Genomic DNA, 142,384 nt, shown 5'->3' on the forward strand with positions numbered 1-142,384 from the left:
ATTATGTTGTTTGATCATGGGATGGCAGTGGAATAAACCATAGTGAAAGTGTAATACACAAACCTGACACAACGCTAAAGTATCATAAATCTTTATGTATTCAGCTTAATGGAATCACAGTTTTATATTATTACACATTGAAGGGATTCAACTGAGTTTATACATGGTGGACATGTAGAGTTCTACTCAGTCTGTGAAAACAGCTGTATAATGTCTTCTGTGGCTCTGGGAAGAGCGTAGTGTTAACTGAAAGCCTGGTTACAAACTGGGAATGTGGAGTGGGTCTTTACCAGACTGTAAAGGTCCAAGGAAAGATGTGACCAAGGTGCATTATAGTAAATGTAGGATGCAGTCTTTTTGGATCTTGCCCCATATTAGAGACGCAAAAACCTGCAGAACCATGGACCGCTTCACAAAGGAAGGAAAGAGAGAGAGTGACTTCATTAAGCTGTTTCTGCCTCTAATACCAAAAACAACAAGGAAAAATAAAAAGCTTATTACTCAGTGAGAAATTTAGGCCAGTTTCTAGTTTCATAAGTAATTTATTTCATAATTAATTTATCATTGTGTGGAAAGATTGTTGTGGGAGGGTGATTTCTACATTTATTCTAGTCCAAAATCTTGTTTTTGTGGCTGAAATAAAGAAGACACCTGCTTCAGAGAGGTGTGTGATTTGCAGTGCAGTAGAGTCTTCAGCACATGCTGACTGACAGAACACTAGGAGGCCTCTGAATCTGAATCTGAATGCACTGGCACTGGTGCATTGATCTGACATCAAATCCACACACAGTCATTACGTATAGTTGCACAAAACAACACATGAAAGTAGCTTGTGAGCCATGATAAATAAAAAATATCCTGCACATGTCGCATCAATCATGTTACTGACAGACGACGGCAGAGCTACACATATATGACAAGACACTAGATTTTGATGTGATGTTGTGTATTTCTTTATCATTCATTGCAGCACTAGAAATACTACTGGTTATTTACCAGTTTTTGAGACGCAACTATTTTTCTAACCATTTTTTTTGTTGTTGCATTTCCTGGAGACAAGATTCTGTGATATAACAGACAATATTTACACACGATCTATGGACAGATTTATTTCTCACCAGAGTTGGAAACATTTGATCAGTTTAAACTAAAGATTTTGAACTGAAATCAGAAGAATATCTCACATATAAACAGGATCTGGTCGCCGTTCTGTGTGGTTAATCCTGGGATCAGTGTAGACTGAGCTAAGTAAACAGTGGCCGCTCAACATGTTCCAGGAATAGTGTCTATGCTGCAGTTATTTATGCACTGACCTGAACTCAAATTTGATGAAAGTCTGTGTAACTGTGAAGCACTGTGAAATCAGACTGAACTTAATGATTAATGAATAATCTCTCATTGATCCTTGCTGCAGTCCAAACACATTTAATCCTAAGAAGGACCCAGACTTCAGTCAGTGGTAAAATCAGAGAAGGTTCTTATCCCATTCCAAAGAAAAAAAACAATACTCTTCAATTTCTTCCTTATTAGCTTGTTACAAATTCTTCACAGGCTGAAATGGATAAGAACTAATTCACCCTGCACCAATTGTCTGGTCTTGCTACCTGCAGTAGAAGTTGACCGCCAAAAGATGGAGACACTTTATTCACATTCAACATTATTCATCAACTGTTGTTTACTCCCTGGAACCAATAAAGGCCATAACATCTAATGTTTATTTCCCATGAGATGCTGGTTTATTCATTCACCCACATTCACAGACTGAATCTGTCAAGTAACTTTATTTTATCTTCTCAGAACAAAAAGGAAAAAAAACATGACTGCAAAAGATATGTCTACGATAATACTACTCCAGCTGTGAGATATTCAGGGGTGAAAGAAGTTACTCAGATCCTTTCCTTAAATAAAAGTTGAAATATCAGACGTAAAAGTATTAGGTATTGTCAGAAATGTGTTTTTATCACTAACAAATACATGTAAGAGCATTTTAATGATGCAGTTCTGTCAAAATGGAGCCAATTTTGTATATGCTGCTGGTAGATTAGTAGTAGTGCAGCATCACAACATATTAACATATCTTTTTAATTAATAAATTAACTAGTAACTAAATTTGTTAGGTAAAAGTACATATTTCCCCCTGAAACATTATAAAGTTGCACAAAAAGGAATTATTTGAGTATCTAAGTTCAGTACATGAGTAAATGGAGACATGCAGTTTGATAATAATGAGACCACACTTCTCTGTGCACATTGGCAGATAAAATGAAGAAAAGATAATGCATTAAACCAGCATGGTTACACTACTGCTGCTTTTAACTAAAATCTGAAGAACATAACTGATCATGAAAATCTGCTCATTAACACTGCAGTCACTCACCAATTCAACTGTATAAATCACATTAGCATCGGCTCACAGCTACAGCTGAAAACCAAGACAAGAGATGATAACTTGAAAAACACAGCACTAAGGTTCGGGTGTTGTAGAAGAGCCTGCAGGTTCAAATGGACGTCATGAAAATCCACTTTTTTTTCCTCCTGTCAGCGGTGCAGTAATCGGCAGCAGCTGGTATGTTCATGACATTTGTAGAAATCCCTGTGAAGAAGGGTTAGAGTTACTGCAGTGCATGTTTGACTTTCAGCAGGGGAGGGTTACGTACAAGTGCTGAAGGTAACCTCCAAGAGAGGAGACAGTACGAAGAGGAGGAGGAGGAAGAGGACTTGAGGAGCTGACAGGTTGTTGTTTGCACTAACAGAAACAGGACACTAAGTGGACAGGCAGGGACCAACACTGTCCACCAGCTCGTCAGCATTTTCAGGCAGGCTATAGGGTTATTCACTCACCACCTCATTGGGAGAGGAAGGCCTGTTATTCATGCTGAGCACATTACAGTTTTACACTGAGAACATAAAGTAAACACAGACTGTTAGAAGGAATTCAGATAAACTGGGAAAAATGAAGGAAAACAAACAGTATCTAAGGTTAAAGAGTTAAGACAAGTTTCAAGAAGACAAGAAAACTGTTTAATTTTACTTGAACAAGAAAACAAAGGCAAAGGCCAAACTGCAGCGATTGCACTCGAACTATCAGACAGTAAAGTTCTCAACAACTCTAACAATAATATGAAATCAAGCAAAACAGCATACCACCAAAACTGACTTGATTTTCACCAGTTGCCAAAAAGATGCACATATGAAGTCCCCTCATATAAATGGGATAAGCTTTGATTTTTTGATATCTCCTTGTCGCAGAGCCTATAAACACACAGTCTGCCTTACTACTGGATATTAAGAGATGATGTGATGTATCTTCAAGATGACAAGCTGCTGTTCACACTTGCTCCTGCGCACTGCTCCCCCTAATATGATGAGAGGTCAGGTTACAGACAGTCAGTCGTATGCTTATTCTAAATGTAGTACAAACTGGTTGCCATGTGTTTCCACTTCCTTGAGATGTTCACACTGTCTTAAGTATAGCGCACATAGGACACCGTCATGTGTTAACTTGTAAACAAACCAGACAAACCAGAAAATTTCCCTCAAGGTGGTTGGCTATCACAAACCTTGGCATAGAAAATAGTGAGAAAATAGGCATGGAGCGTGTCTCAGACAAATCAATTGCGGTTTGAATTGAGAGGCAGCAGATATAGTTGTAGTAAATTAACATCTATTCTATAAGTCTGTCCAAAAATTATTAAAATCTTTTCTCTATATTATCAACATAAGTGTCTCTATATATGATTATTTCTTCATCGACCAGTTTAACGTGTGGTGCGCTACAGGGCTCGATTCTTGGTCCATTTCTTTTCTCTGCATACAACTTTTAATTCACTTCTAACTCACTCTCACTCAATCTAAGTCACATGATTAATCTTTTTGATATGTCTTGTTATACTGACAATACATCACTATGCCTCTCATTTAATTGTAATGATACAATGAAGCAAGACACATTTTGTGTTAGTGAATTATTATACTGCAGAACCTGTTTGAGCTGTTCCTATGAGTATTGTGATATCTCTTTCATTTAAGTTGACCACAGCCACTGTGCTATATATATATATATATATATATATATATATATATATAAAAAACATCACAGATTCTACTTGTCTGAAATTCTGATTATTGGATTTTGAAAAGATTTGAAGAATGTGACTTCTGGGATAATTATGAGCCCATTTTTGTTTGTTGGTTTTGCTTTTTGTTTGTTAAAAATGTCTTGGCTTTTGTCTTTCTCTAGAAAAAATATCTGCTGAATTTTGTGTTTTTACCAGATTTATTATATGTATGTTATAGTACGGTGTCTTGATGTTAAATGACATCAGAGCTTGTGATGATTTGGGGAATATAAAACACTTATATGATACTGTAAAAGCACCACTAAAATAGCAAAAACAAACAATGACATATACCAGCAGTGTTCTTTTGCAAGCTCAGAATGGTTAAAAGATTTTAAATACTAAAATTTGATTTACAGTTTATGATATATAATGTCAAGCTTGTTTTCAGATTAAGAATGACATGCTGTGTGGGAGAGAGCTTGAACAACACTGAAAAAATCAACTTGTGTTTAATTTCAGTCAAATGTCCACTTTATAACTATATCATAGCTCTATACATGCAGAGACTGTACTTACCCGTGAGGAGCTGAGAATGAAATTATTCATTATTAACCCTAATCAGACATTAATAGAACGGATTCATCTTTATGATATGTGCATGATGCAAAATAAAAACCGAAACAATTTAAACAACCTAAACAAGAAATGATCTGATTTGTGCAGCGAATCTCTCTCACGATATATTCTAAAAAAGTAATATTGACATTGTACTGACATTTGTGTTGAGTTTGAACCAGTTAATCCAAGCAAGGTGCCTCAGGGGTGAATGAGCAGGTGGTCCTCGAGTCCAGGGTGAACATGAAGGTCGTGACACATCATTAACACACACTGAGTTACACCCATAAACATACGCACTGACACTTTCTTTCTATAAATCGGCATTATTGCTCTAAATACACTGATTAAACATTTCATCATGCATTAAACATGAGCTGTCATCCTGCTGAACAGCATAAACATTAAGTAGTTAGTGACAGCTCTTGACAGTACAGAAGGCATGTAAAAATAGTGCTTGAGGATCATCGCCTGTTGCTGCTGACATGTTCCTATTACCACCAGAGGATCCTGTGCCATATTTAAGTGTTGAGCAGAAATCGATAATGCGACTTGATTGACATTTGAATACTGACATTGCCAAGTTTGGAGCATCCGGTTTGCTTCAGCAGCACATTCATCTTGATAAAAGGGGCCTCAGCCTCCCACTGGTCTTCACTTAGAGGCCTGCCATTCTCTGACAATTGGTAAGATCTATCGTCTACCCTTCTGAGACCGGCATCTGTCAGCAGTCGTGGCTGGGAACTGCCCTTCTTCATAATCTTTTTTTTTGTGTGTTTGACCTGCAGCACTGACCAACTTCTGATTCAATTCAACTGGGTTGAGCAGACCTGGTAAGTAAGAAACAAAATTGTACTCAAATTTCCTAAAAAATCTTTTGAACATCTTAATTAATTTAACTTAAATGTGCCTTACTTTCTTGCCTTGAGGTATCAACATGAGCAGTGATGCCGAGATGGCCCAGTACGGGCCGGCAGCCATCTTTCTCCGCAAACCTGAGAAGGAAAGAGTTGAGGCTCAGAACCGGCCTTTCGATGCCAGAACAGCCTGCTTTGTGCCCAATGCCAAGGAGCTGTACATCAAAGGTATCATACAGAACAAGGAAGGTGGCCAAGTCACCGTGAAGACTGAAGCTGATGAGGTGAATATTTCTCTGCACAGCATCAGTGATGAACAAACCACGTATACTTTAAATCACTGATTATCAGGTGTAGACTGACTAAACAATCTAAAACTGTACAGCATGCCTTATAAACTAGTCAGTGTTATGTAAATGATTTGCAATAAATGGATTGAAACATGCAAAAACACTCGTGTGGAACTTCAAGCGTCACTTGGTTTAGTGTTTAAAGAAACCAACATTTTATTTATTCTGAACGCAATTTTTTATTTATACTAGTCTGTTCTCATGCTATTTTTCTTTTTCTGTTTCTGTTAGTTCTGCAGCAGGAATATTCTATTTTTTCCTTCAATATTATTTTCTCTTCTCTTCTCTTCTCTTCTCTTCTCTTCTTCTTCTCTTCTTCTTCTCTTCTCTTTTTTATTTTTCAGACGGTAACAGTCAAGGAGGATGACTGCCATCCTATGAATCCCCCAAAGTATGACAAGATTGAGGACATGGCCATGATGACCCACCTCAATGAGCCCTCTGTGCTGTTCAACCTCAAAGATCGTTACGCAGCATGGATGATTTATGTACGTAATGATGGGGTGGGGGGGTTTCAACTACTTTGTGTGTCTGAGTGACTCTCTCTCTCTCTTACCTCACATAATGTATATTTTCCTCTGCAGACTTACTCTGGGCTCTTCTGTGTCACTGTAAACCCATACAAGTGGCTGCCGGTGTACGACCCAAAGGTTGTGTCGGCCTACAGAGGCAAAAAGCGCATGGAGGCCCCACCACATATTTTCTCTGTCTCTGATAATGCATATCAAAATATGCTTACAGGTAAGAAACAATGACTTCTTTGAGCATGTAACAAAATTATAGTCTTGAATAATTATATTGTTTAATCCAAAACAGATGTTGATTTTCAATGTCAGATGTTGGCCAAGTTTGTCAATTATATAGATTTTTTTTGCATACATTATACTGTATATGTATCTATATTAACTTGATTGTGCTGCAATGTTATTTTATGTGTAAAGTAAAAAAGTAGTAAATAGGGTTTCAGTGGTGTTTCAGGGATCAAAATTGTGGGGTAAATACTAAATGCAAATGTCTCTGCAAAACTCGCCCAATGTGAAGATAATTATGTTGATGGCACAAAATTGTCCATATAGACTTTTGGCTGCCTCAGTCAAAGCCGGTGAATTTTTAAACCCAGTGGTGTGTAGCTTTGAAAAAGAAATCCTAGAAAGTCAGAGGAGATAACAGATTCTTTAATTCAATACACTTAATTGGTCTGGAATGACCAGCAGCTTATGGTGGCTAAAGATCACTAACATTAGCAAACTATAGCTAAATATTGTTTTTGAGGTTAGTTTGGAGTCGGTTTGCGCCACTTGTTTGACTAAAATAATTATAAATGTGAGAAGGAGAAAAAGTCAGAGGTACACACATTATTCGTCACCAGGAGACATATTTGTCATTACCTGTTCAGCTTATTGTTATTTCAGTCAGGTCGCCTAATGATTTAAAGCAAATGACTGACTCGATATTCAATATGGCATTAGCTTGCAATTGCCACTTGAGGCCACAATGGCTGCCGTTTCATAATCAAAATTTAGAACCTCTAAAAACATGAATATATAAAGGTTTAAGTTTAAAAGAAAAAACACACCACTGCTCAAAGTGAGTTTTTCAAGGCATCACATCACCAAAACTTGTTCATATTTCTTTGTCACTGACAGATCGGGAGAACCAGTCTGTCCTGATTACGTAAGTCTGTTACATATAAACTTAAAATGTGTCTTATAATTCAATCAATAAATGATGCAAGGGTGTACTTTTTGTTGTTGTCCTCAGCTCTCTTTTATTCTGTGTTCACAGTGGAGAATCTGGTGCAGGAAAGACTGTCAACACCAAGCGTGTCATCCAGTACTTTGCGACAATCGCAGTGGCTGGTGGAAGTGACAAGAAAGACCACTCACCTGGAAAGATTCAGGTAGTGGAAATGTGACAGAAACCCATCTCATAATCCCTCAATAAGATTAAATTTTTAACAAAAAAGACATGATTCTGATGACGCTGGCTGTGTTTTTCAGGGGACACTGGAAGATCAAATCATTTCAGCGAATCCTTTGCTGGAGGCTTTTGGGAACGCCAAGACTGTGAGGAATGACAACTCCTCAAGATTTGTAAGTATGAGCTCTAATATTGATTTTTTTGAATAACCTGTCGCAAGAATGTAACATGCCTTATTCCTTAAACCACTATGCATTTTTAACATTCATGTTTTCATGTGCATTTTTCCTGATTTATGTTTCATAGGGTAAATTCATCAGAATTCACTTTGGAACATCAGGGAAACTGGCTTCTGCTGATATTGAAACCTGTGAGTTTGTCTTGCCAAATAAATAATGAGCATTGTATGTACAGTATACCTGCTATTGTTAATCATGACTTCATTCATTATTTCATGTAGACTTGCTGGAAAAGTCAAGAGTGACGTTCCAGTTGTCTGAAGAGAGGAGCTACCACATCTTCTATCAGATTCAGACTGGGCACAAACCAGAGCTTATAGGTATGGCGAGGCCATTAATATCTTGCAATTTAAGATATTTTTTAGACTTATTTTCATGTGATTTTATTTGTTTCTCTCTACAGAAATGCTTCTCATAACAACAAACCCATACGACTTCCCCATGATAAGTCAGGGGCAGATCACTGTGGCCAGCATTGACGACAGAGAGGAGCTGGTGGCCACAGATGTGAGCTTTCTCTCGTCAGTCGCCATTTACAAGCTTTTTATTGGCTTCTACTAACACTGTTAATTTAATTTAACAGACAGCCACTGATGTCTTGGGCTTCACCAATGAAGAGAAAGTCTCCATCTACAAGCTGACTGGCGCTGTGATGCATTACGGGAACATGAAGTTCAAGCAGAAGCAGCGGGAGGAGCAGGCGGAGCCCGATGGCACTGAGGGTGAGACTTTTTCCTTTTTTTTTTGTCATTTTGTTTTCAGTGAAGATGCAGACTGAGTTAACAAAAATGCTCATGTTTGCCTCACAGTTGCAGACAAAGTCGCTTTCCTCATGGGCCTGAACTCTGCTGACTTGTTGAAAGGCCTTTGCTACCCAAGAGTGAAAGTGGGGAATGAATATGTCACCAAAGGTCAAACGGTCCCCCAGGTACAGAAACAGCTCAAAGTTATAACTGTCTATAGTGCACAATGAGTTCTCACATGATCGAGGCAGATATCACCATGATGCTAAGTGCGATGGTGTTTCCTCCCCTCACCAAGCCTATAAATAAAATGACTCAGTGTGTTGGTAACAAGTAGCCAGACCTCTGCCTCACTGCCCACGTCTCCAGTTTGTTCAGGGATTCATGTAGTCATTCATGCAGCCAACCAATCAGAGCTTAACCTTGGTGGAATTAAGAATATTGACATTATCTTCCTATCTAGCTTGCTAGTTATTCAGCTACAACCATGAAAATAGCAACAGAAAAACATCCAGGTTGTTGTAAGTCGGCTTAGTGAAATAACTCTGTATGTAGAAATCTTAATTGTCCTGAAACACTTTGTTACCTGCTGCTACCACAGTTTCAGTGTCAGCATGCTACTGACAGACTTATGTGAGACTGAAACTACTGTACAGGTTGCTGTGAGTCGACTTAACAAGTCGTAAATTCGTCAGGTCTAAAATTTCTAAAATTAGCCTCCTACCAACTGCTTCCAATAGACAATATTGATTACATATAAGTTTTGTGGGATAGATACATCACTCAGTAGTGGTTGGTTTGGGCAAAACTTAAGAAACCCCCCACTCAATGATGTCCAGTATGGACAAATATCAGCCAGTGAGAAATTTCCTTTATGTCCTGTAACCACTTTGTAAGTTTTACTATCAGTTTCATGTGCAACATCTTCTGGTCAGGTCACCAATTCAGTTGGAGCTCTGGCCAAGTCTGTCTATGAGAAGATGTTCTTATGGATGGTCATACGAATCAATGAGATGCTGGACACAAAGCAGCCCAGACAGTTCTTCATCGGAGTGTTGGACATCGCTGGATTTGAAATATTTGATGTGAGTTCGGACTCAAAGTTTATTTTGGTTGATGGTTTCCATCTATTATTATTGTTGTTTCTCAGTTTTATGTGGATTCGTCATATATTAATGGTTAATTGTTGTCTTAGTTCAACAGCATGGAGCAACTCTGCATTAATTTCACTAATGAGAAGCTGCAACAGTTTTTCAACCACCACATGTTTGTACTGGAGCAAGAAGAATACAAAAAGGAAGGAATAGACTGGGAGTTCATTGACTTTGGTATGGACCTGGCAGCCTGCATTGAGCTCATTGAAAAGGTAGGATTGATGTACTGCCCAATTTAATATTTAACTTCATTTTAAACATAGTGTCTCATATGTGCCTATGATATATTCAACAGCCAATGGGCATCTTCTCCATCCTTGAAGAGGAGTGTATGTTCCCCAAGGCTTCAGACACCTCTTTTAAGAATAAACTCTACGACCAGCATCTTGGAAAGACAAATGCTTTCCAAAAGCCAAAGGTTGTGAAAGGCAAGCCAGAGGCTCACTTCACCCTGGTGCACTACGCTGGCACTGTGGACTACAACATCAGCGGCTGGCTGGAGAAGAACAAAGACCCGCTGAACGAGTCTGTGGTGCAGCTTTACCAGAAATCATCAATGAAACTACTGGGCTACTTGTATGCCTCGTTTTCTGGTGCTGAAGCAGGTAGAGGATTTACAAAGTGTTGGAGTTATTAGTATCAATTAAAGAGACTGAAATCCTTAGTAATGGAACAGTGGGTGTCTGGGTGGAGACTATTTAAGGAATGATTTGGATTTTGTAGAAATAATAAATACTGGTCTTCACACCTTAACAAAGGACAACTAATATTTCTGTTTGCTCTGTAGAATCAGGTGGTGACGCTGCAGGTGGAAAAGCAAAGAAAGGTGGAAAGAAGAAGGGTGGCTCCTTCCAGACAGTGTCTGCTGTTTTCAGGGTACAGAGCTGATAGTAATCTATGTGGATATGACTTTTTGCCTTGAAATGATCATACAAGGTGGTGTATTCATATCATTTTGTCTCCAGTAAGTCGCACTAGTCGAATATTAATGTTTGGTTGGATTGTTGGATTTTTTTTTTTTTTTTTGATTGTTTTCATCTTTGATTTGCTGTGTCAACTTTTATTTTTGTTTGATATCCTCAAATTTACAGGAAAATCTGGGAAAACTAATGACAAACTTGAGGAGCACCCATCCTCATTTTGTGCGCTGCCTGATTCCAAATGAGATTAAAACACCAGGTAGGTGTGCAAATACTGTATATTGTTTGTGCAATTAAAGACAAAAACATGATGTTTAAATTTGATTTTAGAGTCAGTTTCCAAGTAATTCATGTGGACCTGTCTGCAGGTATCATGGACAATCACTTGGTCATCCACCAGCTACGCTGTAACGGTGTGCTGGAGGGTATCAGGATTTGCAGGAAGGGATTTCCCAGCAGAATTCTTTATGCTGACTTCAAGCAGAGGTCAGGATTACACAATTAGATAATTATAAGTAATAGCCTACTTGTGTTTTTTGTCTACATCATTGCAGATCGCGATTATATATATATATATATATCTTAATCTCAATCTGAACAGGTACAGAATCCTGAATGCCAGTGCCATCCCTGAGGGACAGTTCATTGACGGAAAGAAGGCTTCCGAGAAGCTTCTTGGTTCAATTGATGTTGACCACACACAGTACCGATTTGGGGCTACAAAGGTATGTGTCCAAATGCCTCATAGGGTAAAGTCCTAAAAGCTTTTGGTACCACTGAGAATACCCTTTATGAGAAACAAATTGATTCAGTTTAATGGATGTTGTTGTAGGTCTTCTTCAAAGCTGGTTTACTTGGCACTCTGGAGGAGTTGCGAGATGAAAAACTAGCTTCTCTGGTGACGCAGACTCAAGCACTGTGTCGTGGTTATCTGATGAGAAGGGAATTCTCCAATCTAATTGCACAAAGGTAATATTAGCACCAAAAATGCTCTTTATTTATTAAGGAAATGAACCTACTACTAATACCTTTGATGCTGTGTATCTGACAGAGATTGCGTCTGGATTCTGCAATATAACTTGCGTTCATTCATGAATGTGAAACACTGGCCATGGATGAAGCTGTTCTTTAAAATAAAGCCACTTCTAAAGAGCGCAGAGACTGAAAAGGAGATGGCAACCATGAAAGAGGACTTTGTCAAATGTAAGGAGGATCTGGCAAAGTCAGAGACCAAGAGAAAGGAGCTTGAAGAGAAAATGGTTTCTCTGCTGCAGGAGAAAAATAACCTCCTCCTGCAAGTACAATCTGTGAGTACCAGCAAATTAAAGCCACTGATCCCAGTCAAAAAATATCCAAATGATCACATTAGTGTTGTTCTCTCTGTGTTTTTCTTAGGACTCAGAAAATCTTTGTGATGCAGAGGAGAGATGTGAAGGACTGATCAAGAGCAAAATCCAGCTCGAGGCCAAACTCAAAGAGGTGACCGAGAGACTGGAGGACGAAGAGGAAATGAATGCTGAGTTGACCGCCAAGAAGAGGAAGCTGGAAGACGAATGCTCTGAGCTTAAAAAAGACATTGATGACCTAGAGATTACCCTGGCTAAAGTGGAGAAGGAGAAACATGCCACAGAAAACAAGGTTTGTGATTTCACTTGTACTACTTGGTTTGTACCTCTGTGTGTTCCTTCTGCTTTCTGTTTTTGGTCCCATTTATTTGCTTTTTTTTCATGGCAGTCCATGCAAAAGTTGTCAAGACATTTTTCCTTGGAACCACAAATGCCAACTTAATGGTGGCAGTAGATCACCAAAGTCATTTGGATTCATCCTCTGAGAACCATTAATGTTTGCAGAAATTTTCCTGAAGATCCATTCAAAACAGTTGTTGAGTCATTTCAGTCCAAATTAGCCTTAAAGGATATACAGTATGTGCGCTACAAGTGCCTTCTAGGTTTAGTTGAGTTTCAGGTTTATAATTATGTGTATGCGCATTACCTATTGCAGGTCAAAAATTTAATGGAAGAGCTGGCTGGTCAGGATGAAAACATTGGCAAACTGACCAAGGAGAAGAAAGCTCTTCAAGAAGCTCACCAGCAGGGGCTGGATGATCTTCAAGCAGAGGAAGATAAAGTCAACTCTCTGACCAAAGCCAAGTCCAAGCTTGAGCAGCAAGTTGATGATGTGAGTTGCTGACAAAGACATGCTCCAACCCTGATGTTACTTAACATTTTTAATTAACTTTGTGCAACTTGTTTTCAAGCTCGAGGGTTCATTGGAGCAAGAGAAGAAGATCCGCATGGACCTTGAAAGAGCCAAGAGGAAGCTGGAGGGAGATCTGAAGCTCACACAGGAATCCCTGATGGATCTGGAAAATGACAAGCAGCAATCTGAGGAGAAAATTAAGAAGTAAGATAATGCATTGATCATGGGAAATATGTGTGAAGGAAATACATTTTAGTGCTTGAATTGACAACTTTTTGTTTTTTTTCCTCATAGAAAAGAATTTGAAAACAACCAGCTGCTCAGCAAGATTGCAGATGAGCAAGCAATTAATAACCAGCTCCAAAAGAAGATGAAGGAACTCCAAGTAATAAAGCACAGATTCAAGTCATACATTCATCAGATTCATTGCAACCAAAGTTCACCTCATTGTGGTATATTACATTTTCTATTTTAAGGCCCGTATTGAAGAAATGGAGGAAGAGGTCGAGGCCGAACGAGCGGTTCGGGCCAAGATTGAGAAGCAGAGGTCTGACCTCACCAGGGAGATCGAGGAGATCAGCGAGAGGCTGGAGGAGGCCGGAGGAGCCACTGCTGCGCAGATAGAGATGAATAAGAAGCGCGAAGCTGAGTTCCTCAAACTGCGACGTGACCTGGAGGAGTCCACGCTGCACCACGAGGCCACGACCGCCGCCCTGCGCAAGAAGCAAGCGGACAGCATGGCCGAGCTAGGAGAGCAGATCGACAACCTCCAGAGAATCAAACAGAAACTGGAGAAGGAGAAGAGTGAAATGAAAATGGAGATTGATGATTTGGCCAGTAATATGGAAGCAGTTGCAAAAGCCAAGGTGGGACTTATAAACCTGACATACCCTACTAGAGTATTAGGGAACCCAGAACCCATTGAACTGCTTGAATGTCAAATTTGTGTTAATTTTCTCTACTCATAGGTCAACCTGGAGAAGATGTGTCGCTCACTTGAAGATCAGCTAATGGAGCTAAAGACCAAGAATGATGAAAACATGCGACATATTTCTGATCTCACCAATCAGAGGGCCCGTTTTCAAACTGAGAATGGTAGTTCTGTCCCTCATCTTAGTTCAGTTCATTAAGTTGAAGACCTTTAATTAAAATGTGGTTTCTTGTTTTGCTTGTCATAGCTGAGTTTTCACGACAAATGGAAGAGAGAGAGAGTCTCATTTCCCAACTGACGCGAGGAAAACAGGGATTCACGACACAGATTGACGAGCTAAAGAGGCTGATTGAGGAAGAAACAAAGGTAATGAAAGCTCACACTTGCAAACACAATCACTTTTTTCTTGTGATCTTTCATCAATTAATGTCTTCCTGGTAGGCTAAGAATGCCCTGGCTCACAGTTTGCAGTCGGCTCGTCATGACTGCGATCTCCTTCGTGAGCAGTACGAGGAGGAGCAGGAGGCCAAAGCTGAGCTGCAGCGGAGTTTGTCAAAGGCGAACACTGAGGTGGCTCTGTGGAGGAACAAATATGAGACTGACGCCATCCAACGCACTGAGGAGCTCGAGGAGGCAAAGTAAGATTAGATTAATAAATTGGGCAGTACATCAATGACTGTATAATGTGAAAGCGCTACAGAGTGTTTTAGCATCTTTTAGCTCATTGTTTTGGTTTTAGGCCCACAACTTTTATTTGTTTTGGTTCATTTCCAGCAAAGATTTCAGTTTGCTACCTGACCCACTAGCAGAGATAGTGGGGTGCCCCCATGAACTGGTTTAATTCTGACTGGGGACCTTTGTTGTATCTCTCTCTTCATTCCACTATCACTGTCTAATAATTACATAAAAATAATGTGCAAATCTGGAACCGCTAACCTTCTACACAACTGTGTGCAGTGATAATCATAGACTGTAAATAAAGATGGTGTGGCCTCCATGACGTCACCCACAGGTTTCTGAAGACTGGTTTTGAAGCTCAGAGTGAGCTGCTCAGAGTGAGCTGCTCCGCTGTCGCCATCTTGGCAGTGACTGACTCCGCCTAACCCCTGGTTAATCCAAAAATGGGCAAAGAGGTGGAGCATGTGTGGAGCCGAGATTTTGGTGCAAGCCGGCTTGTGGCAATTATACACTCACCCACCTGTCACTCAAAGCAGCCACGCCCTCAATTATGCAGAACCTTAAGCCTTAATAAAACTCAAAAGAGTGAGTTATATAAAAATTTACCCCTGTACAGTCGTCATGAATGAGGAAATTAGCTGTAGAGACCAAAACTGTTTTTGTAGCAGCCTGTAAACCTGTTTATTTCTGCTGTAAAGTCTGACATTTTGACATTGGGATCTATGGGGATTGACTCACTGTTGTAGTCACCATCAAGCGGCCATTAGAGGAAGTGGTACATCTGTGTTGGCTTCATTTTTCAGCCTTGGGGGTTGCCACTTGGTGATAATATGTCGATGATACATTTACAGCCTTTTCTGCTGCCACATGGTGGCCAAAAAACAAACAACCACATAGAATTCTGCTGTTTAATTAAACAACCATACAGTATGTGCACATCATTTTTTATAAATATTTTATTTTAGGACTTTAACCCCTCTTTATGATACCTGTGTTTGCCTAGTTTGCTGTGTTCTGACTACTGACTCACTCTTCAAAGGAAAAAGCTTGCCCAGCGCCTCCAAGACGCTGAAGAACAAATCGAAGCAGTGAATTCAAAGTGCGCCTCACTGGAGAAAACTAAACAGCGACTTCAGAACGAAATGGAGGATCTCATGGTGGATGTGGAAAGGTCCAACAACTTAGCTGCTACCCTTGACAAGAAGCAGAGAAACTTTGACAAGGTATTTTTTTTGACAATCACGCTTAATAAGACACCAGTTGTTTATGTTACATCATTAATTATTAGTGGCTGTTTCAATGAATCCAGATTCTAGCCGAGTGGAAGCAGAAGTATGAGGAGGCTCAGGCAGAGCTTGAAGGCGCTCAGAAAGAATCTCGATCCCTGAGCACTGAACTCTTCAAACTGAAGAACTCGTATGAAGAAGCTCTTGATCATCTGGAGACAATGAAAAGGGAAAATAAAAACCTGCAACGTGAGTGAAATCTTATTGTGAGGGGAAAAAAAGTGTTTTATTTATTTTATTCATTATTTCAACACCTCTTTGAAATGCCATATTTTGAAATGCAGAGGAGATCTCAGACCTGACAGAGCAAATTGGAGAGACTGGGAAGACGATTCATGAGCTGGAGAAATTCAAGAAGCAGGTGGAGACAGAGAAATGTGACATGCAGACTGCGCTGGAAGAAGCTGAGGTACTGATCACTGAAAGCAGCAGAAAAGTAATGCACATATTCATCAAACGTGGTATGAGGAACTACTGACATTTACACATACAAATGAAACTGTTTTTAAGGCCTCACTGGAACAAGATGAGTCCAAGATCCTGCGTGTACAAATGGATCTAAACCAGATGAAGGCAGAAGTTGACAGAAAAGTAGCGGAGAAAGACGAGGAGATCGACCAGATGAAGAGGAACCACCAGAGAGTGATGGAGTCCATGCAGACAATGCTGGACGCTGAGGTCCGGAGCAGGAACGACGCCCTGAGAGTGAAGAAGAAGATGGAGGGAGACCTGAACGAGATGGAGATCCAGCTGAGCCATGCTAACAGGCAGTCGGCCGAGGCCCAGAAACAACTGAGGAACGTTCAGGGGCAACTCAAGGTACAACAAATACATGGTTGAAAAGGCTCTTGTGAAGTTTCCCTGTGCCCCAATACAGGTGGTATTACATGAAACCACATAAGAGCCTGAAAAGGGTTTTGTATTGAACAACTGTTGCACATGGATAGGGCATTGTTGTTCTAGTAAATAAAATAAAATCCCATAGGCATCACGTAATTACTCAATTATCTGTAGGTGTTTTTTTTATTATTTTCAATACAAACATTGCTGTGTGTGTGTGTTCTCTACATCGGGGGGGGGGGGGGGGGCAATCATATTTCAGGGAGGGGCAGTGCCACCCCGTGCCACCCAGACTCACTAAAAATTCATCAACACTACAGCAAAAAAATTAAAATCTCTAGATGCTGCAAAGTTAACTTGACACTAAATTGCTAATAATGTTTATCAAGGGAAGTTTTAATATTTAACACCATTGAGACAAAAGACAATAAAAGTGCTTTACAGAGACATTAAATATTTTCATGTCAAAATCTAATTTAGGAGTTGACAAACATTTCGTACGTCAAAATTTTGCATCATTTGTTTACACACGGCACTTTTGGCCTGATGGTGGTGCTAAAGAAAAGATCAGGAGGTCACTGTCAGTACTACAGTAGGTACTTATCCTGGACCAGCCTGTTGATGGGGTGTAAATTTTGACCTGATGATCACGCTGGACTACTTATAGATGTTGAGAGATCTTGCCCCTCCGTGTCGGAAGGGTCGGTTTAACCGAGACAAAATGCATTTTCAGGATGCCCAAATCCACTTGGATGACTCAGTCAGAGGGCAGGATGACATGAAGGAGCAGGTAGCCATGATGGAGCGCAGAACGGCCTTGATGCAGGCTGAGATTGAAGAGCTTCGAGTGGTCGTGGAGCAGACGGAGAGGAGCCGCAAAATGGCTGAACAGGAACTGGTTGATGCCAGTGAACGAGCTGGACTACTTCATTCTCAGGTTGGTTATTTACTTGTAGTGTCATATTGAACAACGCTCCCTGATTTGCACTACTTATACACTGTATATAACAACTGCTTCATCTTTGGCAGAACACCAGTCTTCTGAACACCAAAAAGAAACTTGAGGTGGATGTAACTCAGCTCCACAGTGAGACAGAGGAAGCCGTTCAAGAGGCCAGGAATGCTGAGGAAAAGGCCAAGAAAGCCATTACTGATGTAATCTGCTCTTGCAGGGTTCTTATTTCACTTAACACAGACTTAATGAAATAAGAACTAAGAAAAATCAGTAGTTCACTTGTGCCTATACTTCTACCTCTAGGCTGCCATGATGGCTGAAGAGCTGAGGAAGGAGCAGGACACCAGCGCTCACCTGGAGAGGATGAAGAAGAACCTGGAGGTCACAGTGAAGGACCTGCAGCACCGATTAGACGAGGCGGAAAACTTAGCCATGAAGGGAGGGAAGAAACAGCTGCAGAAACTGGAGGCGAGAGTAAGTACAGTGTTCTGTGTCCAGCTACAACTTAAAAATATTGACCATGAGAATGTTCACATACTGAGAGGTGACCTAAATATGCAACAAACTGCCAGTACTAGAAATCGAGGTGTGGCTATTTATGTTTACCATCATGTAGTAGAGTCTATATATACATATCTATATGTGAAATTGTTTCAGAATGGCTCAAGGGCTGCAATTAACGATTATTTTCATTATCGGTTAATCAGCCAATTATTTTCTCTATTAATCAGAAAATAGTAAAAAAAAAAAAGAAAAAAAGAAATGCTTGTTATAATTTAAAGCTGACCGATGTAACATCCTCAGCTGTCTGAGGCCAACAGGCCGACACCCAAAACTACTCAATTTACTACCATGTAAGACAGCCCCTCCCAACCTTTTCTAACTCATGGCCCACTTGAAAATTGTTAGCGGCCAACATCCAACCCCTTAACAAGATTTTAGATATTTTTAATCTTTTCACTGATCATTTCTTTTAAAACATTTAAAAACATTAATTTTATTTTTATTCCTTTATTCCTATTCCATTAAATTTTTTCATCAAAATTCTACAATTTGCAAATGATCGGCCAACTTACAACACCTGCCACACAGGTCATGAATCACCAAAACAAAGAAAAGATGGAACCATGTTTCACAATTTTGCTTAAAAAATTATTAAAACAGTCACTCAATTATCATGATTGTTGCCAATTCCTTTTCTGCTGATTGATTAACTGACTAATTGTCGCAGCTCTAGATGGCTCTGCAATTAAAGGAAATTGAGTTTTTGTCCAATAGGCCATGCTCACAAGAATTTAGCAACCATAAATTGGATTGAATGGCATGGCATATCAAAAACAAATGAATAACCTTTTTTTCACTCATTGATATTTATGTTATGTGGCAAACTTGGAATCAGTTGTCCGTAAAGGCTGCAACCAAAGTAATTTAAGCAGTTCAACCAGAGACCTTAATAAAAATTCAAGACTCATAGAAACCATAAATCATAGAACTAGAAATCATAGAAAGTAGACTGAACTCTGCTCTTGTACTCAGGTCCGTGAGCTGGAAAATGAGCTAGAAGCTGAGCAAAAACGTTCCACTGAGGCCATCAAAGGAGTCCGTAAATATGAGAGGAAGGTCAAGGAGCTAACCTATCAGGTAAAAATAAAAAAGATTCTTCATGTTTGTAATCAATTAACCCTACTGCACTAGATTACAATACTGCCCAAATAAAAGAGTGTTTAAAGATAGAATCCTTTGGTTCTCGTCTTTATTCAGTCTGAGGAAGACAAGAAAAACAACATTCGACTGCAGGATCTTGTGGACAAGCTCCAGATCAAAATGAAGGTCTACAAACGCCACGCTGAGGAAGTTGTGAGTGAATCACTATCAATCAGTATAAAAAATTTTAAAAAATGTGTGATTTAGCGTCTGATCACCGATACATTTAACATGACTGACTTGCAGGAGGAGCAATCCAACGCGCACATGGCCAGATTCAGGAAGGCCCAGCACGAGCTGGAGGAGGCCGAGGAGAGAGCTGATGTGGCCGAATCTCTGGCCAACAAGATGCGGGCCAAGAGCCGTGAAATTGGGACAAAGGTACTGAGCTTGTATTTTTTTCCCCAACATTATCTTTATTGAGTTTTTAAAGTGTTTCCAAGATACATAATTATACAGAAATAAGAGTGCTCTTACATCAAAGAAGACGTCAGGGGTAACTAAATTATTGTCCAGCATTCAAATTGTCCTTCCTTGCAAGTCAGGTATTTATGAGATAACATAGAGCAACACTTAGGTGAAAGTATAAGTATATAAAAAAAACAAAACAAAAAAACAACAACAACAGCCAGAACAATAAAGGTTTCTCTGTCTTATCAAGAGTTAGCCCAGGTTATTTCACCATTATGCATGGATCAAAAATACAAATTTAGATGTACAATTCACACAGAATAAAGAAATCAAATATCAAAAGAAAAAAAAAATTTTTTAGATCAATGCATAGGACAACTACGCCTCGTCAGCTTCATTCCCCACATTACTTAAATCCACACTCTCCATATATTCCATAAAAGGACCCCAAATGTTTTGAAATAGTGGTAGTTTTCCTTTTATAATGTAAGTTATCTTCTCCATAGGTAAAGTTGTGGATATTTCCTTAACCCAGTTGATGAGTTTTGGTTTACTGGTACTCCTCCATGAGAGTGCTATGACTCTTTTTGCAAGCAGTAAACATAAATCCAGGGCAGTGATTATTTTTCTTGATATGTGATGTCTATCAGGATATAAACCTAGAATAAATAGTTTAGGGTCAAGAACTAATTTTATTTCTAGTATAGTCTCTAAATTTTGTTTAATCTCCCGCCAAAACTGTTGGACTTTACTGCATTCCCAGACACAGTGGAAGAACGTCCCCTTCTCCTCTCCACACCTGATACACAGGTCTGGGATAGTGCTGAGCTTGTATTTGATACAAACTGTAAATACTAGTCTTTAGCAGTTCCCTCTGAAAGTGCCCAACATGAACACTGTCCATTGTATGATTTAAAGCTAAACAACTGTTCTTGTTGGTAGTATGGCGGGAACTCTGTGAGAGTTGAAAGATAGAAAAAATACTATAAACAATTAGAGTTTTGTCCCAGAAAAAAATTATATATTAATATACACTATTTTCATATGAATGTGTTTGTTTTCCAGGCACAAGAGGGACAGGGCGAGTAACTGAGTGTGGAACAAGACTCCTCTGCTGTTTGAAGAGCAGTGGATATAAATGTGCATGACAATCATGTCTGAGAGCAAGTCATAGATATGTAGTAGTTTATAGTTGACCATACCATATTGATATCACAGCATGTTAACTCATAGTAGTAAATCTTACCAAAATAAATTAAGCAATCATCTATCAAATAAGTGAATACTGTTATTCATATTTAATTGATATTTATTAATCCAGTAGTAATGTAAAGGACATTTGAAATTTGTGTTTTTGACATTTTCAATGACATTAAATGCCCTTAAACACCTGTGAGATGAATAGTAGAGTAATAATTTGATTTCTAATTAGAGGATTTTCCCAATCTAAGGCTTAAATTTCCAAATTTCTGTTGTAACTTTCACTGTCATAGTTTAGTTGTTGGCCTGTTTCTGTTGTCTGTTGTTTTTAGTTGCACAGTTGTGATAAGTATTTGTAAAATTAAAGTAAAATTTTGTTTGTTTGCTCATATTTCGGTCTCTACCTGGGTTAAGCAGTGCCCTGCTGTCTGCTACAAAAACAATACAAATACAAAAAAAAAAAAGGATAATAATGAGAATAATGGTCATATATCTTTAGAACAATAAAATAAATAAAATAGTTGGATTTTCTTTTATATTTTGTTGTAATTAAGGCAACATACATCCACTAAAACAAAATGAAAGAATGCAATAAATTCCAGGTGTTAATCATCATTGTGCACAACTTCATATTTAAAACTGCTGCATGTAGAATTTGAAAATTTCCTGCTTTGGCACCTCCAGTGTTACAAAATGACACTGTGGCAGAAACAATGAAAATAACAGACTGCTGCTGAGACAAATGAACTGAAACTGAAGTCAAAGTCCACACCGACTTTCACCTGGATAGTTTAATTTCTCTACAAACAAAACTTTGGCCATCAGAATAATTTGAAAGACGCAATGATCATATAAAATTATACACATAGTGATTTTAAATGAAGCAATAAATGCATATTTGATTAAGAGTATGTTGCGTACTAGCTTCAGAGACACAGCAGACTTCATCCTCTTCATGGCGCCAATCACAACTACTCGCTGCTGTCTTTTGCCTGGTGAATGAGAAAATGAGACAGACATTAAAAGTTAATATTTCTATCAATATTTATAAGATGCAGTCTGTTGCCAGAAGCTGACTGACTCACCTTGCCCATGTCGCGACTCTTGACTTTCATCTTATTGATCTGGGACTCAGCGATGTGGGCGCGCTCTTCAGCCTCCTCCAGCTCGTGCTGCACCTTCCTCAGCTTAGTCAGATGAGTGTTGGCCTGCTCTTCCTGCCAGATACCAAATAAGTAAAATTTTCCAAATGTCACAGTAATCATAGTTGATGTCGAAAAGAGGTCACTCACAGCTTCTTCAGCCTGCCTCTTATACGCTTTGACCTTCAGTTGGAGTTTGTCCACCAGCTCCTGCAGTCTCACCGTGTTTTTCTTGTCTTCATCAGACTGATATTTGGTAACAGAGAACAAATACTTCACATCTGATAGACCACTAAAACTTCACAGAGCCTTTGTATGAAAAGGAACAAGGTTTTCCCACAAGTTTACCTGGTAGGTGAGCTCCTTAATCCTGCGCTCGAATTTGCGAACACCCTTCACAGCATCTGACCCGTATTTTTGTTCTGCTTCAAGCTCATTCTCAAGTTCTCGCACCGCATTTGACCAATGTCAATCAAGCAGGATTTTTCGGCGATAAAGTACAACACATTACCCTTGCTTCCAGTTTTTGGAGTTGCTTCTTTCCTCCCTTCATGACCAGGTTCTCGGCCTCATTGAGACGCTGCTGCAGGTCCTTCACCGTCACCTCCAGGTTCTTCTTCATCCTCTCCAGGTGAGCGCTGGTGTCCTGCTCCTTCTTCAACTCCTCCACCATCATGGCAGCCTGAGAAAATGGAGTCAAACGGTTAGTAGATTGCTGCTTTTCTCAAGTTGAAATTGAGTAAAATCCAGACACAAAAACACACACAGAGCTCTTACATCAGTGATTGCCTTTTTGGCTTTCTCTTCAGCGTTCCTGGCTGCTTGGACACTATCATCCATCTCAGCCTGAACCTGAGACAGATCAGCCTCCAACTTCTTCCGACTGTTGAGCAGGCTGGTGTTCTGTCAGAGATCATTTCATTTCACATTAGATTAATAATATATGATGATTCAAGGTTTGCTGTATGATGATTTATACAATATAATGGTGCTATATAAATGCCAAATGAATCATGACACAGTGATACCTTGATTCTGTAATATAGACCGTGAAATCAGTTTGAGGAAGGAAAAGCAGCTGATTTGTAGTTCTCTTCTTCAGTCTGACAAATTGGACACTAATTGTGTGAATGCACATTTTATTGAGCTATGATCAGTCTTTTTCTTTTTATCTTATGTTAAACTGGAATAAATGTATCTATTTTTAGACTTAAACCTGCAATAATTGTGTTATAATAATTAATAACTTTGATTTCCCAAGAACTAATGTCAAGGAACTTTCCCAGGGGTCAAAGTTCCTCCAGAACATTGTGGATTTGTGTTTTCACAGCGGGGCCAAAGCCCCAGAAGATTATGCAAATAAGTCAGCTGACGTATCAAAACATTTCAAGTCATTGTACAAAAATGAACCACAAAGCCTGGACTTTGTCGCCAGTCCATCAGCTGTAAAAGCTCTTTGGGCTGCTCCATCTTTACTATTGTTGGCAACAAACTTTAAGCTAAACAACGTGTTTGTAGCTGCAGGTTTAAAAAAAAAAAAGCAATGCTAGTATACTTGAACAATGGCCAACATTCAGCGCTGCGAGGCCCACGCCAAAAGTTCCTGAACCCTCAGAAAGTACTACCCCCTGAGGAGCGGCGCTTTTTTGAGGGTGAAACTGTCTTCCCAGAACTTTAGACCCTGGTTCCCTGGTGGAAAGGCAGGTAGAGGACCTGAATTCCTCAAAAGGTTCCTGTTCCCTCAAAGAGGCTTTCTATGAGGCTACCTTGAAAGTGAAATCTAATGAAAACATGATAAAAGAAGAACCTGCGAGTGCAGCAGCTGGACTCTCTCGCTGGCATCCAGCAGCTCCTGCTCTGCTAACTTGCGGCTCCTCTCGGTTTGCTCCAGAGTCGCTCTGATTTCCTCCATCTCAGCCTGCACCAGGTTACTCCTGCGCTCAGACATGGCGACCTGCTCTTTTATGTCATCGTTGTTTCTAAGGACATCGTCGAGTTGAATCTGAACTTCCTACACAATCAAATAAAACAGTGTCCTTCTACTTATGTCTTCATAAAGGAAACATTGCTCAGTCTGTACAGGGTCATATGTGTGGTAGTACCTTGAGCTGAACTTGTATGTTCCTCAGTTGTTTCTGGGCCTCGGCCGCCTGCCTGTTAGCATGGCTCAGCTGGATCTCCATCTTGTTCAGGTCTCCCTCCATCTTCTTCTTCACTCTCAGGGCGTCGTTCCTGCTCCGGACCTCAGCGTCCAGGTTACTTTGCATGTTGTCAATGATTCGTTGGCTGTTTCTCTTCAGCTGCTCGATCTCCTCATCCTTCTCTGTTACCTTCTTGTCCACCTCAGACTTCACCTGGTTCAGCTCCAGCTGGACTCGCAGGATCTTGGATTCCTCATGCTCCACAGAGGCCTGATTAAAAAAGGGACATATAGCCATGTTGACCAGATATTGTAGAGTATGTTTAAATATATATAATTTAGATATTTTCTTCCACCTACCTCTGCCTCCTCCAGAGCGGTCTGAGCCTCCAACTTCTCCTGCTCAGCCTGTTTCTTTAATTTCTCGAGTTCATGGATGGTTTTTCCTGTTTCTCCCAGCTGTTCTGTGAGATCCATGATTTCCTCTGCAACAAAAGGAAATATGATGTTCTACCATTTGCCACTAAAAACATTGGCTACAGCATTATTGTAAATTAAAAAAAAAAAAAAAGAGTGTGTATATATACGTTGCAGATTTTTATTTTCGCGTTTAAGTGTCTCCGCTTGTTCCAGGCATTCTTCAAAGGCATTCTTCATCTTGAAGTTCTCAGAGCCCAGAGTGCGCACCTCTTTCAGAGCTGACTCCAGCTCTGACTGACCTTCCTCGTATTTCTGTTTCCACTCAGCCACAACCTACAGGAAGTTCATTTGAAAGTTGAATATTTAACACAAATTTTTCTTTCTAAGTTTGATATCTAAAAGTCTGGTTAAATGTGAACTTGTGCAAGAGAGAAGGCTATTAAGGTGATCCATGGTGTTCAAGTTAATGTTTCCTTGAACATTATTATGGATAACTTCAAGGTTGTCCTAAAGAACGTACTAATTCAAACCAGGTAAGTCCCATTGAGGGTGGAGACCTAGTTTCCTAGAGACACCTGAACAGGACGGTAACATAAACAGCGGACAAATCAGGCAATGGAGGAACAATATCCTGTTCTGTAAACGTTTTGCTAGAGATGTGACACCAGATTCATCAGGCAAGAGCAGCAGTGATACTTCTCGTCCCTGTGATGATATAGATGTTCCTTGTTTTGACAGCTTTGTGTTAACTTGCTATTTCAGTAAAATGGTTTTAGCTTCAACTTGCGTGTACTTTTCATTTGCAGTAAAATATCCACCTTGCATGTTGCTGCATTTGCCAAACGGGCCAATTAAGTTGTCCAAGTTCTAATAGGGCAGAAATCTCCTTTGTCATATTCGCCTCATTATGACTAGAATATATATGATGCCTGATTTGGATGAGTTGCATTTTGTCAAGTTGAAATTTATGCTTAATCAGAAGTGTTTTCAGAGTTTGTTTAGGTTTTACAACAGAGAGGACAACAAAGATGCACATCTGGTTAACTTCCCCACCTCTGACTAAATGCTTCCCTAGACTTTTTAATGAAACATTCCGGCCCAAAGTAGGTCACTTTTTTACCACATTAAAATATAGTAGTAGTATATTATATAGTATATTTAACACCTTTGTACTTTGGTAAAAAGCCAGCTACCAAACGAGACCTTAAACTAAAAATACTATATATCTATATATCTGCCCAGGTTCAAGGTTTACTGCAGCACGCAGTTTTAGCACCTATCACATTAAAATGATTCCTTCCCCGACATGAAACTGTCTGTGTTTCTCAGTCAGTGTATCACTTACATTAGTATTTACATGATATCTTATAAAATTTGAAGGTTAAAACCTTGTCAAAATTTCTCTGCTTCTTGTCCAAGGCAGCAGCAGCAGCGTTGGACCTCTCGACATCCATCATCAAGTCCTCCACCTCTCCCTGCAGCCGCTGCTTTGTCTTTTCAAGAGAGGAACACTTGGAGTTAACGGCCTCCACAGCTTCTTCTGCGTCCTGCAGACGCAGAGCGAGCTTCTTCCTGTGGGAAAGACTCATGGTTTATCATAAGGTCCCGTGGGATAATATCCTGTTTGAAACTGATGTGGAGATCCTTCCTACTTTGCCTCCTCGAGCTCTTCCGTGCGTTGGATGGCGTCGGTCTCGTATTTGGTTCTCCACTGAGCCACCTCGCTGTTGGCCTTGGACAGGCAGCGGTGCAGCTCAGCTTTGGCCTCCTGCTCTTCCTCGTACTGCTCTCTGAGCAGCTCGCAGTCGTGACGAGCTGATTGCAAACTGTGAGCCAGGGCGTTTTTAGCCTGAAACGAAATTACAGAACCAGCATAAACACTTTGAGCTCCATCTTTGAACTATGACCATGCTCATCTCTTTGGCCGGACCTTACCTTCACCTCCTCCTCATGGAGTCTTTTCAGCTCCTCGATCTGCTGCATAAAGGCTTGCTTCCCCCGAGTTAGCTGTGACATTAACGATTCTTTTTCTTCAAGCTGGCGAGACATTTCAGCTGGATGATAATTGTAGGAAAATTAGAAACAGCTTGTCAGTGAGTGAATGTGACTATGACATTATTGCTCAGATCTGACAAAGTATTCCTCACCATTTTCTGTCTGCAGCCGAGCTTTCTGACTTGAAAGGTCATTTATGAGTCTCTGATGCTCCTCCTCTTTGGTTTTTAACTCAGTCAGTTGATCTTCAAGTGAGCGGCACATTTTCTCCAAATGAATCTTTGAATTGGAAAGAGAAAAGTTTCACTTGTCATCTCTTTAAATGGAAGTGAACAAAAAAAAAATTATGATGAGTACAATAACCAACCTTTGCTTTAGCCATGGTTTCCATATTGCTTGATAAGTCATCCATCTCCAGCTTTAACTCGCTCTTCTCCTTCTCCAGTTTCTGCCTGACCCTCTGGATGTTATCAAGCTGTTCTCCGAGCTCAGCCACGCTGTCTGAATGTTTCTTGCGCATGGCAGCCGAGGTGGCGTCGTGCTGCAAGGAACCCTCCTCCAGCTCTCTGCGCAGTTTGAGGAACTCGGCTTCACGGTTCTTGTTCATCTCAACCTGAGCGGCGGTGGCTCCTCCGGCCTCCTCCAGCCTCTCACTGATCTCCTCCAGCTCCCTGGACAGATCAGACCTCTGCTTCTCCACTTTGGCCCGAGCTGAACGCTCTGACTCGATTTCTTCCTCCAGCTCCTCAATTCGAGCCTGAAGATACGATATTACAACGATGTGATCCTGGAAGTAATTTAGCTTTGCGGTGTCACCTCAAACCCAAGTCAGTGACTGATTCCTCACCTGGAGCTCTTTGATTTTCTTCTGCAGCTGTGTACCAAGAGCTTGTTTGTCTTCTATCTTCGTCTGCAGCTGTGACAACTCAAAGTCTTTCCTGTCAAGTGAAGTAAAGCCTGCTGTTCATTTGTGCTTTCATTTAGCTATTTGGAACTGGAGCAGGTCTTAAGCTCTTTACACAAGGAGTCTAAAGTAATATTTCATTTTGTTTCAATTCAAACACATTCCTGGTGGCATTAGCTCAAAGCAGTCATAACGGACATGTGTGGGGTCGCTGATGAGTTTATTTATTGCCTTTTTGAGGACTTGTAGTTGACACCTTGGGGACAGTAATGAGTGTTAAGTCCAACATTCACTTTCTTTGAGCTACAGGGAAATATTCGTCTCCTTAGCTGCCAAATGTTGCGGTATGTTCACCAGCTAGTTGATAACTTTGTCTGTTAGCCGTTCGGCGTCACTGGAGACAGCTGCCAAATGCTGTTGGAAACACCACTAATAAGAGCTGTGAGGCTGAGCCAAACAGCTGCAGGTTGTAAGACACTAGTATGCACACTAGTATACCGGTTATGTTTTTTGCATGTAAACAGCTTATCCCAGTTTTGAGAATCCTATATAAACTACCAGGAGTACTCTGATAGGAACCAGGATACTGTTGCATGTAAACACCTTACCCAGGTTTCTGAACCATCTCATAATCGCTGAGATGGTGAGACATCGAGACAGATCTGCAGATGATCAGAAACCTAGCATCTAGAAACCACGGTAACTTTGCCCATTATGTTTTATAACACACCACCATACCGATGAATATAGCTATAATTCATTTAGTAAAACCGTATCTATAATTGTAATATTATGGGTACCAGGGAAAACCTACTTCTTCAGCCTCTCGTCCAGCTGCTGCTTCTCATTTTCCAGATCCATGATGGACTCGTGAGCAAGTTTCACATCGCCCTCCAGCTTCCTCTTGGCTCTGTCCAGATCCATCCGGACCTTCTTCTCTTGTTCCAGCGACCCCTCAAGCTGAAAACACAAATCTGGTCATCACGTGCATCTTAACTGAAGCTAATAAAATATCAGTCTTTCCAGCCTTGACTCTATAACTCACCTCATCTACCTGCTGTTCTAGTTTGGTCTTAGCTTTGGTCAGAGTGTTGATTTTGTCCTCCTCTGACTGCAGGTCGTCCAGTGTTTGCTGATGAGCCTCCTGCAGCGCTCTCTTCTCCTTGGACAGTTTGGCGACGTTCTCGTCTTGGCTCATGATTTCTTCAGTCAAGTTTTTCACCTAGAGCCATTATTAAGAACTGATGTGACAGGTCTCCTCCAACATGCTGATACAGCAACATTAGACAACACGAGGTATGTAACATTACCTTGTTTTCAACAGCGTGTTTCTCCTTCTCCACTTTGGCCAAGGTGAGCTCTAAGTCGTCGATGTCTCTCTTCAGCTCTGAGCACTCGTCCTCCAGTTTTCTCTTCTTGGCGGTCAGCTCGGCGTTCACCTCCTCCTCGTCCTCCAGTCTCTCCATCACCTCCTTCAGCTTGGCTTCCAGCTGCACCTTGCTTTTGATGAGTCCTTCACATCTCTCCTCTGCATCCAGCAGGTTGTCTGCCTCCTGATGTCAAGTTTAGGTAACAAAATTATTCATGTACAACTAGGTAAACTTGCACTAATTCTCTCTGTGGTATAACTTACTGCTTGGACTTGAAGTAGTAGATCATTCTTCTCTTGTACGACGGAGACCAATTTCTCTTCAAGCTCCCTCCTCCGGTTTTCTGACTTGGCCAGATCTTCTTTGAGCTTCGTGAAATCCACCTTCATTTGGGCCATTTCTTTCTCGGCCTCTGCGCTCTTCAGAAGAGGTTTGAGCTTAAAATACAGCTTCATCCACGGCCAGTGTTTCACGTTCATGAAAGAACGGAAGTTATACTGAATCGTGTAGATCGCATCCCTGTCAAAATAAGACTTGGATAAGTTTACTCTGCAGGTTTCAGCTCGTCTGGTGCCATTTTTCTTATTGCACTGGGTGTGATTTTTACACATATATATTCATTCTAAACCACTAAATTTGGATACATCCTGACTGAAAATATTTTAACCAAATCAACCATCCAAATTCAGTTCTGGTGTATAGGGAAAAAAATTGCAAGTTTTGGCACAACTAGGCCGATTTTTTAAAGTATGACAATGATTTTACATGACATTTTTAAAGTTTTTCATTTTTCTGAGGGTGTTTTGCTTTCCCACCAGGCAGCCATCACAACATGTGAATAATGTGTATGTCGCTGTCAAAGCTACGTTACAGTGATGCATCAAGACCATAGCTACTATTGATAAACTGAGATTGTGTCTTCTGTGATATTATTATCGCTTTTTTCTGGAAGTTTCGTTAGATTTTAGGTTGCACATTCATTACAATTAATTAATTAATTAATTAATTAATTTTTCAAGGCTGATTCTGATGTGTCTTCACTAAATTTCACAGTTTAAAGACAAAACCTTAGATTCCTTTCATTTTCATTCAGAGTTATAATATGTAATTTTTCCACATTAAAATGTCTAAAAATGACTAGACCATTGTTACCATATATTTTGTTGAGTTGTGAACTTACATTATCCCAAATGTTTCCAGCAAATTAAAAAACCTAGAGAAATCCATAATTTGAATCAAGTTAATAGTCTGTTTCATATCTCCTTTGTGTATGTGTTGGTGTTGTGGTTGTCTAACAGAGGCATCAAAATTCACTTCAAGCTGATGGCAATGATGGTGAAGCCAACAACTCCCATAATCCCACACTATTTCATGACGTCACCAAACGCCGTCTTTTGTTATTGTTTTGATTAAGAGACCAATAGCAGCAGCAAATTACATATTGTGTGTTTAATTTTATTAGTGTTCCCACTAAAAAGATATACCCAGTAGCAGAACCTCATGTAATGAGATAAAGCTGAGCATCAAAGTTAAAAACCTGTGTTTGGCAAATTCAAATTTTGACCTAATTAAGCTACAATAAGATGGTGAACATGGCAAGTTCAACATCAACACATTAGCATTGCTATTGTGAGCGTGTTAGCATGCTGACATTAGCATTTAGCTCAAAGCAGAGTTTGGTTGGTGGGAGCTTTAAAGCAGTAAATATCTTTACTTTCTGGCCATCATCTTCATATACTCCAGCCGGACGAGGTATCCACGACACAGAGCCTGAGTGGACATCACAACCTGGGCTAACCGCTCGTCTCTCATCTCCTCCAAAGCTCCCAGCAGACCAGCTTTAAAAAACACCTGAAATTAAAGGTCGTTATTTTTTATGTAGTTTATTCAGTCCTGACATTTCTGCCTTTTAACTAGGTAGCTCTGAACAAAAGAAAACCTTAGTGTGTCCGAGCTTGTACTGAGTGTGATCCACGTCGATTGAGCCAAGCAGTTTCTCTGCAGCTTTTTTGTTGTCCATAAACTGTCCTTCAGGAACAGCACTGGCATTAAGAATCCTGTATCTATAGGAGGAATAACAGGCATGACTGAGTGTGAGACCAAATCATTATGAATTATTTAAAGGTGAGGCTTTATTTACCTCTGCTTGAAGTCCCCATAGACAATTCTGCTTGGAAAGCCTTTCCTACAGATCCGGATGCCCTCCAGCACGCCGTTACAGCGAAGCTGGTGGATAACCAGGTGGTTTTCCATAACACCTATGATGAAGGAGATGGTTATTTTTATTCATATTGTTCTTTAGGATATTCTGTGTATCTAGAAATGAAGGGGTTATCAAAACTACCTGGAGTTTTTGTCTCATTTGGTATCAAGCAGCGCACAAAGTGAGGATGAGTTGTTCTCAGATTGGTCATGAGCTTCCCAAGATTCTCCTGGAAGAACATTTACAGGTGAACTGTAGAACCTGTTTATAGTATTCAGACCTTTTTTTTTTACTAAAGGAACATTCCCCTAGTTAGTTTATTAAAAACAATTTAAAAAAAATACCACAGAGCTTTTAAGATTTTAGAAGACTCTCATCTCACCCTGAACAGAGCTGACACAGTTTGGAAAGATGCTCCTTTCTTCTTGGATCCTTTCTTTGCTCCTCCTGCAGCTGCATCTGCATTATGGTGCATTCATTTATGGGTTGATTTGTGTTTCACTTTGATTGATCATTTTGATTTTGCATGTACAATAATTCTCCATAATGCATCCATAATCAGAAATCACACACAACCTTTTCCCTATATGTATTTCTGCATTTCCACAATGATGCTGAAAAACAAATTACAATAAACATTCATGATAACATGGTAATAAGTACAGATGCCTGCAGAATAAATGAGGATGGCTGTTCATGAACTCCAGCAATAATATATGGGTTCACAAGTTCTCAGTACTTGGCTCTGAAACCAGCCAGTGATATCATCTTCAATAATACAGTATGGGGGAGAATCAGACACAGCCAATAGTTTATAAATATTCAGAAAAGCCAACTATGGTTAAAAAGCTTAGTTACCATCCGAGCCAGAGAAGCTTGCATAGAACATGGACAGTGTTTTGACCGATGACTTCTGGTAAAGCTGAACAACGGACTCGTTAAGCGGGTCTTTGTTCTTCTCCAGCCAGCCAGTGATGTTGTAGTCCACGGTGCCGGCGTAGTGCACCAGGGTGAAGTGAGCCTCAGGCTTCCCTTTCACTGGTTCGGGCTTCAAGAAGCAGCTGTTCTTGCCAAGGTGCTGGTCGTACAGTTTGTTCTTGAACGAGGTGTCTGTTGATTTTGGGAACATGCACTCCTCCTCGAGGATGGAGAAGATTCCCATTGGCTTGGAAACAAAGCATTTTGATTAATAATTATTATGACAGTTGCAACATTTAATTCCATTTGGGTTCTTATTTTAAATTCCAGAGTATTCAATACCTTTTCAATGAGCTCAATGCAGGCTGCCAGGTCCATACCAAAGTCAATGAACTCCCACTCAATCCCTTCCTTTTTGTATTCTTCTTGCTCCAGTACAAACATGTGGTGGTTGAAAAACTGCTGCAGCTTCTCATTAGTGAAATTAATGCAGAGTTGCTCCATGCTGTTGTACTAAAAGAAAGCAGTAGAGATCATATTCAAATAAACAGACGTTATTCAGGAAGCCTACAGACATTAAACACCTACGTCAAAGATCTCAAAGCCGGCGATGTCGAGAACACCAATGAAATGCTGTCTGGGTTGTTTCGTATCGAGCTGCTGGTTGATTCGTATGACCATCCACAAAAACATCTTCTCATAGACGGACTTTGCGAGGGCACCGATGGAATTGTACACCTGAAAAGAGGGAAAGTCAAAAAGGAACAATTATCTGGAAGGTCACGTAATTCTGGTGTGTTGGCTCTGTAAACTAGCACAATGGATTTGAAATGAAACAGACATTCAAGAGCTGCTGACTCACATCAGATTAAGACTCTAGTTTATACATATACGCATGAGTGTTTTGATGGCCCTATACATTCTGTCTGTCATTACTGAAATAACAATAACAATATTTCATATTGATGTCTCTCCACAGGTTTCATCGCAGTTATCTGCGACTCCTGTGACGATGATTCCTGAAGCTGAGGGGAATCAGAGGCCAGGGTTTTTATTTTAAACTAAAAGGGATTTGTACACTGTAAGTTAAACTTACATACAAGTAAGTATATATATATATATATATATATTATAGTTTTGGATGAATAACAAGTTTCTTATGCAGATAAAAGTGTTTTCTTCAGTGCTTGTTAATGAATTCAAACACAGGTCAAATTTAACCCTAAACAGTAAAGTCGTAAACCCTTTTCTAACACATGAGGAGGGTTATTAGACTGCATCGTTTTTCATCTACAATATCTTCTCTTTAATTTTAAACATTTTTGTTAATGTAATCCTGTGTCGCACATTTCTTATTCACTGTTGTTATTTCTCTTATCTCTCCCTATTATAATCTGTTATTATTACTGTTGTTACTTTTAGTATGATTATTATTGTTGTCAAATTTCTTCCCTTGTTTTTATAATGTTTTTCATCCACTGTCTTTTCTTTATCTACTTTGAGCTGCATGTATTGCATGAAAATGATCAAATCATTAATCAGGAGCCAGAGAGTAGGTGGAGAAGTTTAACTATTAATCTTTAATAAAGTATTTAATATCTGGCTTGCAGTCAGTCTGATGTCTGAGACCCACAGGCCCCAGCAGACATTGATGCTTCACTTCTTGCTTTTTCCTTCAGTGTAGTATGTGAAGTATTATAAGTATATGTGAAGTTTAGTATGTGTAACACAAGTTCAGTGTTTTCACTTAGTCTGTATTCTTTCATTTAGCAAGTGTCTACACACAAGGTCAGTCACAGGTCACCATTAAAGCCCATAGTTTATCTGCAGGCTTGTGAGTGTGCAGCTGCTTTACTCACTTCAGCAGTAGCCAAGGTTGTAGCAGGCCTCTTAGTGATAGCACATGTAGGAAGATGCAAACATTTAAGGGAGAGTTTGATGTGCCTTAGTGTTCCAGGGACAGATAGCATGCGTCATATTTATTTTAGTTTATTAGGATAGACGATTAGGAAAATCCTCAATGTGAGTTAGGTCAGACATGAGATCATGCTCAGGTTTAGGTATCCAAATACCTCTGCTTAAGACTTCAAGTGTCTCCTGAAAAAAGCTTGCAAGATTTCCATCACAGTCAGTTGGATTGATGTTTTGTGGATGACTTCACCAGTCCAGAACGTTAACATAGAGAAAGTCCTTGATAAATAAACATTCAACAGCTTAAATATGAAAGTGAGCCTTTAAAACTCACAGTCGCTGTGTCATCGTACTGAAGAGCCAAAACAATCACTGTCCTTTTACTTTCAGACTGCACTGTATATAGTTACAACTCGGCTTTGTTGTATATTAGAGTGAAATTAGCTGGAAGCTGAACATTATTTTTTGAGAGTCATGTGGTGTGATGTAGCAGCACCATCTCAGTTACTGGCTAGTGAACCTCAAATTGCCCCTGGTGGCTGTTCCATCAGTGTACGGGTGTGATGTATGTATGTGTGTTTGAGTCGTCTCTAAGACTAGAAAAGTGTTATATAAGTGCAGTCCATGTACCACTGTTCAACTTTCAGATTTAAAGGTGTAAATTTAAAGAATATTAGTAAACAATTCTGTGTTCATGGAATAATAGTGATAATACACTCAACATACAGTTATAGGAAAACCACAATCAACCAAATGGTTATTGAGAGGTAACAGGATGGCTGATAACCAGTGGCTCATCTCGGATGATCTTGTGCATGAGATTATGATAGATAAGTATGAGATACATGTGAAGCATTGGGCTATTTAAAAGATGTTTGGTTTCAGTCTTACCTGCTGCACATTTTGTCCTTTGGTGACATACTCATTTCCAACCTTTACTCTGGGATAACAGAGGTTCTTCAGCAGATCAGCAGAGTTCAGGCCCATCAGATATGCTGCTTTATCAGCTTCTGCAGTGAAAGAAAAACATCTCAAACAAAAAGCCGCCTTCTGGATTTATCTTCTCATGTATGCCTGATTCCGTTATTGGCATTTAAGCTTTTATTGGCGGTCCTCACCCTCTGTGCCATCGGGCTCCGCCTGCTCCTCTCGCTGTTTCTGCTTGAACTTCATGTTCCCATAATGCATCACGGCGCCAGTCAGTTTATAGATGGACACTTTCTCTTCAGCAGTGAAACCCAGAATATCAATGGCTTCCTGCATTAAAAAAAAATAGGAAAAGTCAGATGTAAAGCAACTGAAACGACGGAGCAAGCTGCGTGTGGTTTCACTCAGTCAACTCACATCTGTAGCCATTAACTCCTCTGCATCGTTTATGCTTTTGACATTGATTTCCCCTTGACTGATGAAGGCAAAGTCGTAGGGGTTGGTGGTGATGAGGAGCAGATCTAAAGTTAAAGAAATTAGGTTAAGATCTTTGTGTATGAAGGTCGACTACATGTGAGAAAAAGAAAAATTAAACAACTGAAAATGGATTCATCAGAATACCAATAAGTTCAGGCTTCTTGTTGCAAGTAAGCTGATAAAAGATGTGATAACTCCTCTCAGCCGACAGCTGAAATGTCACTCTTGATTTCTCTAGCAGATCTTCAAGGAATAAAAAGGCAAAATTAACTTCAACTTGCAGCAACATCATCAATCACAGACAATATTCTGTAAAACATTTGTATGTAACTTACATGTTTCAATATCTGCAGACGCCAGTTTACCAGTCGTGCCAAAGTGTATTCGAATGAATTTACCCTGGCCAAAAAAAAAAAAATTTGACATCTTACTCTGTGTTGGGTATATTCCTGGAAAATCTAATTTAAATGAAGTCCCTCAGGCTCACTCACAAAGCGAGAGGAGTTGTCATTCCTTACAGTCTTGGCATTCCCAAATGCCTCCAGCAGTGGGTTGGCTTGGATGATTTGATCCTCCAGAGTCCCCTATAGGAGAGTAGACCTGTATATCTGACAACCACTCTGCTCTGAAAAACAAATGACTGACTCCACCAGCTGCACAGCCGGTCAAAAACCTGCACGAGCTCACCTTCATTTTAGTACTGGTCTCCTTCTTCTTGTCTGCAGACACTGCGATTGTCGCAAAGTACTGAATGACACGTTTGGTGTTGACAGTCTTGCCTGCACCTGATTCTCCACTAAGCAAAATCAAAAATACACATCTCAACTTCTGATTGTTTGTTCTGACGTTAGATATTCAAAATCGCTGCTGTACTTACGTGATAAGTATAGACTGATTTTCACGATCTGGGAGACAACAAAGATGACGATTAGATGGTGGCAAAAATAATAATTACTCAGTTGTAATTGATTTGGGCTGCAAACGCACCAGTCAGCATGAACTGGTAGGCGTTATCAGACAGGGCAAAGATGTGAGGGGGAACCTCCATCCTCTTCTTCCCTCTGTAGGCCTGGACCACCTCTGGGTTGTAGACCGGCAGCCATTTGTAAGGGTTCACAGTCACACAGAAGAGTCCAGAGTAGGTCTGCATGGAAAACACAGCAAACACAAATTAAATTCACGGAAACTGGAAAATCCATGGATCAAGCAAGGACTCTTGTATAATCTAACATAATGGGCTCCTGTTGTGCTCGCAGAGGTATAATGCACTTTCAATGTAAAGTAAGGTAGATTAAATGACAGGATTTAGCATTGTGCTCCATTTGCCTTGGATTTCAAGCTGAAAGTTTATGAGATAGTGACCTCTCTGAAATTCGAGTGGGTTTTTTTTTTTTTTGTACTTCGTATTCCCATCTACTATAAACAGACGTGTCAACATATCCGTCTTTATCATATAGATATAAGGTAAAAAGTTAGTACCCACGTACTCCTAATTATTTTATACACTGTAAATGATGGTTGTGTAGTCATTTCTACTGTATTCTCAACAGTTTCTTACTGTTAGGTGCGTTAGGTTTGGGTTTAATAGCTAAGGCTAGCGAAGTAACTTAGCGTTAGCCCAGTATGATGCTTCATCAAGTCGGTAGCGAATGTTAGTGAGATTTAATTTAATAGTTTAGTAACTTAATGAGACAGAAAACTGATTTTCTTTCACTGTAATAATAAATGACAGTGATTCATGTTAGGGCTTATTGTTTATTAGTGCTAGCTCTCAGTAGGGTGACTGTACACCTGTATGTGTAAGTGCATAACCCGAGCCTGTTCTGTCCTGTCGTCATGTCCGTCTGCTTACCTGGCTCCTGCTTCATCGTTAATATCTGGTGAATGGCGACTCTTTTTATGCAAACAAAAAAACACTAACATAATCTTAATGTTAGCTCAGAAGAACTGCACGTGACTTTGTTCTGTAATTATTTGTTTATATGCAGTTTTTGTCTGTAACCGCTAGTTAAATTAGCTAGCCAACGTTAGCGTAGCATAGTTGGCCTGTTAGCTAGTAAGATAGAAGCTAATAAATAACCGTTTATAGCTTTACAGCTTAAATTTGCACATTTGATTTCATAGCGTTATTATATTTGTGCTGAAGACCAAAGTTAACTAAACTTTCTATTATTTAATGGAGCTTTGACCTTGGCTTTGGATGTTTGCATGTAACATTAATGTTAACATGCAATCTTTTAAATTTTATTTTAGCTGGCTTATCGCTTTCATTCGTCCTCACAGCAGGAGCTGCGCCAGTTTGTACAAACCTGACCATCTTCAGGATTCCAACTGTTGACACAGTATGTCCATTACTGCCAGCTACCACACCTTGGCCCATTATTATAGAATAGCCCACTGTAGTTACATTTAGTTTAGAGAGTTATTGGATTCAACATACTTTTAACTCTGAACTTTATAGTTTTAGCCTTTGCTCTAACAGACATCATGTTATGTGACAGTTAGAGATGAGTTTAAAGTAGACATAAAAAGTGATTGCTTGTGACAGATTTGTGCCTTTGGGGCTGTAAAAAGGTTAAAGTTGCTATTGCTTGAGTAAAACGGACCTGTATTATGAGTTAAAGTTATGATTGTTCAAACTGCACAGTTCATTTTCAGGTTTTTGTGCAGTTAAGTCTTCAATCGTCAATCTTTGTATTTTCGTATCAGCTAAATGACAGTATTTCATTGTTATAAACACAATACTATACACCAGGCTGTACAGTAGCACTGTAAAATAAATGACAGTAACGTTTCCATCCATAACAGTTTAATACTGTACTTCGCAATTGTAAGAAATAACAGTACCTATAATATTGTACTTAATTTCACAGTATGCTAAAAACTACTTTAGTTAGTTTTATGGTAATTTTATCATGATATGAAATACAGCAACTACTGGATTATTATTGCCATTAAGTTACTGCTAAATTGACAATAAACATTTATGGCTAAAGAAAGGAGAGCTATTGTCCTTGACATTACAGTGTATGCCCTTGACATTGCCATATTTACCAAGCATACAGTATCATGCCTACATACACATATTCAGCATATACACTGTATAAACATCTGTTTTGTGTTTTGGTTGTAGATTAATGACAACTGGAAGAAGCCATGGCTCTTCTGACTGAGATGTCTAAAAATGGAAGAAGGATTCAGTCATGGCATCAGTCTTTTTACAAGCCAAGTGAGTCCCCATTTGTTTTTTTCCAATGTGGTAATTGTTCTATAATTTAAAACCTGCTTGGACGATATCAACAAAAAACAATGTTATTATAGGTTGACGAAAAATCGCACCTGTTACAAGCTTTTTGAACCTCACTGACTTAGTGGTTGAAGTTTGTTTGGTAATCATGTCACATGAGTGTTTCTAGGGACAAAAATGAACTTTCCCATTAAATGTCACAGTTAATTTACTTATTCACCTTGACAGCCATTCACTGACAATAGACAAATACATTTACTGTAGCTCCAAAAATACTTGCAAGTCACATTATCTAGCTGCTAGATACATCAACCAAACAACTACAGTCACTATGAATGTTGTCTGTAGTGGAGCAGTGAATTAAAAAGACTGTAGAGGTTGCTGTTTTCCAGAGTTCTGGACTGATCAGTTTTGGAATTTTGATGATCAGATGTCAAACATTCAGTCATTAATAGTTTGGTCACTGTCAGACTGAAACAATATGCTTAGTCCAAGATATCAACACATGCGTGTCTAGCTGTGTTGATGATGTCTGTTAAACCAGCAGCAGGATTAACTTCAGAGCAGATGGCAGTTAAAAATAATACCCAGTATGAGCAGAGTGGATTCATGCATATTACAATGATTTAAATCTTCCTTTTAATATTTTGTCATTCAAAGATTTACATTTTAAAAGATTCAATTTAAATGTCTACTGATCAGCATTTGATTGGGTTTACTTATTCTACCTTTGATGAGATGGTAAAAGCATAATGTCTGGTCTAACGTCTGAGACCAGTTTCTATCATGCTCCAAATTTTTACTTATTTAAATATCTCTTTAAAAAGACAGATTTCTTAAATTGCAAAATTAAGGGGCCTGTCTTACTTAACCCATTTTATTATTGGACTGCGTTACAAAATAAGTGGTTTAAGAATAAACAAATGTTAAGTTCTGGCTTTGATTTTTAAGCATCACAATCTGATTGGCATCATATTTCTTGACTTACATAGATCATCCATGCTGCGTAGCGCTCCTTGAGGTTAAACAGCACTGCAGGCTCATGGAGGTGCGTCATCATCACCATATCCTCAATCTTATCAAACTTTGGGGGGTTCATGGGAAACACTTGGTCCTCCCTGATGGTTAAAATCTGGAAACAGAGACAGTTGTAAAGTAAAACAGAGTGTGACGCTGCAATTGTAATGCACCTGCAGACAACAAACTAATTATTTAACAAGATAGAGTTTTCAAAGGCCACAACATATTCACCGACTTCCCAAACTTTAAAAACATTACAAAATATTACTGGAAAGTGAAGCAGCATTTAGAACTTGAAGGGAAACTAAATGTCTGTGTTGAAAGCCAGACTAATAAAATTCAGCAGGTTTTTTTTTTAGACAGACAACCTGTGTACCATCTTTTCCATCACACTGGGATGAAGTCCTTGTCAGAAAAGTCATATTCACTAGCTATGTTCAGTGTCCAATAAAAGGTCAAAATCAGTGTAACCATTCAGTCCACCCACTCTGTCGTCCACGGACTTGACTGTGACTTTGCCGTCCACACTGTCCTGGATCTCAGCTCTTTCTCATCACTGACGAAGCACGCCGTCTTGCTGTCAAACGGACGAGCTTGAGCCTCTGTCCTCTCCTTCTCAGACTTACGGAGGAATTGGGCAGCAGGCCCAAAGACTGCCATTTCCCCATCTGTGCTCATTTTGTCCTACTGAATCAAAGACAAAACACCTTCAGCATCTTCAGCAGCAGTGTGGATAAGAGATGTTTGAAATTGAATCCAGAATCACATTATACTCACCCACTTACTGCAGTGCTGTGTTTACCACAAAGTTCAGGACTAAAGTTTGAAACAGAAGTTTTGTAAAGATGTAAACACAGAAAATAATCCTGCACAGTAGCAGCAGTAGCTGGCACAGTATGTACTGAAGGATCGTGGATTTATCCTCTTGATTATGTGGCAAAAATAACCATGACCAGTTGCATTGTCCCTTTTTATATCTCACCATTGTCCTTGGTGTGAAGCCTCCTTCCTTTACATGGGCATGCACCGGTAGAGTTACACAAACCTGTTGCTCATCATGGATAAGGGTGGATCCTGGATTAAGCACAAGATGCAGCACAGTTATATATAGCGCTTGCAGTAGCACTGATTTTAACATATAATTTGGGCTCATATTCAACCGTTATGACATTTTTTACATTTTTACAGAATGGTGTGCTCCAACTGTTTTTAGTGAAGTTTCTCTTGCTCTGGATTTCCAAGTAATAAGAGTCGACAAAACATATTATAAGACAGAAACAAAAGCAATGACACATAATTCTCAAAAACTATCTTGAAACAAGCTTATATGTTTTGAAAAAAAGTGAAATGATCTCACCCCATTGGTCAATATGTTAGGAATGTTATAAGTACATAAAGTTTTGATTTGATAAGATAAAGATTTATTTGCAGAATACTGAAATTTCCAGTTATTATAAAATAATTTTTCCTTCTATATTTTCTAAAATCATCATATTCTTTAGAGTTAATCACATTGCACTCTGTATTGCAACTCTGCAATGTGCAATTTGTTCATATGTTATTATTATAAAAAATTAACAAACAATTCTTAAAGATTCTTTCCACCTAAATCCTATAGATTAAAAAAAGATGAACCTGCCTATTGACAAAGCTGACATGATGCTGCAGGTTATTAATACTATTTGTAAGATCTCATCCACATTCATACAGAAATAAGCTGAATATTCCCTATACCCAACATATTTCGAGGGTCTTACAATTGCTATTTTGGTGGAGAAAGCCGACTGAGGTGATTAGTGCCCGGACACAAACAGGCAGACAACCTTTAAAAGTGGATTTGAAGAGGATTGATTATATTCCTTTTAGAGGATTATTGCAGGCAGCTGGTACGGAAATAAAGGCCATCAAAGCCTGAGTGAGATACAGTTGTTTTAACAATGAGACACTGGCAGCAGCCCAAAGTAAACACTCCAGTGTCAGAAGCCCATTGTTGCTCATGTGCAAGGATGCTCAGTGATCTTCAGTGTTAACCAATCATAGCTCAGTGTGAACACTTCTGTCAGTTGTTTCTGGCTTGTTGGAGGTTATTAAGGCTTGTAGCTATAATGTCACAGCAAGGTGAGGTTAGGGACAGGGTTTTAGTACAAAGTCTGAGTGACTTTGCGACAGGGTTTAGGTTTCACTCCGATTGCACAGTTGATATCAGCTGGGCAGCAAACCTTCCTTCCATCAGAGCAAGTCTCTTTGAACTCACTTGTCTCACCTCGTTTTTCATTCCAAAGTACTTATACATCAAGTAACACTGAGGTAGTTACAAACCTTTTAAACCATAACAGGTTTCTTAAGCATCACATAAAAATCTGATCATGTGCGGATGAGGATTTTTATTCAGTGTTGAAGCTTGAAGGTTACAGGACATGTTAGTTCTGAGTCAGTAGTACAGTAGTACATTTTAGTTACACACCATCTTTTTCCAGAGGAAAAAAACACATTTGTGATTATAATTTTTTCAGATAAACCAAATGATTGTTTATGGGTTGAGAAAACTGGCCTACCGTAAGATAAGTGAACCATTTAAAACCCATCGGATTATCTACAAATACATAGTCACAAAGCTGAAACAGGGATGTTTCTCTTAGCTCATGAAAAGTTTTGAGTTTTTGCGGTAGATGATCTGGAAGAATAGACCAAAGATTTGTTTCAGTTGCGTGTGACTTAGTATTTCCAGATGTCAACATGTAAAGTTGCAGCTAAGCAGTAAATATCTTTACTTTCTGGCCATCAGGTTCGGGTACTCCAGTCGGACGAGGTATAAGCGACACAGAGTCTGAGTAGATGTTTTACAGCCCCAGCAAACCACTCACCTCCCATCTCCTCCAAAGCTCCCAGCAGAGCAACTATAAAAGACATCTGGAGTCACAGGTATTTATTTATCTATACAGCTCATTCACTCTTAATATTTCTTTTATAAGTAGGAGAGACTACACCCCTGCTGTGCTCAAACAAATGAAAACCTTAGCATGTTCAAACTTACATTTCTGGGAACCATGAATATTTGTAGTTTTTTATGCCAGTCCTTTAAGTAGGACTTCAGATATTTGACACAAAACTTTGACCTGCTGGTGGCTCTAGATGAAAAGGCAAGGGGATTGCCAAAATAACAATTCATCCTATGGTGAACATGAATGTCTGTACCACATTTCACAGCAATCCATTCAGTAGTTGACATTTCACTTAAACCACAAATGTCAACCTCATGGTAGCTTTAGAGGAAAAGTCAGAGGATCACTAAAGAATTGATGATGACATTATGATTCATCTTCTGGGGACCATTAAATTCTGGACAGATTTTGCAGCAATTCACCTTCTGAAAACTGACCTGCTGTTGAAAAAACGCAGGAAAACTCTTTAAATTCATTAGGATATAGCAACACATATTTAAATCAATTTAAGATATATCTTCTGGGATCCATGAATGTCTGTGTGTGAATGTTGTGGTGCTAGAGGAAAAGTTATGAAGATTCATCCTCTGAAGACAATGACTGTCTGTACATCCAATAACTGTTGACATATTTTAGTCTGGATGAACACTGCCACCGACAGAGCCATGGCACTAACATGGATTAAACAGAAAAAGATAAGCTACTTAATTCAATTGTTATTAAATCTAAATGTATAGCAAAGCTATGTACTGCAATTTTCTTTTTTATTATTGTTACATGGCAGGCAATTTGATACAACACAACACCCATACATCCCAAATTGTTCATCGTTGTATTTGTCATCTGTTCCAGCAGGCATTTGGTTTGCACATTTTCTTGACCACAGAGGAATGACCTTTGACCCTCATCAATCACAGCAAATGCTATTGATAGAAAGCAACAATTCATAGAAAGCAAAATGTCTAGAATATGCCTGGGTGTGATATATTACCAATTATAATACACTACTACTCTTTTGACACCTTCAATCTCCAAAGCAGAGCTGGTAAAACTGAGGCATGTGAGATGAACATCCAAATCCTGGCAGTCGTAGAGTTTTCTCTTAGATCTAAGAACAAAGAGAGATCAGTCAGAGTGAGATAAACTCAGCCTTGTATCTGTTGTTTTCTCATCAGTGTCTTAAAACAGTCAAGAAGATGAAAAACTCTTTCATATTAGCTCTCTTCTAGGATTTTGCTTTGCAGTGAGACATCTGAGTGATTTGATCAGCAATAAAAAAAGAAAATAGACAATGTAACAAGAAAAACCTACTTTTCCCCTTTTTGTCTCTTTTATTTTAGATAAAGCTACTTTGTGCTGTGATGACAGAATGAGGAGGACAATGTCTACATGTAAGAGAAACATACATAACATCTTTTAGCATTGGGGTCATATTGATGGTGTAGTACTGGATTGCATTATGTTTGGAGGTGTTTCTAATTTTCTTGCCCCCCTGCATGTTTGTAAATAGGGAGGACAAAAAATGACAAACTCCTCCTAATATAATATTGTCCACTACAACACCACCTTAAACTATGACCTTAGTAATAAAATTATGCTTGAATTTGCACATTTCCAACAATGTCAAAAAAAACCTGGACGTTATAAACTTCGTAATGATAGACGTCATGGCGGTACTTTTGTATTGACTGTATCAGATTGTAGAGTTATACCAAATTAAGTGGACACTGTGTATTTTGACTTTTATGATAATTCTGTAATAGTAAAATAAATCCCTGGACTGGCAGGAAATTGAAAACAGTACTTGCTTCTCATTACCACCACCGAGGTGCTCTTAAGCAAGGCACTTGACCCCCAACTACTCTAAGTGGAGCTTCTCAGGGGCCAACAGATCATACTGGGGTTATAAAAACTGATTTTGGGATTATAGCTAATCCATTTCCAGATGCAATACCATAATTCGGCACTTGTCAACCCCAGAGCAAAATTTATAACAAATACATTTTCAGAATGTTATATCAAACTTTGAGACTTGGGGGGCACTGAAATAATAGAATCAGGGAGTGTATCTCATTCAAAGAGCATTCTTAAAACTTTCTAACCTGTGTTTTTTTTTTTTTTAAGTATATTTTTTGGGGCTTTTGTGCCTTTATTGGACAGGATAGTAGAGAGAGACAGGAAATGGGGAGGCAGAAAGAGGGGGGAATGAGATGCAGTAAAGGGCCATCCGGTGCGGGATTGGAACCGGGGCCTGCTGCAGCGAGGACTGTAGCCTCTACATATGGGGCACCTGCTCAACCCACTGCGCCACTCGATGCCCCCTAACCTGCAGTTTTTCATGCTCTATTTTTGCACTTTCCATTAGATTGACAGTGTTTTTGTTCTTTTTAACCAGCCTCCTTTTGTCTTTTAATAACTTAAATTGCACATAGCAAGAATAAAGTGTAACCCTCTGAAGTCTTGCTCAGGGTCCCACAAGGCTTTTCAAAATGCTGCAGTGGCCACAAGTGTCTTCATTCTCCTGAGAGAGACAGACCCCATCTGTTTGGATTGAGTATGACCAGACTGACTCAATATATGCAGAGTCAATCTGATTTAACAGAAGTGTACAAGCTGGTAAGACAGGAACGTCCTTGTTGTGTCCCAGTCCATCACAGCTCTGTCTCACAGTGTGCTCTTTTGTGTTTTTAGACACAGAGTCACAGCCACTGGATGTTTCCTCTCAACAAAGACTCATAGAAAATGTCTTTCACTGATCAAAACCAAAGCATGTCTCTCTGCCAGGCCTTTTATTTGCTACAAGTGGAAAAAAGGGACTTAACTTGAAAGAAATTCAGTGTCTTTCCATTCCCTCTGTGCTGTTAGCTGTGACCCTGCAAGCTTTGGATCATTTTGGACACTAATGAGATCCAGTAATCCCCTCTGTCTCCTCATTCATGTTTCTAGTAGCTGGTTGACTGACACTATTCCACAGCGTAGCAGCATGGTAAGACCTTCATTTTAATTGCCTTATGTGTTATTTAAAGACGTGAACTACTTGTATCTATGTATATCACATAGCGCAATTATAGCAAAAAGACAAGAAGAAGTGATGACACTGTGAATAATGTGAGACTTTGTATTTAGTTTGCAGACATATGTAGGATGTTTAGGATCCACATCTTTTATAAAACTCTGTGCTTTATGTTGTAACTTATTTATAGTAGAGAACTTCAAATCTCACCTCACACCACTCCAGCAGTTACAGCTGAACAACCCATTTTGATTCCCACTTCCTCATTCATGATTAAGCTGAGTGAACATGAAGTTGCGGGGTGTAAATTTTGTATGTTTGCTCACAAAAAACTCTAATCTGAGGCAGAAATAAACAATAACTTTTAGAGATTTGGTGCACTGTGAGATATTAACCTTTAAAACAGTGATGTGTGTAGCAATCCAACAGCAGCCTGAAGAATATTTTAACTTGTGGGGTAGTAAACAATGTTTCAACTATTAAGATAGGAAAGACAGTCTATGTCTGTCTGTCAGTCAACACACTGGTCCAGACTGAAGTATCTCAACAACCATCCGATGGATGGATGAAATTTTGTTGATCCCCAGAGGATGAATCCCACTGACTTTTGTTGGATTGACTTCTTCTTTCCCATTTTTGCTACCACACACATAACATCAAGAGCTGATCAAAATAAAACAAAAAACTGAACTAAAACCTGTATTCCGTGCAGAAATATAGAATAACTAAAAAGTTTTTAAAAAAAACAAAAAAACTCATTCAGTCTCTTCGTCTCAGTCCATGTCCAGTTTTCTCCTCAAATGTAGCATCTTTACTCACATATATACTATGACTGTCAAAGTGTTTCAGACACTTAGTTTTAAGATGCTGAATATTTCTCTGCTGACAAACTCAGGCTTAGTGACATCTCTTCTCATTTACATCATGACCAAAGCTCTGCCTCCGTTGCAGGAACCCAACCTGCCAGCAGGCTGACTAATGCATTGCTATATGCTCATTTAGCCTCTGAGAGAATAAAGGGCTCATTGCTTTTTCCATGCCCTGTGCTTCTTTCTTTTTTTGTATTAGCATCCTGTGTGGAGTGACTGTACTTTCCTCTCTAAGGCTTCCTCTTGTATTTTATAATTGCTGCTGTTTGAAACTCTAGCTGCCTCGGGGCACAGAAACAAACCATGTGAAAAATTGTGCTTTTAGCTTTTGTCGGAGTCATCTAAAATTACACACAGAAGCTTTTTCCTTTTGATAATGTGAGTTTTCTTATGCAGTGCATTCAGATTAGCACATCCAAAATAGATTTATCATAATGAAATCCAAAAAACGTTTTTTGTGATGCCCCATTTTTATGTTATATTTCCCATTATTTTCTGCCTGGAGTTTCACAGCAGCATCTTCTGCTGCCTGTATCTGTCTTTTTCATCTATAAAATGGGCCTGTGTTAGGTGCCAGAAATGATATAACTCCCTGAATAAACTGCTAAAATAGTAGACAAAGGCACAGAAATGTAAACATTTCTGGAGCTCCTCTTCTTCACCTCCATAAGTAGGTTGAGAAATATTAATCTTGTTTTCCAGGTAGAAAGAGAATCTGAATGCTTTCTTTCTTCCTCTGTCAGTCCTCATGAACCAACAGAAGCTCAGTAAAGCAGCGAGAGGCATCCTCCCTCCTGCATGAGTCTGACACATCCTGTCTTGTTAGTTTCTTCCTATTCAGAGAAAAGTGAGCTAACACAAATGGAGTGGAGATCCTGGTTTCAGGGTTACATTAAGAGCAGAACCCCAGAGGATTGTGGGATTTGGCAGGGATATCTTACAGATCTCTATTTGTTTTTTTTTTTTTTTTTTAAGATTTATATAAAGGCTCAGATACCACTGGGCTGCACTTCTCCTTGCCAGCCAGAGGATGTGTGAAATCATTATGAGAAGGAGATCAGTGGGTGATGATAAAAATCTCATGATAAGGGTTTATCTCTGAACCTTTGGATCACAATGCAGGGATTCTTTGATTTTTCTCGCCTGTATGATCATGAAAAGATGTTCAGTGTGCATGGTTTTTAGTGAATTTAAATTTTAACCTTTTCTCCTACAAATTGTATTCAGATACTTTAAACGTTTTTCATACCATGTCCAATGGGAACTTTGTCACCAATACAGGAATGGTTTGTCATTCATATAGTCCTAAGCAAAATAAGATTGTTGGAAGGACTTAGTTGTTGGCACTAACTATGACCACATCTTTCTTTGACCTACAGGGTTAGGCAAGTTACCTAAACTGAACAATCTTTGAATTGCATCTGCAACTAATGATTACTTTCACTATCCATTAATCAGTACATGTTTTTTTTCTATACTATGATTAATTGGTAAAACAAACAAAAAAAATCCCCAAAAATGTCCATTACAAGAGCCTAGAGCTCCAAATTTTGTCCTCAATTCTTTGTTTTGTCTGACCAACAGTGCACTAATCAATAACATTTAATTTAAAATAGTATAAAATCCCAAATGACTGATTTATCATTTAAATGACTGATAAATTGATAATGAGTATTCTTCTTGATTAGATTTAACAACTAATTGCTAAAATTTACCACATTTTAATTGCAACAGGCAGATTTTCGGGCGGGGGGGGGGGGGGGGGGTTGCCACTTGGGGGCAGCACAAAAAGCTGTAAACACGACACACTCAACACATTGACATATCATCACCTTTTAAGTTTGCTATGGTAAACTACACTTAGCATGAAATTACTAGCATTGATTTGGAGTCATGTTTGTGTTCACCTGATGAATGTGAGTCCAGTATTCCCGCTCTTTTAGCACTGGTCTCCATCAGCTCCTGAGGGAAATATCTAGCTGTTAATGCTCCATTATGTCCACCAGCTGGTCTCTAACTGTGTCTGTCTGCTGTTTGCTGCTGAGCAGGTAGTGGACAGTGGCTTTTTAGAGCTTATTCTCTGAAAACTGCTGCAGCTGGAATCAGCGTTGATGAAGTTTGTGAACCAAAACAGTAAAGTTATGGGTTGTGAAATCAATCCAGTGAGCTGAGAGAAGCACCAAAGCCCCATAAAGCTGAGGGGGAACTGCAGAGTTGGATGGTTTTTCTCTGTTGATTTCTCACTATGGGAGAAGATTCACCTTTCACATAATCCTTTCATCCATTGTTGATATAAAATATGGATTAGAGAAGCTTTAAAAACCATCCAGTGAACATTTTGTAGAAACAGTCAATATGGATAGGTTGCAGAAATTGCTCTTCTATGGCTCTATGGCAATGTCGGTTGGTTGATTCACCACTTAGGTCCAGGCTGAAACGTCTCAACAGATGTTGGATGAATTGCTATAAAATTTGGTTCAGACATTCATGGTGTCAAGAGGATGAATCCTACTGACTTTGGCGATACCCTTACTTTTCATCTAATGAAAACTCTGTGTTTACTGCCACTGCTAACATGCTAACAGACTAGATTAAGATGATGAACATGGTAAAGATTTCCTCTAAACATCAACATGTTTGGATATGAATTTTTTGTTGCAACAGTTATATTTTGGAAGCAATGACAAACAACCTATTTTGTCATTTAGTTATGAGATCTGTCAGTTGTCAATATGAATCTTCTATCTTCTTGTAATCTGGGTTTTTTTTTTTACCACTATAATGTGGGGCATAAAATAAGATGGGACAACCTTACAGTAGATGGTTCACTGTTAACTGTTAAGAGAGGAGGTCACTTATCTTCTCTGTGCAGTAAACGTCCTCTCAGTGTGAACTCAGCAGCTAAAATACCACTGCAAACCACAGCCGCAGCTATCTACTGCTCTCACAGCAAACTTAAAATGAGGAGCAGAGATAGAAAAGATCCAATGAGCCCCTTCAATGTTGCACATCAGTCAGCTTCATCCACCCACTCTGCCCTGCTGCCCGGGCAAGCAGAAGAACACGATATGACTTCTTTATCATTCCGCTAATAATCTCCCCATTTATACATCTGTCCGATCACATCCGCCCACCTCCCCTCAGATGTCTGATTGGAGTGCACCGTCCTGAAGTTCAGCAATCCCTCTGTCAGATGCAGCAGACAGATCTGAGCGGGCCATGCACCGCTGCATCTAAAAATGAACAGCGAGCCGGTGATCGCTGCAGATTAAAAACGACTTCTCCCTTGTAAAGCAGACTGCAGTCAAATACTCAGAGTGCAGCCTGAACACAATGGCTTCATGGTGGTGGAGGCTTCTGGGGACTACTGATAAGGTGGAGCGAGCATTTGTCATTATTTATCCATTTAGCAGATCATATTTCACCATATGAATAACAGCATTATTTAGCAAGTGAGAAGTGCCGAAACCCAATATGGGAATTTGATGCTAATAACACCGCTTATTGCAGAGGTTTTCATGACTCCTACATTTACATTTTCTGTATATGCAAGCTCGTAGCGATGATGTAGCTCTACATAAACTTTATTGAAGCAGCCGCAGCTTCACATTATAGATTTTTTTTTTGTTCAATGTTCCTTTACTCAGGATAAATTGAACTATCCATTTTCACAGCCCACAGGATCCTCTATAGTTAATGGCCACATTATGTAGTGAACATTAAAATCCAGGGGTTACTTCTTCTTCATTTATGGATGCAGCTGCATATGTCCTGGATTCATCAACTAAATGAAGTTCTTACTGATTAAAAGAGATTGCTCTCGTACAGCACACCTTCTTGTAGCCTCCAGGAAATCAGTAGCATTTTGTAACTTGATAGAAGATTATGATACAGACCTGTTAAGTGATATAGCATCGATTTGAGGGCTTTTGCGTTGGATTGTGTGATATTGTCAGCTGTTATTTTGTACATCCCTTGTAGGTTTTAAGCCCCAGATTGAATGAGTTGTGATACTACTGTAACACCAGGAACCATGCCTAGCTTATGTGGAGTTGAAATTATTGTTTGTCTGTGACAGAGCTCTATTACAGCCAGAGAGGAGACTGACAGTCACCCGCTTCCCCCAGGATGGAGGAGCTACACATCGCCTGAGGGACTGAGGTATTACGTCAACAGCTGCAGTAAAGGTGAGAGCCACACCTGAAAATAAAGAGCATAACCAGTAAATCCGCTGGGTTCATACAAGCAAAGATGCAGTTTTATTTGGAGAAATTGTTTAGGGGCGGCTGGATCTGGTTCTTTAAATCGCTGAAATGTGCTCCCTTAACAAAGAGTTTGTGCTGCATTGGCTGTTTTTTTTTCATATTAAAAATAAGATCAGATGAATGTCTGGTCCTTCCTTGTTGGCCTTTTGTATTTCCTAAAATATAATAACTTTCAGAGCTGAGAAAGATTTATCTTTATGAAAATGTCATCTGTACAGGAGTGGTAATCAATAACCAATAACCAATGGTTCTCTTTAATGAGACACATCAAAGACAGACAACCCCAGGTCAGAGACCGGCTCAGTTTCCTACGCAATAACACAAAGCCAGTCATGTTACATAACATTGTAATAATGTTAGAGATCAGAAATCAAGAACTATCTTGCTGAGAATCAATGGATCATATCATTTCTTCTGCTCTTCTTTTGTATGTAACTAAACCTCCCATATGCTGACTTCAGTCAGATATTACTGTTTGTGCTGAATATCACCTCCTCGTGTGGCATTCAGCTCTCACCACCTTAACAGTGGGAACTACGAGAGCTCATTATCATTCCTCCCCATCATCGTGTCTCAGCAGTCCATTCATGTGGAGACAGGCCTGCAGATTCGATCCACTTTAATCTGATTATCTTAAATGTGTGGCACTTGAGGCCGAGCAGCACAGCCGGTATCTCAGCTGTGAGATCTGTGGACTCAGAGGTGCAGGGATGTTTCGTTGTTTGTCTCCTGCTCTGATGCGCTGCTGCGTAACAAGAGGCTGACCACTTATATTAATACAGAGGCTCGGAGGCAGGCGACCTTTCACAAACATCTGCTTTAGTGTGTGTGTGTGTGTGTGTGTGTGTGTGTGTGTGTTTTACACCTCATTTGGGAAGGAATCCAGAGGGATAGGACAGGCTCCCATGGGACAGACCAAGGCTGCATCAACAAAACAACCCTGGCAGTGATTGTACTTTGGCTTACAGCACACACACACACACACACACACACACACACACACACACACACACACACACACACACACACACACACCGCCCAGAAGCTATTTTTACATTCAGAAGCCATATGCTGCAGCAGTCACTTTTTATTTTGTTACAGTTTGTTGTTGTCTCATGTCTCGAGTGTGGAGCTTCAAAAAGATGCCACTGAAACTGTGCGTGTGTGTTTGTCAGAGAGATGCCAGAGTCTATTACTGTGTTTATTAGAAAGCTGCTTGTTGTTGTACAGTCTGTTTCATTTAATGGAGGAGGTGCACAAATGAGGATCAGTTAAAATCTTTCCAATTAATCCCTTTGGAGTTGCAAATACGACAGTGGGATTAGGAATGATGAGAATGAATTACTAGTTGGAACGAAGCTTGAAAAATTTGATTGGGTGCGATAACATGACAGCAATATATAGCAACTGATATGAGTGACAGTTTAGATAAAACTGACGAAGCTACCTAGGGCATACAGGGGGCTTTCTATACAAATGAGCTTTATATAAGTGCTCGTTCTTTCTCAATTTGTTCAGTATTGTTTGTATTCAGGTTGCTGCAGGACTCCGGCAGTGGTGGCCCAAGAGTTAACAGGATAAGACTACTGATATTCTATATTTCCTTTTGATAGAAAACATGGAGACAAACGGTCAGTGCTGATGTGTATATATACATATATATTATACAGCTCATGTAGATCAAGTAAAAACAACTGAGAATTGAATGTGTATTTCTCATTCACAGCATTACAGTTATACACATCATACAGTAGCTGCGTGTCGTGACTGTGTTTTATTAGTTAAAATCTGCACATTAACAGAATATTAAAATTCTTTGATTGCTGCTTTCTGTTCCAACACATATTTGGATTTGAATTCTCGCCATGAGAGTAACAGCACTGCCAAAACATTTCTGCTGACAGGCGCTCCAATATTTCTGTTAGAAAAAGCAGCTTGATTGCACTTAAAGACTCACAGTGTCACAGAGTAACACTGATTCACCCACAGCTATTACTCTGTAGAGGGCTTCCTGCTCCACAGAGTGGAATGATTTGTGATTATTTGTGTGTGATGGACGGCCAAAGTACAGGAGGCAAGTTGGAAATTATCCACAAGAGCATTTTCCCCACAAAAGCCTCACATACATGCACTAAAAGAATTCAACTGCTTTGTTCTTCGGAAAAAATAACTTTACACATCAGGCATCATGCTGCATGTAGCCCAGGTAGGTCGTTGTGTATGTTCATTACACCCACAAAATGAAAGGATTGGGTTCAACAAAACATAATTTTGTGTTCTTGAACTATTTGTTCAAGTTATTTGATGTGTGGTTGTGTGTGGTACTTATCTATAGTCAGTGTGTTGCAGTAGATTCGGATCAGCGTTCTCCCAGTTTAGAGAAGCAGCTGGGAGCACCAGCACAGAAGAAGAGAGATGAGATTCTGTGGACAGGGACAAAAATGTGTTTTAGCCACCTAAAAGATCCAAAGGAAAGGGCTGTTTAACAACAAATAAAGAGGTGCAAATTTTTATTTTTTTTTCTCCTGGCATTTTTTGAGTGGCTAAAATATGTTTTTGCGGATGGCCCCATCCACAGCAGCACATCACTCATCTTCTGTGCCGGTGCTCTCGGCTGCTTCTCTAAACCGGGAGAGTGCTGATCTGAAGCTACTGTACTGCAGTAGTACACACAAGCCTACATCGAATAAACCGAACTATCACTTTACAGCCTTTCCAGAATTGGGGGAGTTAAAAGGTTTATCCACTATGGACACAGCAGAAAATTTCATCATAAGCAGCCAGTTAGATTTTGACATAATGGAGCTATCAAATTCTGATTGAGTGTCCAAGAGGGAAAAAGGTTTTCCCCCTGAGGAGCATGAATGTGCTGGACATTTCAATCATTTTTATATTTCCTGTCTACAAAAACTAATTTAAATTATTGGGTTTACCACCTAACAGGTTGGTTTTCTTACAGCCTCATGGTGCTGTGTGTGTGGTTGCAGACTCTTGATAACTCATCTGTCCTGTCTGTGAGCTGTTCTTTTGAGACCTTGGTTTTCTGAGTGTTAACTGTTGAACAAATAGAACTAGAGACAGCTGTCCATAGGTGTTTCTGCTAGCAGGACAACATCAACAATCTAAACAGTTATTCCAGTACACTGTGAGTAGAATGATTAAATAGGAAGCCTGGAGGAAAACAGATTATGGTATTAGTACAATGAGCCGAGTCCTGCCTCAGTAAGTCCTGCTCTCACACTGAACCCTCAAATCTACACAATCCTAGGTGATTCCTGAATGTAGCTCACCTGTGGCTAATGCTGGCAAGCTAGCTATGAAGACACGACATCTAGATAAGACAAGTTTGGATTTACACCTCCACCTCCTTCATCATCATCATCCTTCATCTATGTCAAAGTAACAGAGCGTTACTGGCACTGATAACTGCCACGTAATTAGTCCTTTATTTAAATTGTTGATTAATCTGCCAATTATTTTGTAAATTGTTCAATTAATCATTTAGTCTGTGAAACAAGAACAACAGTCTGAAACCCAAAAATTTTCAATTTCGAATAGTGGAAAACCAAGAAAAGAAGAAAAGTCTCATATTTAATAACCTGGAACCATCAAAATCTTTCCATTTTTAATTGAAAAACGACAATTAATTGATTATCAAACATACAAAACTTGCCAGTTTGGGTGTTCAGATTACCCTTATCATAAGTGGAGATGAAGCTTGTACATGAAATATTATAGCAGAATTTGCTGTGAAGTAGCTGATGTTCTGTGAATCTGAGCAACATTTTCTTTTTCAGCTGTCCTCCTTCCTTTATTTTGTGTCGTTCCAGAAACAACATGGCGACGTCCCTCCTCCTCAGCTGAGGCCCCACAGAGACCGCTGGCACGACAGAACTGCTCACCATATGGTAAAACTGAACCTTTATTTCCTCAACCTTCTATTTTTTGACACTTTCAAAAGGCAGCAACATGTAGAAAACAAAAGAACCACAGATGAAGCCTCACATGGACACAGACTCTGAAAATGGGGGCTGAATAAATGGGAAAGGAGTTTTGTTTAAAGGTTTCAAATGTTAGCAATGATAAAGATAGAGTCAGGCAGAGAGCTGAGAATCAGTATCTTTTTCTGTATTCATTGGGTAAATTCCTCCTTTTATGACAATTGTTCCCATTTGGAGCTACATGACTCAATGTTTCAACATTTTTCCAGTCAGAAGCCTTTTGGCCATTCTTCATCATCAGCAATAATCTGCTTATTATACCGAAACCAGATTCCCTCATTTGAATCTGACATAATACAAGTGATCACACTGTTTCCAAGAGACTTACTAACATTTTCCCAAAAATCTTGGACAAATCCCCACTAATACATTTCTCTGCTACGTTGTCATGAACCTCAGGTAGCGCTACAGGAGGAAATCCTACATTTTCTTAATGAGTGGCGTGTTATGTTTCATCGCTGCCATCATCCTCACTAACAACATCTCAGCAGATAACAGATGGTTTTCTTCTTTCTGTTGGCGTGTGGCCTAAAGACACTTAGAGGAAGAACAAGCAGGGAGGCAGGCAGATGCAGGGGAGTTTTGTCAGCATTAAACCAGACAAGTGTGATCCTCCTTAGAGAGAAAGAAGGCCAGGTCGAGATCTAAGCTCAGCCTCTGGACAGGAAACCGGGGATTTGACCGACTGGGTCAGAGAGGAAGAAATAATGATGCAGCAACCGAAGGGAAGAGATAAGACTGAATTGGTGAACACGTGCCTTAGCATCACAGATGCACAAACATGTAAGAACACAAACAGAATACCCAGAACAAAGCAGTACAAACTTTACTCAGGACTCATTATAACAACACGTTATAGCAATATATTTTCATACTATATAGTAGTAGTATTTCTACTACTGCTACTTTCAGTTGCACTCTCTAAATATTTCATACTCTATACCATCCCCACTGCTGACAGCTGACTGCTGTATTTATATGACAGGGAGTGGGTCTATTGTGGATGACAGGAACCAGGAGAGCTGTGTGCAACACAGCAGTAAAATAATATATCTCAGCCCCCTGGTTGTAGGGTGCTCACCGCCCCTACTTCTCACAGCTCTGGCTGAGCGACTCAGAACCAGTTGAGTCTTGTGTGCATCAACAAAAAGCTGTCAGTGAAAACGTTCCTCATTACTCAAGAATGACTTTTCACACATTGCATCACATTTGGCAAAAGACACACAAATTGTTAATCTGTCTCCTTTTTTATCTTGAAAAATTACTGGATATTTTACCGGTACAAATACCACAGGCTGGGACCAAGATCAATAGATGATATAATAAAATGTATATGTCATTTACAGACTCAAAAAATTGGATTTAGTGTTACATTAGTCTACAAGGAGCAGACATAATCTTCACATCAGGACCGTCTCCAATAGTTTCACTGGGGTGCAATGCTGATAAAATACTGATGCCGCATCACGTGACCCCCCCTTGTGTACCCCTCTATCTCCCATAGGCCACAGGCCAATCAGACGTGTCTGTGAAGACTGAAAAGCTTCATTTTTATCATAAATCAAACAACAAAGCACAAATAATATTCCAGTAACCCTCATAAGTGATGAGTGAATATTAGTTCTGTTTCTGATGGATCTCTGCTCACTTTTGTGAAAAAGTGACTTACTATTACTCATGTCAATCACAGCACATGTGTCAGAGACCTGTAGATGTTACATTTTACTGGTCACTAACAGAGGTCACTGAAGGTTAATGGCCCTTTGAGCAAAATGACTGCCATCTCTATTTTTGGAGTCACCTCTGTTTTCCCGTAGTCGGGCCTGGTCCTGCTCTGACCAGCGTCCACGGCTGTGATGTGTGGCCTCAGGGGTCACACTCTGCCAGGCGCACGTGTTTACCTTCAGCTGGAGATGGGCCGAGTTGATATGCAGCGAGCGGACAGCTCATGAATCACGGGCGATGAAGAACCATTAAGGGCATGTAGGATGAAACCAGGGGCGTTACTACAGAACTGCTCACAGAGCTGTGAACCCCCCAGGGCCATTCCCTTTAATGACATTCATTCAATGTGTGTTTATATATGGGTCTGGGAAGAGGATGCACATGGTACAAACCTGAAATAAGAACAAGTCAGTACTAACAAGCGCTAAAAAAGCCCCCGTAGCCTCCAAAGACCTACAAATGAACACGAACTGAATGAAATAGTCATTGTTTTGGAGTTGATCTACTCTGAAAACAGTCCGGACATTAGAATGTCATATATCAAAATCACAAATGACCTTTCAGCTGTAATTGAGTTGACTGTCGATCTTTGGCTCCCATTTGCTTATTATTGGGTTACTGCACAAAAGTAAGAATCCAGCTGTCACTTTCATCAATAATGTGTGGTTTATGATGTGTTTGTCGTCAGCGGTTGGAAGTCAAAGCGGTACAAAGACCAGTCGACCCACGGAGACCGCTTATGTTGCTCTGAGGAAACCTACCATTAACAAACAGGTATGTGCTATAACCCAAAATAGGCTATTAAACAGTACGAATTGCCAGCCCTGACAAAGGCTCAAAGATTCAGAGGTATGAGTCCTCATGTAATGATGAAGCTGTTAGTGGCTGTTTCCCTTCATTGTTTTATGTAGTGCTGAAACAAAAAATGTATTAATTAATTTGTTGATCGTCCAACAAGTCTTCCAGATTAGACAACAAGATAAATCGTTTGCCTTTGCCCTCCAGAACGACACATAGAAGATTTTTCTGCTCTGACATCGCTATCGACAGGTTGACATCATTAGTCAGTGCCTTTAAAAGCTGTTACACATCACTTTAAAAAAATAATTAGGCTGTAAGATGTGACAGCGCCATGGTTAAAGCAGCTATGAGAGAGGAATTGCTTGCAGCGATGAACCTACAGAGAATTGTCACCTGAATTTGCGGAGGTTTATAGCGAGTGTCAGCTCATTGTTTTTCTGTCCAACCCACAATTTCACTGTTCTGCTTCACTCTCACCACTCTCATGGCCTTGTTTTCGGCTGCAGCAGAAAGCTTTTTACAGAGAAATAGCTGTAAAAAGCCACTTTCCTCTACCTGCTCAGCAGCAAACAACCAACAGACACAGTCAGAGAGCAGCTGGTGAACATAGTAAAGCATTTAGGAGCTAAAGAGCCAGAGATTTAACTCAGGAGCAGGTGGAGACCAAAAACAGAGCTAAAAAAGAGGGAATATAACATATAACCTTACATTGTCCAGGTGGCCAGAAACACAACTCCAAAGTAACGATAATGTTTCTCTGTAGCTTCTGGATGTGTAAAAAAAGCAACTGTTTGCTGAAAAATCTCCTCAACTTCAAAGATGATGCTATGTCAATGTTGTTTGTACAAGTTGTTACTACTCCCCCTAGTGGTCAAAGAAATCAGTTATTGGAAGTTTAAGGTTTGGTCACAAAAATGACTGCTTTGGGTTAAAATGGCTACTTCATTTAGGTTTGGGGATCTGCATTGTCATGTTACTACGATAAACGTGATTAAGCTTAGGGAGTGAGTCAATGTTGACTCAAGGTTGGAAATGGCAAACAAACATCGGCCCACCATGTTAAATATGATTTGCGAGGACTGTACTCTACTCAACAACAGCTTTGATAACTGATTATGTCTCAAACAAATTGCTAGACATTCCCAGTTTCCAGCTTCTCAAACGTGAGGATTTGCGGCGATTCTTTTGTTTTAAATTGTTGTAAGCAGAATATGTTTCGGTAAATAAAAACAAACACTTGCAAGATGTCACCTTGGACTGAGAAAATTTCCAATCGATCTTTCATTTCATAAACTGATAGATAAATAAAGATAATAATGACAGATTAATCGCCTGCTGCATTCTCCCATATAAGTAGTTTTCTCAGTTCACCATATGATATCAGTATTTCCATGAGATAAAGCTGCCGCTCTCCACTGAAGGCAGGGCTGCTCCCGTAGCTCTGATGAACCTGGGCCAACATCGATTACATGCCAACCCACGTGACTAACTGCAAGTCAGACGAGGGCATATCGTGTCATGATCACACTGGAGAGTGTAGATGGACAGACACTTGGGCCATATGGGCGACTGAGATTTGGACTCCACATGTCAGAGGTTGTCAGTTTTGGAAAAAGAGGCCAGCCAAGACAGTTGAAACTCAAGCTGGGAGTGCTGGGAGCCACGGATCACGAAAAACCTGGAGCGGGACTGTGGTGGTCAGAGCTGCCCTCCGCCATGTTCTGTACAGCGAAGGTGAGAATGCGAGTGGATGTAGGGTTTGTTCTGGCTGTGATGGTGTAGTTGGACAAGGTGGATGTTGTAAGAAGGTGTGAGCGCTGCAGTGATCATGTGTGCCGTCCTAGCTGCAGAGCGGACTCTGCACATGGCTGGTGTTTGAAGCCTCGGGTGAAGTGCTGTCATAGGAGAAAGATGATGACGATGTAGCTGCTGCCGTCTTGCGAACACATACTTACTGTAAACACACAGTGCCGCACTGAACACACTCAAATACACACAAGTATTTCAGTTGTTGTTGATACACGGTCCCTGAATTTGCCTTCTCAGCACACCTTTTAACCCCTTCTATCTTAAACACACACACATTTCTTCCAACACATAAACCCACAATCACAGAAGCTGCATCTCATTGGCTGCCCCCCCCCCACACCTCCTCCAGTTTCCCTCGCAATTCTAATTAGTCTCTTAAACATCATCATTCAGCCATTTCCATGAAACCAACCCCCACCGCCGTTGCCGCCGCCGCCTCTTCCTCCCCCTCCTCCTCCACTGCTGCTGCTCCCTCCTCCTTCACTATCAGGCTCTCTGGGGAGGGAGGTGTGGCAAGGATCATGTAAATAAATCCCCCTCCTCCTCCTCCTCACCCTCATCTTCCTCATTTTATTCTCTTAAGTCTTTCTGCCTTTTTTTCTGTTTCTTTCTTGATGTCCTTTTTTCCTTCACATCCTCGCCTTTGTGCTCCAGCATCTTCATCCGTGAACTTGCTCTTTCTGTCTCTCTGCATGGATGGCGTTTGGTGAGGGGTGAGGGGTGAAGGTGAGGTGGTGGTGGCTACACAGAGCTCCCTTGCAGGCAGCATCCATCTCCTTGCAGCCTTCAACCTTAAAACTCGTGTGACAGCAGCTTAACCGGAGGCTAGACTTCGTCACGCTTCCCTACAACTCCCCCCACCCCACCCCACCTCCTCCTCCTCAACCCTAGCGCTACCTTCCCACCACTACACACCCCCACTCCCCCTCCCCTCCCCCTGCAACGCGACTCTTCTCCACTCACTCCGTGGCTTGTGAGACTGAAGGCAGCCTCGGTGCGTGGAGGGAGAGAGAGAGCGAGGCTTTCCCAGAATAGAGAAGCAGGAGGAGGTGAGAGGGATGATGATGGAAGCCAGCTTTGATACTGAGGAGAGTTTTGACGATCCCTCCTGTCTCGCCCCGCAGCCCCCTGGCTCCATTTCACCGGCCAAGAGGCAGATCAAGGAGGTCAAGGAGACCAAGATCACTGTGAGTACCCAGGAACTTAATCTTCGTCTCCTCTTCCTCAGCTTCTTCCATCTACTTCTCTCGCTCTATCTTCGTCTTCTGAGTGTCTCTGAGGCTCCTCATGTCCCAGAAATAAGTTCATGCCTCATCTTTTTTTCCTGTTTTCTATCATCTGTTGACATTATTTGTAGTGCATTGTAGAGTAACACAGGGTTCCCTGCATATTGGAAACCACATTAGTCTGAATGAAGAGAAAGCTGTCCAGGAGTTCTGCTCTCATTTCTATCTCACAGACTTGACTGGTCTTGATCTATAATATTGATTTAATGCTTGTCAAAGATAAATTTATGCTGGTAACATGCTCATGTGTTTCCATCATGCTGAATTATTATTTAAGTGAGTGAAAAGTCCAGAGATGATCTAGTAGCCTGCAGACTGATGGTTGGTATTTTTAGTATCACACAGCCTTCTGTCTGTCAGATAAAGAAGCAATCTCTGAGTGGTTTTGGCATTGAGTTGTTGCTCAGTGTGGTATTTTATTCCCCTTTTTTTTTTCTTCCTCAAAGGGCTGCACATGTAATCTGCAGGGCAGTGCAGGTCACACAGCGCTGCTGTTTGTCATCCAGCAACATTTGAGAAGTGAACACTAAATAACTCCCTTTCTGTTTGTAGTAGAATTTAGGCTGTACACTCCTCTTTGTCAGTCTGTGATGAGGAGGATTTAAATGTGCTCTACACCAGGATATATCCTATGAAGTATACAGTATATTTGTCTCAAGATGCCCAGACAGTAGCTGTGGTTATGTAATCTCTTAGTCCATAATGATGACTGTTGAAGGAGGAGGGGAATAGCAAAGGGTTAGGCGAACCTGTGGTGGTGGTAATGAAGGCAGACAGAGGGTTTTTTTGTGTCTCACAGGGGCTGATTTTGCGCTCGATGGGCTCGCTGACCTGCTGCAGCCACGGGAGCCGTCAGTCTAGCTATTGTGAAAAACCCCAACCAGACCTTTGTGAGAGATGCAGCAAGTCCAGTTTCCATGGTGACAAAAGCAATAGCACTGATTAATGGGTGTTGAAATGGAAAACACTGGCATAGGAGACGGTGGTGGTGGGGGGTGGGTGAGCCATTCAGATATTCAGTAAAGACGTACTGTTTGAAAAAAAAAAAAAAAAAAAAAAGATGTCCTCTTTTATTGCATGGCCTTTTCGAAGGGTTTCACCGCTGATAGATGATGCTTACACGGTGTGCTTTGGCTCCATGTGTATCTACTGAATTCTCGTGTAGAGCTGAGGCATGAGAGATTTATTTATTTATTTATTTAATTGTAGTTTTGCATAATTTCATGTCTGCAGAGAAGTCTTCACCTATGAAAAGGCAGAAGTGTGCAGTGGTGTAAACTAATCCTGCATATTCATTATTTCTGCTGCAACGAGTGGAGCTGGAAAAAAATTACAGGTGAGGAAGATTATATCTGCAGTTGTGGCTGGATGACGTCAGTCCACAAAGGTGTCTTTTTGTTCGCCATGGTGCACCTCACATTACACAACCCTTCCACAGTTGTCATGGAGACGCACACATCCATGACTGTTGGCAAAATGGACCCTCACAGGACGCCGAGGCTTCGCACATCAGATAGGAGAATCAAGGAGCCGCTCTGTAACCTTGTTTTCACCTTCACCAACGGCGACCAGTCAGACCAAATTCATCTGTTTCAGCCTTTTATGTTTTTCATCTTATTAAACATTCATTCAGTCTGACTTGTTGCTATGCTGCATGCGCTCAGTACAGGCACGCTGGGAACGGCAGCTCGTTAAAGAGAGTCATCTGGCGTCGTTGGCGGGACTCGGATGGGAGGTTTCAATTGGTCAGCAAAGAGGAGAAGGGAGGAATAAGGGAAGAAAAAGGCAATAGAGAGAAAGTGTGAGATTGTTTTGTTATGGGAAGATGTGTGTATGTGGATGGGAGGCAGGGGGGGGTCTTTTACAGCAAAAGTAATTTGTTGCTTAGCAACAGCGCCAGAGCATCCTACAGTCTCATTTGCTGAAACATTCTGTTGGAGAGAGGAAATGTTTCAGTTGTTTGTTTGACTGCAAAACCATTATTTTTCATGTCTCATGGGCCATTAGTTCTTTGACTGTGTCATGATTTTTTTCCTCGTATTCAGCAAAGAAAAAAAAAGAACAAAAAAATAAAACCTTAAAATGTGAAATGAAATAACCATAGCCTGCAGCCTGGATATAAAACCCTCATGAGAGTGCATGTTTATGAATCATGAGTGAGGACAAAATGTCCCAAATCACTCGACAAATCAGCGCTGTTATATGTTGCTCACAGCTTTGTTTTGTGCTAAACTGCAACATACAAGAATGCAACATGGCAACACAGCCTGCTGCAACATCCCACGTCCAACGACTTCAAACATCCCTAGAACGGCCTCAGATCCCTCAAAAGGATTTGTTACATGCTGTGTCATTTAGGTAATTTATATTAATATTTCACCCCCAACCCTGGAGTACCTCACTAAGCAGCCATAAAGGAGAAGTAAGTCCGTCGGACAGGCTTCCTGCAGATAAATGGTCTCATTTTCTGCAGGATGTGAGAGGCAGATAAACAACAGTCATGATGAATGTGGAGCCAGTGTAATGGAAAATCTGGTGCCCATGACAATCAGTATGATCTCTGAGGCAGAAAATGAACAAAGTGACTGGTCGGCACGTGGAGTAAATCACACTGCTGCTCCTTTAGATTACAGAATGCTACTGAGAGTTAATGTGTCTTGTTTATGTATATCACTGCTTGCGTTGTAGTTGTTTCCTGTTGTATCGGTATGCCCGTTTGGCAGGTGGCCATGTCAGTATTTCCTCTGGATTTTAGTGATTATGTAAGAGAGGCAAGAGTATTACTCATCTGTTTTTCAAGTTGTTTATTGGAAGCTGCTCAGATGAAGTGCTGCGGTTGCAGTGCAGAGAATGAAGAGGTCAATCTCGAGATGTCGAGTATTCGTTGGATCTTTGGCTTTTTCATGCTCAGTGTTTTATTTAAACATACTCCCATATTATGATAAATTACAAAGTGCAACAGTAACAGAGGAGAATCTCATTCCACTGACAGAGATATTGTACATTAAAGTCATATTTTTAAATAAATCAGATGTGTCTATGGTGCAGAGTCCACAGAAAATGATCTTTTCAGGTCATCGTTGGTTTTCTGGCTGCTCATACTGTAGACTGTTCGTCAGAAACACTGCCTGCTCAGCACCAAACAGACAAAGTGTCAGAGTGTTACATCAAAAGACTCCATTAAAATTCAATTACTGGCCTTAGAGTCACTACTTAAGGTGTGTTTCAGTTTGTACTGAACTCAATCTTCACACAATCCTGATAGATTATACTTTGTCTAAAGGCTCTAAGTCTCCTAATTCCATCTGTTTTAGGATCCACACATCACTGCAGCAGCTGTTGAACAGAATTGGTTCAGACTTGTGACTACAGCTCCTAATGCAGGCCTTTTATTACATTTTTTAAAAGAAAAGTAGGTGGGGCAAATAACCTTTTCTACTATGGTTGTGTCTTTGTAACTTTGGCTCAGTATGTCTTCTACTCAGTCTGACATTTTGGTTTTAACATTTAAAGTTGACCAGGTTGGTGCACGAGAATGAGGGAGTGTGTTCAGGGGTTAATGGCACAAATAAAGTTTAATAAATTTACTTTTTATTGGATCCTAAAGAGTCAAATTCTTATAAAACAATAAGGAATTTTAAAGTGTTTCATATTTTTCTGTTGTAACACTATAGTGTTTAGCATTTATAAGTAGCATATAAGCTGTGTCTCGATTCAAGGGTTGCATCCTTCGAAGGCTGCATTTTAAACCAGATCGCATCACAGCAGTAGGACAAGGTTCTCCCATTTCAATGGCTCCTTCAAATGCGTCATCCATTTTCCAGGCAATGAAGGATCCAGCGGGTGGATCCTCCGTGGTCCAACCTATCCCAAGATTTGTTGAGCACCAGAGATGAATAAGGTGGACTCCGCAAATAAATCAGGATAAAGGAGTATAAATGAGTAATCCTCCACAGACCAGACCGTTTCATTTCAGTTTTACAGCGACCGGACTTGGTCTATAAAGGCGAGGATGCGGCTGAATTGGGACAAAGCTATAAACATTAGATGAATACTTTGTAACACTGCAGGGAAGTTATAAGCAGCTATTTAACCATTTTTTCGACGTTTATATACAGGTTATTAATGATAGGGGAGTAGTAAAGTATAAACCATTTTTGTAATGACAATGTGTGGGTTAAAGTCGTCTTTGACCAAAGTGATTCTAAACTTGCTGCACATCGTGATGCTGTTCCGGGGGGGGGGGGGGGGGGGGGCAGTGAAAGATCTGTCCCAAGAACCCACTTTGGTTTGTTCGCGCATATTATGTTGTTCAGATGAGTGAAATGATCCATCTCCCACTTTTACTTGAAATTTGAAAGTGAAAGAAATGAAGCAGTTCAGCTGAGTGAGCTAAATGCTGCATGTTTTTCTTTAGTGTGTGTGGCAGCAGTACAGTGGAGAGCCCAGGCTGTAAACACTGTGACTCAGTGTGTTTTTGTGTGTTTGTGGATGAGGCATCCTGTCTGGATGCCCATGCAGTTTGCAACAGCGGTTGACATGGCACAGAGGGTATCTCGCCTTGCCAGGAAGGAGGGCTCACAGATGGTGAGCATTACATAATTGCAGCCCCAAGAGTAATTGAAGATGCTGTGGACCATGGAGTCTGTGTTCAGACTTGAGTGCTGTGTGTTTATCTGTTACAACACATATTCTCAAGTGTATAAAGTTCATTTGTTTAATTTGAGGGACATTGTAGAAAAGGTCCCTCTGTTTTCAGCTGGAGAGGCTTGTCTCTTTCTCTGTTTTCTCCCTATTGCTCTCCCCCCCTGAAGGCCCATGGGTCACCTTGTGGATGGCCAACATTGGCTCATTCATATGTTTACTCATGTCTGACCTTTTTCCTCTCATCTACACGATCCAAATGAAACCCAGGCCTGTTACCTCACTCTCTCAAAGATAATATTTCGACTGTTGCAATACACTCTCACATATGCGTTTGGCTCACAGCCGTTCGCGGCTCTGTTATTTGTCACTGGAAACATCTCTGTGTTTCTTCTCTCTTCACTTCAGATCAACTGTGTGACTTTCCCTCTGCCTGGAGAAGGTCCGGAGCAGCAGCTCCTCAAACCCAACGAATGGAGCTACTGCGATTACTTCTGGGTGAGTTTTGCTGAAACACAGCAACTACAACAGAGCTGTCCCAGGTGATATTTTGATGATAAGTGCCACAGTTATGCAGAGACCTGAGACCTAACACTAACACTATGTACCGTACATCCGACATCCAAGAGGTTGTTTCAACTGGGAAACTCGACGCCTCACATCAACCAAAGTCCATTGAAGGGATATGGTGTTATACTGTCAATGCAAAGTATTTTTAACCCGCACACAGTCACCTCTGTCATCTCAACAGTCGTCAGCTGTCAAACGATGTGAGCGCTTGCAAGTTGTTGCCATGAGAAACTTTCTTGTCTTTACCAACCGTCTCAAATGACATGAATGCAGCATTAGCCTGCAAATGTGCATGGGAAATGGTATTTGTTAAATGCTGCCAACACAAAAAACACTGAAATAACAACAATATTAGTTTTATTAAATAAATAAATAAACCTTACCATCCTTTATCTAAACAGATGAACTGAGCCATGTGACATATTGCTAAGAGAGGCCCTGTTCTAAACTATTTTTAGTTTTTACAAAAATGAGATTTGAATGAGGTTTTCATACTTCAGAGGTCCCAGATACACATTGGTATTGTTACTATCTTTGAAAATCCACGTTAACTCAGAGTGTCTTCTGTTTGTAAACTTAGAAATCAGCCTCATCTCACACTTTTATCCCCTAAAAAAAGCAGGATTTTTTCTCAATTTATGAAAGAGCATTTAATCCTTCATCTGATCTGAAAGCATTTAAAAGTCTACAGAAATATATGTTTCTCTATCGTGATATTTAAAAACTTCTTAAAATTTAGTTCTATTGTCTAGTTTTTTCTTACTATGGACAAAAAGAGTAGATATGACTACAAACAGTTAACAGAGATTCTTATAAAGTAAAAGTAAATATCAACCATTATCAGATTTTTTTAACTTTTAGATATTAGGCTGCAGCTATTGTTTATTTTCATAATTGATTAGATCGGACCAGTTAATCGCCTAAAGCAAAAGTTGACGGTAAGACCAAGAAAACCAGTGAGCTGTCACATTTGAAGAACCTTAGGAATCATTTTTTTCCAAAAAACTAATCAATTGAGCGGCTGTACTCAAATACTGATACAGTTGTCCAGTCTAAATCCAGTATTAGAGTTAGAGTTAGAATACTGCAAGTTTTTTTTTTTTCCTTCTTTTCTTTTTTTTCTTCCCTATATCACAAGGTAACTTATCATAGAGTATGTATGTAAAGTATGTATTTGTTTGGTTTGACAAACCGCGAACAAAACACCATTCACATCAACAGGTTTTATTGACCTTTAGAACATTTCTATGATGGTAAATGTATGCTGCAGTTTGAGGCTAAATGAGACTTAAATTCTGTTTAAAATAAATGATGTGACTAAAACATGAGTGAAACAGCAGATATGTTCTTGTTGGTTGCAAATGGATCCAATACTCTTCTTCTCATTTAACAAAAGATGCTATTGGCTTTCATGTTGGAGGATTACAGGTGGAAAACCAATCGACCAGCTTCTCTGCAAACACAATGATCTTCCTGCTTCTAATGTTTCCCCAGTGGCTCCTGTAATTTTCAGTTTCCATACATTTCCACCCTAAATTAGATTAGAATCGAACACCCTTCATCCTGCGTTATTGACTGAAATCCAATGCCTGTTTCCTCCTCCTTTATTGCTGTTTTTCTCCTTGTTTGCAACCTGTCGTGTCGTGTTGCTCGTGATGTCTTGTGCGTCGACTGAGCTGCTGCTCAAACCTGCTGTGTGAAATAAATCTGGCACCTCTGTTCCACGTGGCGACACACATCACTCCTGTCACAAACAAGAGTGCTGCACATCGCTGAATCTTGTTTGACATTTTCGTGCTCAAGAACACACACCTAATACACATTCACCCATCAGTGATTGACGTACAAACACACACCAACGCATGCCCTCCTTGACATGCGTGTGTGAGTCACACATTCATGCTCATAGTTTCTGACTCACCACCCAACGCCCATTCTCACAAACCTACATGCTCTCAAATGTAAACAACACATGAGATGTTACAGGACACTCTGTCCATGAACTTGTAGCTGTGGTTGTTTATTTGTCCACTGCCGTCTTTGAATGATGCCCTTCTGTTCTTCAGACCGACAAGAAAGACCCCCAGGGGACCACCTCAGTGGCGGGCTTCGAGGTTCTTCTGCAGAAGCAGCTGAAGGGCAAGCAGATGCAGAAAGAGATGGCTGAGTTTATCCACGAGAGGTAACAGCTTTAATGTCAGATAAGACTGGATTATAACAACAAAAAGGACTGTGTTGCTTCCTCACAGCAAGGTTTATAAATTAATTAACAAGAGCGTCAGAAGCAGAGCTGCTCTGGAGGCAGAAATATTCCCATTGAAGGAGCCACTTGTTGTTTAAAATAGAAGTTAGTTACATGAAACTAGCTCAGAAAACATAATGTGTGAGCTTGTCAGTGGCACATTTAAAAAATGAGACTGGTGATATTTTTATCACTGTCAGCAAAACCCATTGAAAGACCAAAACCATCAATGAATTGATCTGACCACCAAGTATTGTGTGTGTGTATCTAAAGTCTGATAAATCATGTTTTTCTGCCGTGGAGCTCCATTGTTTCCAAAAATTATTAAAACACATCAGTGAGCCACACTGTGTCACTGGGTGACATGTTCTTTCATCACCATTAACACACACTGTTGTTTATTTTGACTCAATCACACACACCATCCTGCTACCACAAATACTCACTAGAGCATCAAATGTGGATTAATCCCTTACTGAAAATAGTCCCCAACAAATGCTCTATTTCCTCATGTTTGAGTGACAACAGAAACTACTGCACCCAGCTGTTTTAGGAAATCATTTAACTTTTTTTTTTTTTTTTTAATGAACCTGTATATTTGTGACTGGGTTTTAAAGATTTGGTCCGAAAGCCACAGGGGTGAGAAGTCAGAGAGTGTTAAGAGAGGAACTAACACATTGAGTGTGTTCACATGGACATAAGTATCCTGGTTATAATCAGGGTTTAAAGCATTCCCTTTTTGTGTTTGCACATGAAAACATCATATTATTGTTTTGAGAAGCCCAGATATACCAGCTGTAGTACTCTGAAAGAAACAGGGACACTGTTTATGTATAAACATGTATAAACAGACACATCACATCCTCCATCTAGTAGGTATTTTATATCAGAAAAATTAAGTATTTTATTCTTAATACAATGCATGGTGGGAAGTATAAGTCAATAAGCTAAAGGCATTTCTAAATAACTTGATTTGATGAGTTAAATAAACAATCCATTGCACATTTTGTAAAACTGCGCTCATGATTTTAAGTTCTGAAAGTGATTAATTAAACAGTTCAAACTTGAAAAGGACCAATTTATCAATTACACTGAATTAATAATAAAAGAAAGGTTTATTTAATATGAGTTTTGGCAAGATTTTACAGGTCAGATGCAAACTGATTTTCCTGCATTCCCCAACTGAAAAACACAAGTAAACAGAACTTTCTCTCTTTGTAATGAAGCACAGATTAAAATGTGAAGTTATCAGTAGCTACTCAATCACGCTGAAATAAGAGACGAGCTTCATCTGTTGGCACAATTTAAATTCTTACTTTAAATGCTGATAATTTATGGTAATGAAAAAGCTTGGCTAAAAAAGACGTGCCCCAAGTCTAGATTTAAAAACAGATGGTGGATTGAGGCATGAAGATGATTCCAGAGCACAGGAGCTAAAGCACTGGAGCCACTGTCCCCCACAACATGAGCCAGAGCCCAGAGAAGATCTTGCACAGCCTGGGCAGGTCCACAACAATCAACAGAGAAAACTCCATTTTTATAAAGGATCTGTAGGATGCTCGTATTAAACTGGTGTCTCACAGCTGAGGGTTGCAATTTATGCCTGAACCCAGTAATTAAAGGAGCTACAGATCTCCCCTCAGCAACTGAACATACAGGAAACTGACTGAGTCTGAACCACATTGACAAAAGCAACATAGATAACTAGGTCTCTATGTAATTAGCGCCACCTAATTCTACAAAAGCTCTATTCATGTCCTGGTCCGAGTCGTGGGAAGTTAATGAGTGAAGTTACTCCTGATTCAAGAGGCCACCGTCTCCCAAATCCTTCAGGAAGATTTCTCTCAAGTGCAGACTTTTCGTGCGTTGTTTCGCTGGGCTGCTCTGTATCCGAACATTAAGTCAGAGAACGAGCCTTGTGACCTTCTTCAGGTGACAGATTTACTCAGGTGTGGATGGTAAATGTGATATCGGCGGAGGAGGTGAATGTCACAAAGGGCACAAACATGGCCGCCACTCGTTGAATGTCCCTCAGGGCAAATGTGAAAAATGGAGGCAGAAGAACAGTCACTCTGTAAAATACAGCTGGAGTCTTTTTTTTTTTTTTACAAGTACAATGGCATTTTTGACGTACAGGAGTCAGGGCTGTGTGTGCCATTAGTCTTTGCAGCAAACTGTAGCAGAAGTTTTCCTTCATTCTGCTGCAGTGCCCCGTTGAAAAGATCTGTGTTTAAGCTTTTTTTCCTCCACTTCACTAAAGCAGTTTTGTCCTCTCTTTTTGCCAGGAAGCTTTCCCATCTCTGTGTTTGTGTTTCAGGATAAAGATTGAGGAGGAATATGCCAAGAACCTCTCCAAGCTGTCTCTGAGCCCCCTGGCAGCACAGGAGGAAGGGTGAGTGCAGTAAACATTCGCTGTAAGACGAAACAGTGTGTGCGGCTCCAAAGCTCCCTCTGCAGAGCAGGAGATAGTGTCAGTAATTAACAGAACTGCGTCTAAAGATAGGAGTGTTTAAAATAGGCTTATTCCCACGCTGCTTTTTGTGTCTGATGCACCATTCAAAGACAGATACTTCATGAAAGACTGGATGTTTTTTCATGTTGGTTTGTCAGAGAAATAACAGAAATCTCTGAGAAGATCTCAAATTCAGCAGAGAGAACAGAAGCTTGGCTCAAAAGAGCAGATCAGTAGATTCTGGTTCCTTTCCAGGTCTGGAAATTCCATGATTACAGCTTTAGCCATAAAACTGAAACTAACAAAGACGCAGACTTGGGACCAGATAATAAGAGTGTTTGTTTGCAGGAATTCATTGAAATAAATCTACTATTCAGAGTGATGTTACCCACATCACCCAAGTCTGTAAGTTGTATTAATGTAATTTTTTTTCTGGGTAAAAAAAACGAGCCAACTATTCCCTCTCATGAGGTGTGAGAGAAATGTATGTTATCCATACAGATCCATGTGAAACAGAATCTAATATGATATGTTCTGGGGAATAAAACTGATGTCAGTGAGTTTTTGTGCCTAAACTCACACTGCCTTCTAGGGGTGTTGTGATATACCAGTATTAAACAATAACAATGATATTTAAAAATATGAAATATTGATAATGTGTTAATACTACACATGTGATAATACAGTGATGGCAGATGTTAGACCTTGTGAATCTTTTGTTTATCAGTTCATGTTTTTGCCTTTTCACTCTCGATTAAGTGTAGTTGTTCTCTTTTACACACACTCTCTCCACCTTCCTACACTTTAATTAACAAAAAAAAGAGACAAAAAGCAAATTTAAAATGTTCCATAGATGTTGCAATAATATTGTGAATACCATGAATTCTTCTGGTTACGATAATCGTGTAGTGAAAATCAGCCCCACTGCCTTTTAAACCTTTACATGAAATAAAGACACAGAGAAACCTATCATCCAGTATTTTTGAACTGGTTTCCGCTCAGGATAAAAAAAATGTAACGGTACAGTGTTACTTCACTGACTAACACAAAATCACCAGCGACAACATTAGCTAACTAATGTTTAATGTAAATTTGTTTTGCTCATGTTAATATGTAAAAGTAGTAGCCTGTTTGCAGGGTTTCCACAGGTCCTTGATATCCTTGAAAGATTGTGAATTTGAGAAAAAAGAAATCATCAAGGCCTTGAAAATAGACATAAATAGGCAGATAATTGAAAGCACTAGAATCTATATATTTCTGTGCAAAAGTTTTTCTGATATGTATTTTTTGTTAGGCTGCATGCTGCTGTCTGCATGTGTGCAGGAGACCACAGAGTCTGCATCACTGTAACACAGCACAGTTGAGGAGTGTTCACATATTCAGGCCTCTCTCTCTTTTTAATTATTGTCTGTGAGCTTGTGTAATGCTGCTAGTTCTCATTATATAAATTCTTAGTTTAACTGTAATTTACATTGATCTGTGTCAACCTACGCCTTGTTGAGTCCTTCAATTTTAGGGACCTGCGCCTGGAAAGACCTAGAAAAGTCCTTGAATTTGCCGAACCCTGAGGAAGTGATGGGAAACTTAGTTTCTTCCCATTGGCTCACAGATCTGGGGGTCCTCATACATGAGGACCACAGTCAGACCCTCCTCCACGTGCTCAATGTTTCTCTGAATGTTTCATCCAATCACCTCAATCTTTTCTCAGGACTCTCGGAGAAGCCTGGACTCAGCTGAAGAAGAGTCTCCATGACGAGGCTGAGGTTCACCTGAAGTTCTCCAACAAGGTAACGTCTAATGAGGAATTTTATTGTGAAATCTCACCTGGAACTGAAAACGATTAGCGAACTGGTGGATTAGTTGATTGACAGAAAAAATACTCTGCAACTTTTTTCCCAACGTTTCCTGATTCCAGCCTCTTAAAGATTTCAGGTATAAAAAGTAACTAGTAGCTTAGGTTAATTTATTTATTAATTTATTTATTTATTGGCTTATTTAACAGGAACAGTGCACATTGATAAGCATGTCTGTAAAAGTCACCATAAAAATCAGAACCTGATAATATTGAGTTCATTGATAAACATGCAGAGCAATAATAAAAAGAGATAAGAATATCAATGTTAGACAGAAACATCATACAGGACACTGCTCTGCTATGTAAAAAATGCAACACTGAAGTACATAATACAACATACACAACAGTTAATTGAACTTAATTGAGCTAATTGAAAGATGCAAAGTAGGAGCACAGACATAAAAAGCACATACAAACACATACATACAGAATACATAAATCACTGGAATAATAATAATAATAATAATAATAATAATGTATGCTGGTACATGAGGATGTTTATCACTTTCTCTAAGCTGCATGCTGAGGAGTCCTCAGGTCAAGTGTTTAATATTTCAATCAACTGCAGTAATGGATACTCGATCTGACCATGTCCTGGGGTGACGGGGGCTTGTTTACCTCAACCTTGTTGGTGCTGACCGAAGAAAATGACCCGTCCGCACTCCGATTAGCAGCGATGCAGAAACCGCTCACTGGCCTCAGACGCAGCCTTAAATAACGCAGAGGCAGCCTCGGAGCTTCTCATCGCCCTCTGTTGTCTAATTAATTAGCTACGTGTTCTGAGGAGCCCCCACCCAGGGCCATGCAGGCTCTTCCCTGCTCCACCAGCACTCGGACACTCTGTGCCTGATTATGAGGGTGGGTGAGGAGAAAGTAATGTGTGGGCAGTCTGGGAAAGAGAAGTCTTACTGTGCTCATTTTCTTCTCTGAGTCCCTAATAAGCTACATTTCATCTATAGCTTTGGCATTGTCACTAGAATAGCATTCTGTATGGAGAGACAACAAACCCTGACAGACACTGGAAATGTTTTATTTTGCAATTCTCATGTTTTCCATCTAATTTCCTTGAAACTTTCCTCATATTTTCCTAAATATATTTAAGTATTTAGTTGTAAATTACAACTAAACCAAGAAAGGGCTACAGAGTTTGGTACCAATCCTACAGAAAATAGAGAAAGTGTTAATTCCCACATTATCTAAGTAAAAACTAGGAAATGATAAGGTAGGTAAGTGAAAAATAGATAATAATGAGATGTCAGTATCCATCTGTGTTTCCTAGAAAGACTAACTAATTGTCCTTGACTAAGTAGAAGTTTTTAGCGTCAGTCTATGTTTGGTGAGAGAAACAGAATCTGAGACTCTCCCCTTATGGTGATGGATCCAACTGTAGAACAGGAAACAGGCGTTATTACACAATAAGTCACAAAAAGCTGAACTTTACTGTGGTTTTAAAAAAAACTGCCGCTTTTCATATGTTACATCAAGCTCTGTTGCTACACTACAGCAGCAGCTCTGACAGCTGAGTGGCTTGTTTCCACAGCTCCACTCTGAGGTAGAGAAACCTTTGCTGACGTTCAGAGGTGACAACTTCAAGAAGGACCTGAAAAAGTACGACCATCACATCGCCGACCTCAGGAAGCAGCTGGCGAGTCGCTACGCAGGTGTGGAGAAGGTACTGAGAGATTTTACATATTTTTACATATGTACATAAGGGTTTTATTTATTTTAATATCAGCCAGTTTGGTGGAATACTGTTTCCCTGCACTACTCCCTGGCCAGTGTTTCCAAATAAACACAAATACACATCAGTGTTTATATCACAGAGATTACATAAGAGCTTCAGTGACGCTTTTACTTGGTACATCTTTATACAGTACTTTATTTTTGCTTCCAACCTGTTCAGTCTTTTAATGAATGAGTTTGTTTCCTCTGTATAAACACACACAGCATGAACGTTGCAGTGGGTGTCAGCAATATGTGAACACTGTGTCTGCACGACAAGAAGTAAACTAATACAAGCCAAATATTATGTTCCTGTCTGACTGACTGTCAGAGATCAAACAAAAATATAGCAGATTTCAGGTAAACACTCATAGACACCAAATCCTGCAAGGTTGGATGGTGGGTTCAGGTGGGTGGGGCTTGAGGCATGGCTGAGGGCGGTGACTGCTTTGTTGTGACATCACAAAGTTACAGATGTCCTGACGGCTCATTTTAAGGCTCAGTTTCCGAATACAGGCTGTTTTTGCATTTCTCTGTGGACTGAGGCTTTGATACTTTCACAGTATTAATATAGAACCTAGACCTGCTTTATAATCAAACAACACATAGACATTTCACTTTCTACAGTATAGGATATTTGATATTAGGACAACTATACAGCACATTAGAAAAAATAATTAAATACATATTGTCAAAATGATAAAAAATCAATAATTAAATCAAACAGTGCAGGATTTGGAATGAGAAATAATCATCCATATAACTAAAGAACTTTATGTTTTCAATAAATCTCATAGATTCTATTTGAGGTGTAAGGGCAACTTAACTAAAGTCAGACTTCAGCTTTAAAGTTTTATTGTCTGCCAATGCAATGTTTCATTCAGAGTTTACTGAATTCGGCACTGGATTGTTTCCTGGTTCCACTGGTTTCCTGACAGCAGTGGGTTTAGGATCACTCCAGCCCACATGATTTCTTTTCGCTGTTGGCTGTTGAAAAACAGATTTTCTTGGCTTGCTCATCACTGTTACTGCATGTTTACCTTTCAAACACCATTACACCATGACCTTGGTGAGGTGCCTCTGTAGAGAATGAGAGGAAAGACTCAATGACTGTGGATTAAGAAACGATTAAAGGATGAGACCAGGATCTGAGCGCGGATATCAGTAGCCAACATGAAAAGGCTGTAATGACTCTTGTAATAGATGTTCGTACAGTACATCTGAGGATTATGCTGAATGACTCGTTGTTTCTACGTTCACACATCCTGCTTGATGTCTATGTGTGTGTGTATGTGTGTGTGTATGTGTATGTGTGTGTGTGTGTGTGTGTGTGTGTGTGTGTGTGTGTGTGTGTGTGTGTGTGTGTGTGTGTGTGTGTGTGTGTGTGTGTGTGTGTGTGTGTGTGTGTGTGTGTGTGTGTGTGTGTGTGTGTGTGCGCAGGCCCGTAAAGCCCTGGCAGACAGGCAGAAGGATCTGGAGGTGAAGACCCAGCAGCTGGAGATCAAACTCAGCAACAAGACGGAGGAGGACATAAAGAAGGCCCGACGGAAATCCACACAAGCAGGTCAGAGGTCACAGAGTCCGAGCTTAGATAAGAGGCAGTGACAACAGTGAAGTTATTCAGATGTCACCAAATAACTGCATTGAGACACATGGAAGAGAGAGAAGTTGCAGTGACCCAAAGCAGGAGAAAAACTACAGTGCTGAAAATGAAGGTTTTAAAAGCACAAAGAAACATGTTAACATTTGTTATCAGTGTTGTAAAGATAAAGAAGGTGAATCACAGAAAAAAGCAAGTTAAGCTGCTTTTAGTTAAGTTGCTTTATTTTGACATAATTTACATTAGCCTGAAGTGTAAAAAAAGTGTAAAAAACACCAGTGTTTGGTTTTAGGTTGAGTCGGTGACGGAACTATTTCTTTGTAACAAAGGTTTATCCATCCGCCCAGCTGTTTCCCCTACCTCCAATCCAGGCTAAGCTAGGCGAACCGTATCCTGACTCTAACTTTGTACCTTGATACAAAACGTACAAAAAACGGTGCATAAAAACAACAATTTGTTGTTTTACAGTGGGTTAGTGCTGGACTGTTTCTAATGCCATGAGATGTAACTTCTCTGGTTTCCTGACAGCTGCTTTCAGCCAAGAAATAGCTAATTGTCATTTTTACACTTGTTTTTGTACAGATTAAGCACACATAATATATAGTGTTAATTAGTGCGCTTCAGAAGGCCTTTATTTAAATGACTTTATGTCCACATACTGGAAGTTGCATGTGTATCAAAATATGGACTTTGGTTTTTCAATTTTTCACCAGTCTAAAGTGAAGAAACCAAAAAGATGAGCACAGCAAAAGAGAGAAATCCCACCTGAGATACTGTGTTTGACATTTTACTTAGGAAGTAGATGAGCTCGTGTTGCGATTGTTGTCTCCTGATTCAGTAGAGTAAAAGCTCTCTGGGAACTTAGCTGGTTCTTCCTCTCTTCCACTCAGTAGATTAGTCACCGTCCACAGCACTAATCAATATCACTCGTAAGCCACAGTCAAATGATGTCAGCCATGTGTTGGTGATCGCCGCTGTTACCTCAGGGTTGAGCCAAATGTCATTATGGCTCACTGCACTCAAGTGTTTTTACCTTCACTGAATGAATTGTAATGAGCCGTAGTGATTTTAGTGATTTAGTGTGTGTGTGTATTTATATAACTGATGTATTATTAAATATGACATTATTTGACTGTTAACACTGCTGTATCAGTGTGTAAGTAGCATTGTACTATTGTAGCTGCTTGAGGTGGAGCCAATTTTAGCTACTTTATGTACAGTTAGTTTAGTCCAGTGGTTACCAACCTTGGCAACACAATCTTACTTATATACCACATTTCAAACTTGAAACACAGGCAGATCACAGGGCTTTGCTCAGGCAAAGAAAAGCATTAGAATAACATTAAAAACCTATAAGCATGAAAGCCAGAATAAAGCAAATAAGACAATATGAATTTAGAAATGAAATAAAATACATGAAATGAAAATGAAATACAGATAGACAAAGAGAGGAGTAAACCCGAAATACAGTGCAGTTACAGAGCAGTTATCAGCTGTGATTTGTCCCAAATGCAACAGAAAAGTCTTTATTTACCTGAAATCATTTGTTGTTGGCACTGCTGATGACTCACAGACATGACATGACAAGGAGGGCAGCTGTATCCTGCTTTTACAAAAAGATTGAGAGCTGCTGGTTTAGTGTGTTATATGTTTTATAAACTTACCATATGATCTTTTAATGCAAAAATCTTAATCTGAAAAGTAACGAGAAGTAACAAACTAAAATTGAAATATTATAATCTGAAATAAATAATGACAATCAATATCTAATGTTTCTAATTTGGGGTCTGTATCAGTTTATATGTTGTCTGAATGTAGAGCCTGTGGACACCTTCACTGCCAGTCATGATCATCAATAATCTTTTGTTAATAAAGAAACAGCTTGAACAGCTGAAACAAAGTCATGGTAAAAGCTACAAACATCTGCATTAAACCATGATTGATCCGTGATGGAGCAATGGAGCAAACACAAGTGCTGAATAATTTACAGTGCAGATTTCTAAAATAAATAGATAAATAAATAAATAAGTTAAGTGAGCAGTTGAGGATTTTAGAGATGATTTAAAAATAGTAGCTGTCAAAGCAAATCTGAGATCCTCTTCATGTTTGTCCCAGAAATGTGCAGCATCATGAGCAAGATGGAGATTAAGCTTCCAGAGACACACAGTCAAAATGAATAACTATCATTGAAGATTTGATTTAATTTAATTTAAAGAGCTGATTTATAACATGATAATGTATAAGTTCTCCTGTGAGCACCAATGCGTGGAAACACATTATGCACAACTAACATTGTAAAACAGCTATAATAACATAGGATACGTTTTAATTGTTGACAAATCCTATACATTAATAAACACTTAAAAGGTTTTTATATCTTATTACACCTACATTATAGTGTGTTGTATGTCATTTATTAAATGTTTATACAGAGCTTATATCCCACCCTTACTTCCCTCTAAAACAAAGTCATGGTAACACTTCATGTCCACATTAAACCATGATTCTTCTGTGAAGGAGTAAACTCATTGATGAGTGATTTCTGAGCGCCCTCTGCTGGTCCTTAAGGGTTTTACTCCATACGTACACAGATCATACTACACAGTATACTACTACCAGACATGCAGAGCTGAAAAAGATGATTAGAAAAGTTTGGGAAAAGAATTAACTCCATGTAAGTGCTGATTGATGTGTCGCTGGTGGACTGACAGCAGACCGCTGCTGACCCCTGACCTTTCATGTACTTGTCTGTATTCTCCAGGAGACGACCTGATGCGCTGTGTGGATCTGTACAACCAAACCCAGTCGAAATGGTTTGAAGAGATGGTCACCACCAGCATGGTAAAACCTCCTCTTTGTAGTCCAGATTAGACAGACAGTTCTGTTTGTAGTCCTCTTAAGCATCCTAAAAAAAACACACTTCACATTGTTTTTTTCAGGTTAATATCTAATGACTTTTCCTAATTTTATCAGATTTGCTTTTGAAAATAATGATGAAATGTTTCAGTCTCTATAGAAAAGGCCATCTTACTTCTGTCTGAGACTCAAAGATGAGGAAGTACAGCTCATCGCTAGGATGAACTGGCTGTGTCTAGCACTGACCATCTGTCTTCCTTCCACTTCAGGAGCTGGAGAAACTGGAGGTCGACCGAATCGAGTGGATTCAGCAGCATTTACGCCAATACACGACTCTGCGCCATGAAACAGACATGTTCAATCAGAGTGTGAGTTTGTATTTGTTTTCCTGCATTTTACTGAACATTTACTTTGTCAATGCTGAACAGAAATACTCTAATCTTAAATTGTACAATCATGCTTTTATTCCTTTCCATGCACATCAATATTCATGGTTACTCGTGTCTTTTTTTTTTAACCTGTGCAAATTCGCAAAGCTCAAAACAAAACTGATATCAAATTATTATTTTTTTCCTCTGTGCATACACTACGCCTCAGGCTGACATGAATACAACCTAAATTCACAGTAGCCTATACATTACAGAAAGTAGAGTCAAACTAATCTAACAAATATGAAATCATATCCATAGCTTCCTTAAATGATAATTTACTTTTACTCATATAAGGTGTTGTCAGCCTCATGACAGTCATGTCATCAGCACAAGCCGATTGTGAGGCAAGTTTATTGGACAAGAAGGAATCTTTATTTGTATAGTACAGAAAACATTGAGAACACAAAAAAAAACAAAAAAAAAACAGAATAATTTACAGTGCAACTGTGAGCAGATCACTTTTTTAAAAATAGTCATTGTCAAACTAAATCTGGAATCTTTTTAATGTTTGTCCCAGATTTGTGCAGCAGAGCAGGTAAAGAGAGTTGTAGTTCTCAGTGATGAAGACTGTGTAATACAGAATCTGTAGGTGTAGTTGCTTAAATGAATCTGCAGTCACCACAGTTAGTCCAGTAAGAACTGGAGAAAGATAAATGGTGCTTCATTCACCATCACACACACATAAAGTATAATACACAAACTGGTGTGTTTTCTGCAGCATAGTAAGGAATAAGAATTAGGGGTCAGTTTTTTGATCGTTTTTTAAGGGTCGATACTGATTTCTAACCAAGGATATTTGGAACCAATATGCCAACACAAAACTGCTACATGAGGACTCTCGCTGTGCTGTCCAGGTGTTTCTATTACTTTGTCCACTTTGAAGGAAGGCTAAACATGAGTATCCAACAATATTAAATAAGTATTTAATGCTTTCTCCAGAGGGAGAGACATGAGATGAAGATACTGTGTGTGGTTAAAGGGACTGGTGCATGCTGGTGCCCTGAAAACAGCTGATTTGGCTTCTTACCAACACAGTCAGCAGCTAGATCTCCAGCAGTGAAAAACAGCCCTTAAAATATAGTTGATTTTGCTTAGATTGGAGGCTATTTGCATTTCTCTAATTCCCAATTGGACAACAGTTTACCCACCTCTTTTTTTGTAATCGATCAGTTGATCAGCAAACAACACAAACCATTATAACATTTACATTATTATTTATCGTTATTATCATTATTATTAACTGGATTTGACGTGGCTTGCTCGCCACTTCAGCCGAGCCTGGCGGTGAGCCTAGATGTTGTGACAGAGTGAGCCATTGGTGTTCCTCTGTCAGACTTTTCATCCAACACAGTCGCTGTCGTCACTCGGTGCCTCAGAGCAAAACCCACGCAGACACTCTGCTTATTTAGGAGGTGTAGAGTAAACCCTGTAAATCTAATGAGACATATTGTGTCAGCACTGTGGGAATGTACCATAAAAAAGATGATTTTCTGTGCGCTGGCTGACAAGTGGAATTCCTCATAGAAGATTCAGACACAGATCAACAATGATCTGCTAGTAGAGTGTACATAGGTCTTATTTGAATAAGGATATTTTACTGTAGCAATAACTTTTATAGATGGACAAAACTGAAAGGATTCAGCATTTCACCCAGAATTTCCCTTTTGGAAGGCTGGAAATTTAGAGCATTTATATCATGTGTATCAATATTCTCATCAATAAATGTTTTTCCAAAAATGTTAAACTATTCTTTAAAAACCATGAATATTCATACCAGTTTATGCCAAGTAATTGTTGAGAACTCTTTGGTTTTGATCAAAGTGTTGGACCAACAACTCCCATTAGCTTCCTGTCTGTAGACTGTAGCTGTGTCTCAATTCAGCGGTCCCTTCCTTTGGAGGATGTGGTCTAAGAAGGCACGGCCTCCAAAGACCACATAGACCGTGTAGGCCGAACCAAGACTGTCTGGTCTACAGAGGATTTCCTATTTATCTTCGGCCTCTGTTTTATTTACGGAGTCCTCCTATTCTCTTTTTGAAGAATGATTCATCACTGGTGTGTAAGAAATCTTGGGATGGGTTGGGCCGTGAAAGATCGACCCATTGCCTGGGAAACAAAAGATGTATTTCTCTGCTGCATTTAAAGGAGCCTTAGAAACAGCACAAGCTTGTCGAGCCATTGAGATACTTCAAATAATGCCTCCGAAGGATGCAGCCCCTGAATTGAGACACAGTTTGTGTCTGACCTGCTGAGGTAATAATAATAAATGAACTGTACTGATCCTGATACTTGATGGGATTCTGTTATTGTTCACGTGTTTCTAGACGGTGGAGCCGGTCGACCAGCTGCTGCAGAACGTGGATCCAGCCAAGGACCGAGAGCTGTGGGTGAAGGATAATAACACTGGCGACGTTCGACCTGTGGACATGGACATATAAACCATCCTGATCTGGAATCAGCTGTTCTGTCTGCAGTATTATAACACGGAGTCCCAGAACACCTCTAACAACAGGGACAGTGGCGTGTTCAGACTACAGGGAGTCTGCTCATCCTCTCTCAGACTGGAACAACACGAGGAAAGGTTCATTCTTAAAGCAGTCTGAAGCCAGGAAACAGTAAGGGATCAAAGTACCAGCATGTTCCTTCTAAATTTTAACCCTATCATAATCAACATTAGCTTATTGAATGCCATTTAACATACTCTGCTGTTTACTTGTTGTAAAGTTGAAACTATTAAAAAAAAAAAAAAAAAAAAGTATTTTGAATCATTTAGTTTTAGCTTCAATTGACACTTTTCCAGTTTGAGTAAACCAAACAAAAAAAGGCTGATTATTGATATTTCCCTTTATTTTAGATACAGATATTGAAGCATATTGAGATCTTAGAATGAATATGATATATTTTCATATTTTGCTGGTTCATTTTGGTGGAAATGCATGTTTTGAATATCTTGCTTTTACTGTGTATGGAGAGCTGCACAATATGTGGAACCATGATGGTTGTTTTGGTATCTAGTCATTGAATTTACACAAGGTATTCTGTGAGTGACAGAATCAATTTAGGAGCTTTCTGAGAAAAAACATTAGACTTCAAGTGTACAGCATAAACATCCAGTAACCTCAACTGTTTAAAAAACACACACACCACACACACACACACACACACACACACACACACACACACACACACACACACCTACACACACATACACACACACACACACACATATATACAGTGTTTTGGAATGTGAATTTGATGATGCTCGGCACAAGTCCCAACACGTAGTCGATCAGATTTAGGCCAGGGTCTATTTTGGATCAGTCTGGAGGAAAAAGGTGGTCCAAGTTACACTGAAACACCTTTTAGTGCCTAACGGTTATATACCTGGAATGTCCTTGATATATTCTACTCTACACCAGTGTACATTTGTACATACAGTCTAGATGTATTTTGCTGTCAGATGTTTAACAGGCCCCAGATGTTCGGGCTGATGAGGTGTTTGTACTGTACAACGTTGTTTGTTTTATTTTTGGTAAATGTACAGAGAATATCTTTACGGCGGTGTTCGATAAAAGGGAGCGACACGCAGCAGCGAAAGCAAAATTCACCAAATTACAGAGAAGACAAGGTGGTAAGTTTTTTGATATGGATTGATCCAGTGGAGCACAAGCCAGTTGCACAAACGCAGATAAAACACATTTGATCAAAGACTGCATGTACAGTATGTGTCTGTGTTTACATGTGTGTGTGTGTCTTTGTCTCTGTCTTTACATTTTGTTGTGGCCTAGTTGCTTTGGATTTATTTGGATTATTACCTTTCTGCGGTCGTTCTTTTAAATTTCTTTATAGGACGACGCTGATCAAATAACAAAGACTTGAGTTGTTAATCTTAATCCAGATGCCGGGCACGAGAAAAAAAAAACTGCTGTGAAAAAATAAACAAATGCTTACCTGCCTTATCTTCAACACACTGATAATTCGTTTTTTCTTTAAAGGAAGAAAAGTCACATTGATTTGAATCAGATGGATTCAGTACGTTGACTTTTATTTTAACTCAAACAGCTTTGTGCGCAGGTTTTTAAAAAGCATATCTGTTGTAGAGATTTTAATCAGTGTGTGTCAATGTTGTGCACTAAATGTAAGAAGTTATGTTCCAACTAAATGTTCTTGACAAGAAGCAACAGTTTCATGATGATATAACGGTTGAGTTAACTGCCCTTCTGTGGTGAACATTTTCATAACGTGCATTCAATGTCCCTGATGTTTTAAGAATGTTTGATCATAGGTGACCTCTGTCCAGACGGTGTACTGTGGAATGCAGTGTCCAAAATAAATCTCCTCTTTGGAAATTAAATGTCACAGTGTGTCATTATGTAACAGGATTTTAGAAATAGGCAGTTACTATTGTTTTGAGCACGCACACACCTGACCCCCAGCTGAAACTTCTGACCTTTTGGTCAGCTTACATGCTCACCAAACAATACTGGATTACAATCCAGGGATCCAGACTGGAAGGGAAAGAAAGGCAGGTGGATGGACAGTGAGTCATTGTGGGTTCTTAACATCTATTACCCAAAGCTAAAACACTCTTTAGGACAAGCTGATGCAAAGTCAACCACCTATTCAGCAGAACAGTTCACGGATCAGCCAACAGTCTTTACAAGATCTTTGAAGGTGCTCTGTCGTATCCAGCACCAAGATGTTAGCATTTGACCAGCAGCACGTCCCACAGCACCATGTTTGCGGGTTCATGGTTAGCCCCTCGAACTGGGGCTAACCAGCTGCCATAACAACTTGGCCCTCCTTCAAAGTCACAGGTTTCCAGTCAAGTTGACTATAGGAACCCACTGCCAATTTCATATCAGAAATGACAAAAAATTATATTTATTCAGTTATCTGCAGTAATATAAAATATACAAAATGTCAAATTATTCCTATACTTCCTATATAGTAATATACACACTAATATGATGTACAAGTGGATAAGGAATAGTTTGACTGTTTTTCTTTTATACGGGAAATGTGAAGCTACAGGAAGCTGATTAGCTGATTAGCTTAGCACAAAGACTAGAAGCAGTGGGAAACAGTTAGTTTCCCACTGTTTCCCTGTTTAAACAAAATCCGTACACCAGCAGCTCTAAAGCTCACTAATTAACATGGGGTTCAATCCGTACAAAACCACAAGTGTAACAGCGGTTTTTAAGGGAGGTTATGTATTAAACTGATTCTGAGCAGCAGAGACTCCAAGGAAGTTAGTGGTCACAGCTAAGAAATAGTGTAACACAGAAACACACAGATTAAACAAACAATATGTTTAGATGTCAACGTGGTCGTAACCTCCATTAAGGTCACCGAGGCCCCGACCTCAGTCATTTTTCTGAGCTGTATGATAAAAGTCGTGAAACAACTGTCACTAATCGCCACTTCGGTCCTTCAAAAACATAGTACAACGCAAATATCACCGACTTTTTCAACCTGATCACCCGCGTCATTGCTTGTGTCGTGTGAGTGGAGTGAATGATCTTGTCGATACCTCCAAATCTTTGTTCCACACGACGGTTCAAACCGGAAGGACAGGTGAATCAGCCGAGGTGAGATACAGGTAAATAGAGAATTTCACTAACGTACTGTTAGTAGTGTCTTTCATCCCCAGACATCATGTGACCAACGGCACCTGTGTGGTTATCTGTGCTATGTTAAACAGTGACCGTCCATCATGATGCCGGCTAGTTACTTTCACTAGAGTGAATTAGCTAGCGAGCTAATATCACAATCGAAGTTAAAATACTTTTCTTTAAATATATATTAAAATGAGGTAACCGTATATATATATATATATATATATATATATGGCTGATATGGTTTGTCATTCAAATTTTGTCCTTCAAACATCTTAAAATGTACCTATGTAGATCAGGGATCACATGCTCTCAAACCCTCCTAGCAAGCTCAGCTTTTGGACCTGGGTATTTCTAAAACCCTGCGTGTGATTCAGAGGTGGTAAGTGGCGCTGAACCTTGTTTCACTTTGTAAAAAACAAAAACAAAGGCCCTATTAAAGTTTTCTTTGAATCCTCCTTTTAACCTTATAAGACAACTGCAACACACCTCACACAACATTACCAGTTAAGATAACAGTGTTAAGTTGGTACAACTTGTTCAATCATATACCCCAGTTTAAACCTTAATGTCTCGATGGAACTTCAAATGTGTGCTGGTGTACAGATAAATAAAACCCTAATACAGAGACAGAAATGAATATGGAAAATTGCACCTTTATGAACCATGGCAGAAGTGAAAGTCAGTTTGGATGTAATTATACATGGGACTATTAACTATATTGGTTAAATAGGCTGTATGAAAGGGAGACAAATGATTTTCATACAGAACCTTAAAGGTCAGTTTTGTAAATGTTTTATGAGGCATTCGGCGCGTTCGTAGCCTTCAAGGATACACAACGCATTATAAAACTTGACGGGGTACCTGGAAATAGAATAGTAGTTTCAAAAAATTACACAAAAAGCTACAAAACTAATTTACGCACAGGAGTCACAATGTTCTTCTGTCCTTGTCATTGATCATTGATCCATCTATGTGGTAGAAGGCAAATGTTTTTAGTGAATATATACTGTCGTCATTACATATTCCATGTTTTAAACAACTTTTTTGCATTGCTACATCCATTATCACTTACACTTATCACTCACTTGTTAGAGCTGTGTGACACAAGCTGTCCAGAGGAGCATATTGACAGTAAGCAGTGTATTTTTCACTGGAAGAAGCCCTTGTCATCATAACTAGACACTTGAGTAAGGAGGTTTGTCTCAACTGACCTTCAGCTCCTAATAGGATTAGCTGATACAGGCGGATTGTTACCCTGAGCCTAATTCCCCTCATAAGGAGCTCTCCGTCTGACTTTCTTGCTATCAACCTAATGAATGAATCCAAGTGTGAGAAAACATGTCAGTGCGCTGCCAGACGTGAGAGAGTAAATTGGCTGTCAGCAGGTGCGAGGGGTCATGGTTAAGCTCTGTTAAATGTGTATAGACATATAGACATTCTGCTCTATACTGCCTTACGAAGTCAAAGAGAAATAAATGCAGACACTGTTGTGAAGCTCAGGCAAAAGGGTTTGAAGTTTGAAACATACATACAAGGTGTAAAACTTAACTCTACACCATTCATTCAGTATACACAGTGTACACAGTATAACTGCACAAAGTTTCAAACTTGGAGCTTAAATTGCCATTTCAAGAGTTCCTCTGTTTTTAGAATCAGATGCAAGTGTCTAATTGCTTTTGGGGAACAAAGACAAAAACACAACACTTCAGCTGCTAAGACCGAAAAACAGAAACATGGGTCAAGCTTAGAAGCAGCTGGATCATGTAAGAATGTAAACAGAATAATAAAACAGTCTTAAAACCACAAGAAGGGCTTTTTCCTCCCCATAGACTATTGCTTCTTCTCTTTCAGCTTGTCTTTGATTTTCTGAGGTTCATCATATTGTATCAACCGCAAGATGTCCTTGTTATCCATCACGCCCTGAATGAATTCTCCCTCTGAAATTTTATCTGTGAAAGGACAAAAGCAGAATAAGTACGGTACAGAAAGCCATAGGAAAGGTATTAAAAAGGTTGAAAGAGGCTGCTGTCGCAGGTGTTGAGACCCTTTAGAGGGAGTTAATGAGTTGTGAATTACCATTATCTTTCTTCCCAAAGAATTCCCAGATTTTTTCAGCCCTCTTCTCCGGTGTGTTTTCATCCTCGGGGAGGTTCTTCTGGTCATCAGTAGGAATCATGTTGAATATTGACTGTGTGAGAGTAGTTTTTGAACATGTTTTTAACGGTGCATGCAGAATTTCATCATGAAATGTGGATGACTCATACAAAATTTAAATAGCTTAAAGGGTATAACGTATTTATGTCCTTAACAATAACTTCAGTCACTGAAACAATAAGAAAATTAATCAACAACAATTTTGATAATCAATTGAATGGCTATGTTATTCATCAAACAAAAATACTAAACAATTAGTGGTTCTAGCTTCTTATATACGATAATTTACTGCTTTTTTCTACTTTAATTCATTATTTAGTATTTTCCTGTTTGTTGGGCTAAAAAAGCAATTTAATAAATTATAATCTTCAGAATTGACAGGCAGTTGACCCACTTTTTACAAACTACACGATTATTCAAGGACACAATTGGCAGATTAATTGATCACTGATTGCAGCTCTTGCCTGGTTGTTATTCTGTAAATTGATTATTGCATATGTTGCATAGCTATAAGGATCTAATACCACAACATAATAAAGGTTGTTTTTTTTAACATTTATCCATGTAAAAGTTGCGAAAAGCTTTTGGATTGAGGCTGAAAGGAAGTCAGTAGTTATTAATTATGCAGGTATTAAGCTAATTTTTTATTAAATATACTTATGGTTGTGTACACAGCTACACAGCGTACTGTTTTTCTGCACCACCAGATGAAAGGAGAAGGTGTAAGTACCCTAACGATCTCTTCGATTTCATTTTTGCTGATGGTTCCGTTCCCGTCCACGTCGTACAGGGCAAAGGCCCACTCCAGCTTCTGCAGAGTCTTTCCCCCAGAGGTGAGATGCAGAGCGACGATGTACTCCTTAAAGTCCAAAGTGCCATCCGCGTTGGTGTCAAAACTCCTGAACACGTGGCGAGCGTACGCCGTGGGGTCTGCGTTTGGGAAGAAGCTGGCGTAGATGCCTTCAAACTGCTCCTTGCTGATCTTCCCGCTGGGACACTCCTTCAGGAAGGACTGGTACCAAGTGCAGAGCTCGGTCTCTGAGTATTTTGTGTTGGATTTCAAATCGTCCAGGAGCTCCTTCGACAAAGCGCTGCTCTTAGTATTCCCCATCCTGCTCAGAAAGGTGAAACTACAACGTCTTTTTCTTTCCTGTGTTTTGGCGGTAAAACCTCCGCGGCGTTGGTTCGCTTTACTCTGCTTTGTGTTCACCCTGGCAGCCCCTCAAGGTGCCAAATGGGATTATGGTCATCACTACCTAAATCCAGACAGCTGTCATGAAGATTAAGGGGATAACCACGTCACCTCACTATGACACGGTTAAATACTGGAGGTATAAGCAGAAGATTAAACACAACAGGTAGATAACACTTTAAAGGTCAACATCTGGGAGACTTCTCATGCCTTTTGCAGCTTTTTTTGCTCAAACGATAATCCCATCTGCCAAGTCTGAGTTTAATCATTTTGTTTTATTTTGGAACAAAAGCTACTAAATGTATTTTAGTTCTCATCTATGAGCTAATCTAAAAAAAAAAAAACAACTAATGTGAGTAGTGGAGACAAAAACATCTTACAGCATCTATTCCAGCTAAAGTAAGGATACAGATTAATATACGTCACAGCACGTCTGCAAAATGTGATGTCATGATCAATTCCCAGATGTCAAGTTATTACCTTTACCTGTGATTCCTACCTGATAAACAATGTAAATAGCATATATATTGTTCTGTAATAACCATGGTGGGGTTGACGGTTAATGAGTTCCAAGTACTTGAGGAACTAGATTGATGACAAACTCTTTTGCTCTTGTTTTGATCATATAGGTTGATCTGTATTTGTTTGGACGCTGGGGGTGGTCGTGCAGCCCTGTGTGGTGTGGGCTGCTCCTCTACAATGGGGTGAGATTATCCGTGTCTCAGACCAGATTACAAGACCATCTGCTGCAGTGGTGCCGACACCACAGCGAGTGAAGGTAATTAAAAGAACCAGAATGAACAAATGTTGCTCTGAAATGATGGTGGTTGAGTCGTCGGTAGGAGGGGTTCGTTGGAGTTAAGCTAAAAGAGGCCTCAACCCACATTAATGCCTTTGGGATTGGGGGGGGGGGGGGGGCTACACATGATGCTGACGTCAGAAATGATAAAGACTTTAATTATATGATGTTACTGATGTTACTGACACTTAAACTAAAAAGTACCTGATATGTCCATCTTTGGCTCTGTGGGGGCTTTTATATTGAAAGACATTACAATAATAGAGTTGTTTGATGGTAGAATTACATTTAACGAATGAACACAAAATTAGCTAACACCTTACCTCGAAATTTAATAGAAATTAAATTCAATGACTGTCTTGTTAAAGCAATAAATACTAACTGCTTCAAATTTGTCCAGTGCTGCCAGCTGACAGGTGTTACCAGTTTATCAGGCCAAGTTAATGTATTAGAGCTGAACCTATGTGATTGTATACAGGTGATAAAGGTGAGAGGAAAACTAGAATTCCTAGTGTATTGTCAGGCATGTGTGTGTGAGACAGATATTGTGACTGGCTTCAACATTAATCTGCAGTAATCTATCCGTGATTCTCATGCGTTAGGGACCAAGAGGCCACCGCTTAAATCTGACATGACGGTAAACAAAGTGACGCATGGCTCATTATAATCCGGCAGCATGCTGCAGAGTGTAGTGCCAACAGCATTTTGATGACTTTAAAGGACAGTTAATACAGATTTATTGGGAATATTTTTTTTAATTTAGACTTTATTTTCCTCTCCAACCACCAAATGTAATCTTGGAGCGTCTAACTGGAACTCCGCATATACCTTTTTCATAATCAGATTAGGAAACCTCAAATCGTTCTTTAGTCTTTAAATGTCATTGTCTGGATTTACATAATCACATAACATTTAGGTTTCGTCAGAAAATTGTGGAGCGTCCCTGTCTCAGGGGGAAAGGCAGACACTGAAGCCTCACATCTGCCAGTCGCTCTCTGATGTTATGGCTTTTACTGGCAGGTATTTCTTATGTAACAAGGGATGAGTGTAGGAAACATTCACTGTACAACAGGCTTACGACTTCATCAAGTGTAACGCTGAACTGATTTGTCCTGTGTTTACAATTTTAATACATGGAAGCTAATGTTCAGAATAATCACTTTGTATTCAGGGGAATTATGCTGCTGTCATGTTTAAAGAGGAATTTACTGTCAACTTTATATATTAATGTTAATGTTAAACTTTTATGGATGCGAAAAGAAAAAAAACATAACATTAGTTTTCTGTTTTAACTGACTTCCTGTGGGAACTCCAATAAACAATATATTCTTTATACGCTTAGTATAAAGTAAACACCGTGTTAAATATAAAAAAGAAAATAACCAACACTGCTCATTTAGACGATTTGTGGTGGTCTTGGTGGATAATCATTCAACATGGTCTTCAGTTCTAAACTTCTGGACCATGGTGGCTGTTGTCATGTTCACAAGTTGAACATGATCAGTTTTGTAGTTCTCAAACTACAGTGCAGGATTTAAATGAGAGTAATCCTAGTTTGTATTTGGGATTTGACACAGAAAACATTACATGGTTAATGTGATTGATGGGATACTCAAGTTTTAGGGTTCTGCTCATGTTGTGAAACCAGGCCACGGTCATGAGCCTCTCTAGCAGCAGTGACTGGAGCTACATGCTAACGTTACAGTAGCTGGTGGCACTATATGAGAAGTAAAAAATGTTATCACAGTTTATCCTGAGGAACTGGAAGTATCGGAACTAAAGATCTGAATCTCATGGTGGCGCCAGGAAAAAGGTCAGGGGATCATCAGAGTCCATAAGATTCCTCTTCTTCACCTTGAATGACTGAACACATTTCATGGCAATCCATCCAATAGTTGTTGACGGACTAACCGTGTCGTCCTTTGAGATTAATGCTGATTTGTTCCAAACCTTTCTGGCTTGTCGCCTTTGAAGTCAAGAAGGTCAACCAAAGAGTCATTTCATTTAAATAGTTTTAGAGGCCTAAAGAAGGACAACTGTAGTATCCATTTTTTTGTAAATAAAAGCTAAAGTTCGGGGGCGGGTCCACCACTTTGGTTCAGACTGAAATATCTCAACCACTGTTGGATCAAATTCCATGAAAATTTGTACAGAAATTCGTGGTCCCGAGAGGACGAACTCTGGTGACTATGGCGATCCCCTGACTTTAACTCTAGCACCACCATAAGGTTCATATTTATGGTTTTGAGTGAAATATCTCAGCAACTATTGAATTATCATGAAATTTGCTACAATAATAACAGTAATAACTTTGGTGATCCCTTACCTTTTTCTCTTGAGACGCCATGAGGTCAAAATTTTAATTTATCCAATATCTTGGTTTATGATTAAATACCTGTACAACTAATCATATTCCCATCAGCCTCAGCTTTAATTCGTGTTTAGTGGTAATTACAAAATGGTGAATCTCGAAACCTGTCCGATTTATCTTGCGATACCTTAAAGGATCTTAATACCCGCAGTCTTAACGTATTAGCAGATCATTTATGGGCTTGTCCATTTGTCTGAATTTCATACAGCATCATCTGATATTGGCCAGATGAAATCATGTATCTCACCTCTGTATTTCAGCTTTTAAAATGACAACAGTGTCCCTGCGATAAATTACAGCTCAAACCAAAGGTGACACGTTTGTTACCGAGAGTCTGAGCTGCAGGATTTTATGGCAAGTTTAATGGAGTGATGGAAAATTATAGAGACTAAAGGCAGCAGATGTTTTCTCCTAACATCTGTCATCTCCTTCACACACTTCTGTAAGTAATTTGTCTTCATTTTCACGATCAGCAGGCTGTCAGACGCGAATAGATTTTCACCTCATGTACACACACATTATGGATGGATTTTCATATGAGACTGTGCACATTATGTCATGGGTAACCGACTGTAAGACAGTCATTTGATCTTATGCCTGTGGCTGCAATTACTTAGAGATATGCTCTGACATGAAATGCAGAAAAATGAGGGAGAATATTAACAGGAAGAGCCTTGTCCTGGATTATAATATAAGACCATAGTAATCTTTTTACTTATTAATATGCTCAAAGGAAGTCTGGAATATAATTTGCCATTTGTAATGGATAATATTTCAGGCAAAGATTTGTAGAAGGGGAGGAGCGACGGGCTTGGACGAGCAGCAGAGAGTGAGGAGTGAAAAGGTTCAAATGAAGCAGAGGAAAACAAAGAGTCATTGGGCTGCCATGGGTTTCTATTGTTTCTGTGGAAGTAGAGAGAGTGAATCCGTTAATCAAGGTGGCGGCGCTTCATTAGAGCCAGCGGAGGGATATACACAAGTCTCACCCAAGCAGCCCCAAGGGCAACAAGATTATGAAGATTTGATATATCTGCTGGGAGGCGAAACACGGTGGCTACATATCGAAAGCCAGGATTAGTTGCCTTTTCATTTCATCTCCTTTTTGGCCTGGCCTCGACCATGAGGCTAGAGCACGGGCACCGGGCTTCTCTGGCGCTCACCCTCAACTTTGTGGCGTTTGCTTTTGCCTTATCAGCGGTGACCACCAACTACTGGTGCGAGGGGACCAGGAAGGTGGCCAAACCCTTCTGCACAGGACCGCCTGTGAAAGTGAAGCAGTGGTTCTGCATCCGCTTCAACAGCTCCAACATCAATGACACCCGGCTGGTGCAGTACATCTTCGAGACCGGAGAGGAGAAGTTTCTGTTGAGGAAGTTCCACACGGGCATATTTTTCTCCTGTGAGCAGGCCGTTGACATGAACGGTAAGACCATTGACTATGAAGACTTTGAGCCTTTCAGCATTCAGTGTTCAAAGACAGGAAGTAACAATGGAGGAGGTACCTCTTGTTAAAATCTGCAGGTTATATAATATATAATGTCACCGCCTGGAGTCAGTCTGTTCATTGGTGAATACATATAAACATGTTTTATTGAAGGAAATTCATCCTTAAACCTTCCAGTTATATCAGGAAAAACTTGCCAAAAAACCTTTTAAAAGGGAAAGATGGAGGAAACCTCAAAGGCAGCGGAGGAGGGAATAGATTTTGTATGTAAATTACAGTAGCATAACTTTATTGACATGTCATGTAGAGACAAGGTGGGAAAACCATGTATAAGTGCTAACGTGGGGCTGTAGAACAGTACCTCATCTTTGTCTGAAAGAAATTTTTAAAACTGAGCCATGAATATATTCAGTGATTTACACGCAAACATATTGGGATAAAGTCACTTTACATGTAAAATAGTCAGTATTAGTTTTATTTCTTACACTTTATTTGTGCTGAATTTGTAGGTGTGTAAATTGTGAAATGAATGATTTTAACAGTCTAGATCTGTTATCATATTATGACTGATGATTTGTACATGTTTATGAGCACCTGGATCATTTTTTTGTATAATTTGGGTTCCTGGCAGCTTTACACTTTGTTAAACTGACAAAATCAGATGTCGGACTTGTAGATGAGATTGTGCTGTAAAAAACATCATGTATGTGGGGTAAGGACAGATTCAAAGGTGCTAAACAAAGAAAATCAACAAAAATGATTCATAATCAACCTGGACTCCAGATTCATTAACACTGAACCGCTGCAGCAGGTAACCACGAAAACGTCCTACATGTCCTACAAAAACATCAAATATACAGCCTCTTTTAAGAGCCAACAGTGAAGTACTCATTATGCAGCATAAGCCATTGCAGAATGAATGATTATATTTTTATATAATATATTTCAGAAGATGTATTTACATGCATTTAGTAGTGTGTGTTTAGATTGCAACTCAAAAAAACTCATCATAATTTGCTTTTTCATGACAGTATGGATGTAATTTGATCAGACTTGACTGGCAGTTTTTCAAACCAGTGAGACGAGCAGAGAGAAAAATGCTGCAGAATCACGTGGAGAAAAAACTACACAAAAAAAAAAACAACTTCAAACTTGTTTTGTACATAAAGGATCTCATTGCTCGAAGAAAGAAGCTGATTGAGGGAAATATGTTTTCAGGGCCTTTAAGTTTCCCCTGACTGATGATGTGCCCCTTAGCAACATAACACCACAGGAAACTGCAAGAGCTAAGAGTCTGTCATTTTAAATAAACAAATAAGAGAACATGCATATAACACGTCTCTGTGTGCATCTCAGGAAGTGTAATTATCATCTGAATGCAGAAAAGGTAAATGCATGATTCATACTCATCACACTGTAGTTTTTGTTAGATTTAGTTTTTTACACTGATAGCAAAGCTACTGTGAGGCAGAACCGGATTAAAACCATTTCTCAGAGCGTTGCATGCAAGCCGTCCCATTTGGTTTCATAAGCTCTGGTAATAAGGCTGAGTAAAATAAGTTTGTAAAAGGACTTGCATGCAATTTAGAGACAAGTTGTTTCATCTACTGACTTGATCAATATATGAAACTGCACTTATATATCACTTTTCTAGTCTTACCGGCCACTCAAAGTGCTTTACGATACTTGCCACATTCACCCATTCACTCACACATTCATACATCAGACCCATACACTGGTAGAACAGCCATCAGGGGCAATTTAAGGTTCAGTATCTTGCCCAAAAACACTTTGACATGTGAACTGGAGGAGCTGGAAACCACTAACCTTGTAATCAGTAGACGACCACACAGCTGCTGATTTCATCAGGTCAGGTATCATCTGATCTGATGAAATCACTTCACATCTCCAGCTGTGGCTGTTGACTGTCAATGTTTGTAAAAATCATTGGAATAATGCAGCTGAAGTGTTACCAAAAGTTAATTCTGTAACAATAACTTAATTTTACTGTATTTTTTTCTTCCGATCACAGGGTTTGACTGTCGAGACTTCTCAGAGATCGCACCAGAGCATGAAAGAGGTTGGTAAAATGACCGAAGCTGAAATTGTTGAACTATAAACAGATTTTTTTGTTTTAAAGACGGATTGTGTAATGCGTTCCTCAGCACAGGTAACACTGTTGGATGTTACAGTGCTAACATAGCTACCTAAATTTCAACATTTACTTTGACTTCAACCGTAGTCAAGGAAACAAGCTATTTTTAGTGTCCAGCATCAACCATCATCAAACATCTCTTCATCAACGCCAGAATATTTGCAGACATTATTCACTTCCCACTTGTTTTGATGGGTTATTTTGGCATAATATTAAACTGGTGATTGGCCAGTGGTGGTAGTAATTAAGTAAGTAATTAAGCATTTACTCAAGTACTGTACTTAAGTGCAATACTGAGGTATGCATACTTATTTCCTCATACTTATTAACCTACACTTGTAGTGTGAGATCTGAAGCATTCCATGTTTTCAACAACTCGCATTAGTAGCTGCTGTAAGGCTGGCTTAAACTCTGAGGGGGCCTGGGGCAAAGAGTTGCTGCTGGGCCCATGTGGACCCCCAGTACACACAGAAACCAGCACTTCAGAGATGAAATCATAAGTTGATTAATTGAATAGTTGGCTGCCAGATTGAGTGGCACTTTAGAAAATTCATTAATCATTTAATTTTTTTTTTTTTTTATATAAAGCAGAAAAAAATCATAATAAAATAAACTTTGTGTATATCTATAACATTAAACTGTTATATAATAATAAAGGTCTTAAAACTACAGTAAATAAATAAACAAACTCTGCAAGACCAGGGCCATAACAGTTCAGTAATGACGGGGTCCATCATAGCTGATATGATAAAAAAATTCTTAAACAGCACAACTAGTTGATATAAAGTAAACTTGAAGCTGTTGGGGCCCCATGGGAGTTGGGCTTGGGCCCCGGGGAAGTTGGGGTTGGTGATCCAGCTTTGGCTGCTGTCCTTATTTTATAAATCCGTCCAGTCCAGGCGATCAGATTCAGATCTCCAGACCTGAAAGGAGCAGACCTGTTGTACCCACATGCCTGTCTGCCGTCAGACAAGTGGGATTTATTCATCAGGGACCGGGTATTATGAGGACAACACAGCTCAATTCATATCTCCCTCCCTCCCTCCCTCCCTCCCTCCCTCCCTCTCTCTGTTTTCTTTGTTCCCAGGGGTCCTGTGGTTGTGTATCGTGGCTGAGAGTCTTTACCTCACCCTGCTCTTCACAGGGGGGGCTCTGATGACTCTGGAGCAGTGTCCCTGCTTCAGTATCATGAACAAACTGAAGCTCAGTGCCTTCGCTGCCTTGTGCACTGCCCTGTCAGGTAACACTGCAGAAGAAGCTCTGGTCTTTTATGTCAGTGTGTTTTTTTCACAAGTGGACGGCAGATTGACTGTGTGACTGTGTGACTTTGTGACGTGGGTGTATCTAATGTTTTTGGGTCACAGCAGCTGATGTCGACCTCCTCTTCTTGTGATAAAGCTGCTACTCGTAGAAATCCCGTGGTGGGTGTGATTGGAGTTACAGTTATACAAACGTTGCTCTAAGGCAGAAATAATCTGCTTGGTATAGGGTAACCCCAGTGGGTGTGGCCAGAGACCTGCAGTTTCTCTGGTTACATTAGACTGGATCAAATGCAAAAGACAGGATCATCAGTTCGTTTGTTGGCCTCCTGAACCAACAAGTTTACAAATGTACACTTGTCGTCCTAGTCTACAGGTGTCCAAGTAAAGGATCCTGCTGATGTTTTAAATTCATGAAACCACCTGAATTATATTTAAAAAAAAAAAAAAAAAAACATCATTGTGCTTGCAATATAAATTTAGATTTTTTTTCTTTATTATAATTAAGTAAAATATATAGATAGTTTACTTAACTGCTGAAATTTGACAATATTTTATAAAATATTAAAGAGGAAATAGGTGATTAATTAAATTGGATTTTTGTAGAAACAGTGATTACTTGATAAGTCAGTTTTTTAATGTTTTGTCTTTAAATTATGCATAAAGAAATACATCTTTATACTGGCAATAACTGATTTTTTATTTAGAGATTGGGTGCATCGTAAACAAGTTGTGAACACAACACTGACATATCATCACTGTTTAAATCAACAAGTCCTCCAACCTTAACAGCCATACAGGTCGTTGGTGCCTACCTTCTGATACGACCTGTATGAGCACTTCCTGAATTAATGCTCCCATGGCATGGTTTGCTGCTGAGCAGGTAGTGGACAGTGGCTTTATAAGAGCTTTTTCTCTGAGCTGCTGCTGTGGCCAAAAACAACACTATGGGAGCAGAACAGTGAAGCTGTGCTCCGGACAGAGAAACAATGAGCTCAAACTCACTATAAAACTATAAAGCCGAGTGGAGCTGCTGACTCACCTGGTAATTCTGGTAATGCAAACCCTTTTCACATTTTTCACATTTGATACACTTTTATTGTAAAGTATTAATTAGAGCTGCTTAAGTAAATGAATTAGATTTGGCGTTTAATGACCATTAAAGGGGCCGCTTAATAATTAAAATTCTAAATGTTGCATCTAGTGAATAAAGAGACCTGCTGTGTCTTTTAAGTACGGTTAAAACAAACTGTGAACATTGACTCCAGATTATGTAACATCTGAAAGAGGAACTAACACATTCTTCCCTTACAAATGGAAAATGAAATTTATTGGCAATGAAATGCACCTTTGCTCCATTCACTACATTCAATACACTGTGTTTTAACATTCACTATCACCCTGTAATTATCACTTGTGACCGCTGTTTAGCTAAAGTTACACAGAGTTGCTTTAATGCAAAAGACAAACCAGGTATGAGACAGAATATGAAAGAAGAGAAGAATAATAAAAATGTAAACTTAAAGGCTTTAAAGATTATTTCATTTAACAATTTAAAGTAGGTTATTAATCATTATAGACAAATGCATTATTGCAAATCATACCAATCATATCATAACTTGTTAAAAATGCGTCAGTTAACAGATGATTAATTACTGAAAATAGTTTCTAGTGTTTCACTGCAGCCAGGGATGATTTTTGCCTCTGAGACAGCTCAAAGAGCGTTTCAGAGTTTCACACTGAAGCCTGAGGATGGCCCAACAAATCCAGCTGGTGCCATATGTTAAAAAGGTTTTTGTAATAATGTCTATGGTCTTAAAGCCCAGTTATCCTTCCTCAACTGTGCTTGTAATGCTCTGCAACAAATAAGCTGCAATTTATTAAAAAAAAAAAAAACTCCCTTCCAAAACAAAATGTATGTTCGAAATAGAAAAACGTGTCTTTAGTAGATGTATTTGCCTTGGTTTTATTCAAAGACAAAAAGAAAATCTGTTCTCTGACAAGAAATCTGTAGTAAACATGGAGACGTATTTTGCATGAAGACATCTGTGCTGTAAGAGAGCAGAGGAGCAGGGCAGCAGGTCAGGCAGCACCAGTGAGCACACAGCAGTTAACTGTACTGTGTCCACTCGCTGCCTCGGAGGATTTGCTGGTTTGTGCACTAATCGGATTGGAGCCGGGGCAGTGGTTTCGGGCTGTGCCAAGACCTGACCAGAGGAGCTCCCTCCCTGCCGCCCCCTCTATTCCCCCATCCCCTGACTCCCATCCCCCCCTGTTGTTAGGAGTTAATCCCAAGAAAAGCAGCTGTGGAGGGGCAGACTGCTGGATGCGAGAGGGCCAGGATGTGGCAGGGAGGTAACAGAGAGGCACAGCCCAGTTCACCTCACACAGAGAATATCTGAATATCAAACATCACAGTTTTTTAAGGGACTGAAGATAAAGTGAGAGATTGTTTCAGGCTCCAACACTGTGTCTGCAGACCAAACTGTCAGGGAATATTTGTTCCTTAAATATCTCACTTTCCATTTGTTTGCGAACAAACAACTGCATTAACAGCATATTTTGATAAGAAAGACGTGTAATGGAAAAAGGATAGGATAGGATTTCCTATGTACATTTTACTTCAGAAAGAACACTGATGTGCTCTTGTCCTCAGGCCTTTGTGGGATGGTGGCCCACATGATGTTTACCACCATATTCCAGCTGGCTGTCGCTATGGGACCAGAAGACTGGAGGCCCAAGACCTGGGATTACAGCTGGTCTTATGTGTAAGCATGTTTTTTTTTTGTTTGTTTTTTTTTTTACATCTATTGAAAAATGCATCATCAAAGCCAAATGAAACAGTATATACTGTATATCCTTTGTGTTTGTTTTGACTTGTGAGCCAAAAGTGATGATGTCAGTGCTATGATTTCATTTTGATTGGTCCAGTACCTACAATAGTTCATAGACAGTTAAGCAGCTAGGTGACGATGTTGTTTAAGCCAAGCTCTCCATACGTTACTTCATGACTCCAGATGTTGTGATTAACAGAGTTACGTACGAGTGCTGATGTTACAGCTCGACCTCCTGCTGTAAGTTTTCACTGTCTGGTTATTCATCTCATCTGGATCCCTGACAGTTAACGCTGCCTAATCTCAGACTCCTGCTGCTTTCTCTAATGCAGGACGAACACAAACCGCGGCTGTGTCTGCAGCCACCCACTCGGTCTCTCATTCACTCCTCCTCATGCAATGCACACTGAATTGTAGTCAGCAGTGAATTGAGATTTCAGACATTTATCATCACATATCACTCAAATCATCATCATGTTTTATCACTCACATAATTTTCTCATCTATAGAATGCGGTGCATTGCATTTAGGGATTGTTAGCATAAGGAAGTGTACATCTCATGGACATTGTGGTGTTTTTTAGGCACTCAAATAAGATGGCGGACAGTAATGTAGTGCACTATGTGGTAAATGGGGAGTGGTTTCAGATGCAGCCTCAGTGTGTGAGAGCTGCCAGTGACTCAGCAGGTGCTGAAATAACATGAACTAAGATTAACATCTTAGTGTTAACATTAGTAAGCCAGGCTTACTAGCTCCCACTTTCCCAGTTAAACACAAACTTAACAGCAGGACAGGTCCACCCAAATCTGTAAAGATCTAAAGGGACAGATATCTGAAGTCACCAAGCGCTGTGTGGACTGCAAAAAGGAGGAAAACCGTGTTGTGTCAATGTTCCATGAAGGTTGTAATGTTCAGTTTTTATTCAAAATATTTTAGAAAGGTGTTGATTCAACTGTGGGATCATTTTTATAGTAACATTGGCTGTGTTATAATAGTATTTTTTAAGCACATGCACAAACCTTCGTTTTGTATGTGTATAGTTTTAGACGTGTTTTTTTTTAATTATTATTGTAAAGCTGCATTGTTTGCATGAACGGTGCTATATATATATATAAAGTTCATTCATTCATTCATTCATTTCAGAGGACTGACTTACTTTTAGCTTGGCCTACCTAATAAACTGATTATATTACTTATGCCTGATGAATCCTGTTGTTTACATTGCAGTAGCTGTTTTACACAGTTGTCATCAGGAAAGCTGTTCTTGCTCAACACTGCACCGATTCCAAAGATTTACACCTAAAAACATGGAAAATAAGTCCCAGGTCCTTTAACACTGAGAGCCAGCCCTCAAATGCCCCTGACTAAAGAATATTTTTCCGAAACTACTCTTTTGTTCACTCACTGGCTCACTTTATAGCAGATGCTCATTAGTTTCATCATTAGTGAGCAGTAAATTCAGATTTCTGACCCTCACTCATCATCATCAGTGACAAATGCAGTTTTAGAGAAACTAACTGTTTACTCTAATAGTGTCAAAAACACTATGTTATCCTCTATTTAAAATGATGCACAGGAGCGGCAGTGTCAGTTTACAGGTTACAAGAAAAATAGATTCAGATTCTTTACAAGTGTGCATAAAAAGCTTCCTCCATCAGCATCAGACTGACTTGAGTCTGACTCTGTTTTCTTCTCAGCTTAGCGTGGGGCTCTTTTGGCACCTGCATGGGTTCTGCGGTGACAGCTCTGAACAGGTACACGAAGACAATCATAGAGTTTAAATACAAGCGGCGGAACATCGAGAAGAGCCTGATGATCAAGCAGAAGATGATGGAGCTGGACTTTCCCGAGCAGGTGTGGGACATGTACCTGACGGCTGTGCCCACTGACGCAGAGGCACCGCTAGAACTGCCGGTGAACGGCCACAAGCCCTCCACAGGAACCACGTACGTGGTGGAAATGGACAATGTACCAGAACAACAAGGAGAGGCATACTGCTGAAGATGGAGTCATGATCCCTGTCCCTGTGCCCCACTGGCTGATTTCCTGGACCTAGATTGACTCTTGTTCTAGGATTTAAATTTCTAATTCAGGACAGTGTTTGTTTGTTTTGTGCCACACATCAAATGTGTGTCTGGGACGCCAGACCTCAGAATCTTTTTTTGGAAATAATGTAACATGGTCTGCTTTGACCCAACATGCTTTTCATCAAATCTTTCCATGCGATATTGTCTGTTGGAGGAAGGGAGGAGGGATCCCACCGTATTCACACTAAGCTGTGACCGTGTGCAGCGGCAGCTCGGATCCTTCATCTCTGTCTCAGACGTTTGGCCTTTTTAACCCAAGTTATAGATAAAATGTTACTTGTCTGTTGCTGTCGGTTGCTTGTCGGTCACCTGCTCAGTGGGAGGGACAACGGTCGGCCCGAAGCATCAGGGGCCCGCTGGATCAAAGTCTCTGGTTAAGGTGACTTAGTATGTCTTGTTGGAAACACAAATGACCACAAAGAGACACAAAACAGCCACAAGGAGACGCAAAGTGACTAGAAACATTGCAAGCGACTGTTTTATGTCTTTCAGTCTAGAGGTCGGTCTGTAGGGTTGGGGGGGTGGGGGTGGGAGGGGGCGGTCATTCAACATGTTTCTGTCTGAGGCCCTGTTGTTGTTGTTGTTGTTGTCTCAAAAAAGAACATTTCATTTGTCCAGAGCACCACTGTAAGTATTATACTGTTATTCAGGGACAGATGTGTGTGTGTGTGTTTGTGCTCGGTTCGTCACACAGCTCGTATTGGGCTGAGAAGATCAGCCAGGACTCGTTGCTCTGTAAATGAAAATTTACGGTACGTGCATATACAAGTCAATCTTAATTCACAGTTTTGATGGTGCTCACTGGGAATATCAACAAAATGCACCATTTGTATCCGGGCTTCGGTTCTGTCGCTGATTGTTTAGAATCTACTTTGTATTCAAATTTAAATCAGGAATTTGCTTTTCCTGTTTCCTCATTTTTCTTGAAACAGCTGTCGTCTTTGATGGTCACAGCTCTAACGACTTATCTGATGTTTTAATGGATGGTGAACATTTTCTCATTCGAGATATAAATCAAACGTTGATAGCACCAGGCCAAATGTCTTTAATGGAGTAAGACTGACATCTGTTGGAACGAAACTATATGATACATCTTGGATGGAATGGATTGGAATGGATGGTGTATCACTTAATCACGCTTGTCACTGAAGATGTAATGAAGATGCAAAAATAAAATATGAGTGTGCTTCTAACTGAATGGTTTGCTCCTGAAAACAAGGAGGAAGACAACTCGACCAAATTCACTTAAAACCTTTATTGTTAAAGTCAGAAGCTCAGTCACTACATCCTCCTGTAGCGGCTGATCTCTCATCATCTGGTTCCGCCCCCCTGCAGCCGACCGGATGCTGTGTTTTGCTCGAACGCTGCAGTCCCCTCTGCTGCTGTGGTGGCAGAACTAATCTCGTTAGGTGACGAGAATCCAAGATATACTGTGCTCGCCCAACATGTGCTGATTTCATCTGAGACTCTAGGCTCATGGTGAGGTCGTAGCTAAAGGAAAATTACAGTGTCTTATGACACCCCCTTACATTTTTTTAATCTCTATTTGTTCTTTCAGATTCAAAAGCCCAGGTGTGTTCTCTCTTCCTTTGAGATTAAAAAACAGAACTTTGGTCAGAGGATTGAAGTTTCATGGCCTTAATTTCAGGCAGTCAGACTAGATGCCCATAATGATAATTAACCTTTCATTTTGAACCTCCTAATACTTAAAAAAGAAAGGTTAATGCCTTAATTGTCAACAAACACAAAGTTCTACTCTGGCTAAATATTAGTCACAAAATTTGTCATAAAAAACGGTGCATACGTTGTCAATATTTCTAAACATTAAGCCTTGATTAACATTTTAATGTGTTGTCACAACACTGAATAATTAATAAATATTATCAAGTTTGTGAGAAAATATAACATATATACAGATACAAGATTAAAAAGAGCAATCTAATAAGAATAACGCACAAATTTGCTGGTTTCAGATCATCAAAATAAAATTGAATTATACTATGCCTGACTTTGACAGGTCTGATCAATTATTTCTATAATATGAAACTTCAGACAATTCCAGAGAAAAAGAATCATCACTCATAACTACAACATTTAACTGCACAGATCAACTAGTCGCTTTACATCATCCCTTTGGCCTCTAGTGTTGTACAGTGAGGTATGAGCTTGTAGTTGACTTGAGGTAGCAGTTCAGGCTATAGTTGGACAAATAAGCTGAAGTCAAGTGATGATGAGGTCCTTTAAATGTTGCAACGGGTGTTCCTCAATGTATTTCCTTATGTACCAACAGGAGACATGAGCCTTGAGGTTTTCTTCAACCAGATAGTCCATGGCAGCCTGTAAAAATACATTAAATAAATAAAAAAAAACATGTAATATTCCCATTCACTTTAATAGTAATGTGGTCTCAGACTTTTGGAGCCCACTGTATGTCTTGACACAACTGACTGACCGTCTAACACTCTTACCTGAGACAGCAGTGCAGCAACACCTTGGCCCCTGAACGTCTCTGGTACATAGGTCGACATTAGATCCACCTCCTTCTCCCCAGTGAATCTGTAGTTCAGCACCGCACATTCATGGGCCCCTGTGGACAGGGAACACAACTTTACACTAAATTTAAAATCGGTGGGATCCAGCTCCACCTCAAGCTGCTGCTTACATCTGTGTCACTATTAACAATGTCATGTGTGTGTGTATGTATGTATGTATGTGTGTGTGTGTGTGTGTGTGTGTGTATTTATGTATATATATATATACAAACATATATATATATGACCCTGTTACCCTGTAACCATATGGGGGAAAAAGTAAATCAGGTGGATAGATAATTAATAAACAATACCAAGCTCCCTTCAGGAATACCTTTATTTAGACTGGCACTGCTTGCCTGCTACTACTGTAGCCAATTTGCCAAAACTGTACTGAAATGTGTTACTTTTGCTGGTAATAACAATGCCGAACTGTTAAGCGACTAGAAACAAATCATATAAAATACGAGTCATTCATATCGGTAGTGCAGCGGTTTACCACGGGCAAAGTAACTTTAAATGATCTGATTTTAAATGAAGTTTCGCTGAGCGTCTCTCCTGTAGAGAGTACGGCGTACGATGCAGAATTCATATACACGGCTGAAACGGTATATTAATATTCTCTGTGGAAATTAATCTCTCACGAAGAAATGTGTTGCCGGAGGCCGTGAGTGGACGCCGGGCTCTCTTACAGAATCTCTCCCGGCACTGGAGCGTCAGCTCAGGCTATATTTGCTTACCGGTTCCGCTGCCCGGTGTGACGGTGAAGCGCTGGTTCTGTCGGTCATGTTCCACCATCAACCTGCAGCTGGAGCTTAAAGTACTGAGTGTCGGAAAATACTTAACTCGGAGAGTTACAGCAGTGAGTCTGGAAAACATTTTTAAGTACATTTATACATGTCAGCATGTAGTAATTGTAGAGACTGTCCGCTAGAGGCGGATGCACACGAGACAATGATTAATAAATTCATGACCTTTACTTGACTTCTACACAGTGGTGTAACATTTTTTTTTGTTCTTCTTTGACCGTTTTCAGAGTTGTTAAATGCGATTATTACATTATTTCAGATCAAAACCTGTAAACAGCCAAACTACTGACCAATCAGATCACTGGAAAAACTGAGTAATAATTTCTACAGGATCCTGAAGGGAACAAAAGAGTTTACAATAAAGTGATGAATTATAACGAGCAGTAAACATTTATATAAATCGGTGGAATTGTTTTACAGTTTTCTGCTCTGTATGTTGACAGAAGCACTTCCTCTTTCACAGTTTCCTTGTGTTATCTCATCTATATCATTTGTTCAGTTTTATCTCAAAATCTTGTTTTTCTTTTTAGAGATACAAATCTCTTCTTCACAAGCACATTTTTTTTTTACAAATGCAAATGTTCACTTTCCAAGCTCAAAATCTTTTTGACTCTAATTTGAACTCCTACTCTTGGTGGTAGACAGGAGGGCATGCTGGATTCTGGAGCTGGATTCAACCACAACAGCTTGATTGTGGAGCTGGATACTACTTCTAAATGAACTATTGTAAAATGGTCGTATTTACCACTAAATTGTGCCAGCTAGAATTAAGCATAGGGGGAAAATAGGCTTTCATTTTCATTGGCACCAGTAAATGCTACTTAAACCACAATGTAAAGCTTAACTAGATGTACCTGATAAATTACCAACTGAGTTTGTTTTTTGAGTGTATATTAGTAATTATCAGTTGTATGCACAAGCTGCAAAGTGCTTCACTGGAAATAACTGGTTGATTTTTGTCCTCATCTGGGATCTGATACACCTGGTCAATTAATGATGCTCTTCAATAGTTTTCAGCCATAAGATTTAGACCGCCTGCCTAATATTGTGTAAGTCCCCCTTTCGCTGGCACAACAGCTCTGACCCATGGAGGCAAGACCTCTGAAGGTGTGTTGTGGTATCTGGCGCCAAGACGTTAGCAGCAGATCCTTCGAATCCTGTAAATTGCGAGGATGCGTCCAGCACATCCCACAGATGCTTGATTGGATTGAGATCCGGGGAATTTGGAGGCCAAGTCAACACCTTGAACTTGTTGTTCCTCTTGTTCTCTCTTTTTTAAAAATTTAAATCTATGACCGCTTTCTTGTGTCCTTTACTAGTTCAGTCTGCTGTAGAGTCACTGTGCTGAGCCAGTTGCCGTGGTAACAAGACTTTCAAACAGCCAGTGGTGTATAGGCAGGACTGATAGAGGAATGAATGAAAAGCAGAAGAGAGCAGTCAATGATTTCGTAGAGGAAATATTTTTCAAGTTATCAGCAACAAAAGAAAACCAATGTTTTCACAGTTTGAGATCTGCAGAGAAAATAAAGGACATGTGGGTCCACCAGGTGTCAGTATTCACACACTGATTTAGGATCAGATAAATTGTTGCAGCAACCATATCATTTGCTATTGTATAAATACTGGAACATTATTGTCCTCACTTCTATTGGATTTGAATAATCAAAGCTTTTTATTATATTAGCTTAAAATTATATTAAGCTAATTTATTTTATATTTGTCGATGTTTGCTTTGTCCATGGACAAACCTGTCAGGACCATGGACTGCTTCAGGTGACCTTTCATACCAAATATTACAAAGAAAATTGAAAAGCTCATTATTTAGTGAGAAATTTAGGCCTGTTACTAGTTTCATAACTAATTTATATCATAATTAATTTATCATTGTGTTGAAAGATTGCTATGGCGGGGTGTTTCCTACATTTATCCTAGTCCAAAATCTTGGTTTTGTGGCTGACATAAAGATGCTTCATAGAGGTGTGTGATCTGGAAGTGCAGTAAAGCCTTTACGCAGGATAAGTGGCAGAATACTCTGACACCAAGTCCACCCACAATAATTACATACAGACGCACAAAACAACACAAGAGAGCAGCAAACGAGCCATGATAAATAAAAAAATAACTTCCACATGTAATGAACAATCATGTTATAGGAGTTATTGATATAGATAAAGTAAGGTGCAGTCATAGATGGATTACTGAACAAGCCAACAAAGCACAGGCCCAGGGCCATTGGAGGGCACCCTGGGCTTCACAAAACCGCTACAAAGAGACACAAAATGTCAACAAACTATTTTGAGTCTGCAGGTATACAGGAGAGGGACCCATTATTTCATAGTCTGTTTGTCTGTCTGCGTGGCATTCAAAATGCCAATAACAAAGCATTAGATTTTAATTATCATTCATTGCAGCTTTTGAAATGTTAAGTTATTTATTGGTTTTATGCAAATTTACAGTAACACCACTATTCAGAGGAAAATATTCTATTTTTTACTGCATTGTAAACATGTACATGTACTTTGCAAAAGGTCATGTCTCAGATGTCTGAGTTGTTAGTAGGTCCAACAAAGAGACACTAGCCCTCTAAGCTTTCTCACATGGTTTCAGGTACAGTACAGTTATTTTGTGTCAGGTCTGCTCATAACTTTCATGTCACTGTACTGTACACTGTACAGTTGAGAGAGTGAATTAGGATTTATAGTGTAGTTGCCCTTTTCATTGGTTCACCACTTAAAAGCTGACTATCCAATCTCTAAAAATGTCTTTGCAGTGGGATTAACAGCTGTTATTTTCCACCTGTGAAAAATTGTATGCATGTGTGATGCCTCTTATTCTTTCTATTCAAAGTTTGTAATGTTTGTGATCAATGAAAGAACCTTGGGATATATGTTTCAGTATGGAGAGTAAATTTGCGGAATGGCTTAGAAACAGAAATGAAAGAGTGTAATACACATAATAGATTAAAAAAAAAAAAATTAAACATAAGATGATTAACAAATATAAGCGCATGAACAACAGAGTGTACATGAAATGTGTTTGGGATTTCGGGGTAAACAACAGCCCTATACAATGCATATATACTTAGTCTTTGTTACTTTCTTTTATTGCTCTGTATAAATTTAAAGTGAGCTGGCAAAATAATTGATGTAAAAAGGGTAGATGTAATTAGCTAAGGCTATAGCCTACACCTTTTCGGTCCTGTTTTGTTTCTTGTTTATCTTCTGTTTTTAATGCTAATAAAAGCATTAACTTAATGTTAATTTATTGTCTATTTACCAGTGTATTTGCATTTGTATTTGTATTTTGCTTCTCCACTTTCGTCTCCTTGTCTGGATTTATCTTGAAAAGGCACCTGATAGAAAAGCACTTGAATGTTATGGCAAAATTGATAATTTTGATTGTCTCTAATCCTGTGGATGATCCAGCCATTAATTGACTTTACACTTGAAATACAGCTTGAAGTCGGACTTTGATCTTATATTAACTTTTCATCAACTGTTATGATCACATTACAGTACTGTACATTACAGGCATTGGTTTGAAAAATACAGTCAAGACTGGAAGTGTTTGGACAATTATGATCTTCAGGCTTTGAGCTTCAGCACATTGATTACTTGTTTGTAATGTTTATAATTGAGTATTTCTGGTAAAGGATCTGAGTACGTTGTCCACCAGTGGTAAATTTTAAATTTAGACAATTTACTCAGGCCCCGTAAACAGCTCCTGCGCTGCAGTGATGTTTTGTGCAGGCTGCAGCTTTTTCATTGGTCAGATAGCCGCTGACAAAAAGTGGGAGGTTCCCGGAAAAATTGCTAACCGGAAGGGAAGGCCAGAGCCCAAGAAGAAGAAGAAGAAGAAGAAGAAGAAGAAGACAGCCGTCGCTGATGAGACCAGCAAAAGAAGAAAAAGTATTGTAAGTCAGACAGATTGAAATTATGAAAGATGGGGGTAAAGCAAAACACTGAACTTTTGTTGTTCCTTTTGTCGACGAGCTGTTAACCGTATTCGGATCTCCTTTGCCAAATTTTGATCTACCGATCAGCCAAGTCCGAGTTCAACCGAAATGTCCATCTGAGGCACCGAGCTTCTAGCTCTATGAGACCGCAGAAAATGCACAAAAAGCCTTGGGACGAATATTGTCGAGGAGCATACGGCGTCGTTTTATGCCACGAGCTGACACCATAACAAGTCTGTATCCCATAGTTTGTCAAATGTCAAACAGCTGACGGTGTGGAGCCGCGAAAAGGAAAGTTGTCTAATGACGTTTTCGAGACTTGGCTGTAGCTGCTAACCCAGCTAACGCTATCAAAATGCAAGTTGTTTTTGTCTCCGTGGCTTTGCATTAGTTTTTGTTGTCAATTTACGCTAGCAAGCTAGTGGCAATGCTAGGTAAACGATACGGTCAGTTGTTGCTGATTATATGTAGTCGAGTATATTTATTATTAGCCATCTGCTTGGTACAACTACAAGTGAATGGCATGTTATCGAAGTTCATGACAGCGGTTGCTTTACTTTGAGTGCTTATCATAGCTAACTATACCTTACCCCCACTAGCCAATATAGTTAGCAACACTGTGGTTTTGCTACGGTACTTGGTCAGTTATTTTCATAACGTGAAGCAGCCACTGTGTTACGTTTACAAGTTAGCTTATCTCTCTGCTCAAGCTAGTTGCAGCCAGGCAGGGGTGAACTTTATTTTTTAATTTTGAAATTTCGTTATAACTGAACTGTAAATTATGATGTATGTAGCGTGTGCTCACGTTACTTGGTTATAACATTAGGCTATAAGTCTCAGTTTATCCCACCGGTCAAGTAATAATCGGTTTTACATTTGAGACCTTGAAGTTGAGCACAGTTGAGTCACAGAAAATTAAGCCACTTGATTCCCTGAAGGAGATATACCTTTGAAACTTTAACACGCCCCGTTCGTCGTTTGACAGTTTTTTATTTTTTGTAATGTTAGGTGCATTTATAGCAAATATGAACTTACAAGTTTGCCTTAAAGCTTTGACAGAGACAATCATGAGGCAGTTAATATGTTTCATAGTTTGACAGGCCAGTAAATGCCAGCACGCTGGTATTTTCAAAGGTGTCATCACATGAAGTGTCATAAACTGTTCACAGCAATTGTGATGTAATTCTGCCAATTTACATTTTTAGGTTATTATGTGTCTGCACGTGTTTCTTCTTACATTTAACAGCAAATATAGTCAGATATGCCTGTGTCGTCACAGCTCCTGTTTATGGCTTTATTAGGGGCAGTAAAGTTTGGACCTTTGAGACAGAGAGGGAATTTACAGTTACATGCTTGAGCTCTTCTCATGTTAATGGTGTATGGACATTGTCCTCCAAAAGTAGTGACACATCTTGACAAACCAGGCCTGAAACAAGAACTGCGAATTAACTCCCCACTCACTGTACTATTTGTGTTTGCATTCATTAAGGACACCCCTCACTTTCTTTCTTGGGCTGTTTCAGCACTGTTTGAATTTAAAGGTCAGTACTGTTTAACTGACTACTAGTATTTTGCTTTATTCTCCTAAAGTGTGCTGTTCATCAACACCCTGAGTTACTTCATCTTCCGTTTTATCTCTGCAGACAGGTGCTGATGTTGAAGCTTTTGTTATTATAGTTTTATGTGACTTGAGTTATGAGGTACAGAAAGGATTTTATTTTCATTGCAACTAGTATGGAAACCAGTATTGGTACTCAGATTTTCATGCAAATAGGAAGAATTTGTTTGTAGATTGTAATTTTCTGAGGTGGTGCAGGTTTAGTTTGGGCCTCTGGACAACCATAACTCTTGGTTTAGTCACTGAGCTTTTCACACAGAAGTCACAAGGAAAGGAAGTGCCTGTGATTTCCTATTGGCCTTGCTAACTGCTAGTGATGATTATCCTGTTTGCTTTTCCTGAGTAATGTCACCAGTTTCCCATCCAAACTCTCACTGTTCATTTTTTAGTAGAAATTTCAGCTTTAGAAGGGCTTACCTTGGCTCAATAGATTTTCCTGTTTCATTTGAGATCTCAAGGATTGTTCTTCTCTTGTATCTTTGTCATCTTGGGGCAAAATGTTACCTATAAAAGCTCTGTGCCAGTAATATCTAGGTCTTAAGTTCATGGTTTGGTGTACATGGAAATTTCCTCTTTCCAGGAGAGAATCTGACCATTTGGCGGAATAGACAAAAAGAGGATGGTGATGCAGCCCCTCATATCAGACACCACCAGTTCTTCCAGGACCCCACCCTTCAAATGAAGTGAACAGCAGTCCATGCTTGTTTTCTTGTAACTAGTATAGTCAGCTGTAAAGGTTGTTGGACTACTACTTAAATGGAATTACATGATTCATTACATGCCTATGCACTCTTTGGTATACTGCCAATTATACAGTGTGGTCCAAAAGTTTGAGACCATTTGGAGAAAAGTGGTTCCTTGTGAAGAAATTATCTTGTAGTACTTTCAAAAAATCAGCCAGCTATTTTTTCTTCTTTATGTAATTATTGCAAACATGTGGCATCTAAGCTGCAATCTCAGTTGGTCAAAAAGTGTATTTGAACTTCCATATTTTGTTCCTGCTAAGTATGAAGAGAAGAATCTAAACTTGATGTTTATTTATGCCACAACAGTTTCGGACTGATACTTCTTTTCTGAAGCACACTACACAAAATACCATGTAAAAATGTTTTTTCTTCGAATTTGATAAAAACTTGATGAAACTGTAGACAAAAACTGAGACTTGATCATTTTGCTGAAGTTTGTAGTACAGCGAATGTGTCTATATGATCTTGTATTTCTTACTGAGAGGTACTTACTTTATGACTTTATTACTGTCATTAATGAGTTATACCACAGTCAGTATCATTTCCAATTAGTTTCCTTTTTTCTTTTTATGGAGATGTACATGTGACAGCACAACACAGAGGAAGGGAATCATTAATTGACTGAAGCTTATGCTCTATCAGAGTGAACAGCAATTATTCATAGAAATGTCATCTGTCTTTTTTCAGATTTTGAAGCTGGTTTCGAGTTTGAATAACATTACCATGAATGGGGTCTGTGTATACAGGTATTTAATTTGTGCACACATTCTCATATTTAGGTGTTTAGTGCACTGCAATCCCTGCTAAGTGCTTGGGTATCATGCTGGCAGCAGAGCATACAGGAGGCCACGATGAATATTTCACAGGCTCTCCCTCTAGTGTGCTTCTTCTTCCTGCCTTTTCTCCTCCCCCTTTCTCTGACCCATGTCCCACTGTCTGTCTTTCTCTCTCTCTCTCTGACCCACTTCCCTGTGGAGGTCTTCAGAGCCCATTAGGGATGCCATCAAAGCATCCGTCACAGGCTGCTAAAGATGTGTGAAGGTTTGTCTCAGTGTAAGAAAGAGCCTCTGATTGCAAGCTAGTTACTTCTACCTATTGCACAGTATGCTGCATAGGTGTTAGTGTTTTGGCGCTAAACTGTTACTGCATCATTAATCAGTATGTATCAGCTTATGTGCATAAAATGTGACACAATAGTTGATTATTTTCCTCTTAATGTGTGTATTCTGCAGTATCTGTTGGTGGTAAAAAAAAATCTTCAGCCTAGACATAATGTGTTTTGGCTCCTATAGGTTACTCCTTACATTTCTGAAACCTTCCTTCACTGTATTCATCCTGTGGGAATGGCTCTAGCACTTGTTTTTGTGTGAGCCATAACTGGTATCTACTGATTAACAAAACCTTTTCCTAAGACATTTTTGGTGCATGTCTATGACACCCACCTGTCTTATCCAAACCAGACATTTCCCTGGAACAGCAAAACTTACAATTTGCAAATTCGTCACTGTGTGATAGAAGCCTAATTCTTTTTCTTTAAACTCATAGTTGTAATTAGTTCAAGCTAATTCCAAGTAATTGTTCCCAAAATGTCATTATCTTGCATATCTTATGTTCAAGAAGCTTAGAAAACCAATTAGGCTCAGATTTTGGCACCATTCAGGGTGCTTTTTGGCCTTCTTCCACAAACTCAGTTCATCTTTTTCTTTGCTTCCTTTAGTGAGGAATGTGAACAGGTGAGAGCTCAGCTCTGTTGCTTGCAATCAAATGAGTACAGACCGACTGTCTGATCCAGTGAACAGAGTGCCTTTATTCCTTCTCTGACTGTGCTGCTGCTGTGAAGGATTCCCTCTGCTCTTTCAGGGCTTGTGGGAAGTGTGTGTCTGCTAGCTAAATAGTCTAGAGAGACCTTAGTTCACTGTTGATGATGACTGCTGTAGTTGGATACAGGTATATGTCCATATACCTTTTTTAAAATCTATATCAAAGGTAAGCAGATTTGCTAGTGCACATAAGATGGAGTCAATTTCTCTAATCCTTAATGTGTAATGCCCCTGTGTTATAGCCAACTTATTTTATGTTGGAATAAAAGGTCAAACCAGCGAAGCAGCTGGAGCGCTTTTATAGCTCATGATTGCTCTGTGACAGTGAATGTTAAAATTAAATTGAAGCTGTAAAATAATGGTAGACAGCGAGCTGCACAGCAGAAATTGGTGAATGTAGTTAATGTATGTTGCATGGTTGGTGCACAGCACTGTCAAATGAAACATGCCAGTTCTGAATATTTCATGGACAGAGCCATGATCTCCTGTCACATGCTGGAGATTAAGCCCAGCTCAGCATCGAGCTGAGGAAAAGGGTAGCCCAACCAAACTCTATAGACTAATAACAGTGACATCTTTACTCTGGTTTTCCTCGCTCTTGAAATTTTGCTTCTCTCTCAGGAATGGTCTATTCTCATGCTTGACTTCAGCACGCATTGTGTTTCTGCATTAAGTTGTCCCAGCGACAAAGATGAGGCTATCCCAGGTTTTAATGTACTCAGCAGTAAAATGTCTTCTGCAATCTTCACTTCCTGCTTTGAGCTGAGTTGTGTTTCCTGTCCTTTGACCAAGCAGAAGCTGCCTGACCTCATGTGTATCAACCAACTGAAAAAAGATTAGGCAAGGTTTCACATACTCAAAGCTGGCTGAAGAAAAGAGAACAAACAGCTGTTTTGGTACGCTGTTATCTCTGAAAGCGGTACAGTTTAGTTGCGGTAATTTATGCTGGGTGAAACATTTTAAATTAAAAAAGACTTTTGTTTTTATAAGTCAAATTCTGTATTACAGGTTCCTCTTATTGCTGAGTGAATGCTGGGTTTACATTATGTTGTTACAGGAGGTGGGGTGTTAAAATGTTTTATTTTTGACCCACTGATTAATGTTTTTTGATTTTTTTTTTTTTTTGTTGCTGCATATAAATTGCCACAAAGTTCTTAACACTATACGGTTATGGTTTCAAACTGTGACCAGACATCTGTTAACAGATGAGTCACAGGAACATATCATATTGTGTGCGTGCGTGCGTGCGTGCGTGCGTGCGTGTGCACATATATTATTGAATTTTTACACCTACCTCTGTACATGTGCACCATCAACTCTCCAGAACCACATCACTTCATTTGTTTCTTTATCCTGTGTAGAGTTTTAAACTTAAGGAAAGCAAAAGTATGGTGTATACTGCACCATGTACTAATCGCACACTATCAGGACGACCTGTGGGAGCCAGACAGTGTACACAGCTTCATATAAGACACTAAGTGTTATCTTCCAGTGCTTGCTTATAGTAAATAATAAACTCTTTACCTAGAGGCCCAGCCCCAGAGTTTCTGTGTTTACAATTTAGACTTTAAATTGATTTAATACTGACTATAATTTGGGCAAAAAAAAAAAAGCTTTAGTGCTGATGAATTTTACAGTTACATTATATCTTACATTGTTCTCTTCTTATTAGCAACTGCCAGCAGGAACAAGGAATTAATCTCTGTTTTTGTTATGTTTTTTTCATGAGACACTCCATTGGGTTTGACTGATTATAATATTCATAACCTGATTGTTTTAATGGAAAATCTTATTTCTTTATGAAGCAAAGCTTAACAAACTGTCTGTCTTGTTTTTCAGCTCTCTTCTTCCTCTGGCTCATCTACCTGCCTGACCTGAACTCACCCGCCTCTAGCTCAGCCTCACCCAGCCCCCACCAGCCCCTGCACCGAGCCCAAGTCAAACCAAACTTCCTCCCCCTCTTCTCCCAGCTTCTTTCTCCCAGTTTTTAACACTGCACTATGGCAGGGCGAGGCGGACCGGCACGGACCAACGGCACTGCAGCAAGCAACAAGATTTGCCAGTTTAAGCTAGTGCTGTTGGGGGAATCAGCAGTGGGGAAGTCCAGCTTGGTGCTACGCTTTGTCAAAGGCCAGTTCCATGAGTACCAGGAGAGCACCATTGGAGGTGAGGTTTCTTTTTTGATTCTGATAATAGTCCCTGGTCTGACTCATGCTTTGATAGCATCATAGCTGCATATCTCTGTAGGAAAATTACCTCAGTCATTCAAGGGTAAAGGCTGTCTTTTGCCCTATGCCTGTGCTGTGGGTGTAGACAAACTGAAGGTGTACTGCACGTAAGGGTATTTCTTTAAAAATCAGGTCTGATATTTAATTAATAAAATAATTTCATTTATCATATCCATTTAGACTTTTATTTATAGAAATTGACCACAAATTTCACACCTAATTACAATCGTCACACAGCCCCTACAATTTACATCCTGTTTTTTTAAAGGAATTCTACTATAGTTGTCATAAACGCACAATGGTTTTGTACCTGCTCTTAAAATGTTTTAACGTCAGTGGACACAACATGAGAGCTGGAGCAGAAGAAAACATGTCCTTGCCAGTACAGAGGAGCTGCTTGCTTGAGGGCTTAATCTTTTCTCTTGTGTGAGCCCAGGAGAGGGAGTGGCAGAACCAGTTCTGTGCAGCTGATCACCTGACTCCCATGAGCCATCAAGTTGCTCTCACATGGCAGACATATGTATTGATTTCTGTGGAGACAAATTACATTTTGTAATAATTTCTGACGGTAATGAGATGAAGATGAAAAGAAAGTGACTTTAATACTAAATACCAGTTCTTGGGCTGCAGGGGAGTGAAGTGAAGTGAGACAGGAAGGAATTGAGACAACAATGGGGGTTTCCTGGACCTCCTATAGACAAGTGAAGCTGATGGGTTTTGCTAAGTTTTAAAGAAGAGGAATATGATATATGAATATGGTAATCTCTCTGTGACTTTTTTTTCCAAAGTGGTGGGGCTAAAAACGTGTTGTTGTCTCTACATTGTCATGACTTCAGCCTGAGGGCCAAGGAAGTCAACTTTTAACTGGTATGTCAGAAGTGCAAATCCTCAGTCCAGCTGGAAAAACAACAGTGACAGGTTTCCTCCTTTGTCAGCATGCTGGATTTAAGCGTTTTTAAGTTAATGCACAAATGTTGAGTCAGTAATGTTAACCAAATCATTAATCGCCGTTAAGAACTGAAAATTAAAATTATATTAACCAAAAATTGGCAGAGTGGGTGCAACATATTTGTGCCTCTATTTGTTTCTTCCATCCAGCATGTATGTTGAATTTGCATTCAGTTGAGAAAACCTCACCTCTAGTTCACTGTGGACTCTGCTGCTTTTATAACTACTCCACTGCATTATTTTCCTTTTGAGAAACGTAACCACCAAATATGTATTGAAGGATTTACAGTGAGAGGGTTGTTCACACCAATCAGCTTTGACCATGTACACAGGCTTAAGTCTGTTGTCAGGAGGTCAGACCAGTTTTTTTTTTCACTTGATATAAGAATAAAAATTAACAATAAAATGATTACTCGTTAATATGGGCTACTATTGATTAAATTGTTTAAAATTCACATTCCTAAGTACAATTCTGGTATAAAATGTGAGGTAAACTACCTCATTAAATGCTATGAAGATATCAACAGGTTTACTGGCGGATTGTCAGAGCTACTTTTAGTGTCCTTTCTTTTTTCTTTTATGTTGAAACTTTTCTTTTTCCATACGGTCGCATATGAGTAACATGGTTTATGGATGTACGGACAGGATGCTAAGTGCTTACGCTAACCAAAGACTCATAACGAGTCAGCATTTTTATTATTTTTTTTTTTATTTCTGTTGAACTTGTGTTCAGCTGCATGCCTGGTCAAAGATTACACAGCTTTAAAATATGTGCTATGCTTGTGAGTGCTCAGTTTCCTCTGTCATGTGACAGTCGGCTGAGTAAGTGACTTGTATGCAGTTGTGCCTACTGCCATTCATAAGCTACACTATACATTATACAGAATCTTTTTGTGTATTTTCACTATTATTTAATCTTCTATTTTCTTAATTCTGCTGGTTTTGTAATTCTAGTCAAGTCTGAGGGGGTAAAGTTGTTACCAGCAGTGCTAACAACCTACTGCTGGATGGTTTGTCCCTTTCAGTATGGTCAGTAGAAAACCATATCTCACCAAATTTAATTTAAACCATCTATATTCTCTTTTTGTCAATCGAGTGACTGTGTGATGTTCCTCATTGTTTCATCAGAGCCTTAATCTTTGCGTTTTGAGGCTTAAATATTAAACTTAAGCCCTGTAGATAACGGGTCTGTGATTTTCTGCTTTTTACATATATCACTTCCTCTCAGTCAAAAAGGCTGAATATCTAATTTGTTTTTTCCAGCTGCCTTCCTCACACAGACGGTATGTTTGGATGATACAACAGTAAAGTTTGAGATCTGGGACACTGCAGGACAGGAACGGTATCACAGTTTGGCACCTATGTACTACAGGGGAGCCCAGGCCGCCATCGTTGTCTACGATATCACCAACACAGTAAGTTACCTGGACTGTGACACTCAAAAGTCTTATGTCATTTGTTTGCTGACCCTTGTCTTCCAGCCTGGGTTGATGATTGCTTAATTCAGCAGACAGACCTTTGCTCTTCTAACTCTTACAGTCAAATTAAACATTTAAAACTTGCATCAGTGATTTAAAGTTTAAAACATGTTTCACTTTTTGTTAAAGGACACATTCACACGTGCAAAGAACTGGGTGAAGGAGCTCCAACGACAAGCCAGCCCAAATATTGTTATTGCACTGGCAGGGAACAAAGCAGACCTGGCCAACAAGAGAGCTGTAGATTTCCAGGTAAAGAGACACACTGAGGGTTTTAGTTTTTTAATGAATGAATTTCAATAAATGAATATAAGCTGCCAAATCGCCCAGAGATATATCTGTGTTGTATTTATTTCTCTAGGAATCACAAGCATATGCAGATGACAACAGTTTGCTCTTCATGGAGACTTCAGCCAAGACTGCTATGAATGTCAATGAGATTTTTATGGCTATAGGTGAGTCCTCCCAGCACTAACACAGACACATTTTACTGTCATGTAGAGCTGCAACAGTTAGCTGATCAAATGAAAGTAAGTCTGTAACTATCTTGAAAAATAATGCTCAATGCGACTAAAAATTATTTATTGATTAATCATAAATTATATATATTCTTGATTAATTGATTTATTTCATTTTTCAGTTTTATAGACAAATATTTGTAGACAATGTTTTATAAACAAAATTATTATAATCAGCAGAATTGATAATGAAATACTTGTTAGTTGCAGTCCTAATGTCACAGTACCATAGTGCACAAATTAATGGATTACACTTCTACACCTCAACAGCCAAGAAGCTTCCTAAGAACGAGCCTCAGGCTGGAGCAGGCACTGCTGGACGAGCCCGAGGCGGCGTGGACCTGCAGGAAACTGCACCGCATGGCAGAAGTGGCCAGTGTTGTGGAGGCGGGAACTAACCAACACAATGAGTCAGCTGATCCAACCAATCTACAGCTTCGATCAACCAGACCAGATATTAGCCAGCTGTCAAACAATGTCCCATTGGTCAAACCAAGCCATGGTCCGACCAACTACCCTATCAGCACCAATTAACTGTTTGGCAAATAAGTCCACTGGCCAGTAAACTGCCAGGACCCCCCCCCCCCCCATATGGTTCCAAGTGATGAACCAATCAACAGACCAAGAAATCGACCCACAGGCTTATTTACAGATTGCCAATCCATGACCTCTCTATTGATGATGGACACTTGACGTCACCTTAGGGGAAAAACGTCCCACTCTTGGAAGAAGGAAAAAAAAAGATCAGTCATTACCAATGGCACTTAATAGGGCCATCTTGCTCATCTTTGTTTCTGTATATGTGTAGAGGAAAAAAAAATTAACACAACAGGAAGGAATATAAACAGGCTCATTGGCCCTGTCACTGTCTTCTCTTTTGCCCCCTGCTTTCCCATGCACCATGCATTTCTAAAGTATTCTCATCATCTCATGACACTGTTAAAACTCAAATCCAGGTGCATGCCGCAGTCCATCACTTTTCTGTCTTGTTCCTGGTCAGCTTCCTGGAAAAGATGAAGAGAGAAGGTTCGTAACAGGAGTGTGGGAATGGACAGATATTTCCTTCTTGATAGAGCTGTGTAGATTGAATTATTACATTGTTATTGTCATCACTATTATTATGACTTCAACCTCTTTTGACTGTTCAGTATGATTTTAAAGCCTGGACTTAAAGGTTTTACAATCATCAATCTATGTTATCAAACCATATACAGTAAATAGTACTTTATTAACACTGTCACCCATAAGTAATTTTAGCATTAATGTAATGTTTTTGAATCATCATTGTACAAAGACAAATACATAAAGCAAGATTTGTTTTCTTGACCAAAATCACAACTGTGTATTGAAAACATGTTGCTGTATTTGTATCAGACTTTTCAAGTTTATAATCAATCAGTAGTTATTGTCAAAACAATATCTTCCCAATCTCTACATGATTTTCTGTCAACCTTAATTATTTTGTGTTTTTTTTTTTTTTTTTTTTTTTATGTCTGAATTTTTTTTTTTTTCTGAAGATCTATGGTATTAAATGCACTGGTTCTGTCTCATCATCTTTGTGAATTGAGATGTTATCCTCTTCCTTTACTGTTTCTATTCTCTATTTGTTTTTACTCTTCATATCAGGGAGGGATTGCTTTCAACAGTGTTGTCATCCTGTTATGGCATCAAAGACTAGCACAACAATACCTGCACAGCAGCCACTGCTGTCGGTGGGGGATAATGGGCAGGGTGGGGTCATTGGTAGAGAAGGAAGAAAAAAGTGTAATTTTATGAATAAACAAGGGGAAGGTATCTTTCTTTGTATGCCTGTTTTAATTTCATCTAGATTTTACAAATCACTACAAATCAACTAGTTACAATCACCAGTGATTATTCTTTGATATTTAAACCACTCGCACCAATCGGCAGTGACTGACAATCAATAATGTATTGAACTTGTGCAGCCTGCCACAAGTTGGCTGTACTTTTAATACTTACTAGTACTTTAATGTTCAATCCTGGCAATCCTCCCCTTAGTGTTTCTTTCCCATCACATGTTCAAGATGCCGGAAGTTCTTTAAAATCAAAATTTAAACCTAATTGGTTTCATTTTCTTTGCTAAAGTGAACACAAGCTGGTTTCAGTTTACTGGAAGTTTATGTGGTAATTTCTCTAATACTCAAAATGTATTTATGAGCAATTTGATCTTGAGAAATTGACACACATTGTAACATATTACTAGAAGACATCAGGGAATCAGTTAAGGCTTAAAAAATGTTTGTCTTGTTTTCTCTTGTGTCTGTTCTTACTTAAACTTACTGATGATGCTTTTAACTTATTTAAATGGTAAAATATAAAGGTGCTAACAAAGTAAAAACCTCAAGTTAATCCATCCCAGCTCTTGAAAGCAAAAAATAGAAATCATATGAAACAAATTCTGATGTATAGAACATGTAGAAATTAATATGCTACTTGAATTAGGGTTTTTTACCAGTGATTAACCTTTGCAAATATTTCTGATTTAATACTTATGTCCAAACACTACATTACCCATAATTATAACCACAGGCAAGGTGTTGCTTTCAAGTGCACTTGTTATGCTTACATCCCCAAAGTGGTGCAATTACACCTGTGTAGCAGGTTAGGTACTGTAACACAGGTTCTTCTGTGTTTAATCATGTCTTGAAAGATAGAATTTGGTCTACCCTAGGCAGATAATCTGACACTTAATTATTGGAAATCCTTCCAAATTGTTTAATAATAAAGACTGTTTTAATGTAACGGTAATAATTGCAGGGCTGTTAAATTGAATCAATTACATGATGTGAGGCTATTATTTGGTGACAGAATGAACATTATCAATATTATTAGTACTAAATGATGACTGATAACCCTTATTGATATCTCCAAAGATAATGTGATTTTTAGTCTAACTGTGATCACTACAGAACAATTAACATAATCATTTCAGGTTAATTTGGGATAGATCTTTTTTTTTAATTGCTTCAAACTTTAATTTGAAATTTGAAAATGTTTCCAATTATATTGTAGGTGTAATAACGCCAGTTTTACAATATATTATGTTGCAGTTCCATACTATGACCACTAGAGGCAATAAGACTGATTTCCTGTGCTACGGTGAACTACAACTGCACTACACTGGCATGGCAGGACACAAAAGCACAGAAATACTTTCAGTTAAATTATTCAAAAATAAAAAACCACAGTGTATGCCGACAATAATAAACGCTGTCATTGCGACCGTCAACCCTGATCCGGTTCATTAATGTTAAATCAACAATTTCAAAATAGCCAGTTGTAGTTACGCGCTATGGCCACACGAGGGCACTGAACACTCAGGATACACTCATAACTATCATCTACACACCTACAATAGTCTCACGCCAACAGTTGCAGTAAAAATATTCAAAACAAAATTGCGAAAATTTGTGGAATTGAAGATCCATGCTTATGCTGTGCCTGTGGGGACATGGATGTAGCGTGGCCGCTTTAATAGCAGGATGTAGTTTTGGTATATTGAAGCAAGTAATCGATATATTTTGGTGTTATAGTTCTGATTTGACTGATTGATATTGAATCAGATAATCAGCCTAAAGCCTGAAATCACTAGTGTGTACTCTCTGTGTTTTCTGTCTGTTTTAACATATCTGGTTTGAAGGAAAAATCTGAAAAAGCCATTTCTACCTCTTGACACTGGTGTGTTATTCCCGTGTCCAATTTTTCGACAGCCAGTGAAGGCAGCTAACGAGCAAAATCGGAGCAGAGGACCAGTCTAGCAGCGTGGATATGTCGGATCCGGCGGCTCAGGCCTTACAACCCCGGCTTCTCCAAGCCCAGTCTACTGGGTCAGCTGGGTCCAGCACTGCTGCGACAGGCTCCGGGCCAGGAAATAGTGACCCGGCCAGACCGGGACTTAGCCAGCAACAGCGTGCAAGCCAGAAGAAAGCCCAAGTCCGAGCTTTCCCACGGGCGAAAAAGCTTGAGAAACTTGGCGTATTCTCCGCATGCAAGGTAGCTAGCTTAGCTAAAGTTCACCACAACAAAGCACTCTCCGGGTATTATTAGCAACTGTGAACGTGGGGTAGCAAATGGTATTACAGCCAGGACAACGCAAACAAAAACATTAGCTAAAAAGCATAACGAGCTAACGTAATTGTTAACTTTGTAGCTAGCTAGCCAGCCATAGTCTCCGGATACTTGTGTCATTCACATTAAATATCTGATTTAGTATCAGCTAGCTTAATGGTTTAATCATTAATTGACGTGCAAAACCAGCAGCTGAGTTACTGTTTAAGTGGCTTTAATTGGTGTTCGGCATATTTTGCCTATTCTCAGGCTAGTGACACATGCAAATGCAATGGATGGAAAAACCCGAATCCACCTTCAGCCACACGTATGGATCTGCAACAGCAAGCAGCCAGCTTGAGCGAGCCGTGCCGCAGCTGTGGACATGCTCTGGGTACAAACAACCTCCACATATACTTCAGCACCCACCTGCCTGTCTCCCAATAAGCTATATACCAGTGACCTCTCATTTCTTAACACCTCACGTTTGCCATATGTGTTTTATATAATGCCTTATTTACAGCTGATCATGTGTCCCACTTGGAGAATGTGTCCGAGGATGAGATTAACAGGCTGTTGGGGATGGTGGTGGATGTGGAGAACCTTTTTATGTCCGTGCACAAAGAGGAGGACACTGATACCAAACAGGTTTACTTCTATCTGTTCAAGGTAAGCAAACCTTTGTCACATCAGTGTAATGGGTAAAACAGACCAACCATTAATGTTGAGTCCATTTGACACTGAACTCCCACCTGCTAATCTTTTTTTTAGCCCTGATAACTTATCCTCAGTGTCATCTATCAGCAAGCAACATTGTTCTTGTCTACCCCCTTTTCCTTTAGCTGCTGAGGAAATGCATCCTGCAGATGAGCCAGCCTGTTGTAGAGGGATCCCTTGGAAGTCCACCCTTTGAAAAGCCCAACATTGAGCAGGTGAACATGACACTAAAAGCATTCTTAGTTCATGCCCAGATGTTTAGCAGCTGCTGAAAGAGTAACAGGATTATACTGCTCTTCTCTGAAAATGGGCATGCTTCATATAGTTTGCTAGGATGCAGCATCATCATATTTCACATTTGTCTAACTCTGTCTATTTTTTTTTTTGTTTCCTTTATATTTCAAAGGGGGTTTTGAATTTTGTTCAGTACAAGTTCAGCCACCTGGCACCAAAGGAAAGGCAGACCATGTTTGAACTGTCAAAAATGTTCCTCTTGTGCCTAAATTACTGGAAGCTGGAGACACCAACACAGTATCGCCAGCGCACACAGAAAGACGATGGGACAGCATACAAAGTAGACTACACCAGGTGTGTTGTCATTTTAGGAAGCAGTATATCATATCAGTGACTTGCTTCTATTGTTACTAATGAATAAATAGGCCGGTACATGCATTTATTTGCTAGATTTCTATGTTGGATGCTGTAATCAGTTTGTACAATATCAGTGTTTTTGCTTATGCTTCCCAGGTGGCTGTGCTACTGCCATGTCCCCCAGAGTAACGACAGCCTCCCGCGCTATGAAACCACTCAGGTGTTTGGCCGCAGCTTGCTCAAGTCCATCTTCACTGTGACCCGACGCCAGCTCCTCGAGAAGTTCAGAGTGGAGAAGGATAAGCTGCTGCCAGAGAAACGCACGCTCATCCTCACACACTTCCCCAAGTAAGGGCAGATTCTCCAAAATTGTGTCTGTCTCTGACCTCTAATGACAAAGAAACAGCTGAAAACATTTGGCTTTGATAGAAAGTTCCCTTTAAGATACTACTTAAAGGGAACCTAAAGGCTACTTTAAGGCTACTTTAAGATTAGTAAAATGATAGTAATTTTCATGGTTCTCACTGGTCTTTCAGCTGCATTTGTAGAAATGCTGGTGCAATCAGAATCTGTATCTGCTTTGACAGATGTGTGTTGGAAAAGGCCAGGTGTATATATTGGCTTCAAAAAGCTCATGCAAGGTTATAGAGGATTTGTATTTGTGCACAAGCATATTTAGCAGCGGTCAAGCTGTGTGAATCTGTTTGAGACCCGTCTGTGTTCAAATGTACTCATTTGAACATGTGTTGTCATCAGGTTTCTGTCTATGCTGGAGGAGGAAATCTATGGCGAGAATTCACCCATCTGGGAAGCTGACTTCACCATGCCTGCATCCGATGGCACACAGCTAGGACATCAGACAGGTGCGGAGGGTTTATAACCTGATATGATCCAGTTAGTGGGATGAGACCAGACAATAAAAAATCACATCATGTACATATTTTATGAGTCTTCTATTCTCAAATATACTTTATTTATCCCCTTGGGGAAATTCATTCCATTAGCTCATTGTTGATGATAATAATAACAGTTAATAATAAATAAACAATAATAATTAGATTTGTCCACTTCCTTTGGCTGAGGTGTTGTATAGCCTGATAATATTCTATTATATTCTCAAATCGTCTATTGAGTCATTTAACCATGGGACTGAAAACTTGCGATTCTCAAGCAGAAATGATAGAAATTCCAGATGTTGGAGAGTTAAAAGCTGTAACAACTGAGTACAGACTAACGAATGTGAAACATTCCTATTGCAAAAATGATTTTTTTGTGGTAAAAAGAGAAGACTTAACTGATATCCAGAGGAGAAATTCAAGTGTTACAGCAACAGAAACTCTTACTTAGGTGGTATTGTGACTTGTTAAGTAGGTATCAATATTGTATGATATACACATAATATAAAAATAGTAGTAGTAAATACAATGCATATATGAATATATGGCCTTAGCTCTTGTCACAGTTCCTCTTTTATAGTCTGTAATTAATTGCCTGTATCTTGGTGTCTCTCCATTGCAGTGATCAGTCCTGCTGCAGTGTCTGGCTCCCCTGCTCTGTCTAAAGGTCTGAGCAGCATCTCCTCTCTGGGCAGCATGGACACTGGAGGTGCAGAGCCCATCACAGGTCTGTGAGCACAGCTCTGCTCTCATATTGTTTTGATTACCTGTTTACCAGATTCTCAGTAGCTACAGTTGGACTCACAAATATCTCATGCAGTTAAATGACCAAAATCACAAAAGAAATAATTATTGTTAATGAAACAATAACACTGATGATTCTACAATCATTGTCAGTTGTGTCTTTTCCTTGCCTTGACCTGAGAAATGTCGCTGTCTGTTCAGGAGAAAAACGTAAACTTCCCGAGGCGTTGACCCTGGAGGATGCAAAGAGGATACGTGTGATGGGAGACATTCCTATGGAGCTGGTCAATGAAGTTATGATGACAATCACTGACCCTGCTGCTATGCTTGGACCAGAGGTAAGTCATTTAACCTCAGGTGATTTGTTAAGGTGAAAGCAAAACTTAGATTGTAGTGCTGATGGTTGATGTTTATGCTGCTAGACTAATCTGCTGACGCCCAATGCCGCTCGTGATGAGACTGCCAGGCTGGAGGAGAGGCGGGGCATTATAGAGTTCCACGTCATTGGAAACTCACTGTCCCAGAAGTCCAACAAGAAGATCCTGATGTGGCTGGTCGGTCTGCAGAACGTCTTCTCTCATCAGTTACCTCGCATGCCCAAAGAGTACATCACACGACTGGTGTTTGACCCGTAAGTAGGTTTTCTTATACCACGTGTTGGACGTTACTGGATGCATTTGCACAGTCCTGACATGTCCCGCTTTCACAGGAAGCACAAGACCCTAGCCCTCATCAAAGATGGCCGCGTCATTGGAGGCATCTGTTTTAGGATGTTTCCCACTCAGGGCTTCACAGAGATCGTCTTCTGTGCTGTCACATCCAATGAACAAGTTAAGGTACATAATAACCATTTCCTCTCATGAGAGGGGGTCCAAATAGACTAATAAGATGCTTGTTCACACTTGTCCATTTGTTGCAGCGTCTCATAGCGTATCAATTTGTAGCAGTTGTAAAAGCATACCTCAAAAAAGAAAAAAAGCTACCAACTTCTCATTAGTACTGTAGTAGTAATTAGTACTTATTTTCTATTATGATGTCTGTGTGTTGATTGTCTATGCTAAAGAAAAACACAACTATACTTTTTCCAGGTCAGCCTTTCTTCCATCCACTTTACCCCTTTTAACATAACGAGCACTGGTATTTGGAAAGATCACAGAAGTATTGAGATACCTATTGTAAGAGTCCTGTTTTTCAAATGTCTTCTCTCTGGTGTGAATTTAAGGGCTACGGTACCCACCTGATGAACCACCTGAAGGAGTACCACATCAAACACAACATCCTCTATTTTCTCACTTACGCAGACGAATACGCCATTGGCTACTTCAAGAAGCAGGTACTGCCGGCATGACCTTCACATTAGCTCCGTCACGTCCTCTCCCGCTATCTTGTCCGCTCAGTAATTTGTTCCTTCCTCGCAGGGCTTTTCCAAAGACATCAAAGTGCCGAAGAGTCGATACCTGGGATACATCAAAGACTACGAAGGAGCGACCCTCATGGAGTGTGAGCTGAACCCGAGAATCCCCTACACTGAACTCTCTCATATCATTAAAAGACAGAAAGAGGTATGTGAGGCTTTCTGATGTTCTCATTAAAGCTAAGACTGTGTTTCCTGCCGCTAATTTGTGGTTTTATTATCACATACACCTGAAAATTGTCATATCAGATCATTAAGAAGCTGATTGAGAGGAAACAGAGCCAGATCAGAAAAGTTTACCCAGGCCTCACCTGCTTCAAAGAGGGCGTTCGACAGATCCCCGTAGAGAGCATTCCAGGCATAAGTAAGTGTTTGGTTTGTGTACGATGAAGAAAAAATATTTCAGAAACTGGCATTGTCATATAACTTACCAGTCTTTTTCTTTCAGGAGAGACAGGCTGGAAACCCAGTAACAAGGACAAAGGGTAAAAACTCTTTGCATATATTTTTGAATCGGTGTTGTAGTGTAGATGCTTGTGTACCATGATTGGAACCAGGTTCTGTTTGTGTGTTTCCTTTTTAGTCATTTTTCTTTCAATTAGCTCAGCAATAAAAACACAATGGATACGGCAACATGCAAATTTAAAGCCAATGTGTGTAGAATTTTTATGTGATAATGACACAGAGAAGTGACATGAGTTTCTGTTTGCAGCAGTGTCTTGATCTTAAAAAGTCAGACATTTTCAAATCTTACGCCAAGTTGTGCTGCTACTATTCAGCAGTTTGTATAACAGTCACATTGTTCAACCACTGCTGCCCTTTTAAAGGTTTAAAGTTAACATCTTTGCTCTCTGTAATCATGTGAACTAAAGCTTTCAATCATACCTGTTAATAATGATATGCACGCTTGAGCTGATCACAAGTTTTATTGCAAAATAAAACAAAAGATAGGATCTAAAGGATGTAGCACATCTAACGCCAGTGCAACAATTAACACAAATAGCAAATTCATTACACATTCACAAAATACCATCACAAAAAACGTAAGGAATTGAAAAATCTGGATTAGTATTAAAAACTGTTAGTACAATTCAAAAATTTCTAAACCTTTTAATAATTACAAAAATCGCTAAAATCTGCATTCATTCCTCATAAGATTCTGAGATTACAAATCCATGAGGCAAATATACATTTTCTAAAGAAATTGATGTCACACCCTCTGAGTCATGGGACACCCTCTCAGACTGACCTTATCAATACCAGTAAAAGAAAAATCCATCATTAAATGTTTGGACACCAAAATATGTCTGACTTGTGGGTGTTGGTGAAGTAAACGGGATTCATCAACAAGCCTATAACAATGCAAGTGAATATTACTTGTGTTATTTTAGGCTATTTGTTCTGGATTGTAGTTTTTATCTCTCCATGTACGTTTAGTCTCGTTAGTTTGATATTTTACGTAATTATCATTTTACATTCTCTGTAGGAAAGAGGTGAAGGACCCTGACGTGTTATACAACATGCTGAAGAACCTCCTGGCCCAGATAAAGGTAAGAGTCACCTGTTGACACACACCACAGGAGTAACAAGATCAGAGGCTAACCCAGACTTTATTTCTCAACAGACTCATCCTGAAGCCTGGCCCTTCATGGAACCAGTGAAGAAATCAGAGGCTCCAGATTACTACGAAATCATCCGCTTTCCCATCGGTGAGAGAGCTTCTCCTTGATTATGCGACTACTCCTCCTGGTTACTTTAACTGCCTGTTTATGTCTCACACACTTTTCATTAGTTAAATCATGAGTAATTTACATGAATTGTTCTTTTTTTTTTCTTTGGTCCCTGCAGACCTGAAGACCATGACAGAGAGACTGAAGAACAGATACTATGTGACCAAGAAGCTTTTTATTGCTGACCTGCAGCGGATCATCACTAACTGTCGCGAGTACAACCCTCCAGACAGTGAGTACTGCAAGTGTGCCAACACCTTGGAGAAGTTCTTCTACTTCAAATTAAAAGATGGAGGCCTGATTGAGAAATGAACTTGGTCGCAGGATTATGTACAGACAAGGAGTGACCGTCACAGCTGCCACACACCAGGATGAAGCAGATCACGAGGAAACTATCGCTAGTTATTGTTATGTCTAAGTTAATACAAGGGTGTGTACATGACTTAGAAATTTTCACAAGGGAATTGGTGGACTTGAACAAACATGAGTGTTGTTTGGAAATATCAGAGCCAGTTGAGCATCACAGTATCAAAATGGCATTACCTTTCCACTTAAAGTTATCTTGTCTTTTTCCTCCTCAGTACTCACAGTGAGTTAATAATCATAACATGTTTCATTAAGTGTACCAAAGTTATAGGTCCAAGTTATAACAATGCCACTATTTCCACCATTATTTATAGTATAATTCACCTGGTTTTGTCACATTTAAAGACATTCATTCATTCCAATTTGCTTAAAACTCGTCACTCGAGCAGATGTGTATGTGTTGTGGAGTTCTTTCACAGAAAACTGGACCTCGGGACCTAAAGCCACGTTGCCTTCCGTTACTGACAGACACTTGAACATCCTGGCCATTTTCATGGGTATAAAGATAAATGTTCTTTCAGAGGTGAAGTCCTTGATTATGAAAGATGGGCAGTGCTTTGACTGTTGATTCAAAGTAGTGCAGTCTACTGAAGTGCAGAAACGATTGAATTAGTCAATTGGTGAGAAATTAATTGAACACAATTGTTGAAGTTGTTAAAAGGCAAATACCATACATTTGCTTGTTGTAGCGCCTCATTGGAGGGTTTGTTGTTTTTTCATTCCAGTGTGTATTATCTAGATTCTTTTTTTTTTTTTTTTTTTTTTTTGACTGTTGGTCAGAAAAAATACAAGTAGCCATTTTTACTTATTCTAAATATGAGTGATTATGAAAACCTTCTCAGAATAATAAGAATAATCGTTGGTTGCAGCCCTACCCCTTACTAGTTAGAGAGACTGCCAGCACTTGTGTGCTAAATGAAATAATTTCCTCAATTGTTGCTTTCAAGAGAACACTGTTTTCATGTTGACAACAACATAAGATAGTTATTTATACAGGAAATATGAAATGTACTGTTTGTACACCATTTTCCACTGGCAGGGTTTTATTCCAAACCATTTAGGATGAGGTCATACATTAGTATAGCTTTTACCACGCTTGGAGAGGATGCTGTAGCTGTTGGCGTTGATTTGTTCAGTAGTACACTCACTTCCACACGTATGCTAAGTAGTCTATTTCATGTACAGCCACATTTTTGTTGTGGTGTCACAGGTTTACTGGATAGTATGTTGTTAAGTCCCAAACATGGTGGGGGAGAAGCTAACCAGCAGTCCTCACAGGGCTTTAGGAAAAAAGGTTTAACTCTGGTTTATTTATCACAACATACACAAGCTGTAGTAGGTGTTCATGCATGACGGACAGTTTACAATTTGCATTGATTAAAAAAAAAAACAACACATCCAACTTTTAGCCTTTGTTGTTGCAGGGTTTTTTTAATACAGTGTTAAGGACATTGTAATGAAAAGTTGGACACCTTTCTCTGTTCACCGTCAGTGTCAGAGAGCTTCCTGAGACGCATCCACTTCTCTTATCGGAAGTAACTGTCCAATGCTGGTTGAGCCTGCTTGTTGAATTTTTCATTGACTTGTGTACGTTTGTGTTTGTGTGTGTGTGAGTGGATGTTTATTTTGTACTTGAATCATGACTAGCTTTGAATAACTGAAGTGATGTCAGTGTTGCATTATTCAGGGTTGTCAATTGCGTATGTGTGTGTTCTTCCTCAGTCTACCTATGCTGCATTTCAGATTTTCTTAAAAGGTAAGTCTGAGTGAACTTTTCACCAGTTTGAGGATGGCTACTGTCTCTAGTTATGGTATAAATGCCATTTACTGTAACTATAATACTGTTCATGACAATAAAGTTTTTTATAAATGATTCTTAAATGAGCATGTGATTTCTAAGATGGGTGAAAACATCAATTACCAAGTGGAACTGAAACAGGTAAACACAAGCATGCATTTCAGTCAAGATTTTGGGGATTTCTGACATGACAAAAAAACTTCCTGAGAATAAGTAAATCTTGTGACTTCACTTACTTGTCATGACTTGATTTGTTAGTACGCCTACTTGTAGATCTGCACTTATGTTTTGTCACAAAGTCGATTGTATTTATCTAAAATCATATCTTTTCCTCAATGTGCTTCTGTACAACATACAACACCCTGTATACTTTGTCCTTTGACGGTGATTACAGGGAAGTAAAAGAAGGTAATTTTACATTTCTCTTCATGTGAATGTTTAATTTGTTGCATACCAAGTGCACCTGTCCAGGCTTTTAACCGCAGATGTACACACTCATTTTATGTTAAATATTCAGGATTTACATCCACTAGATGCTACATTTATGTTGGTGTTGTTTGACATTTTGAAAGGATATTAAACTTGGTGAAGAAAAGCATTGTGAATTACTGTGCTACCTTAACTGCCTTCAGTAACTACCTTTTAATTAAGGCCTAACTGGTTCAAATTATATCATCAGAAAATATTTTTGTATCTTTTATTGTGGGTCACAGTGCATTCATGGTCAAACAGGAGTCTGTTATGTTACATTTGTGTACACTGCTTTTTTTTTGTGCAACATCATGTTGCAGGTTTTGCTTTCCTGATTGACAATAAGCCACAGGCTGCACCCAGTCAGTTACATCGTGTCCTTTGTGTCCTTTATGCCAAACCTGCCAAAGAGCCTCTCCCTTCATCAAAACACCTCAACTGTAAGCCGCATTACAGTTTAGGGTAACTTTAACAGATTGACCCATTGGCAGACTACAGGGTTTTTGAAAGACTTACTGTCAGTTAGGCTTCATCTGTCACTGTGTAATGAAGACTTCTGTTGTTCCTCCAGAGCCTCCCCCGCTGGGCCATTCTGCAGGCAGAGTACACAAAGACTTTACTTTCGTTTCTCTGTATCTTACAGCTGATCATAACAGCATTTTAAACCACATCTAAAACCTCATAATGAACGTTGAGTGCTGCCTGTTTCATCCTGTGTGAATCATTTGAACAGGCACATTATGGTGATTCATGTTTTGTGCTGATTAATGGAAATTACCCACAGAATAGATTATAGGTTCTGTGTCTGTTTCTTTTACTTTAACCCAGTTTTTTAGATTGGGGTAATTCATCCAACATCACATTGTATTTCTTTTTGTGTTTATACTTTTTCATTGATCCTGTGATTCTCATTGTTACCAACTTTTTACCCTGAAGGTATTGTAAAGGACAGGAATAGTTTGTTTAGTGTTATGTGTAAGTATATGGCTTCCTTATTGAGGTCATTGATAATGATATGATATATCATGTTGCACCAGAAGCTTTGGATGTTATTTTTCACTTCTTTTAATCTCTGAAGACTGTAGCATTGTCAAAATGTTAGACAGGATGAAGTCCATTCTGCATATTTGTTATTTTAAAGTACTCCTAGCTATGATACTTTTTATCTTCTTAAATGTTTACCATTATGCATTGTCATTATGGGTTAACACTATCGCAAGTCCTGCAAAACAATAACTTGCAACTGAAATCAAATCTTTCTGAATATCCTGGGGCCAGGAAACAAGTTAAAACTGCTTAGGGGTTTCCCTGAGTATACTGTCATGGGCGTTAGGTTTCGCTTTCCTCATAGGGTAGGGCCCTGTTAGGGTGCATGCAAAAACATGGGACATATTCATCACCCTAAACAGAACACCTCAGCTGTGTGCTGCTAATAGAGAAAATACCTTTGATAAAACATAAATAAATATATAAATATAGGCTTGGATATGGCCTCAGCAAAAAAGGGTTATGTAAGGAATATTTTATGTCAGTGTAGTTCAGGATTCCCCTGTCACTGCATAGTGATGGCTATGTGTTGGTCCTCCAGAGCCTCCCTCAGTAGGCCCACTTTTCTGAGTTAAAGGAGCCTTTACTTTCGTTTTCCCGTCTTGGCGTCACACAGCTGATCACAACAGAATTTAAAAGCCCCACCAACGGCACTGTACAGTGATAGTGGGGAAGGAGAAGCTGCAAACAGCACACGGTTCTCTACAGCTGACTGGTGAGTTAATAAAGGCCAACTTCCTTTCAAACAGCTCATAGAGAAATGACACAGAGTGGACAATTTATTCAGGATGCATCTCCCACAGAATCCTCGTTTGTTTTCTCTCTACTAAGATCTAGCCGGACTTTGTGTTGTCAATGATCCAAACAGTTTTGATGTATAATCTAGTGTCCTTTGCTTTCCTGCAGTATTTGGAATTCTATGTAATTCTGATGTGTTGTCAAACAGGAGTAACGTTAGGATGGCAGACTTTGATCTGTACACGTACCAGGAGGAAGTGGTCGAGAGGGCTCTTCAGAGAGAGAACATAATCATCTGGCTGCCGACAGGAGGTGGAAAGACCCGCGCTGCTGTGTATGTGGCCAAAAGACATCTGGAGACCACTGAGCGGGCGAAGGTGGTGGTCCTGGTGAACAAGGTATACAGAATGCACAAAACAGACAGGATGGACAGTACAGAAGCATTTTCGTTATAATAACAAATACAGTTATGGATCATTGTTGAACCAGGTGGCCAAATACAATGTTTTCAACATATTTTGTAATGCAGGTTCACCTTGTAGACCAACATTACAAGAAAGAGTTCAAGCCTCACCTGGACCAAAACTACAAAGTGGTGCCAGTCAGTGGAGAGAGTGACGAGAAGGACTTCTTTGGAAAAGTGGTGCAGAAGTCCGACGTGGTCATCTGCACAGCACAGATCTTATATAACGCTCTGACTAACACAGAGGAAACCAAACATGTCGAGCTCTCAGGTTAGTAAGAATGAGCTTCAACAGCTTCGATTATGATGTTGTTATGACAAGGTGAATTGACTCTTCATGGCTCCTTACAGACATTACTCTACTGATAATTGATGAGTGCCACCACACCCACAAGGAGTCAGTCTACAACAAGGTAATGAGATTCTATTTGGAGAAAAAGTTGAAAGGAGAACGTCGATTGCCACAGATCTTGGGTCTCACTGCATCACCGGGTACAGGAGGCGCCAAGATCCTGAACAGGGCTGTGGAGCATGTCCTGCAGGTCAGGGTCTATGTATTTGGCTTTTATTATATTTGTCACTTGACAATGTGAGCTATCTGTCTGATCTCCCACAACTCCTTTCTTCTTCATATCTCTCCCTCTCAGATTTGTGCCAACTTGGACTCAGCCATAGTCTCAACTAAAAACTATGCCCCTGAGCTGAAGAGGAAGGTACCCAGACCCATCAAATCATTTGACATTGTGGAGAAAAGGCCAGCGGTAAGCCAATTTGTCTCTTTCTTTTTAAACAACAAAACCACTATTTATAGAATTCAAAAGAACTTACAGCTGATACCCAGCTGATCTGACCTGGGGACAATAAGATGAATGGGATGAAAACAACATACTGCTTCACTCGGATTGTCTCGCATTTTAACAAACAAAAACTTATGTCGTCACAACGATTAGAAAGTTGCTATAAGTTGCTAAAAGACAGTATTTTGTTCTTTTAGGATCCATTTGGGAGTCATCTGAAATGGATGATGGAGCTGATCCACGAGTACATGAACTTACCTCCAGACTTCAAACTCAGAGAGTGTGGCACACAGGAGTATGAGGCAGATGTGGTGATTTTAGAGAAGCGAGGTAGGAACAGTTTTAACATTGTTGTTTTGAGGGTGTTCACTTGTGATGTCCAGGAGACCTCATTTGTCTTTGTGACACGGTGAGGCAAATTAAATGTAAATCAAATGTTAGCAGAAAGCAATACCATACGTTCTTTGTGTATTTCTTGGATCAGGGGTAAAAGAGGACAACAGACTGCTGGCACAATGTGCACTCCACCTCAGACAGTACAACGACGCCCTGCTGATCAACGACACCCTGCGAATGATGGATGCTTATTGCTCCCTGGAAGAATTCTACAGCACAAAGTTAACCAGAACCATCGACGGAACAGACCTCTTCCTGGTGGGACTTTTCCAAGGTGGGAATACGGAAAATTTCATCACTTGTCTTGATAGATTTGGGTGCATGATTTTCATTTATGCTGTAGCTCAAAATGCAATTTTCACTACGTAAGCAAATATAAATATCATTGTCTTTGTTACTCAGAGAATCAGGTGGAGCTGAAGAAAATTGCACAGGATTCTCGTTACGAGAACCCAAAGATGGCCAAACTTGAGAGCGTTCTGCTTAAACAGTTTGGACAAGGCGTGCAATCAAGGGGGATCCTCTTCAGTAAAACCCGTAGAAGCACTTATTGCCTCAATGACTGGGTCCTCAACAACAGAGCCTTACAGCAAGCTGGCATCAAGGCAACCATCCTCACTGGGGCTGGCAATGGCAGCACTTACATGACACAGGTGTGTTGACATATGATGTTGACCTATGAGCTTTATGTCATCTGAATTTATTTGCAGCTTCACTAAGTTAAATGCTGCTCAATAACCTGGGGAAATTAACCCTGGAATAAACCTGAGGTTACAAGTCTCTGTGTTATCTTAGATTCAGATCTAAGCTTCAGGTCTCACATCAACAAGGTGACGAAAATATAATTTTTCCAACTTAGAAATAGCTAAAGTAGGGCCATTCATAGAACAATAAGATGCTGAAAGAATCGACTTGATGACTGTAATGCACTTTTTACTGGGCTTCTGAAAAAAAAAAAAAAAAACACTGAGAGACTTCAGCTCTTTCAAAGCTCTGCATTTCTGCTGTTCCTCAGAACCAAGAGGAGAGCGCACATCAGTCCAGTTTTATCTGCTCTGCACTGGCTTCCTATTACATTTACAATTGATTTTAAGTTCCTCCTCCTTATATACAAAGGCCTTAATGAGTGAGGACCAAGCTCACTAAGCATTTTTAAAAGAAAGCTTAAAACCTATCTCTTCACCTTAGGCTCTAACTAGTTCTGTTATTTTGCACTTTGCTCCACACCTCAGCACTGATCAGCACTGCATTCTATGTAATCCATTTTAAACTTAATTTAATTACTTATTTATTTCATTTATATTTGTTATTATTTTATTATTCTTCCATCTTTAGTGTTTTTAACATGTTTTATGTTAATTTTTATGATTTTTCATGTAATTTCTTATATGAAAGGTGCTATTCAAATAAAGCTCATTATTATTATTATTATTATTATTATTATCATTACTATTATGGATATGTGATTCTGTTTTGTATGACTTAGTATTTAATTTCTATATTTTCCTTGTAGAACGAGCAGGCGGAGACGATCCGCAATTTCCGCGACGGTACTCTCAACCTTCTGATCTCCACCAGTGTGGCTGAGGAAGGCCTTGACATCCCTGAATGCAACCTGGTGGTGCGCTATGGACTGCTTACAAATGAGATTGCCCAGCAGCAGGCCAGTGGACGTGCAAGAGCCCAAAACAGCCAGTATTCAGTAGTCGCCATGAGAGGGGGCCGGGAAGAGCGCCGAGAGATCACCAATGAATATCTGGAAGAGCTGACTCGAGAAGCTATCGCTAAGGTCCAAGAAATGAGCCTCCAAGAGTTTCACAGAAAGGTGAGATTGTGGAACTCCGTTCATTCTTATTCCTTGCTCTCACTGCTCAGTGTTTCTACCATCACCTTACTCCTCTTTGTCTCCAGATCAATGAGTTACAGATACAGGCAGTTATCAGCAGTAGAGTTGCAGAGAACCAAAAAACAGAGAAGAGGAGTCGCTACACTGCTTCCAGTATCCAGTTCTTGTGTCGAAACTGCTTCAAGTCTGTGGCATCTGGCAGTGACATTAAACTTGTTGACAACGCGCACTATGTCAATGTCAATCCTGACTTTGAGTAAGTTGGACTCCTTGTGGTATAAGAGGTCATCCAAAAGTGTATTCAAGCCAAAGTCTTTACAAAACGTCTTTACTGGTCTAATCATGGCGTGTCTGTTCTCAGGAAACACTACAAAGCCGGCGGACAGGTGAAGATTCCAAGAAGTTTTGAGGACTGGGAGCCTGGGCGCACGATCAGTTGCAATAATGGCAACTGCAACAAGGTACAATGAACCTTCTGCCAAATATCAATTTAAAACTCCGAAACAGACACCGTTCTGCTCAAGGCAGTTCGTTGATAGAGCTGATGTTGGTGCTTGTTTCGTGTTGGGATCTGACTGATATTCTTATGTAAATTCACAGGATTGGGGATTTGAGATGAAGTACAAGAAGATCGCCCTGCTGCCCAATCTAGCCATTAAGAATTTTGCCCTGCAGACCCCTGATGGCAGGATAACTGTGAAGAAGTGGAAGGATGTCCAATTCAATGTTGAGGACTTCAGCTTTAACCAATACTGCCAAGACTACTACCCTGACCTCCTCGACTGAGACAACAACAAGGGAGCCCTGTAGGGGGTTCTCCTCATATCACATGCCAGTTTTTTAAAATCTTTTTTCATTTTTGATTTGTCTGTGCTCATTAAGAGAATCTGTCATTATACTGTTGCATAAATATGAACACGTGCCATTCAAAAATTCTCTCCACACGTGCTAGCACTTATTTGTGCTGCGGGGCCAATGAGGCAGCAGTGTGCTATAACCCATTACACATCGATCATGCTTGAAATTAGCATGACAGCTTTGTTTATGCCCAAGGTCCAAACTCCCTTTGCATGTTTTTGTGTGTCTTTTCCCTGCTTCAGCTCAAGTCAAGCACACAAACAAAGCAGAAAACGATCTCTGCTGTTACTTGAACCTTAATCATCACGAACACTTGACACGTCATGACTAAGATGCTTCCTTATGAACTGTAGCTATTTTAAAATACTTTTAAATGGTAACTATTTTTTAACAGTTGTGTGTCTGTATGCTGGTAGTTTCTCAAATAATGTAATTATTCAAATGTTTTACTTTATCATTTATTAGCTTAGTTTATGTTGTTGATGTATACTATTTTATATCTAAACCTAAAAATTCCTTGACTTGCCTAAAATATTATTTTATAATTAATTTGCCTCTGGGAACCACTAGGTGTCAGTGTTGGTTAGCAAATGTCCACACCAAGTCAGGTCCTATATTTCTTCTCTATCTCTGTATCTTCTAACAAATGATGTGAATAAAGCCAGAATGGAAATTTTCTTTATTGCTCCTAAAACTGAAAACAATGAGCTGATGATACCCAGAGGTTGAGGTCACAGGAGTGAGTCTGAAACCCCAGATGTACTGTAAAAAGGAGGATGAGGAAGATGAATGAGTAACCGTCCACTCACACCCACCGAACTTTGCTGACGCACACTTGAGCAAGGCACTTAGTCGTCAGACTGCTTCAGTGGAGTGCCTTGTTTGCTGCTGGCGCAACATGGCCTCCAAACGTGTGCATGCAACATCTGGAAAAAAGAAAAAAATGCAATGACAGGAAATGGAAAAAAGTATTTTCCTGCTTTTGTTCTGATATAAACAGTGTAACTGTTTCTTCTATCTGGTTATGCAGAGGTGTTGTGTCCAATAAAAAGATCCCACAGTGTCTACAAAAGCTTCTCTTTAAAGGTTTTAAAATGTGTTCTGAATGTTGCTTTTAATGCAGCTCACTGTGCTGCTTCTGCATGACTGGATCAATAGAGGGTTATGTACTTCAGCTTGGATCATTTAACACCATCTGAACAGTCTACATGGAGGAATAGATCTATTAGACTTGCAAATGATCATTTAACACACTGGCTTCAAAGATGTATAACTACACTGTTTCTTAGAGCTCGCACAGCTTGATTTTCAGCTATCCCCAAAAGACAAATTTAGACCGCTTAATCATCTACAGTTTCATTTTGCTGCTGTTTTGTTTACATACATGAATCAAGCTTAATATACAGTAGCACAGCTCTGGATATAACGAGCAGTTTCCAAAACAAACCCAGATTATGAAACTAAAGCAACTGGCAAGGAAACCATTAATTTCAGTCTGGCAGCTGTATCGGGGAGATTCATTTTTGAAGCCACAAAACATCTTCTGTGCGCATCTCCGGGCAAGACATGATTAGGTCAGCCTCACTGTGTCACATGTGTTGTAATCCTTTCAAATCTAGCAGAGAGCTGGAGTCAGTAGTGCTGCCACGGACGTAATCACACTAAAAACAGGCTCTGTTCCGGTGTCATGCCTGACTCAGATTCAGGCAGGCACAGAGGAGCCGCACAGTGTATGATTTACTCTGATCAGGCTGAGGCTCTATAATCAACACTGATTACTTCCTTTTACTTTCCAGCTCAACACCCCATGCATCTTAATTGCAATTAGCTCTCTTCTGAAATTAAAGCAGCTTGGAGTAGTTGAGCAAAGGATGATAGTGTGTGTGTGTGTGTGTGTGTGTGTGTGTGTGTGTGTGTGTGTGGAGGTTTGTTTATGTGAATTCAGGGGATGCTGCCTCTGCGTGACTGGATCAATACAGGGTTATGTACAACAAACAATATGCTCCTTGTCATACGTATCTAGGGCATGTCTGCCTACTGTCCCATCTAATACAGTACATGAGCACTAAATGAATCAGTTTGGAAATTCCTTGGCTTGTTGTGGGGAAATGCATATTAACTGTGAGACTGACGTTACGTCATTTACAGAAAACAATGTCTGAAATTCACAATTTATTAGATAATTCAAAAATGAACTGATTTGCCAAGTCATAACACATGTGTTTTGTCCGAGATGAAGCTTATCTGCATGTTTCTTTCCCCCCACATTATTTGATAGAGATAGTAGAGAGTGACAGGAAAGGAAGGAGGATGACATGCAGCCAGATTCAAACCTGGACCACTGCAGTAAGATCTCAGCTTTGATAATGGTATGGGCTCTGAAAGATGAGCTACCAGGGCACCCCTGATCTGTATGATTGGATTTTTTGGATGTTATGGATTTTTTTAATTAGAGGCAAAACAATTAGTTGATTATTTGATTTGTTGATCAACAGCAAAACTATTATAATAATCAATTAATCCTTTCAGTTTAAACAAAACTTGCTTGTTCCAGCTTCTCCATTGTGAGTATTTGCTGCTTTTTCTGTCATGTATGAAAGTAAACTCAAGATCTTTGGGTTCTGGACCCTTTAGTTGGACTAAACAAGCGACCTGAATACATCACATGGGGCTATCAGAAACAACAACACAATTTCATTATATTCTGACATTTTATTAATAAAGTAATTATCCATTAATCTAGAAAATGATCAGGAGATTATTGTATAATGAAAACAATCATTGATAACAACCCTATCCTTAATTGCTCGGGTTTAACTTAATATTTCCTTTAAAACTTTCTTTCACAGTAATAATCAGTTGTGAACAGTTTTCAGTGGTCACAGGCTCCAAACATGAACCCTGCTCCAACCTGGGTGTCACCTGTGACGTGTGATTGACAGGTCGTTAGCATACATTGGTCATTAGCCTAATTAGCTGTTTGTAATGGAAGCTAGCTGACCCACCGACCTCAGGTGTGTTGGACTCTGCATGGAGGGACTGTTACGGCAGAAACTGTCGACTTTGCCGGAGTTTCCGTTATAAAAGTTCCGGAGAAGAACAAGATGTTTATATTCAGCGGACATTTCAGTTCCTCAACACAAAACAAACTGAGCTGGTAAACAAGATTTAATGCAAGATGCTGCGCAGCGTGGCGCCGCCATTGTTGGATTTGGTTGAGCTCAGCTCCTGGTAAGTGATTCCACATTACATTATTTGCTACCTACACCTATTTTACTTGTGTAGCTTCTCGGTATTGATAAATGAACGCCTTCTTCTTCAATACAACACACACACACACACACACACACACACACACACACACACACACACACACACACACACACACACACACACACACAAGACAGATAAACACATACCTTGGTTTTCCAATCAAGGTGTTGTGTTGAATCAGTTTGATGCAGTTTGTGGCGCAGGTGTGTTGATGGCAGGTGGCGCCATCAGCTGTCAACACAAACTGAGGTTTGTTGTTGAACTGACCAGGATGAAGCTGCTCTTGTGTGTGTGTTTGCTCTGTTAGCCCCCTGTGTAGCTATGTGTACAGTGTGAGCACCGGGCCCCTCTTCAAGACAGCCACTAATGCAGAGTCTGTCTTAGTTGATATTATATTTTAGTGGATGATTCCAAATCATCAATAACCAGACACCAGCTAGCCCCCCCCCCCCCCCCAGCCCTGTTGGTAATCCAGCCATGGTGTGGAGCCTTGATTGCATCTTGTGTATCACTTGATTACTTGAACTTTGTGCAGGCACAGAGTGATTTTTGCTTCTCAAATTGTTAATTTGAAAGATTATTAGATGCCTGTATAATATTGAGCATCTTAAAACAAAAATAAGAACAGTCAGGGGTCTACAGCCATGCTAGCAGCTCTTTGGCTGTATACTGACACAATGCCAACATGCTGATGTTAAGGTATAGTGTTTACCATATTTCACGTCTTAGTTTAACTTGTTAGCATGCTTGCATTTGATAATTAGCACTAAACACAGTACAGCTGAAGCTGTAGTTTTACAGGTACTTCATCATAAACCAAAATGCTGGGCAAATTGAAATGTGACATGTGGGCACCAGATAAAAATTTTGGGCATCACCAAGGTGATTGCAGTCCGTCCTCATGGGGTCACGGTTGTACACATTTCATGGCAACCCATCTAATTGTCTAGATATTAATATCAATTCCAAAAATATGAACTGCATCATGATGCTAGGGAAAACTAAATTTCCTGGTAATCCATCCAGATGTTCCGATATTTATTAGGATGAAATCAGTCACATCCTTACATGTGTGATATATGATATGTAATTCATTGCACTTTACTGTCTTTGTGCTTGTTTTTTTTGTTCTTATTGTGTACACTGAAGTAACAATATTGTTCCCATATAGAATAACATTGTTTATGGAGAGAATGACAATAAACTCTACCATAACCTTGACTCAAATAAAGCCATGCCCATAAGATAAAATATTATTTGTAACAGATATGTTCCTTTTCTTTCTTACCCATTTAATCATCTTGTCACCACCCTTAAAAATGATCTTGGACCTCCCTAGGGGTGCCAAGGGATCCCAAGATAGTTTGGGGGCCTGCTGCATTACATCATACAGTAGAGTACTGTAAATAATATTGATTTCTTGTGAAGGTGTCTTAAGGGATGGGCCATGTCATTCAGTCATTCATTCATATAGATTTGGAAAAAACATACCTTTCTTTAACTTTTGAATAAGGAAATACTGTATGCATTCTGTGCATAAAATTAGTATGGTCAGACAACAGTATAGGAGTAGAGAATACAAAGCCTATCATCACTAGGTCAATTTCCTGGCAGCAGACAGAAGTCACACCTGTTAGGCCAGTGTCTCACACGAAGCAACACGTTCACGCTGTCAACAGTGTTGAGCACGCCATTGTTTTCTGCTTGTGTAGTCTTCACACATTCTCTCTCCAGGACTTGTGCTTGCACAGGACGCAGTCAGAGACAATGACAGACACAAATAACTCAGTACAGTACAGCAAGCCGGTCACCAGGACGGCCATTTCCTCTGGGAGCGCTCTACTTGTATGAGCCAGCTGCTTGTACTGTCTGAGAGCTCGCCATGTTGCTTGTCGGCCTTCTTGCGGAGGTGATAGGACTTCATTGTTTCTATTCTCATGGCAACAGTGGAGGATCAGGTTGCTTTCAGTGACAAGATAGGCGATGACATTTGCATTGTCCTGCTGTGTGTTGTTATGTATACCATCTGTGCATTGTTTGTAGTTCAAAGTGGTTATAAAGCCGCCGACCAGCCTGTGTGTAATGTCAAGTGCTGTAAGTCAACTAAGTTTGGAGTCCTGTGGCTTTGGAGGGAGTGTGGGTATCTTTGACATCTCTGTTTGCTAGTGCAATTTGACCTCTTTTGGGACAGTGGTGCCTTAGCTGCCATCAGAAAGCTCTCAAGTGAATTCAAGATGGAGAGTATTTTAGATTTTATACGGAAAATTCCTCTCCACATTTTAATTTCACGGTACATTCCTTTTTAACACCCAGATGCTTGAAAACATGTTTGTGTTTATTTTCAGGGCAACATTAAAGCAATTATAGTCTGCAGAGGGTGCATCTTTGTTGTCACAAGTCTCCTTTGATGGAGGATGTCGCTGTCTGAAGTGGACTGTAACTCTGGTGTTGGTCGAGACTTAACCAGGCTATTTCATGCTTTATTACAGAGTAGATAAAAGAGACGCTTGTCTTTGCTGTCTGCCACTTTGTGGCTGGGCTTTTGTCTGCTTTTCACTGACTTGTCCCTTCTGCTGCCTTCCTTTCGACAGATCTGCCTTTGAAATTATTAGTCTAAAAACTCACAAATGAACTCCTAACAAGTTCTTAATCAGGATCTTTGACGCCCCCCCCCCACAGATTGTTCAGCTGTTTCACTGCATAAGAATTCATTCCAAAAACCCAAACAACTGCTGCTGTCTGTGTTTTAGTCCATAAAACATTATGACATATCAGCAATACATA

The 142,384-nt window shown here is 39.6% G+C and overlaps 8 protein-coding genes and 1 pseudogene across 21 annotated transcripts; 6 read left to right on the forward strand and 3 right to left on the reverse strand.

Annotated features, from left to right (window-relative positions):
• Positions 1 to 5,613: 5,613 nt before the first annotated feature.
• LOC130185521 (myosin heavy chain, fast skeletal muscle-like) lies at positions 5,614 to 21,671 on the forward strand. Of its 9 annotated transcripts, none has more exons than XM_056402024.1 (38): positions 5,614 to 5,817; positions 6,228 to 6,371; positions 6,468 to 6,624; positions 7,530 to 7,557; positions 7,669 to 7,786; positions 7,884 to 7,976; positions 8,110 to 8,173; positions 8,264 to 8,362; positions 8,446 to 8,549; positions 8,626 to 8,764; positions 8,852 to 8,970; positions 9,721 to 9,870; positions 9,981 to 10,151; positions 10,235 to 10,544; positions 10,733 to 10,815; positions 11,031 to 11,118; positions 11,228 to 11,345; positions 11,461 to 11,584; positions 11,692 to 11,828; positions 11,911 to 12,166; positions 12,255 to 12,497; positions 12,861 to 13,037; positions 13,117 to 13,262; positions 13,353 to 13,443; positions 13,535 to 13,924; positions 14,027 to 14,153; positions 14,237 to 14,355; positions 14,431 to 14,627; positions 15,707 to 15,890; positions 15,977 to 16,142; positions 16,238 to 16,362; positions 16,464 to 16,772; positions 17,527 to 17,730; positions 17,823 to 17,948; positions 18,052 to 18,222; positions 19,285 to 19,389; positions 19,510 to 19,605; positions 19,699 to 21,671. In XM_056402024.1, exons 1-38 carry the CDS (start codon positions 5,614 to 5,616, stop codon positions 19,873 to 19,875), a joined length of 5,859 nt encoding a protein of 1,952 aa, XP_056257999.1. In that variant the 3' UTR covers positions 19,876 to 21,671. The 9 variants fall into 9 exon arrangements, with proteins under 9 accessions (XP_056257999.1, XP_056258003.1, XP_056257998.1 ...); XM_056402028.1 differs by having other exon boundaries at positions 10,748 to 10,815; XM_056402023.1 differs by having other exon boundaries at positions 7,669 to 7,783; positions 10,727 to 10,815.
• A 388-nt stretch (positions 21,672 to 22,059) lies between these two features.
• On the reverse strand, positions 22,060 to 40,415 carry LOC130185523 (myosin-4-like; annotated as a pseudogene).
• gas7a (growth arrest-specific 7a) lies at positions 37,724 to 83,174 on the forward strand. Of its 4 annotated transcripts, XM_056402032.1 has the most exons (16): positions 37,724 to 37,812; positions 38,604 to 38,699; positions 42,523 to 42,659; positions 50,640 to 50,748; positions 54,657 to 54,734; positions 57,241 to 57,326; positions 60,287 to 60,349; positions 65,501 to 65,590; positions 67,729 to 67,844; positions 70,222 to 70,296; positions 72,065 to 72,143; positions 73,752 to 73,883; positions 75,374 to 75,497; positions 78,295 to 78,374; positions 78,659 to 78,757; positions 81,145 to 83,174. In XM_056402032.1, exons 3-16 carry the CDS (start codon positions 42,573 to 42,575, stop codon positions 81,256 to 81,258), a joined length of 1,332 nt encoding a protein of 443 aa, XP_056258007.1. In that variant the 5' UTR covers positions 37,724 to 37,812; positions 38,604 to 38,699; positions 42,523 to 42,572; the 3' UTR covers positions 81,259 to 83,174. The 4 variants fall into 4 exon arrangements, with proteins under 4 accessions (XP_056258007.1, XP_056258009.1, XP_056258008.1 ...); XM_056402034.1 differs by lacking the exons at positions 37,724 to 37,812; positions 38,604 to 38,699; positions 42,523 to 42,659 and adding an exon at positions 45,648 to 45,665; XM_056402033.1 differs by lacking the exons at positions 37,724 to 37,812; positions 38,604 to 38,699; positions 42,523 to 42,659 and adding an exon at positions 49,860 to 49,936.
• Positions 83,175 to 85,119: 1,945 nt separating this feature from the next.
• rcvrna (recoverin a) lies at positions 85,120 to 88,018 on the reverse strand. Its single transcript, XM_056401877.1, has 3 exons — positions 87,326 to 88,018; positions 86,518 to 86,629; positions 85,120 to 86,390 (listed from the first exon to the last, which is right to left on the reverse strand). The coding sequence occupies exons 1-3, from the start codon at positions 87,704 to 87,706 to the stop codon at positions 86,272 to 86,274; spliced, it is 612 nt and encodes a 203-aa protein (XP_056257852.1). The 5' UTR covers positions 87,707 to 88,018; the 3' UTR covers positions 85,120 to 86,271.
• Positions 88,019 to 92,071: 4,053 nt separating this feature from the next.
• LOC130184564 (germ cell-specific gene 1-like protein) lies at positions 92,072 to 101,867 on the forward strand. The gene is made up of 5 exons (XM_056400530.1): positions 92,072 to 92,380; positions 94,434 to 94,481; positions 95,644 to 95,796; positions 98,472 to 98,583; positions 100,347 to 101,867. The coding sequence occupies exons 1-5, from the start codon at positions 92,077 to 92,079 to the stop codon at positions 100,648 to 100,650; spliced, it is 921 nt and encodes a 306-aa protein (XP_056256505.1). The 5' UTR covers positions 92,072 to 92,076; the 3' UTR covers positions 100,651 to 101,867.
• Positions 101,868 to 101,976: 109 nt separating this feature from the next.
• Positions 101,977 to 104,342, reverse strand: LOC130184563 (protein NATD1-like). Of its 2 annotated transcripts, XM_056400529.1 has the most exons (4): positions 104,242 to 104,342; positions 104,008 to 104,135; positions 103,205 to 103,323; positions 101,977 to 103,073 (listed from the first exon to the last, which is right to left on the reverse strand). In XM_056400529.1, the coding sequence occupies exons 2-4, from the start codon at positions 104,063 to 104,065 to the stop codon at positions 102,957 to 102,959; spliced, it is 294 nt and encodes a 97-aa protein (XP_056256504.1). In that variant the 5' UTR covers positions 104,066 to 104,135; positions 104,242 to 104,342; the 3' UTR covers positions 101,977 to 102,956. The 2 variants fall into 2 exon arrangements, with proteins under 2 accessions (XP_056256504.1, XP_056256503.1); XM_056400528.1 differs by lacking the exon at positions 104,242 to 104,342 and having other exon boundaries at positions 104,008 to 104,221.
• A 3,536-nt stretch (positions 104,343 to 107,878) lies between these two features.
• rab5c (RAB5C, member RAS oncogene family) lies at positions 107,879 to 119,181 on the forward strand. Of its 2 annotated transcripts, XM_056402271.1 has the most exons (7): positions 107,904 to 107,989; positions 111,083 to 111,141; positions 114,055 to 114,381; positions 116,655 to 116,806; positions 116,999 to 117,121; positions 117,231 to 117,324; positions 117,658 to 119,181. In XM_056402271.1, exons 3-7 carry the CDS (start codon positions 114,216 to 114,218, stop codon positions 117,783 to 117,785), a joined length of 663 nt encoding a protein of 220 aa, XP_056258246.1. In that variant the 5' UTR covers positions 107,904 to 107,989; positions 111,083 to 111,141; positions 114,055 to 114,215; the 3' UTR covers positions 117,786 to 119,181. The 2 variants fall into 2 exon arrangements, with proteins under 2 accessions (XP_056258247.1, XP_056258246.1); XM_056402272.1 differs by lacking the exon at positions 111,083 to 111,141 and having other exon boundaries at positions 107,879 to 107,989.
• Positions 119,182 to 120,778: 1,597 nt separating this feature from the next.
• Positions 120,779 to 129,786, forward strand: kat2a (K(lysine) acetyltransferase 2A). Its single transcript, XM_056402260.1, has 19 exons — positions 120,779 to 120,901; positions 121,119 to 121,401; positions 121,726 to 121,849; positions 121,979 to 122,124; positions 122,298 to 122,387; positions 122,579 to 122,760; positions 122,920 to 123,111; positions 123,520 to 123,626; positions 124,282 to 124,386; positions 124,605 to 124,741; positions 124,826 to 125,034; positions 125,113 to 125,239; positions 125,626 to 125,736; positions 125,822 to 125,965; positions 126,067 to 126,181; positions 126,266 to 126,302; positions 127,304 to 127,367; positions 127,442 to 127,526; positions 127,666 to 129,786. Exons 2-19 carry the CDS (start codon positions 121,177 to 121,179, stop codon positions 127,857 to 127,859), a joined length of 2,394 nt encoding a protein of 797 aa, XP_056258235.1. The 5' UTR covers positions 120,779 to 120,901; positions 121,119 to 121,176; the 3' UTR covers positions 127,860 to 129,786.
• A 2,062-nt stretch (positions 129,787 to 131,848) lies between these two features.
• Positions 131,849 to 137,004, forward strand: dhx58 (DEXH (Asp-Glu-X-His) box polypeptide 58). The gene is made up of 12 exons (XM_056402513.1): positions 131,849 to 131,944; positions 132,176 to 132,365; positions 132,497 to 132,701; positions 132,782 to 132,972; positions 133,078 to 133,191; positions 133,425 to 133,557; positions 133,712 to 133,897; positions 134,026 to 134,276; positions 135,137 to 135,448; positions 135,535 to 135,725; positions 135,831 to 135,930; positions 136,070 to 137,004. Exons 2-12 carry the CDS (start codon positions 132,189 to 132,191, stop codon positions 136,253 to 136,255), a joined length of 2,046 nt encoding a protein of 681 aa, XP_056258488.1. The 5' UTR covers positions 131,849 to 131,944; positions 132,176 to 132,188; the 3' UTR covers positions 136,256 to 137,004.
• The last annotated feature ends 5,380 nt before the right edge of the window (positions 137,005 to 142,384 follow it).

Source organism: Seriola aureovittata, chromosome 17 (genome assembly GCF_021018895.1).
Source record: "Seriola aureovittata isolate HTS-2021-v1 ecotype China chromosome 17, ASM2101889v1, whole genome shotgun sequence".
NCBI lineage: Eukaryota > Metazoa > Chordata > Actinopteri > Carangiformes > Carangidae > Seriola > Seriola aureovittata.

What these genes read in the sequence shown, in the direction of transcription:
- LOC130185521 (XM_056402023.1), top strand. Translation starts at nt 5,614, where the DNA reads ATGAGCAGTGATGCCGAGATGGCCCAGTACGGGCCGGCAGCCATCTTT. An exon ending in AGCAGAGAAACTTTGACAAG is followed by an intron (nt 15,891 to 15,976) that starts GTATTTTTTTTG and finishes CAATGAATCCAG; the next exon opens with ATTCTAGCCGAGTGGAAGCA. An exon ending in CTGGACTACTTCATTCTCAG is followed by an intron (nt 17,731 to 17,822) that starts GTTGGTTATTTA and finishes CATCTTTGGCAG; the next exon opens with AACACCAGTCTTCTGAACAC.
- gas7a (XM_056402032.1), top strand. Translation starts at nt 42,573, where the DNA reads ATGTTTTACAGCCCCAGCAAACCACTCACCTCCCATCTCCTCCAAAGC. An exon ending in GCTACGCAGGTGTGGAGAAG is followed by an intron (nt 73,884 to 75,373) that starts GTACTGAGAGAT and finishes GTGTGTGCGCAG; the next exon opens with GCCCGTAAAGCCCTGGCAGA. An exon ending in ACGGAAATCCACACAAGCAG is followed by an intron (nt 75,498 to 78,294) that starts GTCAGAGGTCAC and finishes TGTATTCTCCAG; the next exon opens with GAGACGACCTGATGCGCTGT.
- rcvrna (XM_056401877.1), bottom strand. Translation starts at nt 87,706, where the DNA reads ATGGGGAATACTAAGAGCAGCGCTTTGTCGAAGGAGCTCCTGGACGAT. An exon ending in AAATCGAAGAGATCGTTAGG is followed by an intron (nt 86,630 to 87,325) that starts GTACTTACACCT and finishes ACTCTCACACAG; the next exon opens with TCAATATTCAACATGATTCC. An exon ending in CTTTGGGAAGAAAGATAATG is followed by an intron (nt 86,391 to 86,517) that starts GTAATTCACAAC and finishes GTCCTTTCACAG; the next exon opens with ATAAAATTTCAGAGGGAGAA.
- LOC130184564 (XM_056400530.1), top strand. Translation starts at nt 92,077, where the DNA reads ATGAGGCTAGAGCACGGGCACCGGGCTTCTCTGGCGCTCACCCTCAAC. An exon ending in CGCACCAGAGCATGAAAGAG is followed by an intron (nt 94,482 to 95,643) that starts GTTGGTAAAATG and finishes CTTTGTTCCCAG; the next exon opens with GGGTCCTGTGGTTGTGTATC. An exon ending in GATTACAGCTGGTCTTATGT is followed by an intron (nt 98,584 to 100,346) that starts GTAAGCATGTTT and finishes TTTTCTTCTCAG; the next exon opens with CTTAGCGTGGGGCTCTTTTG.
- LOC130184563 (XM_056400528.1), bottom strand. Translation starts at nt 104,158, where the DNA reads ATGTACTTAAAAATGTTTTCCAGACTCACTGCTGTAACTCTCCGAGTT. An exon ending in CACACCGGGCAGCGGAACCG is followed by an intron (nt 103,324 to 104,007) that starts GTAAGCAAATAT and finishes CCCTGTCCACAG; the next exon opens with GGGCCCATGAATGTGCGGTG. An exon ending in TTGCTGCACTGCTGTCTCAG is followed by an intron (nt 103,074 to 103,204) that starts GTAAGAGTGTTA and finishes GTATTTTTACAG; the next exon opens with GCTGCCATGGACTATCTGGT.
- rab5c (XM_056402272.1), top strand. Translation starts at nt 114,216, where the DNA reads ATGGCAGGGCGAGGCGGACCGGCACGGACCAACGGCACTGCAGCAAGC. An exon ending in TCTACGATATCACCAACACA is followed by an intron (nt 116,807 to 116,998) that starts GTAAGTTACCTG and finishes TTTTTGTTAAAG; the next exon opens with GACACATTCACACGTGCAAA. An exon ending in TGAGATTTTTATGGCTATAG is followed by an intron (nt 117,325 to 117,657) that starts GTGAGTCCTCCC and finishes ACACCTCAACAG; the next exon opens with CCAAGAAGCTTCCTAAGAAC.
- kat2a (XM_056402260.1), top strand. Translation starts at nt 121,177, where the DNA reads ATGTCGGATCCGGCGGCTCAGGCCTTACAACCCCGGCTTCTCCAAGCC. An exon ending in ACAGCTAGGACATCAGACAG is followed by an intron (nt 123,627 to 124,281) that starts GTGCGGAGGGTT and finishes TCTCCATTGCAG; the next exon opens with TGATCAGTCCTGCTGCAGTG. An exon ending in CATCCAATGAACAAGTTAAG is followed by an intron (nt 125,240 to 125,625) that starts GTACATAATAAC and finishes TGTGAATTTAAG; the next exon opens with GGCTACGGTACCCACCTGAT.
- dhx58 (XM_056402513.1), top strand. Translation starts at nt 132,189, where the DNA reads ATGGCAGACTTTGATCTGTACACGTACCAGGAGGAAGTGGTCGAGAGG. An exon ending in GCAGCACTTACATGACACAG is followed by an intron (nt 134,277 to 135,136) that starts GTGTGTTGACAT and finishes TTTTCCTTGTAG; the next exon opens with AACGAGCAGGCGGAGACGAT. An exon ending in TCCAAGAGTTTCACAGAAAG is followed by an intron (nt 135,449 to 135,534) that starts GTGAGATTGTGG and finishes CTTTGTCTCCAG; the next exon opens with ATCAATGAGTTACAGATACA.